The sequence below is a fragment of the Colossoma macropomum genome, unplaced genomic scaffold (assembly GCF_904425465.1).
Source record: "Colossoma macropomum unplaced genomic scaffold, Colossoma_macropomum, whole genome shotgun sequence".
Lineage (NCBI taxonomy): Eukaryota > Metazoa > Chordata > Actinopteri > Characiformes > Serrasalmidae > Colossoma > Colossoma macropomum.
The window spans coordinates 29777566-29921744 of record NW_023494798.1 but is presented as its reverse complement, the minus strand read 5'-3'; the positions used below and the strand labels follow the sequence as shown (position 1 = coordinate 29921744).

General features: G+C 39.8%; 4 protein-coding genes and 1 long non-coding RNA gene across 11 annotated transcripts in view; 1 reads left to right on the top strand and 4 right to left on the bottom strand.

Annotated features, from left to right (window-relative positions):
• The window catches only part of map3k10 (mitogen-activated protein kinase kinase kinase 10), a 65612-nt gene extending 43430 nt beyond the window's left edge, over window positions 1-22182 (top strand). The window contains exons 3-13 of one of the 2 annotated variants that reach the window (XM_036585015.1): window positions 4790-4970; window positions 7604-7752; window positions 9456-9631; window positions 11590-11836; window positions 13058-13180; window positions 15981-16119; window positions 16238-16347; window positions 16797-17023; window positions 18013-18547; window positions 18726-18822; window positions 21369-21503. In XM_036585015.1, coding sequence (XP_036440908.1) covers window positions 4790-4970; window positions 7604-7752; window positions 9456-9631; window positions 11590-11836; window positions 13058-13180; window positions 15981-16119; window positions 16238-16347; window positions 16797-17023; window positions 18013-18547; window positions 18726-18775 — 1937 coding nt within the window. In that variant the 3' untranslated portion in view covers window positions 18776-18822; window positions 21369-21503. Of the gene's footprint in view, window positions 1-4789; window positions 4971-7603; window positions 7753-9455; window positions 9632-11589; window positions 11837-13057; window positions 13181-15980; window positions 16120-16237; window positions 16348-16796; window positions 17024-18012; window positions 18548-18725; window positions 18823-21368 lie in introns of both variants that reach the window. The other variant, XM_036585014.1, reaches the window with a different exon arrangement.
• A 14637-nt stretch (window positions 22183-36819) lies between these two features.
• Window positions 36820-40829, bottom strand: LOC118818539. Its single transcript, XR_005008079.1, has 2 exons — window positions 39868-40829; window positions 36820-37606 (listed from the first exon to the last, which is right to left on the bottom strand). It is a non-coding gene; the product is annotated as an uncharacterized LOC118818539 (long non-coding RNA).
• A 2662-nt stretch (window positions 40830-43491) lies between these two features.
• ttc9b (tetratricopeptide repeat domain 9B) lies at window positions 43492-97211 on the bottom strand. The gene is made up of 3 exons (XM_036584795.1): window positions 96803-97211; window positions 47046-47228; window positions 43492-44224 (listed from the first exon to the last, which is right to left on the bottom strand). Exons 1-3 carry the CDS (start codon window positions 97209-97211, stop codon window positions 44130-44132), a joined length of 687 nt encoding a protein of 228 aa, XP_036440688.1. The 3' UTR covers window positions 43492-44129.
• Window positions 97212-105082: 7871 nt separating this feature from the next.
• cunh19orf47 (chromosome unknown C19orf47 homolog) lies at window positions 105083-116214 on the bottom strand. Of its 3 annotated transcripts, XM_036585373.1 has the most exons (9): window positions 116180-116214; window positions 113497-113584; window positions 111833-111947; window positions 110511-110546; window positions 110137-110218; window positions 108371-108484; window positions 107965-108111; window positions 106924-107000; window positions 105083-106072 (listed from the first exon to the last, which is right to left on the bottom strand). In XM_036585373.1, the coding sequence occupies exons 1-9, from the start codon at window positions 116196-116198 to the stop codon at window positions 105518-105520; spliced, it is 1233 nt and encodes a 410-aa protein (XP_036441266.1). In that variant the 5' UTR covers window positions 116199-116214; the 3' UTR covers window positions 105083-105517. The 3 variants fall into 3 exon arrangements, with proteins under 3 accessions (XP_036441266.1, XP_036441267.1, XP_036441268.1); XM_036585374.1 differs by lacking the exon at window positions 110511-110546; XM_036585375.1 differs by lacking the exons at window positions 113497-113584; window positions 116180-116214 and having other exon boundaries at window positions 110511-110581; window positions 111833-111907.
• A 5558-nt stretch (window positions 116215-121772) lies between these two features.
• fosb (FBJ murine osteosarcoma viral oncogene homolog B) lies at window positions 121773-129572 on the bottom strand. Of its 4 annotated transcripts, none has more exons than XM_036584861.1 (6): window positions 129273-129572; window positions 128852-129090; window positions 126921-127253; window positions 126653-126760; window positions 124720-125049; window positions 121773-124580 (listed from the first exon to the last, which is right to left on the bottom strand). In XM_036584861.1, the coding sequence occupies exons 1-6, from the start codon at window positions 129334-129336 to the stop codon at window positions 124515-124517; spliced, it is 1140 nt and encodes a 379-aa protein (XP_036440754.1). In that variant the 5' UTR covers window positions 129337-129572; the 3' UTR covers window positions 121773-124514. The 4 variants fall into 4 exon arrangements, with proteins under 4 accessions (XP_036440754.1, XP_036440755.1, XP_036440752.1 ...); XM_036584862.1 differs by having other exon boundaries at window positions 128852-129039; XM_036584859.1 differs by having other exon boundaries at window positions 121773-125049.
• Between the last annotated feature and the right edge of the window lie 14607 nt (window positions 129573-144179).

Below are 144179 nucleotides of genomic sequence, written 5' to 3'. Positions count from 1 at the left end.
GTTTTTAATTTTTATTTTTATGTGATTTAAAAAAACACATACACACATATTTACATATATATATATATATATATATATATATATATATATATATATACACACATAGCTTTTGACACAGTTTGAAAATGCCTGCTGCCCTTTACATTGTGTGAAAATTTCATGCTGAATGGAGCAAAAGAAATGGTCCAAAATTATTTGGAAACAATTCTGGTTCCATTGACTTACATTAAAAGTAAAGTATATTTTTGCTTCTTCTGTAAAGTTACCATTCTGGAGATATGAGATTTTGTTCCAACAGCAGCGATATATACAGGGAGATTCACTCGAAAGAGGCCCCGAATATTCTGTAATAACTCCTGTTAGGATGAAGCAATCTGAGCCAAAAACATACGCTACCTACCTTGACGTATGTGTAATTGATTGCATTACATGCGATGCTGTAAGTGATCTCTGTTTTCTGCCAGACACATGAAGGCGTACGGGGGTATGCGTCCGGACGTTGCACCCGGAGGTTAAAAGTCGCGACGGCTCTCTGGCGCCTACTTCAACACTCTGACGCAGGGGCATCCCGGCTTATTCAAAGCTCCATATACTGAGGAGCTCATTGCACATTGGTTCGTTCAGATTGCTTCATCCTAGCAAGAGTTATTACAGAATATTCGGGGCCTCTTTCGAGTGAATCTCCCATATATATATATATATATATATATATATATATATATATATATATGTGTGTAATCACTGTTATTATCACATAAAGGTATATACATATGTAACACCTAAGGGACACAGTACAGATGACCTCATGTTCTGAAATTGTATTAAAACACGTGGGTAAGTGTGTGTATGTGTGGACTTAGCATGCATGAGTGAACACATTAGGAAGTGTGGGTCAGTTTACATGAATAAAGGGCAAAGTGTGTGTGTGTGTGTGTGTGTGTGTGTGTGTGTGTGTGTGCGTGTGTGTTATGCCGCTGTGTCAAACATACTGGGGTGTGTGTGTGTTTAAACATGCAAATGTATGAGTGTGTGTGTGCTCTGTGTGAGCATGCTGGGAGAAGGTGTTTCTCTCCAGGCCGCTGCGCTGTCTTCACACACACTGCTCAGTGATGAATATTTGATAAGGACACTGAACATGAGCCTCCACACCTCCCACACAAGAGTCCCGACATGTACGAGGGGGCGATATGATGAACAGGGCTGCCACTATTGATTACTTTACTAATCAGTTACTCTGTGGAGTATTTTAATGTTTAATTAAGTAGTCAAAGTTTTGAAAATGAGGCTTAACAATACAAATGAATTTAACTATTACTGACCATGCAGAGCCTTTAAAAGACTCCAAAATAATTGACAGAGATAAGTTAGTAGATATTTCTTGAACATACTCAGAAAAAAGGTACTAAACTCTTATTTATTTATTTATACCAACACTCTCACTGGGGTGGCGCCCTCAACACTACATCTTCAGAAACGTTTTAGTTTAGTTATTTTTCTTTAAAAGAAGTTATGAAAAAGAACATATATGCACCTTCTCCCAGAAAAAAGTGAATAGTGTACATTAAACACTCATTTAAGATATACAGTTGGGCCTTAAGAGCCATGTTGTACCTTTGATAGTATATTGTTGGGGAGGGGGAGTCAAGTACCTGTGCAGTTTCCTTTTTTCTGATAGTGTAATAGAGAGAGTTGGTTGTTGTTCAAGGTCAATTTTATGTTTTTATTACAACATTTAATTCTGTTTAATTGTGCAATAATGACAGCCCTAATAGCAAAGCATCATTATTCATATTATACAGTGCTAACCCTAACACTACAATATACATTCACTACACGTTTATTTTCAAGAAGTGTAATTGTGATTATAAGGAGTTCATTTGTAGTCAATTAATTTATGTACAAAGAGTTCCTGTATGACTGAATGCTGTACAGGTCAAATGATAATTTCCATATATTTCTGTAGAAATGTATAGGAATAGTATTAATAGATCCTTAAAAACTTAATGTTTTTTAATATTGTACAACTTTTATATACCAACACTAAATACTATTTGGAGTGTCAGGTCTATAAAGAAAGCCCAAATTGATCTGCATTTGATTATAAGGCCTTGCGAAGAATGCTTTAGGAAGTTGATTGCTTATGTGTGCAAACATCCAGCAGTGGGAGCTCTCGCTGGTTTCACCTGTTGATAAAACTGCAAAAGGTGAAACACTGTGCTTTAGTTTTACTTCTTTTATTATTTTATAACAAAACAGACTAAAAACAACTAATATTTTAGATTGCGAACAAAAAACATCTAAAGAAATTCTGTGATTAAAGCCTTCTGTGACTAGACGCTAGAAGACTACGCTGCTCCTTCGGCACAAACCAGCTCACCTGTGATCAGATCTGTGCTGTGTGTGTGCATATTGTGGGACCACCAGACCTTACAGAACACTGATCAATTGCTTTTTTCAAGCAACAAGAGGTTTAGAAGAGGCTCCCAGGAGGCTTAGCTTAAACAAGGCCAGGGTTTCACTCTATGGATAGGAAGTAACTGGGCCTGATTAACTGGATGTAGTGTTGCAAAGCTTGTGAAACAGTGAATAAAAAAAATAAATCATTGTGCTCATAGAATTTTATCAGTAGTGTAAATTTGAGCGCAATATTTTAAAAGCCTGATTTGCAGTTTATTACAAAATTATTATCAATAGCATCAGTAATATATGCACTAACGATAAAACTAAAAAATAACAATACTATTACAAATAACTGGACACAACAACGCTTGGACTAAACTGAATGGACGTATCTTTATGTGCACAGTGATATAAAGAAATGCTGTGCCTATACGTTCTATTTAAAGACTTTTGCTTTATACTGCTATACTGCAAAGCAAAGCTTACCCAGTGCAGGAGAAGCTCATATAATGCAATATTATTGCTTAAGCAGCCGACTTTCACAGTCAGATCACTGTACAATCTCAAAAAAAATAAAGCTACATTTCTTTTTTTTCTTTTCTTTTAAACACTATAAAGCTTTCCCAAGATTTCCCATCTAGCCAGTAGGGGGGGCAGTGCACATCCTGCACGACCCCAGACTCCACTCACAAATACTTTTTGAAACAGATGTGTGAATTAGGGTGTGCTTCATGTAAATTATATGTATATGAGGACAAATTGAGGGGTACGTGTCTTTTGAGGGGTGTGTGTCTTTTGCAAATGATATGTAAATAAGGGACTCACACTCACCGCTTGTTTTGTTGTCGTACGACGGTTTCCTGAATCAGATGCGGAGTAGTTCATAGGGCATTCGGGATGATCAAATCACTCGTTTCTAAGCAACTGAATAAAGGCCATTGTGATTATATTGTGACTGTGGTAAGCTTTACAACATATAAACACATTATTGAACCTTTGATGCGATGTGGTTAAAGAAACCCATCTGGAGTGTCCAGGGTTGGTCAGCTTGCACACTTTTTTGTGATTTGTTGGAGAGCTTTTTTGCATGTTACGGCCTTCTGTGATCTCAGTATTACAAAGAGCAGTACTGTGATATTACAGTAGTACATATATTAGTGGTATTACAATGTACAATGGTACATTGCAGCTCTAGTCTGGATCAGTGATTGTCAAAAGTGTATTTTCTTTGTTCTCACAGATTCAACTCGTTTGTTGTTAAAGCCGTTTGTGAGTAATGTTTGAGAAGCACTGGTGTTGAGCTATACTCTCATATCATTTAAAACAAATTCAGAGTAAAATGTGCTGCTGGGAGCACTGAGTGTCCAGTGAAGACACTCTATAATATATTGAATTGACTTAATTGCATTATGTGGTAAGACTTTATTTGCAGTGGTCCTTTGTAGCTGATTAATAAACTCTTAACAGATTATCAGTAACACATCAATAGCATATCAGTGAAGTAGCAGTAGAGAAGCATCTGAATACATTGAAGTAAATATCTTGAAGATGTGCTGTTGAGACTTTACTTACATTAAGTAGATGTGTTGTTAATATGTTACTTCCATTACACAACACCTAACTTTACCAACCTTACCCAACACCTAACCCTCACCCTGGCCCTAATCCTTACTGTAATATTAACCTCAACCCAAAACCTAACCCTAGCCCTGGGCCTAATCCTAACCCTAACCTTAACCTCAACCCAAATCCTAATCCTAACCCTCAGATCACTGCTGTCAGGACAAAACCTCGTATCTCCAAACCGGTAACTTTACAGGAGAAGGAAAAAACGCACTTTACTTTTAATGTAAGTCAATGGAACCAGACTTTTTTCCAAGCAATTCTGGGCCGTTTCTTTTGGTCCATTCATGTTGAAATTTACATACAATATACAGGACAGTAGGTTTTTTAAAGTATGTCAAAAACTAAAAAACAACAAAAATGGAGATACAGAGTTTTGGTCCGACAGCAGCGCGATGTTTTCGACATGTTACTCAAAGTCTGTTGAATGTTTGTTTCATCTAAAAAGGACCACTCAAAATAAAGTGTCACCCAATATGTACTTAATTTCCACATTAATAAAATGCAATCGGCAGTTTTGTCTGTCAGCTTACATACTCTGGCAACATTTGTGTTTTGGAATATATTTTATTAATGTTCCTTTTCAGTACATATTAAGGGGTTTCAGTGCCATGAAAAAAGCCCTGGCCTTTGGTACCTTATCATCTGTAGTTATGATACAATAAAAACGGTACTGTGGGAATGCATTTTTAACTTGAGAGAAATATTGTATATATATATTGAAAATTGCTTGGAAATGATATATTAATTCTTTGTCTTTCATCAGTTCTGATCCTGGAACCGGTGGAAAGGGACGATCTGAGTGGAAAGACCCTAAAGATCACGGACTTTGGGCTGGCGCGGGAGTGGCATCGCACCACTAAGATGAGTGCAGCGGGCACTTACGCTTGGATGGCTCCGGAGGTCATTAAACTGTCCCTCTTCTCTAAGAGCAGTGATGTCTGGAGGTAAGAGAGCTTTAGGAGGCCTGGTTTCGAGCTGTTTACAGATTTGGTCCTGGAAAACCACAGCAACAGTGGAGTCGATTAGTTGTCATAGAATAAAACGTGGTTGTCACCATGGCATTTACTTAGAGAAAGTGCTCTATAACGTCAGTTTCAGTGAGAACAATACAGTTTGGTTGATTTTCCTGCTCAAGACAAGCTTGTTTCATCTCAGGTCAGTTAATTGCCAGGTTTAGTTGACAGGTTTAGTGCTAAAACGGAACAATTAAGCTGTACTGAATTGATGATCTCTGCTCTAATATATTCATATGATACCTACAGTCATTCTGACAGATTGCAGTACACTACAAGATGTATAGAGGGCGATATGACTTCTGTCGTTTAATTTCTCCATAAAAGAAGTTGCTTGCAGCACAGACAGAACTTTGAATGATGATGGAAAGAAAGCAACAAAAGGCATAACAGTTAGCTTAATCAAATACTCAAATAATAGTCAGCAGGTTCATTGTTTAAAGAAACAATGAGGTAATGGAGGGACACAACACTACAGAGTTTGCCGTTGATCCTGCTCTAATCCATTGTTTCTGAGCCTAGTTCTCAGAGTCTAGCGCATGCTTCATATTTTTGCTCTTTCCTAGCTCTCTGCACAACCAGGCCATTAACCTCTTGAAGAATGGAAGTTGGCTCAGATATTATGAATTTATGTAAACAAATAAAATATATGTTATTATCAGAGTAAATAGGACACTTGTCTTTCTGTGTGTTAAATATGGTCTCTGTGTTGAGCTGCTAGCGAGCAATGAGGGGTGAAAGAGGAGAAGTGAGACCCCCCTACTGTGAAACAACATCACACCTCTCCACAAAGGCAGCCATGCTGTACGACAGCGTTTAAGGGCCACTTGTAAAAAAAATAAAACCAATAGACTTCAAGAATAAAGTCGTAATATTTCGAGAATAAAGTCACAATATTTTGATAATAAAGTCATAAAGTTACAAGAATAAACGATATTTTGAGATAAAGTAGACTAATTGTAGGGGGGCTGCCATAATGCATTGGGAGGAGGTGCTACCTTCCTTTTGCAACCCTTTGCCTACAATATTGCGGCTTTTCCTGGTAACATCCCACTTTAATGTCGTAATTCTATGACTTTTTTTATAGAAATATTATGACTTTATTCTCAAAATGTCACACCGTATCACTTTTTATCTCAAATTTTCCGACTTTATTCTGGAAATATTATGACTTTATTCTCAAAATGTCATACTGTACGACGTTTTATCTCAAAATATTATGGCTTTATTCTCGAGGCCCTAAAACACCATCGTAATGGCGAGACAAAATGAACAACACTTCTGCAACTGTAGCTTTCTTCATATCAAAAAATCGTGTACAACTGCAGGAATAAATAGCATTTAAACACAATAAACACACATTTATAAATGTTGGCTTGCTCACCTACAGAGACAAAAATGTAGCTCAGTTGGTTTTGTAAATTATGCACATTTTCATCTGTATATATATTTTATCAATGGTGCTGAAAAAGAAGAAGTTCAACTGAGGAACTTCCTTCAGAAAAGGCACAAATTGCATTTTCCATTTATTTTTCAAAATTTCCATATACTTGAATGGTTAAGATGTAAACAGAGTCATTCAGAGTGTTTTGGTGTGAAATGCTCTGTTATAGAGAAACTTACAGAGTCAGAATTGTTGCTTTTGTCATTTTTGATGTCAGCAAGTGACAAGTGAAGCTTGTTGAATTATCTATATTGGCAATTCTGTCTAATTAGTTGAATGATTTTTCAAAATTTCTGTATAATTAAATGGTTAAGATGTAAACAGAATCATTCAGAGTGGTTTGGTGTGAAATGCTCTGTTCTAGAGAAAGTTACAGAGTCAGAATTGCTCACACTGGTGATGATAGGAACCAGACGTCTGAAGTTTTATCCCTCTAAAAGCCTCATTACATGAAGTTGCCTCAGTTGATCCCTGAGATATGTTTTACGATTGGTTTGAGATAAACCTTTGGCCTAAAACACATTTTTAAAGCTATTCACGGTAAAGGGTGCATGTAGGATGCTGTAAGGCCAAATCATTTGTAAAAGAAAACTTTTTTTTAGATTTAGCTCTGTTTTACCATCAGCAGCATTACATAAAAACTCAGAAGACGTGTAAGTTCACTGATCAATTTGGATCGTGAAGAAAAATGGCTATTTGCATTCTAGATATCACGACTCCTGGTTCCTATCACCACCACTGTAAAGAAAACCCAAGTTGGTAAATTTCTCTACAATTAACCATTTCACAGAAAACCACTCTGAGTGACTCTGTTTACACCTTGCTGTTTTAATTATGCAGAAATGTTTGACAATTTGGTGGAATTGCCCTTTAAGGACACTGAACAGCTGGTGCAGGTGTACTGTGAGCAAAGTTAGAGCAAAAATAAGGGCCATCTGATGGACCCAAGGGCCGGATGAAGAAACACTGCCTAGACACATCCAGTTGAGCTCATGAAGGGGCTACTAATTAGCTGTTGAATTTAATCAGATACATTAAAATAAGGCAAACATTAAACCCTGCGTAAAGGAAAGTACTTGTCACAGCCTTTTTTACCGATTTTGTTGTTTCTGGTCATCAGTTTTGGGGTGCTGCTGTGGGAGCTGCTGACTGGTGAGGTTCCCTATCGGGAGATCGATGCCCTGGCGGTGGCCTATGGAGTGGCCATGAACAAACTGACCCTACCTATACCCTCTACCTGCCCTGAGGCCTTCGCTCAGCTGCTGGGGGGTAAGATGACCACACACAGGATCACAGCTACGTGAAACTTTCACATCATCAGTACATCGTTCTTTTCTTGGTCCTCATCTCCTCTTTCTCATTGTCCAACCTGTTTTGGTTACTGAATAGCAGCCTTCTTAAGGCCACATCACACATACATAAGCCATGACAACTGACATAAACCTACATAAGCATTTATAAAGGCTTATTCCAACAAGGGTCAGTTGTCATAAAGGCTGCTTTTGTAAATTTATGACATCAGCAAGTGACAAGTGATGCTTGTTGGATTACCTATATGGGCCTTTTACCTAATTAGTTGAAACTGTGGTCTCACAGTAAAAAAAACATAAAAAAATAAGTATTCAGACCTCGGATATTTACAAGGATCATGTTATGATCTATTTAAGGTATTAGTAATTGGCTAAATATATACAAAATCATAATTCATAGTGTGCTTTCCATTGAATATCGTCAATAAATTATCGATGTTCATCTTAAATATTCCTCTTTGCCGTTTTGTTAGCTACTAACCAGGCGAGATTGTTATCTTGTTCGTTGTTCTAGTGACCAGCAGTCTGCAAACCAACCTTCAGGTTTAAAGGGTGAATTAGCAGTTCTACATTAACTCCATAGTTTAAGACCATTTATTGTTAAACTGTGTTGAACGATCAGCAGAGCTTTATTTTACTGTAAAGGAGGATTATTTTATTTTTACATATAAATCTAATTCTGCTGTGGAGCCACAACAGGACAGTAAAAGAGCCGCATGTTGCCGACCGCTGTCCTAACCACTAAATTTACACTTGTGAAAATAATACTTGTATTTTTAAAAATCTTTTGTTTTTAACATCTTTTTGTTTTCTTTTAAAGTGAAAATGGAAGATTTAGATTTATCATGAGGGTAATTTTTACAAAAAAAATACTTAAAATATGCTGTCCTAAAGAGTTTTAGTCCATGGGCAGAGCCTTATTTTAGCCACACTCTTGCATTTTAGAGCAGGAAGTGAGACTGCATCCCTGTCCCTCATGGCTACATGGTGAGCAGTTAGATCCCACTGAAGTAAATGTGTCCCAAAGTCTGAAAATGAATATTTTGTGCAATTCAGGAAACTTTTTGTGTTAGTAAACATTATGATTTTACTGTTTAACTGTTCAAAGCTGTGTCTGCATTTTTTTCTGCTCAAAATGAGCAAAAATTGAAACTCTACTGAAACAGTCACTACTGAAACATTTGGTAAAGTTTCGGTAGTGTTATGATTGCTTTGCTAGTGACAAAATGGAATATTCAATTATTTATTTTAATAAAATAAACATAATTAAGGTATAGGGTCACTCAAAGCAAAAGGATTTTAGTTTAAAGTCAGTTCAAAGTCTGAAATGTGTTTTGAACTTTGACTTTGAACCCATTCAGTAAAATGGCTCATCCCATTGCCACTCTGAACCGAGGGCTGCACAGTATATCATTAGTTAATCATTGCTGTGATATTGGCTTTGCAATACTGAGATCTCAGAAGGCTGCAATATGTAAATGAGCTCTCTAACAAATGACATATTTCTTTATTGTGTGCTGTGGACATTCTGACCAAACTCAGGCCAGTCTCATATCAACGGTTCACCAATATGCTTTTAATGTGTCTTGTGTCTTGTCTTGTCCATAACATGCAGCTGAACAGTACTCTGAACTCTCTCTCTCTCTCTCTTTCTGCCTCAAGAGTGTTGGAGCCCAAACCCACACAGCCGTCCTTCCTTCAGCAGCATCCTGAAGCGTCTGCAGGCCATCGAGCAGTCGTCCATGTTCCAGATGCCCCTGGAGTCCTTCCACTCTCTACAGGAGGACTGGAGGCTGGAGATCCAGCAGATGTTTGATGAGCTGAGAGCGAAGGAGAAGGTACGAGCATTGCTGCTGCTCCTCTCTGTCAGAAATGTAGCACAGTCGCACGTCAGATGAAAGGCTCTGCAGATACTTGCCAAGTAGGCCACATATTGTATAAGGGGATTTCTTATTCGTAGACTGTTAGAGTTTTTTCTGTTGCTTTCATAATGTCAGCTTTAATGTTAGTCCTGGAAACACTAGATGTATAATTTTATTTTAAGTTTTCAAATTTTCTGCCAAATTCAGTAAAAGTAAACAAAGTCTTACAGAGGTGAAATACTTCACTGTAGAGAAACTTGACAACTTGGATTTTATTTACAGCAGCGGTGATGGAGACCAGGGGGCAAAATATCTACAACACAGCCATTTTATTTACTATCCAAAACCACCAGTGACCCTACACATGTCTTTTTATTATTATTATTAAGCGACCCTTATTAGTCCCACAACGGGGGAAATTCCACCTCTGCACTTGACCCATCCGTGCAGTGAAACACCACATACACACTAGTAAGTGCACAAACACTAGGGGGCAGTGAGCATACTTGCCCAGAGTGGTGGGGGTTAGGTGCCTTGCTCAAGCTCTTGAGTCATGTACTGTCAACTCAGGGGATTGAACCAGCAACCTTCTGGTCACAAGGCTGGTTCCCTAACCTCCAGCCCATGACCGCCCTCGGGAGAAGGGTGTGGAGAAGGGTGTGACTGCGGAGCCGCAGATTTATGAGTTTTAATACAGTGGAGTCCAAAGGTGTGAGACCACACTGAAAACAAAGAAAAGACTTGACATTTAAAATGAAATTCTCAAATTTCTTCACTGTTTTCTAGGTCTTTATTTGTGAAATTGACTATGTTAAGGCATTTGTTAAAAAATAAAAGATTTTTTTTTTGTCATGTCTCTTCCGTTGAAACACATTCAGAAGATTATCAGGCGAATGTGTTTGACTGATTAGAGGTTTTGCACATATTTATGGAGTTCATGCCAGCTTAAGCACACTTATTCATTAAAGCAAAAAGGGGGACATACCAAAAACTAAGAAATTCTAAAATTCACGTAAACCTTAAACTATTCTGTTTTCATCAAATTGCTAGATGATAATATCATTTGTGTTGATAGATTTTGAACTAAATTAGAATGGAGTGCAAAATCGAAGCATTTCAGGAGCATTTTCACCGTTTTCTCAGACTTACAGAGCCGACTGTATGTAACGGTAAAATGGTCGAATGTTAATGATAAAATAGTGGTAGATCTGAAAAATACAATTGTTTAGTTTTCTTCAGTTTTCTTCATGTTCTGTGCGTAACTCCACACTGAATACATTTTTAAAAATATATTTTAGGCCAAAACCTTTTTTTATAAAAATTGTCACAGAGCAATGTCTCTGGCATCAGGCAATGTACTCATAACCACTTCGTGTGACAGCTGTGACAGCTTTTAGAGACATTCCAGAGAAAGTGTTAGACGTCTGGTTCCTGTCACCACTGTAGTGAACAATAATGACAAATTCACATCAAACCAGTCTAAATGGCTTTGTTTACAACTTAACCTGTAGTCACGCAGTCCAAAGTTTGAAAAAGTGGTGGAATTACCCTTTAAGAGTTATTCAGTAACTACCGTGAATTATTTAGTAACTAGAAATCAACTTATAAGTTATTTCTGTAGTTATGAGAGTGAGGAAAAACTGTGGCTCCTTTAAGGAGTTTAAGAAGGCATCCAATGAATGAGCATGTTATGACTCAGTGGGGATTAGCAGTAAAAAACAATTGCGTTTAATAAAGTCTGATTCATTAACCCAGTTAAAGTCCTGCGTCTGATTAGAGCCTTCAATTCCCTGCTAACACATCAAATCACGTTCATTTCCCGAATCTCACATTACTCTCCTTTGCTTACTTTCATTGTGTATAGTCCGTTAGTACTTCAGCTGCTGTTACACTCAGCACTGTTTAAATAACCGCTCCCTGTTCTCCTCCCTCAGGAGCTGCGTTCTTGGGAGGAGGCGCTGGCTCGGGCTGCGGAGGAGCAGAGGGAGCAGGAGGAGCTGCTGAGGAGGCGCGAGCAGGAGCTGGCGGAGAGAGAGATCGACATTGTGGAGAGAGAACTGAACATCATCATCCATCAGATGTACCAGGAGAAGCCACACGTCAAAAAACGCAAAGGGCACTTCAAAAAGAGCCGGCTTCTCAAACTGGGCCGGGACAGCAACTGTATCAGCCTGCCCTCTGGTGGGTCAGAAGAAAAATGCACCTGCACTTAAAATAGAAGTTTTAGAATCAAGGTTGAATTTGTTATTCTTTTTTTCTTTTCATTTGTGACATATATGAGGGTCAATAGACATTCATCTTTTTTTGTAAGCAGTTACAGTTCATCTCTGTCCTGAGAAAACTTTATAACTCCCTTTGTTTACACCTTTTAACAGTGCCAGCTCCCCTTTACGTTGTCTGAGCATTTTAATGAGGAGTGGACTAGTAGACATTTCTAGTAGAACATCTTTTAAACTTTCATTAACACTTCACTGCGTGATGTTGCCATATGGCAACGAGTATTTCTGTTTATTTTTTGGCAACTGAAACCAAAGGCTTTATATTTAAAACAATATAATTTTTTTCTGATCATGCACTATGTTTTGCAGTCCAAATTTTTTTCACATCATGGTGAGCCTTATAAAGCACACTTAATGTGTGTATATTTCACTTCAGAGGAAAAAACTAAAACATGATTTGTGGGAAGTTACTATTAATTTTCTTTTATTAATTAAACCAGTTTAGATGCTATTGGCTTTATGTAAAATAATATTGCAGCTGTCCAAAGAAAAACAAGCATCTCCAAAATAGTAACTTTACAAGAGAGAGCAAAAACACTCTTTACTTTCGGTGTAAGTTGTGAAGAGATTTTATTCCAAGCATTTTTGGGGCATTTCTATTGGTCCAAGCTTCATGACATTTTCACCCAATGTAAACGGCAGCTGCGGCGTTGCCATATGGCAACAGCATGCAATAATATAATTGCAATCTACAGTGGAGAGGGAATGACTACATTACCACTGTGAACATCATTTCTTACAGTCCAAGCTGATTTTTAGTTAATAATTATAATTATAATGAAGCATGTGACTCCTATTGTACAAAGTTTGCAGTTCTATAATTGTATGCTGTTGCCATGTGGCAACAAAATGCAACACACCCCTCAAAATATTGTTTTATATCTTTCTTTTAATTATGTCATTTTAAATAAGAACAATCATGAAAACATTTTTATGTATATTTTATAATTCATGCAGTAACAGTTAATTGGCAAAGAATATTCATTCTGTACATTTGCCGAGAGGTTTTTATGTGTCAGTGATGAATTGCAAGCACAAATGATCAAGGTCTGTTTCAGGGCTTACAGATATTCTTATAGTTGTGTGTTTGTCCAGGAGTGACCGAGCTGTTTTTCTTGTGCAGATTTTGAGCATAAGATCACAGTGCAGGCCTCTCCCAGTGTGGATAAGAGGAAAACTCAGGGCAGTGAGAGCACCACTCCTCCGGCCAGTCCCGGGGTCATCCCCCGCCTCAGGGCCATTCGCTGTGAGTACATATATTAGAGCAGCAGTCCAGCTTTAGAAGTCTACATTTGTGTTCTATTTCCAGCTTAAAGTATACCTGAGCTCAAATGCTGATTACCTGCCTTGTGCTGGACGTTCACAACACAATTAGTTTTAACCATTTGCCTCTTCACAATTCACACAATTGGAACCGATTAATGGCACTGATGATCTGTTGGTGTGAGAGCCTTTCATCTCTAGCCTTCCAGTCTAGCAGCGTAGTGGTCAGAGGCCTTCAAACATGAATTTTACGACTCAAAACGTTCATGAATTCTGTTGTGTGAGATGGTCAGTGTGGTTCAGGCACTAGTCAGTGAAAAAGGTGTAGGGACTTGTATGGGCAGTGAGAGAGGTGCTGCATGCTGAATACTGGCAAGTGCACAAATGCCTCTGTACTATCACTGTTAGAAATAAAGGTTCTGTGCAGGTACATTTTTCGCTCATCAAGGTACAAACTATGTAAATGTTCCTTCAAAGGAACAACAGTGGTTTTAAGGTCCGACTGTGAACCTTAAATAAGTTTTTCCAGGTGAAAAGTTCGTATTTGAACATTTTCATAACCGAATGCTTTAAAACAGAACAGTAAAATAAAAGCCTGGAGACGAGACGGGGTGTGTGGAGTCAGTACAGCTTAGAAAATATAATTTCAGTGGATTATGGTACAGTTATGTTCCCTGACTGAAGGTACTGAGATGTACCCTTGAGGGACCACCCCAGTGACAAGAGACAGTGACAGTTTAGTACCTTTATCTCTGGGAGTGTACGGGGTGGGTGATATGGCAGAAATATAATATCACAATACCTCAGGAGATGATGTCAGTGCATGATATGTTTCTGTTAAGTTGGAACAAATGAAACGTTTTAAATTTAAATTCAATTAAAAAAAACTAGTACAAATTATTTTTTATGTAACTTTCTGATTTAAAGTTAAATTATGTCAATTAATATCAAATAAAGAGGCCTATGCACTTTTATTAATGGAACATGCAGCTGTCCAGTGTTGTCCAGAAACGCATATTGTGAAATAAGTTTGCACAGTTTGCATCTTCTCTACTCTTTTTATGTTCATAAAAGCACAAACAAGTCTGTTTTAGTTATAGTTGCATTTGTGTCACAGGAAAATGGTGCGATTGGGATTTTTACATTGCTGAAACTCGATATGTGTGTTATACCCTCTCTTTGCCTCATTAAAAATGGGTAAAAGACTGATGTTAAGAATAAGATGCTCTCTGTTTTCAAAATCTGCTATGTTTATGTATTGTGTGCCAATTTTAGGTGTGTTCAAAACTAAAACAGAGCCAAAATGTGGACTAGCCTGGGATTTCTGAGGTCTAGATTGAAAATCTCAGTCCTGTAGTTGGTGTCATGGCCATAGAAGGACTATTAGGTGGTTTTTGTTTGTGAGAAAAATGTTTTTTGAAAAAATCACTGCTGTTACACTTTGCAGTGAACAAAAGTCTTCAAGTATGTTTTGCCAGCTGAACATTTTCCCCTCAAAGTTACTGGTTCCTCTGAATTGCGAGGTCATTAAAGAGTCAAATAATGAATGTTGCTGCATGCAAGCCAACACTGCTGTGTATGGAAATGACATTAAGACTGGCAACCTCACCAGAACACCCCCCACACACCAGCAAGGTTTGTTAAATCTGGTAGTTAAATTGCTTTCCCAGTTTGAGTAGCTGGTCTTGGTATATAACAATGTTGGGGTTTAATAGTAGACTTAACTTTCATGTGCCATCATTTCTATGAGCACTGGTGTTAGCCTTGCAGAATGGATGCAGCAATATTCATAATTCAACTAATTAACAGCCTAATAATTCAGAAAATGTAGTAATATTTTGGATGTAGAAAAAATGTATTAGCTTTGAAACATTCTTGCTTACCACACGATATGACAGCATTCATTTTTCTCATAGGGAAAAACTGCCATGACTCAGAGTTCCTAATATGGGCATGACATCATCTACAGAGTGACTTATGACTTCAGAAGTCTATGGATCCTGTAGTCTACAGCCCATGCGTCACACTCGGGGCCCTGCGGGCCAAGTAAGACCCTGTGGCACCACCCATTTCGGCCCATGAAATGATTTAATTTTCTGTTATTATCAGCCTGTTTTACCCTGAGCTGCACTACAGTCCCCAGCATGCACTACAACATAATGTGCGTTTTAACCACCTTTCTCCAGCAACAATCTATGGGCGGCTACACAAAAAGAAAAGATGCCTGGTGTCTGGTTCAAGCAAATAGGCAGTTTTGAAAAACCTTCCTCCTGGGGACATTTAAAGGGGTTTAGCAATAATCTGTAACTGATGTCGCTTATTGTTTTATAGAAAACAATTTATTTTTATTTAAATTTTTTTTTGAATAGTTCAAGTGTTCAGTGCTTATTTAACTGCTGTAGTTTTGGCATATTTTGAATAAACAATAGGGCAGTTGGGGTCATGGCAAAATATTAAGTAGAAATGAAAGAAAAACACTGCTGACCCACAGATTTTTTGAGATTTTTTAATATGGCAATTTTTTTTAGTGGTTGAGTTTGGTTTACACATTTAAACTCTCTCTTTTCTGACACAACCCATGAAGAGTTTGTCATTTAGCCAGTGAGTGAAATCAGGGGTTCAGTTAGGGAAAATCTGTGCAGCATGAGGTCTGATTATTTAAAGATGTACCATGATCTTGTTTAAAAAGAGCAAATGGAAGTACAGCTGCAAACCTCCTTAAACCAGAACATCTTGCTCCAGTCATGAAATGTGGATTAACACATTGCTCTTTTGTCTTGCAGTGACCCCCAGTGATGGCAGGAACACGTGGGGGCGTACGGCTGTGTGTAAGAAGGAAGACCTGGCGGGGACCAAAAAGAAGGGGCGTACTTGGGGTCCCAGCTCCACCCACCAAAGAGAGCGTGTGGGGGGAGAGGACAGGTAAACATAGCACCACACATATGTACATAATGGCAGATGAGTTTTGAATTCGCTTTGAGGCAACACGTTTCTGGACCTCCATGGCTGCGATTTGACCACTTCTGCTGTATTTGTGCAGGTTGAAGTCACTTGGGGAGGGGAAGGTGTGGTCCTCCAGCGCCCCTAATCTGGGAAAGTCTCCAAAACATGTCCCTATAACCGCCGGCTTCTCCAGTCTCAGTGAGATGGGTGAGTTTCCATTTCATAAGCCAGGAACCTGCATTCTTGAGCCCTTGATGACCTCTCTTAGGTATATTTGATGATATACAAGCATGAACGGCTGATTCGCTGTCATCAGGAACTGCATGGAAAACGTCTGTTTTAAAGAATGACACTGTTAATAAAGCAATAAATGAAAAATCGAATTTGCCCAATTCTTAAAAATTTGATTTTGAGGATAACAGGATGTCAGACAGTGTCAGAAAGCACTTAAATAAGTCTGTTTGAAAGTACTCAACAACTTGACCTTGTTTAGCTTCCAAGTGTACAACTGAAAAAAGCAAACTGTAAATGTAATTTTTCACCTATTCCTTTAACACGTCAAACCTCTGTTTTCCTGTACTGAGTTATATAAACTGGTTGTGTGAAAATAATAATACTTCTCTCATCTGTCTTTTCCTGTGTTTGTTTGCCTGTAGAGGAGCACTGTGAGTTTGAGGAGCGCTTGGCTCCGGAGGGCAGCAGCAACGGGGCGACAGAGGAAAGCAGCCACACGTGGGTGGGCGTAGGGCCGGGCGTCGGCTCCCAGGATTCTTCGCGGCGCTGCAGTCAGAGGAAGAAGAGTGACCTGCTGCTGCTGGGCTGCGCCTCCATCCTGGCCTCTGTCGGCCTTGGCGCAGACCTCCTCCAGCTGGGACGCCTGCAGGTACAGGAGGAGTAGCCTCACTTTTCACAAGCTTCAAAATTCAATAAGCAAATATGCATTTTCAGTGCACCTGCTGTCAGTTTAGAAATCATATTGCCAGCACAGATGTCTGAAGTTTTAGACTAATTTCTAGTCAAAACAGCCATTAAGTATTTCATTTTTCAGCATCAGGAAAAAAACAGATCCTAAATTTTACAGAAAATTACACAAAAGCCTCAACGACTAAATATAATACAAACATTTTTCAGTATTTTGTGTGTCCATCGTTTGCCTTTAGTACAGTTTCTGTTCTTTTCAGGAGACTTTCTTTAAATTTTAAAAACAAAGAAATCTGCAGGGGTATTTATCCACACCTCCAAAGTTCAGTCTTAGAAGTTGGTTATATTTTCTGCTTCTCATGATGTGAGTAGTACCAACATTCAGTGATGCTGAGGTCTGGACTCTGGTGGTGGTCAGTCCATTGTTTTGAGAACACCAGCAGCTCCTTTGTTTGATAAGTACGTCTTGATCCTGAATGCGTTTCCTCCTTTTTTCCTGACACTGAAAAGTTATTAGTAAAAATTAATATTTAAAAAAAATTAAAAATCAATATGTTATAATATTAAAATACATTATTTTATAAAATAGAAAATAATATTTTAAAAAAAAATGTTTAATTTATAGCTTGTACTTATTGGCTTATTGTTTTGACTGGAAATTATTAAATAAACAAAAGGATGGACTGAATTTTTTCACAGTATTGTGCAAAAGTGTGAATCACTTACGTTACTAATTTATGTTATTTTATAGACAATAATAACTAATAATACAATACAGATGTAATTTTATAGACTAGATTTTTATTTAATATTTAAATTATCTGTGGAACCGTAGGCCATTACATGATAAGTAATAGACAGTAATTATATATTTACAGTAATTTGAATTATGGTTAAATAGCAGTAATTCCAATAGCTTTTGCGTTTGTACTGATGTGTTCCTGTGTACAGGTGAGTCAGGACGAGCAGGACGTGCGTGAGGAGCAGAGGAGGAAGAAGGAGGGGCTGTTCCAGCGCACAGGGCGATTCCGCCGCAGCACGTCCCCGCCCAGCCGCACGCTGTCACTGTCTCTGTCGCACAGCCGTCACCATGACTCCGCCCTGCCGTGCCTGGACCCCTCCCCCTCCGTCACACTCCTCTCTCTCTCCTCCCTGTCCGACTGCAACTCCACCAAATCCCTGCTGCCGTCCGACCCTGACGACCTGCTGCCGACCCCCAGCAGCTCCCTCCCCGCTGTCTCCCCCGCACCAGCTCTCAACCCCCTGCTGGACCTGCGGGCCGAAAGCTTCAAGCGGGAACCCAACCAATCCCTCACGCCTACGCACGTCTCTGCGGCAATGGCCCTGAACCGCGGGCACCGGCGCACGCCATCCGACGGGGCAATCCGACCGCGAGCACAGACGGTGGTGGGGCACCGGCGCACGCCCTCGGACGGTAGCATGCCCATCCCACCTCCTCCCACCACCACTGCTGCACCACATACAGGTGAGTCACAGGGGCCTGTTGAAGTCTTCGCACATTGGCAGTGCCATATAACTCTTCAGCCCCAGTATTATTACATTATAAAGGTTTATTCAATAATTACTGTGACATTAATATGTAATTATGGTGTGGTGTGGTTGGTATAGTGTAGTGGGTAACATCTCTGCCTTCTATGCTGTAGACCGGGGTTCAGTCCCCTGCCTGCGCAAGCACCCTACACTATACCAATAGGAGTCCATGGGCAAGACTTCTACCTACCTGTGTAAAGTGATAAAATTGTAAGTTGCTCCGGATAAAAGCGTCTGCCAAATGACGTAAATGTAATGTAAATGTACGTTATGTAGTTATGAAAGTGTGGAAATGAATCTGCTGACAGAAAACAGTTTAAAGAGGATATAATATGATACAGTCACAAGAATACAACAATCCAACCACACAGTCATATACAGACGTTTAAAAACACTACACCCCAGTCAGATTATCAGTTTTGTTGTGAAGTTAATACATGATCTACAGAGAACACACTTAAATATGGCATTTTTTCTGCTAATTTTAGTGCACAGTTTCTGTTTATTTGCTGAATTTAACATATTCAGAAAAAATGAAAAATATAAAATGTGCCATAACTTTTGCAGAGGCAACATTTTATGTTTTGTTTTTCCCAACATGTTAGATTATCAAATAAACCATAATTGTGCATTAAAATGTTCTCTGTAGAAGACGGGTTCTAATGTGATTAGAAAATCAATTAAACAATAACTTAGGAATAATTATTGTCTGCTGTACCATTTAAGGCAAGACACTATAGGTGAAAATGACCATTTTGGTCCTGTCAGTAATTTTTCTGATTTTTGAATAAATTGGATCTATAACGTCTTAAACTGCAGTCAGAAATAGCAAAACTCCACAGAGATATGTTTATATGTTATACTATTTCACTATTTTCTTTTATTTTATATAAAAATTAATAAAGGCTTAGCTCTGCCCAGACTTGGTCCAACCACATTGTGTCGTCTATCACTAAAAGCTTTACAGTTTAACCATAACGTTTCAAAATTCTCATGCAGATTTCTCATGTTCAGAACCAAAAATCTGAGCCTCTAGAGTGCAATTTCACATGCTCATTCCTAACCTGTTCTGAAGAAGATCACAGAAGGATTTGATAATATATTACTCATAGCTGGATGTAGGCTAGATTTTGTCCTACAAAATAGTCTAAAATATTTTATTAACATTTTATAATGTTAATATATTATAAAGACCATAATAATCTGGTCTGTAAGAATTGTTCTCTGGTGTTTGTCTTCATAATGAAATCAGCATTTTAATTCCAACATCATCCAAAGGATAGATCTTCAGTTTATAAAAATATGCAAATACATGCATATTTGATTAGATAATGTCTCATTCGCATACCTAAAGGTCACTTTTGGGAAAACTTGAAATGCAACAAATACTTGTAAGACTATCTGTAATCAACTGGCAGAGATTCTTTGTGATATCTGCTGTTTTTAAAATGCCCCTGTAGTGTCTCGCTTTAAATGTCATGACATAATTACAAAGTTGTGCAGTGAATACATTTACATTCACTTTACATTTGATTTACATTCTGTATTAACAGGTTTGAGTCTGCACTTATTTTGGTACTTATTGTTGATAAAAATGTGATACAAATATAAAGGATGGTTTTTCTTTTCACAAAATCAGGCAACGATTTCTTTTCATCAGTCATAAAATAGTCATAAAGTCATAAAATATCTCTTACAGACACAAACCTGGTATGGATTGAACTGGAATGTGCACTTCCCACAGAATTATCCACTTTTTTTAATGAGCTCTGAATGAGAAATATGTACCACTTCAGAAAAAGACTACCCTTATAAAGTGTTTATGAATGGTTTAAAATGTGTTTATTAATGATTATTAATTAGGCCATAGACACCTTAAAAAGCATGAATAAGCAGTTATAACACACAAATAAAAGGGGCAACAGTGATCTGTTATTTGCCTAATAGTGAACATGCATTCATTTATATACACACATAAAAATTATGGTTCTTCAAAGGTTCTTTAGTATAGAAAATGGTTCCATATAAAACCATGAACACTCAAAGTACCCTTTGCATGATTGAAGGGTTCTTTGTGTCATGAAAGCGTTCTTCACATTAATGGAGAATGTGCTGTAGATGGCTCTATATAGAACCTTTTTGAAAAAGGTTCTATATAGCACCAAAAAGGGTTCTTCTATTGTAACGGTGTCAGGCTTGTTACAATAGAACAACCCTTTTTGGTGCTATATAGAACCTTTTTCAAAAAAGATTCCATTCTCCATCAATCTGAAGAACCATTTCATGAAGAAAAGAACCCTTCAATCATGCAAAGGGTTCTTTGAGTGTTCATAGTTTTATATGGAACCATTTTCTATACTAAAGAACCTTTAAAAAACCAGCATTTTTAAGTGTGTAGTTAAACCGCAATTCGTGCTGGTTGCTTATCTTACTTTGTCTTCTCATGTTCCAGCTTGTGTTTTTCCCTTTAGATAATGTGTTATAACTGTTTACTAATGATTTTTAAGGTGTTTATGACCTAATTAATAACCATTAATTAACTAATTTTAAACCATTCATAAACTGCTTATAAGGGTAGTCTTATTCTAAAGCAGTACTGATTAATAATATCAAATTACAGCATGCTTCTGTTATCTCTGACAGTATCTGTGATGTTTAAGGGTAATCAGTTCAACAGGAGGCTCTAAAGTCTCTTATTTTGCTGTTGCTGCTGAGTAGCGTATAAAGCAGCACATCTTTGTTGTGTTTTCTCTCAGGTTCTCGTGACACTCTGGATATCCCTCGTCTGCCTGACCCATCTACGGTCTTCCCCCCAGCTCATCGGCGTAAACCACCCCCACCCATCACAGTTCCTGCCCAGGAGGGACACACCGGCACCCTGGAAAGGCCCAAGACCCTGGAGTTCGCCCCTCGTCCTCGGCCCACGCCGGTCAGGGCGCGGCCGGACCCCTGGAAGCTGTCGTCTCTGTCCCGGACACTCAGCTCGTCGCCGGGGAGCAGCTGCGACAGTCCCCTGGGCTCTGGGGACAGCGGGGTCAGCGCAGGGGTCAGCGCCACCCGCCAGACCTTACTGGACATGGACATGGAGGGGCAGAGCCAGGACAGCACCGTGCCTCTGTGTGGGCAGCACCCTCAACCCACGCTGTGCGGACAGCACTTCTCATAGAAACACAGGGAGACTGTTACCTGGGGTCAAAGCACTGACCAGTATACTTTACATGGCCAGCACTTTCTATAGAGCCTTTCAGCCGGGCTGTTATATTAACTTTGCGGTGCAGGCCTGTAGACGGGCCATTTTTGGTGGATCTCTAATAGATTTAGGGATCAAAATTAATCCGAAACTCAGAAAATAAGAATGAATCACCACTGACATTACACTTTAGCCAATCACTGTTTTCAGAAGGGGTCACTCATTCACAGCTTTTGCCATATAGTGAATTGAGTTGAGGATGACCAAAACATTTGACACCTCCACAAAATGACGGGTTATGTACAGTCGTATGCAAAAAGGGCATGGTTTTGTTGGTTTTCTAACAAGTTCCTCTACAGAGAACAGGCTTCTGCACATTGTAATGCATGGTTACTGTTGATTTGCTAAATTTAACATTATCAACATCATTATCTTTAACCGCTTAGTCCAGATAAGGTTGCGGTAACAGTCAGGAGAGCAGAGAATCACAGACGACCCAGTGCCCCGCAACTTCCTCCAGCTCAGTCTAGGGGACCCCGAGCCACTACCAGGCCAATTTATAAGATATAATCCCTCAGCGGGTCCCAGGAGTCTTGTCGTAGTAGGCCGTGCCTGGTAAACCCCCACCGGGTTGCGGCCAGGCGGCGTCCTAATCAGACGCCCGAACCACCTCAACTGGCGCCTCTCAATGTGGAGGAGTAGCGGCTCTACTCTGCGCATCTCCTGGATGACCGAGCTCCTCTCCCAGTCAAGTAGAGTGTAGCCCACCACCCTGCGAAGAAAGCTAATTTCCACCACTTGTTTTCCCACAACTCATGACCATAGGTGAGGGTCGGGATGTAGACCGACTGGTAAAGAGAGAGCTTTGCCTTATGGTTCAGCTCCCTCTTCTGGGACAGCGAGCACATTACTGCTGCCGCCTGTCCCAGCCTGCCGCCGATCTCATGATCCCTCTTCCCATCACTCATGACCAAGACCATGAGAAACTCCTCCACCTGGGGCAGGTGCTTTCCCCATACCTGGAGTGGGCATACCATCCCTTTCCGGGCTAGGACCATGGACATATTAGGGGAAATTTTTTTAAAAATGTAGCATGTGCGCAAGTTATGTTGCAAGTTTTTGTTTTATTTTTTCCCCAATACATTAAATAGAAATTGTGCACTACAATTTCCAGAAAAATGTCCTATTTTAGAGTGTTCTCTGTTGAGGATCTGTTAACCTATTTTCACTTGGAATATAAACAAAACATAAAATTTGACCAGAGGTGTTCAAACTTGCATACGACTGTAATTCACTATAATAATAATAGCAAACGAATCCATTAGTAGTAATCCAGAATCCAAAGTTTAAGATTACGCTCAATCCTATATTAGGCTTAATATTGTCCAGGAAGCTGGCCCGGAGTGTCTCTAGGGCTGTCCCCCAGCACAAGTGGACAGTCCTCCAGGAAGGAAGGTGCAGTTGTGGCAAAAATGACCTTGATTTATTTTTCATAGCCACTGCAGTGACTCATTGTCCCAGAGCAGAAGCACTTTTATGGGGGTCCATAAAAGTAAAAGGTGAGCTGGTTGAGCACTGGTCCAGCGTGTTGATTGCATCAGAGCATTAGAGGACAGTCTGCCTCCATTTCTCTATCTATCGCTAAATCTGTGAACCCCTCAGTCTCCCTATCTATCAGTACAAAGTCCAGATCCGTGATCTCCGTTCCCCTTTTGTGGTCTGTACAGACCCTATATGATGAGAGTAGATTAGTAACTGCTTGCGCCGTTCCCTCAATAAAACTGTCTTTTTTAAATAACCATGCAATGGTAAACAAAACCCTTTGCAGTTGCGTTCACTGTAATATATTCCTTTGACAAAAAAAAAAAAATAGATGTAAGTATAATATTTTTTATTTTTCTTTATTTTTTTGAAGAAGAAAAGACTGAACATCTCAAGGGCTCTCTGCAAGACCTAATCAGAAAGCAGGAGCTCTCTTAATGTGAAGTCCAGCTGACCCCAATGCCCGTGCTTTTATGCAGAGGCCTTCTTCGTCTCCGTGTCCTGATGTACAGTACATATTGCCTGTGTGTAAGCGTGTGAGAATGCCTGTGTGTTATTTTTTTCTGTATGGATGTGTCATAGGAGTTGCACAGCATGTCATAGACTGAAAAAAAAAAATGACCACACATTCCTGATCAGCATTTGTCCAGCTGTTTTTCCGGCCGAAAAGCTAAACTCTGGCCTTCTCTCTTCAGAAGCATCAAAACTACACAGGAGGTACTTACCGCCCTCTTTATAGGAAGAGGGGGAGGGACATTTACGGTCAAATGAGGGTTCTCCATCAATTTGCAATAAGATACAAAACATGTACTACCTGTTTTATATTATCATGTACCAAACAGCCATTTACGCACACTTCCTTACCTCTTCAGCCGAGACCCTGTATGCTCTTCCTTCGCCCACCCACTGATCCGAAAGAGAGGAACTGTAGAGATGTACAGGAGTGTCTATATTTTGCCATGCGTCACCGCCGCGCTCTGAAAGGACACTGTGGGCTGCGGTCGCAGGCAGAAAAAAAAAAACATAATGAAATCCTAACAATCCCATTTTAGAACAAGGAATTCTGGGACTTTCTCACTGAATTGAACAGAGCTGGAACGCACTTTTATGCTCAAAGGTCCGACCTGGTTTTTGACAGTATTTTTTCGACTGTCCGCCGGTGAGTGTGTGTGCGCGTGTATGTGTGTTTTTGCGTGGTCTTACCGTTATCATTTGTATGGGGTGAGCTCTGTGGAGGGGTGAGACTCAAACCCACCCCCATATTTCCTGTGTGAAAAAAAAAACACTAAGAGTATTTATTAAAATTATTGTTACGATTGAAATAATCATGAACTATTATTATCATTACTGTCTCTTCTTGCCAGGTCCTGTAACTACAAGCAAGCAACAGTCAAACCTCTGTTTACAGGTTATAATACAACATAGCAGCCATAACAGTGGTTTTATGAATGTTGGTGAGGTAGTTGTTATCCTCTGAGTCAGTACACACAACATGACCAAAAGTATGTGGACACTTGAAAATCACACAGAAGGCTTTAGACATCCTATTCAAAAACCACAGGCATTAATATGGACTTGCTCCCTCTTTTGTGGCTTCAACAGCCTCCACTCTTCTAGGAAGCTTTCCACAAGATTTTGGAGTGTCTGCGAAAACTTGTGCCCATTCAATCATAGGAGCAATTGTGTAGTCAAACACTGATGTTGGACACGAATGCCTGGCTCGCAGTCAACGTTCCGATTCATCCCAGTGGTGTTCAGTGGGGTCGAAGTCAGGGCTCTCTGCAGACCACTGAAGTTCCTCCACACCAAACCATGTCTTTAGGGAGCTTAATTTGTGCACAGGGGCACATTCATGCTGGAACAGGAAAGTGCCTTCCCTTATCCCATTATCCCTCCTCTACCAAACTTTACTGTTGGCACTATGCATTCTGCTCTGCTGGTATCTGCCAAACCTAGATTTGTGGGTTTGCCAGACTACCAGATTTATAATTCACCTCTCCAGAGAACATATTCCCAATGCAGTCCAGTGGCGTTGTGCTGACACCTGGTATTGTGCATAGTGAGCTTTTGTGTAGCTGTTCAGTCATGGAAACCCATTTCATGAAGTTCGCAATGCAGAGTTGTGCTGATGTTGCTTCCAGAGGCAGTTTGAAACTCTGTAGTGAGTAATGCAAGAGAGGAAAAGCAATTTTTACTCAGCAGCCCCATTCTGTGAGTTTGCTTTGTCTACTGTTTCGTGGCTGAGCTGTTGTTTCTCCTAGATGCATCCATTTCACAAAAATAGCACTTGCAGTTGACCAGGGCAGATCTAGCAGGGCAGAAATTTCACCAACTGGCAAAGGTAGCATCCTATGACAGTGCTACATTTAAAGTCACTGAGCTCTTCAGTACAACCTGTTCTACTGCCAGTGTTTGTCTATGGAGAGACTGCATGGCTGTGTGCTTGAATTTATACACCTGTTAGCAATGGGTGTAGCTGAAACACCTGAACTTAGTAATAAAGAGGGGTGTCCACATACTTTTGGTCATATAATGTAGCTTCTAAAGTACAGAAGAGTTCTCCAAGTCTCCAATTTTGAATGTGTTGTCTTGCGAGAGAGAGCACTTGCTGAGTGTCTGATGGAGTCAAATGTTTTTGGCATAAACCACAGAAAACCATGGTCCCAGCTTCAATTATGTTTTTAACATGCCCTTGTCAGCTTACACCCACTATTTCCTTTACTGTATTAGCTCAGATGGAGTTTGCTATATGAGTAAGGGAGCAAGTCAAGGTTTTGGGTTGAGGTTAAGGTTAGGGTCAATTAAGTTAGATTTAATAGATAATCAGTAGAATGTAAGATTCACAGTGTTACCCCTTAGTCTGCTAGCTAATTATTTTGCATGTTAAGGGCTACATCGCTAACAATAACAAAAAAAGACGGGACATGCACCACAATTCTCATTCTAAACCTGAAATTGAATGTTTATGTACATTTTTGTGCAGATGTTTGTAGACATATTCAGTTGAGCTCCATCACTCCAGAAAATCCAGTTGCACTGCTCCACAGCCCAAGGCTGGGGGGTTTTATACCCCTCTAGCTGACACTTGGCTCAGGCTAATCCAGAGTATTTCACTGTATCGGCAATGCTTGCACCTTAATATAGCAAAATTCCCTAATTAGAAGGGGTGTCTGGATACTTTAACCTATAGTGTATGTTATGCGTGGACGACATTGCAAGTTTTCTTAGCTAGCTAGTTGGCTCACTGAGGCTAGCCTAGCCAAGGGCAAATGCATTTCTTTTGAAAAATCCTCTCATTTCCCCTCCTCCCCTTGTCCTACGACAATGCTCTACATTTTGGGGCAGTGTGGGGAAGTCAGGGTTTGTTAAAAGCGCTATTAAAATGCAGGGCTATCCCTGCTAGAAACACCAGCATAGACCAGCATAGCTTGTCACCAGCAAACCAACATATCGCTGCTGTCAGATCAAAACCTTGCATCTCCAAAATGGTTTTACAGGAGAAGGAAAAAACATACTAAACTTTTAATGCAAGTCAATGGAACCAGACTTTTTTCCATATCATTTTGGGCTGTTTTTTTGGTCCATTCTTCATGAAATTTTCACACAGTGTAAAGGGTGGCAAATATTTTCAAATTATGCAAAAAACTAAAAACGACAAAATGGAGATACAAGGTTTTGTTCCGACAACAGTGATATGGGTTTTTTATGCTGTCATGCTGGTCAAGCAACCTGACTATGCTGGTGGTGACCAGCTAAACCAGCTCCAAACTAGCACCAGTCAAGCATAAACCAGCTTAGACTAGCATAAGTTCCATGCTGGTCTAAGCTGGTTTATGCTTGACACTCACTCACTGTTGTCAGAACAAAACCTTCTATCTCCATTTTTCCATCGTATTTCAGTTTTTGGCATAATTCGAAAATATTTGCCACCCTTTACACTGTGTGAAATTTTTTTTCCAGCAGGGATGTTGACTCAGTCCTTCAACAAAATTCACTTGAGCTAACACTACGATTGACTTAACTCGGAAATGGGGCTCAGAATTATGTCATTTTTGACATCTGTTTAAGCTACAAGGTGGGAAAAAAAACACCAGTGCCTCCATGACACTAACTATTGTTAGTGTTACCAAGCAGTCTTGGTCTTGATCTTAACAACATAGCAAAATGGAGGCAGATGTGAACAGTAGTGAGCAGATTTTACTGCGTTGGCTTCAGGATAGAAAAACACACAATTGCAGGCAAACATGGAGGAATACAGTTTGTTCAGAAACCCTCAGTAGACTAATACATTCCATAGGCAATCGCATGGGGCAGATGAATTCTGTGGGTTATGATATGTAAATGTCTGTTATATTAACAACAAGCCAGCCAGCTAAGTCTTCTGATTGGCTGTCCTGCTATTGTGCTTGATTCAAAAATAATTCCTGGCTGAAACTGTGCTTATAACTTCATTGTGAATGGGTGGGGCTAACCTGCTGTAGGTTGAATAGGTGGGCTAAATAGCTTGTTTCCGTGTATGAACTGTATGGACTGGAGACTTAATGGTACATTTTGAAACCTGTAATTTTCACATACCACATCAAACTTTTTGTATCAAAATTCACTTTTCCATAATATAAACCCTTTTAAAGATGCAGCTGTGGATCCCGTCAAGGGGAAACGGTCAGGGTATGTCGTTGAGGGCATTTTAAAAACAGTGTTGGAAAAGTGGGAAGGTTCAAAATTAAGAATGAAGTTTTAACAGTATCCACTAGATGTCCCCAAACCCATAGATGGCCTAAGCTCAAAATAGTATGACGCAATGGAGTTCAGTAATGGGCCAATTTTTTTTTATCCTCATGCAAACATGTCTAGCAGACCGGTTTAGTAGGAATTAGAAGACATCATGAAAAAACGTTTTTTTTTGTTCCAGACTGGCCTCAGGCCCATCCCATAACAGATAAACAGCAATGTATTCCAATCTCTCAAAGGAGCACAATGTGTTGTTTTTCCCTGTTGGATAAGAGGGAGCTGAATGACACCAGGAGCCACAACATGGACATGAGACAGGAGGTTCATCCCTAAAGCCTTCTGGGTTGGCTTGGTTTGGAAATAGTGACCTCTGTTCCCCACAAACAGCTGACCGGAAGGATTCTCATGCAAAAGGAAAAAAAAAGAGCCCACATCATTATGGCACATACCCGCACACAGACATGCATGCATAGCTTTGCTCCGCTCCACTGCTTGTGCCTGTGAAAGCAGCCGCCACTCAAACTCTTTCAGACGCCAGCCAGTTACCTAGCAACTACGCTCCACTTCCATGGCAATGCTATAAAAAGCAACAACAAAGGAAAGGAGGGAAGAAATGAAGGGAGGATGGTGGACATGGCAAAATTGGACGAAAGGGCTGTGTTTAAAGAATCAATCAGCCTCCCTCACTTCAAAAGAAGAAAGCACTGTTGCAGCCACAATCTGCTTCTATTCATGAGGTGGCGTTTAAGCACTGGGTGGTTTGCGTGAGTCTTTTAGGGTGAATAGCACCTCACAAAACAGTACCATAGTCTGATTACCATATGGGCCATGCACAGAAATACCTTTTTATCATAAATGATTGTATGTAAGGTTTCTACATTCTAATATGTGTCAGTTTGTTATTCTTCTTCGACCTCCGTCCGCACTGCCACCCCCTCTGTTCCTCTTTCTGTCTGTCCCTTTCTACGAATCTTCCCCTTTCTGCATGCACAGCGCTGGGAGCCATTAAGAAGGGCAGTCAGAAGTGACAGACTCATAATTACCCTGAGGGAAAAGAGAAGAGAGCAAGAGAGAGATGAAACAGGAATGTAAGGAGTAGACGAAGGAGGAGGACGACAACGCCACGGCTCTGTTAATGCTGTGAACTCTTTATATCAATAGTGTGCTAGATCATCTGAGAAACAGGTTGTTTGGTCAGGAGAACAAGGCATTAACAAAAAGCAAAGACAGATCATGGACCTGCCAGAAGGTCAGGACTTGTAACATGATCTAAAATGACCAAATTTATAGCTTTTGTACAAGATCTGGAGGTATAGTATGATCCAAAAGGACCGACTGATGGCCTGTTTGGGCTTTCAGCTGTAAACCTCTTGGCTAATTATCAAGCTACTGCAATTAACTTGCCCTCATTCCCCTGGTACCTCAGTAACTTCACCCCTTGGGCATTTCTCACCTCCATCTGGGAAAGATTCACAAATCTGCGTATGAAAACAAGAGCCGCAGATTAGCTGAGGTCATGGACACGAACATTTGTTATTGATGAGATAACCAAGAAGGCCCGAATTAAGGGCAGTGTACTCAACAAGTAAGCAACAGAGCACAAAACGCTGTAGCAAACATGACAAACAACCAGTACACTATAATGTCCTTTGCCTAGTTAAATATATGCCAATGTAATATAATATATATAAATATATGTATATAATGGGAATTACACTGATTTTTCAAATGTTCAACACAGTTAAATCGATAAGCAGTAAACAAAGTTATTCAGAGCGGTTTGGCGTGAAATGCTCCATTCTAGAGAAACTTAGAGGCAGAACTCTTCACAGTGGTGGTGATAGGAACCAGACATCTAAGTAGTTAAATGAAATGGTTATGAATAAGCTGCCTGATGCCTGAGACATTGTTTAATGATAAGTTTTCCCTGTTTCCTATCACCGCCACAAACCAAGTTGCTAAGTTTCTCTACGTTGAGCCATTTCATATCAAACCACTCTAAACAACTTGGAGACCAAACTGCAGGAATTTTGAAAAATTGGTGAAATTTCCCTTTAAGAAATCTTTCTCTAATGTGCCATTTTACATCAGACTACTCTGATTGACTTTTTTACATCTCCATGATGTATGAAATGCTGAAAAGTTTCTCTCCTGTTTTTGACTTTTATGATCATCCCGACAGAAATTAGATTAGATTTGCTTTGGCGTTTTCCTACACCTCTAGATAAAGATGCTGTTCCTGTGGCAGAACAAGAAGCCAGTTTTCAGTTTCATAATCAGCTCACTCCAGCTGCATTTAAACTCGCTAGCAGTTAGCATAGCTGATTAGCCAAAAACATAAGCGTTTTTCAGTGATCAACTAGCAGAATAGATGAGATGACAGAAATATTACCGCTTGCTTGAAAATGTATTCCTTAATTTGTAATTTGTCTTCATTAATGCTGATAAAAAGTGAAATCAGTCACAAGTAGTGTAAGTTAGCAATGTGCTAATATAACACTGCAATTCCATCATCTCTGCCTACAAGGTGCGTTTGGCCTTTAATGCTAAGATATGTAGCATCCAGGAATGGGGGAAGGTGTTTTAAGTTGGGGGTGCTGACATTTTAAGCAGCATATATGTGATGTCAACATTTTTTTTTTTATAATTTACATCAAGAACTTGTTATAATACAAGGAGTCTTTACTACACTCAAATTATTCAGTTCAAATTATTATTATTGGCAGGTGTCTTCCCAAAATCTGGGACGCATCCCTGCTAGAACCAACTTTTTTATTTGTTTAAACAGAAATTTCATTACTATATATAAATTATAAAATTCAAAAAGATAGCAATCAGTACAGTACGGGACAGACAGCTAGCCAGTACTAACTTACATAAATGTTAATGCACACTTAAAGACTTACCGCTAGTAGCTAGCCAATGCTAACTTAATTCATTTAAAGCACAAAAGACCACTGTAGTCATGCATCATTCTGTAGTCCCTGTTATGCCTATATTAAGAACTCTAAGCTCCATTTCTCTATGGTCAGAATGAATGGGGCTTTCGAAAAATCGCACCTATAAAGATGTTCAGAACCTGATATGTTTTGTCCTGTGTACATTTTTCTCCCGAATATCACTGGATGCTCTGAATTAAGAGCCTTAACACTAATATTGCTACATGCAAGCTAAAGCTACTGCGCATCAATTTGATGTCATTAAGCTACAGGAAAGTAAGACAGGCTATGGCGGTGCTCTGATGAGTTGTGATTGAAATGTTCTACCATAGCGCATTTATATTATATATATATATATATATATATATATATATATATATATATATATATATATGCCTGTAAATAGAACTTCTAGGATATTATAGGATTATATATTTATCACCAGCAGCTTGTTTGAATTTTCCTGTTCCACCTTAAATGGAGCAGCAGTTCAGAATGTGATGAATTGCATGTAGCACCTTTAGTATTAAGGCTCTTTAACAACCTCATAATTCAGAGGATCCAGTGATTTTTTGAAAACCCCATTCATTCTGGCCATAGAGAAATCAAGCTTAGACCCAGAGTTCCTAATATGGGCAAAACGAGAACTACAGAATGACACGACTACAGTGGACTGTTAGTAGCTAGTTAGTGTCACTGGCTAACACTAGTAGATTAATGCCCTCCACTTCCAACTAACGGCCTATTACGTGGTTAAATATATATGTTCATCTTATTTAACCCAACATCGATTTTATATTTTGAATAAATGATTAGGAAACTGAATAAATTAATGAGCCCCAGATAAGTGCCGTCAAGTCTCAGTTTCAGAACAGCGGGTCAGTGGTAAGCCGTGTTCATTGTGACGTTTGCCCAATAATAACCAAAATGTAAACAGTCTAAAAACATGATTTACGAAAAATTCATCTGAAACATGAAAGAGCCAAATAATTACAGTTTCACGCTGGGGTTTGAGATTATTTGATTATTTAGATATATTATCAACATTAATCTATTATTGAAATGTATATACAATCAAGCAAAAGCATCATTTATTAAATTTAACAACATTGTGATGTAGAAAGATCCAGACTAAACCACACTGACCTGCACTTGTCACCTTTCAGGTGTCACAGTGCTTGGATGTTCCTTCACTTCACCCCCTCTGGATAATTAGCACATGAAGGTTCATCTCAGGCAAGTCTGCTCCAGTTTGGGCCTGAGTGTGATGTGTGATGGAAACTTCTACTTGCAGAGCCTTGATCATTAACTCAGATGAACAGTTCAGGTCCATATAATACTCTTTTGCAGTTTCAAATGAAAGTAGCACTGCAGCACAGGAACAAATGGTTTCAGAGTGTCATGCTAAGTCGAATCCTCCGGTGAATTTTGGCAGCTGTGATTTGTGCTTCTGTGGTCACTTGACCAAAACTACCCTTTCCTTCTTTTCTTCTGGATGATGGTTGTCTATGGCAGCCTTTTGCACTGCAAGCACATCTCACTGCATTCATGATTGCTGTTCTCCTGATTTGGATTTCAAATGAACTTTGTTATCCACCTGCCAGAGTGTCTGGTGAATGTCCAAATTTCATCAGATGTGTTTAAATTTATTTGATAAATGCATTATATTAAGCTAATACTACTACTACTGTTACTACTACTACTACTACTACTAATAATAATAATAATAATAATAGAAATAGAAAAACTAATTGCCAGATTTGACCTGCATTTGGCCCTGCTCTTGATCTATAGATTATTGACAATTATAACCAATTATTTAAGATACTTATCTGCTGCATCCACTATGTCTCAGTATTAAAATTGAATTCCTTTGTGATACTGACAGAATTACTTCAGTATAACTGAGTATCAAAAAATTCCCTGCCATTCAACAGCAAAATTTCATTTCAGTTAACCAACAGGCATGCTTGTAATTCCCTTTCAGAAAGTAGGAGATTCTCAACACCTTTGACTTCTCAGAGTTACAAATCCATGATGTCATTTCAGTACAGCGGCACTCATAGAACAAGACTTTGTATTGTTTTGAACAGACTTGAGTTTGGCAGAATGGAAATCAACTCAGATATTGTTTTTGTGTCTTCTCAGATATGTAGAGATGTTTTCCCTTAATTCCGTTATCAGATTAACTAGGGCACTGTTGTTTCTTTGTATGAAATGTTGTGACCCTGTGTTTAGCTGCGAGCAAGCAATGAGGGGTGAAAGGGGAGGAGTGAAATTTAGATTCAGCCATTGGTCACCTGGTAAACCATTAGGATCCTTTACATTGTGATATTAACCCATCAAAAAAGCCAAAATATATAACAAAACCCATTAGGAACCAACAGGGTTGTCATTAATGATGTGGCTGTGTTTCAAAATCTAGCCTATCTGTATTTCATATATTACATGTATATATATATATATATATATATATATATATATATATATATATATATATATATATACGCACATATATGGGTGGGAATCTTTAGGCACCTCCCGATTCGATTCGATTACGATTCAGAGGGCTGCGATGTGATTATAAAACGATTATCGATGCATCTTTTTTCTCTATACAGGATTTCTATCTTCCTACTGCCTGAGGACTTGGTAGTTTTAAAGCAAAGTATTTGTAATGATCCATAATGTAAATGCATTAGGGGTATTTTCGAGACTGGACGCTGAATCTCGGCTCCAAAGTGTGCAGCATAGCGCGAAAGCCCTGGTTCTCAACGACCGAGAACAGACAGCAGACAGCAGGTCACATAGCACCGAGGTCTGGCCTCGCCAGCAGCGAACGAAAAAACAGACTAAAACGAACATTTGGAGGACTTATTCGCATTTATAAGCAGCGCGGTTGGTTAAATCTGCAACGAGAGTTGAAAAAAAATGAACTCGCTTCTCTTTTGTATCTTCCCGTTCCACCTTAAATGGTGCCTCAGTTACATTCGGCGCCTAAGGCAGAATTTAAGGTGACACGGGAAAATTAGAACGAGAAACTGGTGAATCAGAAGCGATTTCAGCCTCGTAAAACAGCCGGACGCTGAGACATTTTACAAGAAACTCTTCTAGTTTTGAAGAAATGTGTCCTGGCGGAGATGGGAGGAAAGCGGCTAAAGGTGAGCTAAATCTTAAAGCAGAGCAGAGTAAATCTGCGCTCTCGTTTATATTTTTAGCCCATAATACGACATTAACACATACTGGACATTAAATGTTGCGGCTCCCAAGGTGATTTGACTTTGTTGAAAGGACAAAATGGCTCTTCTTATCATTTGTGTTGTGACTCCTGATCTAACCTGGCTTTAATGCAGAGGGAGCCGGTCGGATTTCTCACTCATCCAGTAGTGTTTTTGTTGTGTGCCGCCACAGACTGTCCGGGCGCTGCACTTACCCACTTCCAGTTCCGCCTTTTGCGTTCCGTCAACATTACGTTATAAATTAAATATTTAGAAAATCGATTTTTGACATTTGTGAATCGATTCAGAATCGTTCACGTCCGCATCGCGATGCATCTAAGAATCGAGTTTTTCCCGCACCCCTATATACATATGTATATATATATATATATATATATATATATATATATATATATATATGTATATATATATATATATATATATATATATATATATATATATATATATATATATTATTAATGATATATCCAGCCAAGGTGTCCACTGTGTTTAAAGAAAACAACAGGGTCATTCTACAGAAATGTACACTTTTTTATCTATCCATACGAATCACTGGTGTTACTGAGCCTCATTGGTGTTACCCATAAGAAAATTAACTCCAGAGACATTTTAATGAAAAATGCATTTTACAAAATGGCTGCTACAGAGCATCAAACCACATGTTGTCAATCATGGAAAATATCCACTAAAATATGTAATTTAATCCATTTCTATGACCTAATGACCTAAGAATAAAGTAGGTCACACCAGTGACTTCAGCTAAAAGCTTCATATGAAATCATGAGCTAAATGAGAATCTCTGATAACTGAAAGACTCAGTGGACTCACCATGTGCTTTTCTTCATAGAGCTTGAGAAAATGGGAAAAAGGAAGTCGAGTGATGTCATCAGTGTGATTTTTATTTCAAAATAAGAGATTTTATGTTATGCAGTAACACCAGTGACACGACTCCTGAGGACAACAACCTACATTATATATCTTATAATATTTATTTGGCATTTGTTTTCTTTGTCATTTAATTCATATATTTCATAGTCATGTATAGATTATTGCAGTTAAAATTGCAGAAAAACATTTTTTAACCCAAAATATGGCTCTCGACCACTACACATGACTGTGGGGGCAAGCTCTTGGTGCTTGGATAATTGATTTAAAAACCAATATTGCTAAATTGTCGGCTCAAAAAAGTTGTAATTGTTAAAATAACTTGTTTTATTTTAAAATTTAAATACATGTTTTTCACGTGTAATATATCTGGAAACGCCAGGGACACAAAAATAGAAGTTTCGATAGAATGACTCAACAACAAAAGTGGAAGTAGACTCAAAAACAATCATGCAAAAAAAAAAAAGCATGTTGATTGAATAGACTAACTGTAGATATCCGGTTTAACAACAGCCACAAAACACTTCCTCCTGAAGCTAAAAATGATCCCTTCTCAAGGTGAATATCCTCTCTGTGTTCTGGCTCATGGTATTGATTTGGTGTGGGTGGGCAGGTTAGGGAGTGTAGGCAGGCTGCTGTACAGAGCACTGATGCTAAAGCACACATGCCTGCTTAGGCTGACTTTATAACTTTTATATCCAAACTAAGGTTTAGGACATCAACCTTTAAGGAAGACTGTGGAGGAGGTATATGTTTACTGTAGAGTGTCAAAGACGACATGTGTCGTCATGAATTTGGATCTGGCTGCTTAGTTGCACTGCCTTCATAAACTGTTTTGGTTAATAATAGTAAATAGTTTTGGTTAGGCATGTACATTTTTCCACTCACAATGATTTAATTCAATTCTGATTCTTATGCAATGATTCAGTGAATCATGGAATCTCATTCACTGTGACTCAATTCCGTTCGATTTGATCATTCTGGTATGATTCAGAGATGTAAACAAGGCTCAGATTTCTTTACAGTGGTGGTGATAGAAACCAGGGGTCGCACTGTCTACAACACAAATATAGCCATTTTATTTACTGTCCAAAACCACCAGTGAACCTACACGTGTCTTCTGAGTTTTAATATGCTGATGTTGGTAAATTAGTGGTTTTCTTTTGGACTATTTTGCCTTATAACTCCCTACATGTACCCCTCTGCCATGAATAGATGAAAAAAAAATATGCTTTAGGCCAAAAGCCTCTCAAAATTATTGTAAAACAATGTCTTAGGCATGAGGAAGCGTATTCATAAATATTTTGTGTAAAAACATTCTGTGAAGGAGCTTTAAGAAGAATTTAACTCGACGTCTGGTTCCTATCACCACCACTGTGAACATTTCTGTAAATAAATAAGACTATGGAATTATTTAAGGGTTTAAATAAATAATGTCCAATGACTAATCAGCTTTGATTATTGCGATAAGCTATGTTTCTTTAGAACGGAGCATCTTAACCATTTAATTAAGCAGAAATTTTGAAAAAATGGGAATTTAAATTTAATACTATCTTTAATGTCTTTAATAGTATTAGAACTGATTCTATTTATAGTTAATCATGCAGTTAAAGTGACACATTTTTACATGCTTTATGTCTGATAATGTAAAAACCATCCAGCACACATTTACTGTTTTTCTTTTTTTAAGTTTATTCGTACTCTTCAGATACCAATCAGTAGTGCATTCCTGGGCTTGCAGGTAAATGTAACCAGTTCTCAGGTCTTCCGATGTTTGGTTCGAAAAAAACGATGAGACACACACACCCCCCGAGGAGGGTGGGGCATGAACCAGCGAGATGGTGGGACAAGAACCAGAACAACCAGAAAGTCCGAGTCTCTCTCTCCAGAACAGGCAAAGAAAAGGAAAAAGAAACCAGTGACGTTCTCTCTCTTGTTTTTTGTGGGCAGGGTACCCTCACCCCTCAGGCATCCTCCCTCTCTCTCACCCTCGGGATGTTCACCCCGCTTCAGATGAACGTCCACTCGGGAGGTCAATGGGCAAACCCCAAACCCTTTGGACTGCAATCCGGACAAGAACAAAGCTATGACATCACAAAAAGGCCAATAAACAGAAGATCTTTAACATATACACAGGTACAAAGTCGCCCCCTTCGGTCTTAAATATATATATTTTTTCAATAATCTCTTTTATTTCATTTTATTTATTGTATTGTACTTTATTCCTCAGTTACTTTCTCATATATCTGATAAAAGTAAAGCTTTCCACAACCATTTGTTTTTTTATACAGCTGTTTCAAAACCACACATCTACTTGGACATTCGACGAACACCTACCTCAACTGACATCAAAGAAAACAAGCACGGATCGTTTCGGTCCATTCGGCTTCTCTGTTTGTGCTTTTGTTGTTGTCACGTGACAACAATCACACGTACGCCTGTGTCGTGTAACTTTAGTGTAGACTCGGCTGAGGACAGCCAGCACACAGGGACAGAAGAGACGCGGTTAGCAGAGCTAATGACCATCAAGAGTCCATCAAAGCATCAGTGGCATCTTTGCGGAGTGAACTTAAAAACTCATTAAAGAAAAAAAAAAAGAACTTGAAAGACAGTCAGGGTGATGTACGGTACCGGTCAAAAGTTTGGGGACACTTAACTGTTGGAAATGTTTTTCATACAAATGAACACGTTTTTACAGAAGTCCAGAGAGGCCATGAGCTTTTGTTATAATTTTCTGGATTGTTATCTTGAGATAACAAGTTACTTATCTTGTGATCTCAAGATAACAACTTTGTTATCTTGAGATCACAAGATAATTAACTCATTATCTCTAAACAACTATCTCAAGATAACAACATAACTAATTTCAAGACAACAAATTTGTTATTTCAAGATAACAACTTTTGCCATCTCGAGATAAGATAATTAACTTGTTATCTCAAGGTGACAACTTTTGTTATCTTGAGATCACAAGATAATTAACCCATTATCTCAAGATAACAACTTTGTTATCTTGAGATCACAAATAAACTCGTTATTTAAAGATAACTTTTAAGATAACAACTGTCATCTCAAGATCACAAGATAATTAACTCATTATCTCAAGACAACTTTGTTATCCTAAAATAACAAGATAATTAACTGACAAGTTAGTTATCTCGAGATAACAAGATAATTAACGCTTTATCTCAAGATGACAACTTTTGTTATCTCAAAATAACAAGGTAATTAACTCATTATTACTTCTGTACATTCTCCCTATTATATATTAAAGATATAACTTATATTAACCCCTTAAATGGTCAGAGCTCACCAGCAGGCCCACAGTTTCATTACACACTTCTATAACCTAAGAATAGCTCAGCCAGTTTGCATTGAAGTCCCTGTAGTTACTGAATAATAAGGCTTAATATGTAATAAGCCAGGGATTTTAAGGGTTTAAAGACAAACACAAGGATAGAGAGAGAGAAAGAGAGACAAAAGTGAGACAAAATGAAGGAATGATAGGGCCATTTGGGTGCAATGGTCAAATGGTGTTTTTTGTTGGGTTTCTAAGTGAAAATAACACTGGTGCACTGTTTATTTACTGAATTTAACATACTGGGAAAAAATGCACAAACATGTATATTGTTAAATGTTATGTTTTTTATTTCAAACTTGCAGAAAAAGTGCCAGATATGTTAACCAATTAAAATCCCAGGCTTATTATACGCTAAGCCTTATTAGTCAGGAACTACAGGGACTTCAATGCAAACTGGTTGAACTATTATTAGGTTATAGAAGTGTGTAATGAAACTTTGGGTGTGCCAGTGGGACCTGACCATGTAAGGAGTTAAAGACTAATCAGGTTTACTCTGATCAAAAGAATCTCCTAAATATTTAAGACTAAAGATAAATCTATCTATCTTGCCAACTAGACTAGCAGTCTAGGATTAGTTAGCATGAAATAGAAGGTCTAACCTGACCAGTACCAGCAACTTTGAAACCCAACCCAACCTCTGCCAAATTTGAAACCTGAACTCATTTGCATGTTCTAACAAAGATGGATTTCTTGTTGTTTTGGTCAGGGTGAACAATTTTTTAAAAAGCAATTTGTGAGTTGGAAGCTTCACATAACGAAAAGCTTCTATACCAATTTACGGGTTCTCCCTCCAACCGTGACATGATGTGGAGGTTCTTAAAACTTTTAAAAGGTTCTTCACATTCACACATCTCTTTTACAAAAATGGTTCTTTTTTAAGGGAACCAATAGTGGTTCTTCTATGGCATCGCGCATCAGAACCTTTTTGGCAGAGCGAAGAGAGAGAGAGTGCACAAGACTGCACCAATAAACTACATAGACATATTCTTTATATTTCCATATACCAAAAATTTGAGTTCACTGAACTTAAAATAATAAATGAACAGAATGTAAAACAGATTATTGTTCTGTTAACTTACTATCAAGTTAAGTTCAATGACCTGAAAATTTTAAGGCAACCAGGTTAGTTACTTTTTGAAGTTAAATCAATAAATCATTTTTGCAGTGACTCAGAAAACACATCTGAGCCCCAAACTGACACGACCTTCAAGTCCTGTTGGAAATAGAGCAGTGTCCCCAGACTTTTGACAGGAAGTGTACATGATACAGAAAGTTCTAGAAAGGCGCTGCTGGACTGGTTTCTCAGGTCACTCTGTACCTCACTGATTTACCAGCAGTCGCTCTGATCACATCACACCCACATCTCACCAGTAACAGGAAGACGGAGCTGGACACATCTCAGGTCAGAGCCTCCCTCTCTCTGCTCTGCTCTACATCTCTCTCTCTCTCTCTCTCTCTCTCTCTCTCTCCCCCCTCATCTAAATCCACGCTCTGGCGTCCCCCTGAGCCCCACTGACACAATTATCTCCCTGGCTCATATTAGGTCAGACAGAAAATTTCATCTGTCTTATCTGCAGCTGCTCGCAGCCATTAATGCAGAGCTGGAAACTAAGAGCGATGTGTCCTGTCAAAAGTGTCTGCGTTCTCAAAAGGCAAGTCCCCATTTAGACATTAGAATTCGATATGCAGGACATCAGAGACTCAATGGCAGAACAGGTGCTTGCGCCGAGACAGGCCACGTTTCTCAGAGGTTAAAATCTGCTCCCAGTACAAGACGTGCAGTAAAGCTGGGACCGGCCATTCCAGTGGATACTGATGACCATTACAAAAATCAATAATGAACAAAATCACCATCGAGAGCAAATTGTATGAGCTAAAAGAATGTCTTCCTGCAAAGTCTTCAATCCCATGTTCATTTGTTTTGGTGCAACACTATCAGCAACACTGTAACATGGATGTTGATTTGGATAGATGCGTCATTCAGAATAGTTGATATGTACAAGCTAGTTAATGTTTGGAAAAAAGGGGGTTTTGTTCATCATTCATGTTTGCATGTAAGCTAAAGTTATATTATTAGTCCATCATATAGGCCATATTTTGTAGGGACACATTTCGACAGGGGAGAGGGGGCTGGTTGGCACAGTTTTCACTCTCTAAATCCTGGGCATACTGTACAGTAGGATAAGCCCACTAACAGCAAATGAAAGCTGAACATCTTACCTAAAAATGGACACTTTGTCAGAAAATATTTCCTGAAATAAGTGCATTTATGACAAAAACTCATTTGTGCATTTCTGCCAAACAGCCTCAACATTGGGTTGGTTGGCACACACTATAGGGACGGTTGGCACAAAGTTAAAAAACCTCTAATTTTCAAAGAACGAAGCAACAAATCACTGTTGTCGGAAGAAAACCTTGTATCTCCAAAATGGTAACTTTACAGGAAAAGGAAAAATCCTAATTTACTTTTAATGTAAGTCAATGGAACCAGACATTTTCCCTAGTCATTTTGGGCCGTTTCTTGTCGTCCATTCTTCATAAAGTTTACACACAATATAGGGGCAAACAGGCATTTTCAAACAATGTCAAAAAGTGAAAAACGCCAAAAATGGACATACGAAGTTTTGTTCCGACAGCAGCAAAATAGAAATTATTAAAGCATAAACATTAAATGGTAAGTAAATTACATTTTTGAACCAATTAAACATTAAGAATTGTTTATCATTGGCTTGTACTGAACACTGGTGGACAAAGTACGTAACTCCTGCACTTAGAGGTGCCCTTTGGAAAAAATGACTATTACCACTATTTATATTTCATATTTAAAAATTCATATTTAATATCTAATTTTCACTTCAAAGTTTTCTAGTTGTGTTATTCAGTATGCTATTTAGTTTTGGTTTACTTTGAAATAGAAAATAGTGGTAACACTTCATAATAACAAGCCCTTACAAATAGCAACATAGTCATTACATAGTAGTTTGTAAATGATAATTAATAATTATATAATTGTTAGTTGTGCTATAATAAGTACTACCATTTGAATTGTTAACCATTCACTTAGTGACACAAATAATGAAAGCACTTTTCATGAGTGTATTATAATTAATTGCAATATGTATTATGATATATCTTTATAAATACGTTGTTACAACTTTATAATTAGAAATATATATTAACATCTTGATAAGGAAAGGTTTATGCATCATACAGCAGCAAGATTAAAAAAATACCATTTAAAAATATCATTTAAAACAGGATGTAGATAATTCATTCATAATTATTATGGACTGTTTTTGTGTATCTAAATAAATGTTTAATATTTCAAGTTATATGTTATAAGTATCAAATAACTAAATCATTATTAACAAACTATAATTATTGACTAGTTTTCTATAATAATTCATAGATCACTAATTTAATGGTTAACAATTCAAATGGTACCATTTATACATTAATTTGGAACTATTATATAATTATTAATAGTAAGTAGCAAAGTATTAGATGATGATTAAGTTGATGTTTATTAACGCCTGTTATTAAAAAGTTTTACCAAAATAATATATGTTTGAGGCAATAGCCCTACGATTAGGGAGGCCAAACCCAAAATCAATGTGCCAACCAACCTCACCCACATCAGGACACAACTCTGTATTTACTTTATGCTCGGTAGCAACAACTGCATATTGTTGGCTTTCTAATCATGTATAAAAATACAGCTGATTTCCATCTCTACTAACTGAAGTCGATATACTTTTAATATTTCTGAAATATATTTACTTTTTGTTTTAATACAGAAAAATCAAAAACATATCCCACCCTAACAAAATATAACCAGAGTCAGTTCATGAGGAGCCTGGCCACTTCCTATTTCTTCCGTTACACCAAAACATGACTGCAAAACACCAGAGGGCGCCTGCGAGTGAGTCCTCAATGAATGGGGGTAAATGGAACTAAATGGCTACAAACGAAAAGTTAAAATAGTTTCTAATCACTCGCCCAGAATTTCCTTTGATTTTAGAAAGTAGAAGGATGTCTTTCACTAAAAAAGCAAAAAAATCTGACCTGTATGTTTCCTTTTTTCTACAGCAAACAGGTTTCGGGCAGCAGAACGCTGGCATTACTGGTACTGAGTGCTGATTGGTTGGCGAGCGGAGCAGCTCATCGGCTATTCACGTTCACTGACAACATGAAAAATTTCATTTAAAATCATTCAAAAACTCTTAAAAATATAACAGTGCAGTTAAAATGTTTTATGCTGCTCTGTGCTCAGGAAATTATGTGTTCTTTCACATTAAAAATGTTTAAACATTCACATTGCTCGGGAGCACCCTCTAGTGTTTGACGAACCCAGAAGACATTACAGAGTGGTAATTCTCCTCTCTACAAGTTCTTATAACATTCAGAGTTCTCGACAAAACTGATGAATGTTGGTCATTTTCATGTTACATTTTTGTGAGAGCTCCCCCTACAGGCCCAGAAGTTAACGCTGTGCTAACCAACCCCTGTTCTCTACGTAGCAGACAGAGTTAAAGTTCATAGAGCCGATATGATTAATATTACACAGTGCAATCTCTAGCTCAATCTCTGGCAGAATTTGCCCCATTCTGATTGGTCAATCTCTTTGAGGGGTGGGCAGGGGGGTGACTGGAGCCCAACATTCTGCAGTTGTACTATGTGCCAAAGGAAATAGACGACATATTCAAGACAGCGGTTCACGGAAAACACCAGTTAACATCGGGACGGCAAAATTCGCTGCTTTTTTTTGTTCCTTGGAGAAAGACAAACATCACGAACTTGCCTCAACCACTGAATGTACTGTACAATGACCAGCAAACAGCGAAACAGAAGGAGAAAGCGTCAGAGGACGAATTACAAACACTTGAATTAGCCCTTGAATTGAAACAGTTCAGAACCTCAGTTGAAAATATGCCCAAATTTGAGAGAGAGAGAGAAATAAAAAAAAACACAAACAAACAGAAAACAGAAAAGCAGGCAGATGTGGATAGAGCTCAGCAGTATCCAATTGCATTCTGAAACAGCAACCTTTCGCTTGAGTCCTTCGGCGAGGAAGTGCGAGGTGTGGGATGAAAAAGGGCTCGGCTCGAGCCCAAGGGTCAATTGCTTTATCGCAGGCTCGCACTGTGGCTTTGATATGTGTGCTCTTCTCGTTTAAAGATAAAGATTGTGACCACACAGAAACACCTCCACCTCTCTACAGCTACTCTTCACTGCTTATTCAACTTCTCGTATGATAGAACAGAAGGTCCTTTAAGAGGTCCATGTGAAACTGCCATCTTTCTTTAGACCTTTACTGCTTTGATCGTTATAATACAGCACTTCTCTTTGCGTTTTGTAGTTGTTTTTCCTCATCGTCATGGGTTGGTCAGTCAGTACCTGGGACACAGAAAGCACCGGGGCAGTCGGTTGGTTGGTTTTAAAGGGACAGAGAAGATTCAGAGCGATAGGAAGAGTCAAAGGGGGATTCTTCTGTTCAGTATCTGTGCCAAAAGGAGTCCATCTTCAGAGAAGGGCACAGTACATGGGTCCTGGTTGTCCATTGGACGAAGGGTGCAGGAGAAAAGGGGGAGAGATTTGTGAAGAGAAGTTTGGCGGAGGCGGACGAGCCCTTAACCCAAAGCCTCTTTGCCGCTCTCTCGCACCTGCTGACCGCTCTTACTCATCTTCATCTCCGTCAGCTGGATGTACCGCAACACGTTTGTGTCTACAAAGGGTGGTCAGAGAGGATGAGGGGAGGGGGGAGACATAGAAAAGGCAAACATACAACGTTATTAGGATCAGTCCAGTCTAAGGTTTGGACACATATACTTACAGAAGGTTTCTCATGTTTTAGAATAATAGTGAAGGCATCAGAGCTATGAAACAACACGTATGGCTGTGGTCACCAACCCTCCTTCTGGAGATTTACTTTCGTGGGGCCAGACTCTCAAAGCACTTAGGTGAGTCACAACCCCCTAGAACAACCATGTGGTCTCTTCCAAATGGGACCCTCAAATAAAAAAGAACATTACTTCATTAACAGCTACTAGCGGTGCTCTATAGGTGACCCTTCCGGTCTGCAGTGATGGCAGAGGAGGATAAAGTTCAGCTCCTCACTGCTGGGCTTTAGTTAAAATTAGGGCATCATATGACTTCAAAGACAGGATGACAATTATTTATTATTGCCCACCCCTAATTCTTTGGTGATATGAAACTGAAGTCAGATATTCACCAGCTTCTTGTTTGAAGTTTCCCGTTTCACCTTAAATGGTGCAGGAGTTGCATTCTGGCGCCCCAGCTGTCAGAACTGCTGCACCACTTAAGGAGGAACAGGGACATTAGCTAGCTAACTACCGAGACACCAGCATACTACTAACGATTTTTTATGACTGTTATGAAGAAAATGACCATAATACATTGAAATGACATTAAACTAAGATAATACAATGGTCATCGAAATTTTTTAAGATATAAATACTCACATTTGTGAGTTTCTTTGGTCGCTTGCGCAGCCATCTTGCCAATTTTTCTTTTGTTCTTGTAACACTCCGTTTGAAGTGAGCCTCTGAAAACCTCCGTTCCTAACACTTCGCCCTACTCCTCTTGTCAACAAGCATCGGGACACCCTACACCTAGGCGTGAGCACGTGAAATGGAGGGGTAGGGCTTAGTGGTAGGGGCAAGGGGTGAAATGGGTTTGGGCCCTGGATAGCTACCTTCCTGCAGAGTTTAGGTCCAACCTGTATCCAGTAAGCTTACCCGCCCCTTACTTGACTCTAATACATCTGATCCAGCCAATCAGGGACTTGGGCAGAGGTTGATTAGCTGGAGCAGATGTGGCAAATTATGGTTGGAGCTAGGCTCTGCAGGAAGGTAGCTCTCCAGGACCAGAGTTGGAAACCACTGCCCTAGGACCATCGTATCTTTTAGAGCCTTGGTCTTAACTACCTGCTCCAGTGATTCTCAGAAAATTTTGGGAGCCATCTGTGTTTGTGATTGATGTAAAGACCACTTCAGAATCGACCTACCAGGATAAAACCAGGAAATATTTCTGGATTTTCGACAATGTCATGAAGAGAACACTCCTAATTATTGTAAACCAAACTGAAATCAATGGAAAGGCCATCAAAACTCATGGAGGATTATTTTATCTATCAGCTTTTAAAGAGCACAGTGAAATAAGCTCTTAGAGGACAGAAGTGATTTAAGATAACACATTATAATACTGTATAATACTCATTTAAAGTAAACAATAGTATAATATAAAGAAAACCTAGCCACTTATCTGATCATTCTGATTTACCTGTAATCCACATATGTTTTTATGTACATATGCGTAACATAAACAATCAGGACGTCCTTCTTTTGACAATGAGACATGGGGAGGGTCATTAGCTGGTCACAGAGCAGTGCTCGGTTAAGACGAGTCATGAGGCTGTTACGATGGCTGTCATTAGTAAACTCCATAAAGCTTTGAGAATCCAGCCCCTGAAGTTTAGTTCCACCCTGCATCTAACATGCTTCCCCCACCCCCCCTTACCTAACACTAATACATCTCATTCAGCCAATCAAGGACTTCTGAAGACGTTAATTATCTGGAGCAGGTGTGAAAGACTGTCAATGGAACTGGAGTCTGCAGGAAAGTAGATCTCCAGGAACACTAGAGCACAAGTCAGAGACCACCCTTCATAATGGGCATTAAGTGCAAGTTACTAATTTTTCATGTCGGAAAAAAGCATAAAGCATATATTTAACACAGAATGACACAGTAGCCTCAACAACTAAATATATTTTCAGATTTTTCAGTATTAAGTGTGTCCAACTCTTTACCTTTATTACAGCTTCCATTCTTTTCAGGAGACTCACTTTCAGTTTTTTCAAAGAAATTTGCAGGGATATTTTTCCACACCTCCAAAGTTCAGTCTTAGAAGCTGGTTTTCCTGGTTCACTCATTTCCCTCAGCTCACTTTGTTGTGTTTAGTTCTGCTTAGCAGGATGAGAGTCTTGGACTGAGGGATGTCAATCAGAAATAAAGGTACTAAACTGTCACTGGGGCAGTGCCCCTCTCGTCACTGGGGTGGAACCCTCAAGGGTACATCTCAGTACCTTTAGCCAGGGAACATAACTGTACCATAATCCACTGGAATTATATTTTCTAAGTTGTACTGACTCCACACACCCCGTCTCGTCTCCAGGCTTTTATTTTATTGTTCTGTTTTAAAACATTCGGTTATGAAAAGGTACAAATATGAACTTTTTACCTGGGAAAAACTTCACAACCGGACCTTAAAACCACTGTTGTACCTTTGAGGGAACATTTACATTGTTTGTACCTTGATGAATGAAAAATGTACCTGCACAGAACCTTTATTTCTAACAGCGTAGGCTCAGAACCACGCACACACAGTTCTCAGATAGGTCTGATAAGCAATTTTAAAGCTGCCTAGAAAACTTGTTTTTTCATTCAAACTTTCTCTGGGACTAAGATTAGTCTAAGTATCCAAATATTCAATTAAGGCTCTCCATCCCAGATTAAGGCAGGCCTACCTGCGGGCTCGCGGCTCTTGGCGTCGCGGAGGTAGCGCAGGGCACACTCGTAATCTCCCAGGTGGTAGAAAGCGATCCCAGCGCGGTACATGGCTTTAAAATGGTCCTGCTGATGACCAAGCACCTTCAAACAATACTCCTTCACTCGCTCATAATTCACCAGCTCCGACTGCAGCAAACACGCTAGAGAGAGAGAGAGAGAGAGAGAGAGAGAGAGAGAGAGAGATGCAATAAACCACATCTCTTAAAAAAACAGTTTCAAGAATTTAAGAGGCTTAGGTAGGGAATCTGCCAACAGCACAGATATGAAATAGTTAAAAAAAGAGAGAGAGAACGAGGGGAGAGAATGGACAGCGATAATTAGACTAGAGGCAACGTGAAGGAGAGTGAACTGGTGCATGGAAAAGGACAGAGCAAGTCTATAAACAAAAGACAAAATGGATGAATCAAAGCGCAGCTAAAACGAGAGGAAGAATAAAGAGGGGAGTAAAAATAGCTGGGGAGAAAAATAGCAGGGCAGCGGCTAAACCACAGCGGCCAGGGGGCTGAGCGAGCTCAGCAGTGTGAGGCCTGGGGAAGCAGGGTGCTTTTTTTCCGGTCATCAGTTATACTGAAGCTGCAGTTTGAACGCTCTTTGCCTCAATCAGACTGCAGATAACTTCATTAGCACAACGTAGAGATCTAATTGCACCTTTTAGCTTTGGTAAGCTAAGCGACAGAGACAGGTAATTGTTTTATCTGCAGGCACAGAGAAAAAGGCACTCAGAGCAAACGCTGGCAGTGCTGCCTTAGCAGACATCACAGCAGATATAACGATATCAATACAGAATGATTTGTCATAATATACAGTCACTGTCAGGGCAAAAACATTGCATCTCCAGAATGGGTAGCTTTACTATTTCTTGAAACTTTACCACTACTTGTAAAAACATTCTTAACTTGTTGTACACTAATGTGATAGGATTTTATTCAGAATAATTTTGGAGCATTTCTTGCTGGTCGATTCATAATCAAATGCTCACATTTTAAAGGGTAGCTGGTGTTTAGTGTGTTTGTGTGTTTTACACCATTGGTCAAATGATATGAGACCAAATGGTATAAGGGTGGTTTGAGATGACATGGACAATATACATGTCATTTGATAACATCCCTTACAAAAAAGTCACATATATTTCACATATTTCACATGTAAACACTTGTAGGTCACATAAAGGGCACATTTCACACTTTTCATGTTTTTTTTTACACATGTGAAAAATAACATCAGGTATCTAAAAACCAAATCTGAGTTTTTTCTGATATATTAGTACATACTTCATAGCTGCTATAGGAAAAGCTCATATCTCCAAAACAACTTTCTACACCAGGGGTCGCAACCCAAATGTTAAGAAGAGCCATTTTGTCCTTTCAACAAAAATCAAACCACCGTCAGAGCCACAACATTTTATGTCCATTTTACCATCTTGGTTGTAAATATGTCTCAGTATGTGCTGATGTACTAGTATAGGGTAAAAATATAATATGAACAAAAACGCAGACTTACTGTGCTCTGCTTTAAGCTTTAGGCCAGCCACAACCACTTTTCTCACATTTCTGGCAGGAAACCTTTCTGCGAAAGTGGAGCAGTTTCTTGTAAAATGTCTCTCAACGTCTCATTTTTTTTTTTACGAGGCTGAAGTTGCTTCTCATTTGGCAGATTCTTTTTTGGATTTTCACGTTCCACCTTAAATGGTGCCTGAGGTGCCAGAATGTAACTGCTACACTATTTAAGGTGGAAGGGGGGAATTTGAGCAAGAATCTGGCGAACGAGAAACGACTTCAGCCTCGCAACTTTGTAGCGTTTGACAGTTTCTCCCTGCAGATTAAAAGTACCAGGAAACGAGCTGAGTAAACGCAAATGAGTCCATTCGTCTCCAAATTATTGATGTTCGTCTTAAATCTTTCTCTTTGTCTTTTTGTAGCTACTAGCTAGGTGAGATGTTGTCTGCATTGCTATGGTGACCAGCAGTCTGATCTTCAGGGTTAAAGGGTGAATTAGCAGTTCTACATTAACTCCAGAGTTTAAGACCATTTATTGTTAAACTGTGTTGAACGATCAGCAGAGCTTTATTTTACTGTAAAGGAGGATTATTTTATTTTTACCTACAAATCTAATTCTGCTGTGGAGCCACAACAGGACAGTGAAAGAGCCACATGTTGATGCTCCGGAGCTGCATGTTGCCAACCTGTGTTCTAGGAGAACGAACATTATTCATAAAGGAGTGTTTCATTTATATTGTTTCACTGCAATACCCAGCATGCATTACACAAATACATCATACGACCATTGGAAATCCCTGTTGTGCCAACCAATCCTGACTGCTAGCGTAGCCACTCTAGGGTAGCCACTTCAGCCCTGTAAAATTCCTGGACACTCAGTCAGTGACTTGATTTTTAATAAAATTAAGTGGATGGTTAACCACGCTTGTGATGAAGTCTAACCATACCTTCACATTAGGAGGCGACAAGTCGCTAATGTCACCGCAAATTTGTCTGTTGTGAGTGTGTTCAGGGCTGCCCTTTGTTTTGCGTGTGTGCGATTATGCTGCCGAGCTTCTGACAAGAAAATATTAAAAGACGAAATGTTCTATATAGGTAGTTCAGCTACAGAACCTTATCTTTTCATGAAGGCATTGCAGTGCTGTCAAGTGCCTAAATGCCACCAGCAGTGCACCTTTCTGAAACAACTGTCCCTTTGTTAAGGGTAATCAGAACCAATCAAACCCATTCTTTGTATACAAATGTTTTTTCTGGATAAAAAGAAGCAGTTTAAACTTTGTAAGAAATGCTAACATATGAGAGTGCTTGACATTTTGAGTTCAGGAATGGAATTATTTTTTTCCTGGACAGATGACCAAAAACCTGGGCAATCCATGGAAATCCTGGATGGGTGGCAACTGATGCCACGGATCTACAGGCAAAAACCAAGCTAGCGTTTGTGTTACTGTAACTTTTGTTGTTGATCAGAATTATAAAGAAAACAGTGATTCTACATATATTTCGCAAAACAGCCTCCAAAGATGAGTTTTTACCCTTGCAGCCAGAAAAAAGAAGCAGGGATAAGATATCAAGATGGCTAACTTCAGCTTTTAGCTTGTTATCTTTCTCATCTGGCGACTCATTTCTGTTGTTTCAGTAATGCATTACACCACTGTAATGATGATTGAAGATAACTGCAATAAGATATTTGACTTCCTAGCAGTGACAGCTCTCTGGCTTCTTTCTGCATTCACCATGAAAACATTTCAAAACAGCCCTCAAAGATCCACCCCAGAGCAGCTGCAGTTTTTCAACTCCTCCTACGTCCAAGATATGTCATCAGAAGGAGGAAAACCGACTGTTACGGCACTGTAGTAGGTGAGTACTATGTTTACAACAGATGTAGAAATGGTCAAATTGTTCAATTTAGCCAGAGTGCTTCTTCAACTACAATGCACATTAATTTGGGCCATTTCTATTGATCCATTCATGATTAAATAATAACAGAATATAAAGGGCAGCTGTTACTAGGTTTTGATGTGACAGTGATGACATATGCAACAATATATGTACAGATGTATGCAAAAGTTTGGATACCCCAGGTCAAATTACACACTGCTCACTGTTTGGCCAGGTATGCAAAGCAAAACCCCCACATCACTGCCAAGGACCTTCAGGAAAATTTGGCTGGCACAGGAATAGTAATGAACTGGTCCACTGTGCAGAGTTCTTGGACAAACATCATCTACATGGAAAAGTGATCAGAAGGCAACCTTAACTGCAATCTCATCACAAAATCAATGTCTGCAATACGCAAAATAACATCTAGATAAGCTAGAGGCATGTTGGAATCAAGTGCTGTGGTCTGATGAAACAAAATTGAACTCTTTGGCTACAACCACCAAAGGCATGCTTGGAGAAAAAAGGATTCCAAGCATTTCAAGAAAATACCACCTTGCTATAAAATCACTAACATGTTTTTCCACAACAGTTATACCAGTCAAATTCTATATCTGGAATAAAGCAAAATCAGAATTCAATTAATGACAGCAGGTTAAATCTTCCTCAGCCATTTTTAAATAATATACGACAGCTGAAATCCCATTTCCTCCCTAATTTCCAAGTTTAATGAATAAAACATTAGAGCTCCTCTGCAGAAAAAAAACGCTACAGCTAATTAATAGCTCTGTGGAATAGTAAAATTAGATGCATTGGCCCTGAAAGAACATCTGCACTGCAAATGAATTAGAGCAGTGGCTGCCAGGCATCTGGCCACATGCTGTCAGCCCTGCGTCCAATCACGCACATTTATTTAAACAGCAGGAGGACCGTGGCTGGACCATGATGACAGGGGTTGAGGACCTTAATTTCATATTTCCATTTGAGCTCACTGGATGTGGTGTTTATTCTGTGTGTGTGTTTTTAATCCTGATTTAGCTTCAACGGCCCTGGACCTCACCCCACGGGAGGTTCACTACATCAGCTGTGGCTGAGGCTCAAGCTATTGTTATCATCACTGTCCAGCCTTGTCATTCATCCTCACATACACACTACGTGGACCCCTCACTGTGGGATTAGCTGTTCTCCAATGAGAGCTAATTTCCTCCTAAGGCCACATTGATGTACTCCTGTGCACACTGCCAAAAATGATATATTGGCAAGTAAAATATCTAATATTTCTCATTATGAAATGGTGCCAAGCACATTATAGTCTGGAAATAGACTGAATTATCTTATTTTATCTTTTCTGTCAAAATGGCCATTAAATACCAGTTATACATCTTTTAGGTTCAGGAAAAAATACATTTACACAGAAGTCTGAACAATTAAATATCACATTTTGCAGGATTTAGTGTGTGCTTTTCTTACAACTTCCATCAGTCCATTGTACTGAGAACACCAGCAGCTTCTTTGTTTGATGTGTCTGTCTCATTTTCTGAGTGAGGCTTCTTGACAGCTACACATCCTTTCAGACCCATAGCGCTGAGTCATCTTCTCACAGTGGAAGGATGGACAGAAACACCTGTGGATGTTTTCAGATCTGAAGCAGCTTGATTTTCTCCTCTCTCTCAAAGATGAAAGCTTTAAGTGCTGTTTATCTGATGGGGACAGTTTGGGTGTCTACCAGCTCTTGCGTGGTTGTTAGGAGTCTAATTTGCTCTGTATTGTTTAATCATTTATTGAACTCCAGTTTTGGAAACTCCAGGACTGGGTTGCACCAGGTTTGCGTACGTTTATACTTAAGTTTGGGCGTAACGTCTTTACTAAGTCCTTAGTTACACTAGTTAGTTTCAAACTATCTTTTTACTAAATTTGGCTGCACCGCAAACCCGTAAGTCATGTCTTAACTAGTAACCACTAACTAGTGCATACGTCACTTTAGCATGACGATAACGTGTTCAGAACCAGTCAGTAAACCCGCTGCCATGGAAATGCAGCTGCAGCTGATGTGACTTTTTCAATGGAAAAATATCCAGCATAGAAGAGAACGACGTGTACAGGTGAAACTGAATAAAGCTAATTATCTAGAACCACTGTCTGTTTATTCTTTAATATTTCACTGAGAAACCAAATATGCAGCTTTTTAATCGATGGTTTCTGGATAACCGACACTACAGCAGATCAGTTTAGCCGTTTGTGCAGCAGCTGAGTCTCACTGAGCTGGAGCTGTGAGTGTTTAGCTTCATGCTTGGAGTTTAAACCAGGCCAATGATTAGAGCTGTGAGTAAAATTACAGCGTATAGCGTTTAGAGTTTTTAGCTTAATTAACCCAAAAAGTCATATTGTTGGTCTTTTTGTGCTTTCTACATGGTTTCTGATGCTTCCCCAACACTTACACCTGCTGAGAGGGGTGTGAATACTTAGTAACTACTAAGCTCAACATTAAAACTAGTTTGTGGTGCAACTCGTTCTGATTTAGTAATGATAAACCTGAACTTAGTAAACACATTACAACTAGCCTATGTTTGAACCTACCCACAGCTGGTGCACCCGGACACTGTTCTCCTGTTCACCTAGTTTGTTTAGACATTCTTCCTTATGCAAATGGTTTACCTTTTACTATCTAATCTCCTCAGAAATATAATAAAGGGGGGCTTCATAACCATGCCAGACATTCTGTTGGCAATGATTGTATCAACAATCAGCAATGGATGCACCTTAAATTAGCTGAATTCAGTAACTAAAAGTGCTGTCTAAATACTTTTGGACATACAATGTAGATTGAGATTTAAGATGATTCCACTTGCTAAGGTCAGTTTTTGCAATATGAGCTTGAAAACACAGTATAAGTGGTGATAAATGCATGTATGGAATATAAGCACTCAGTTCATTGGTGTATCAATAAAGAGCCGTATTCGCTTTAGTGAGTCACTCAGTGGTGCCAACTCAGTGCTCAGCAGACTGGCACAGGCTGACCCTGGCCAAGGTTAATGTGCATATACGCAGTGCGCAGAGGAGAGCAAAGCCACCCCTCCATCACTCTCTCTCTATCTCTCTCTCTCTCTCTCTCTCTCTCACTCTCTCTTTCTCCCACCTATCTCTCCATCTGCTGCTGACACACAGACACTTCTGTATAACCATGAGGGGGCTGAGAGAGAGAGAGAGAGAGAGAGAGAGAATATGGGAATAAGACAGAAAGTGGGTAATAGGAAGAGGAAAGGGAGAGAAAGAGGGAGAGAAAGGGATGGCGATGGAGAGACAAAGCAAGAAAGGGCAAAAAAGCAAGAGGAAGAGAGAGAGACAAGAAAAAGAGATGGAGGGAGAAATAGTGAAAGGAGAAAGTAAAAGAGGGAGATGGGAGTAAGAAAGGTGAGGAAGAGGGAGAGAGAAAGCGAAGAAAAACAATGGATAGAAAAAACTGGGGGAGAGGAAAAGAGAGAGGGAAAAACAAAAAAGGAAAGCGAGGAGAGAGAGAGTGAAAGAAGGAAAGAGAAAGAGTGAAAGAGAGAGAGAATGCAAAAGAGAAAGATGGAAGTAAGAAAGAGGGAGAGTGAGAGAATAAGAGAGTGGGTGAAAGATAAAAAGAGCAAGGGTGGGGGAGAGAGAAAGAAGTGAAGAGAGAGAGAGAGAAAGGGATGAGAAAGAAAGAGGGAGATAGGGAAATGAGAGAAAGAGGGAGAGACACAGCGACAGAGAAGGAGAGAATGAAAGAGCAAAAAAGCAAGAGGAAGAGAGAGAGAGCAAAGGAGGAAGACAGAAAGTGTGAGAGCGAGAGAGACAGAAAGGGAGAGAAAAAGAGAGAGAGCACAGAGCGATGATCCCGTGTTCAGGCTCTGATATCTGATCCTGGAACAGGTTTGTGCTGTAATTTAAAACTACTTTAAACTTTAACATCTGGCGTCTGGGCTGGAACAGCTGTTGAACCAGTTAAATTATGTCTAAATTTATTGTATCGATGCTGAAAAGCGTTTCACGTCATCAGCACTGAAACAGCGTTTACAAAAACACCAAACAAACCGGCACCATAAATAATCCCCAATGGAATCTGCAGTGGAGGGAAAACACCAGTGAGAGGAAGTGACAGGAAGTACAGCTGCAGACTACAATTACCATCAGCACTTAAGACGGCATAAACATAAGGAGCTTGTCAAAAGGGAGATGAACCAAATTTACATCTTCTTCTTGTACAGAAGTGCTCATGTTTGCTCTGATGCTATACTGCAGAACACGATCACAATAAATCACAACACATCTCATGATTTAATATATATAACGATGCATCGCAACTGCAACTTGATCATACAGCATTTTAGGGTCACTGGGGCCAACAGAACAGAATATGTTGAGAGTAAAGTCACAATATTTTGAGAATAAAATTGTAATATTTTGAGAATAAAGTCATAATATTTTGAGAACAAAGTCAGAATATTTTGAGAATAAAATCAAAATATTTGAGAGTAAAGTTGTAATTTTTCGAGAATAAAATCGTAATATTTTGAGAAAAGTTATAATATTTTGAGAATAAATTTGTAAGATTTTAAGAATAAAGTCATAATATTTCTAAAATAAAAAAACTCTGGAACTCTGGTGCGCTCTGTGTCTTTGTCCTCACCAGTACAGCAACCGAGGCCCCAGTGTGTTATGGCAGCCCCCCTACAGTTAGCCTACGTTATTATCCAAATATCACGAGTTTATTCTTGTAACTTTACAACTATCGAAATATTACAAATTTATTCTCGAAATTTTATGATTTTATTTTAAAAAATACGGCTTCATTCTTGAAATATTACAAATGTATTCTCGAAGTCTATTATTTGTAGTTTTTTTAACAGTAGCCCTAAAACGTCATCGCATGATTATGATGGTTAACACTAAGAACAAATTATACGTCTCCAGTGACATTTTGCTGTGCTGTCCTTCTCTGCACTCATTCGGAGATCTGGGTTAATTGCCCCTGATTGTCATGACATAATTATGGGCAGGTTAATACGTTAGAGCACACATGCAAACATGCACAGGCAGTTGAAATGAAATCCTGGGGATTTTTACTTTCTGGAACTTCTGACTTCTGCTATGTAATTGCCGTTGGCAAGCTAGCTAATGCTACCAAATGAAAATATGATATTGGTTTTAAACAATGTCCATAGTTTATGACATCACAGCATCTTATGTAACCTCTTTCTGCAGGCCCCCTGGTGGTCATTCTGCCAGCAGAATGGAAATCGACTCTCATATTTTTATTAATATGAAAAAATTCCAGTTACTCTTCTAGCAAATTAACAAGGACATTACTGGTTCTCTGTGCATGAAAGGTGGCTCTGTTTAGCTGCTAGCGAGCAATGGGGGTGAAAAAGAATGGGGGCATGCTGTGAAAATGATTCTGGTTGGAAATTGCACCTTATGGCTGCTGTGAAAAAAGGTTAAATCGAACACTAACACTCTAAAGAACTCATAAGGTATCAGTCTGTGTCTTTGATATAATTCTCTATCATTGCCTTGGTGTTTCTCTATTAGCTCTGCTTTCTTAATAAAGCCAAATTATGCCCATACATCCAAACTGCATGCTGGATATAGACGCTATAGAAGTCTTATGAGATTTATTGGCCTTTCACAGCTACTGACATCTGTGGGGGTCAAACAGGTGCCTCATCTACACTGACTGATCTTTAGCCATAAGTATAAATGTATGGATAAATAAATGAATGTAGATATATCAATGCGAGGATTCAGGATAATGATGAAAAATTGCCATACCCAACACACACTGCTCTCAGCTCAGCTTTTTGATGCTGATTGGCCCTCTCACCCTTCACTGAAGTTTTCTTCTAGAGCTCTACCCCCACAACATGACCACCTCTCACTCTCTATTTCTCCTTTTCATGTCCTCTTTCTTCATTCTCTCCCTAATTCCATCCCTCTCCCTCTCCTGCCCAACCACCCTAAAACAGCCTCAGGGCAAAACTGTCCAAGTTTCGTGACACAGGACCTTCAGAAGAGGGAGAGCGAGACACACTCCAAGCCAAATGTTATTCAAGTTACAAATGTACTTCCCAGTGGTTCAATGAAAATTGCTGCTATCGCGCCCCAGAGTGTGTTCCGAACTAAATATGCTTTGCTGTACATACATTTTCCCCTTGAATGTCACTGGATCCTTTAAATTATGAGGTCATTAAAGAGGTGATATGTTGTTTGTTTTCTTAAATTACAGTATAATATTGTATTTTGCTATTAATCATAGGAGCTAATGCCCATTCTTTACAGTTTACTGTATAATTTACAGTACGTTTCTGTTAAAAAGTAACCATCCCAGAACGTCTACAATGGTAAAATGGGAAATCTAACACAGTGTTACAAATTTCACATAGATATTGTGTTTGCAGTAGTTACTGTGATTTGATGCTATTGAATATAGAGTTACAGGAGTTACTGCTATATGGTTACTGTAAAATGTTTTACAGCACAATCCTGTAAATTTACAGTTCTTTACTATTAATAAGCTGACAGTAACTTACTGAAAATCTTACAGTTTTTTTTATGGTGCAAAGGATGCAGCAACATGGGAGGGGGAGTGTACAAAGGACAAAACATATCAACTCTGGATATTTTTGTATCTCACAGGGCACGATACTGGCCACCATTTATTTTTCCCATGCAGAAAAAATCCCTTAGTGTGGGCAGGGGCCTGTGCTGACCAGGCCCTTTAACATCTCTATACAAACTCTTCTGCTTCTGCAGTTTTACACCCATGACTCCTGGGCAGCTGAGTAACTCGATAAAATCCACTTTTGGAAATAAACCTCCCAAAATAGGTTCTCTAGAGCGATACCACAGAAGAACCACTTTTGGTTTCCTGAAGAAGCTTGTCACATGATGTAAAGGTTCTAAGCCAAGTAAAGGAACCATACAGCGCTGTGCAAAAGGCAGGGACCACCTTTCACTTATTTTATTTTCAGTTAAAACAGCCATAAAGTACAAGTTAAGGTGTTTTCTCATCCTCTCAGAAAACAAGGTATAAGTTTCTGTATTTTTATGCATTTTTGCAGCTCATTTTTACTTCTCTTCTGGTTCTTTTTTCTTTTTCTATTGTTTAATGGATGATGATAGGCTGCCTCAACTTCCTGTAAATGGTCTGAAAATCTGAGGTGTTTTTACACTGCAAATGAACTGGATCATGGTTCAGTTTGATTCGGACCGAGAACACCTCTTTAGGTCGGCCTGAATTTTGGTTCTTTGGTCTGGATCGTGGTCTGAGGCACCTTACACACGTGCCATTTTGGTTCGGACCATACAAAGAAGGTGTGAAAGCACACTTAGTCATTGTTCAGTGTCAGGAAGAAAGACAACATACAACAGAAAATGACACAGGAGCCACAACAGCCAAACATAACAGCAATGTTTTTCAGTATTTTGCGTGTCCGTTTTTTGCCTACAGCTTTTTTCCTTTTTTTCTTTCTTCAGTAACGGCTTCTTGACAGCTACACATCCTTTCAGACTAATTTTAAGATTTTCTTAAGACTTTAAGATTTTCTCAAAGCTTTGAGTGCTGTTTATCTGATGGGAACAGTTTTGGTGGTCTTCTAGGTGGTTATTTTCTCTGCATCTTTTAATCATTTTTTGATCTGCAGTTTTGGAAACTCCTGTTTTTTCACTCATTTTCTTTTTATGTGTCTTTTTTCTTCTATAAGTGGATTATCTTATGTCTAATCTCCTCAGAAATATCTCCTTTAGTCATTTTAGATACACACGAGAAAGGAATTTAAAGGCAGATAGGGTGAGTTTAGGTATTTGCCTGGGTGAATGTTCATGTCTCTTTGAAGGAGAACATAATGTGAGTGAAATTTTTGGGAGTAGCTTTTGTTGGGGGGATTCAGCTGGAACTGGTTGGTTGTAAGATTGGAAGGATCGAAGAGTTAAATTGGCACCAAAAATAAAGAGTGGACAAAATAAAAAGTGTTTTTTGTGCAATTTTCTGTTAAATTTCCATTTAGGAACCTTAATTTTTTAGTGTACTTCAATCATTAGCCTTCATTAGTGCACCAATTGGGTGAGTAAACAAGCAAACTACAAAGTGATTTTTTTTCTTTTGATCGCCCTCTCATTTTTTTGTACTGCGGCTCATAAGATCCTAATTACAGCACTGATTATAAGATTTGTAACGTTATTAACATGCTAGCCCAGGTCAGGTTTGTATCAGCTGCGATCATCCTGTGCAGACTCATCCTTTGTGTCATTTTCTCGGTTGTCCATGTCCTGTTATGACCCCCAGTGGGGTCCGCAGCGTACCGAGTGAGACAGTAAACGCCTGTCAGCTCCAATCTCTCTTGCTCATCACTCTTTCCCTCTCTCCCTCCTACATGTCAGTTTAGCCACCCACTATGCTCCTGTATAAGCCCCCACTGTATTCAGTTACACACCATAAGGGCCTAATGGATCCTAACTCTTTTTGTAACGCTCTGATTTTTCTTGCTCTCTCTGGTGCTTGCTCTCTCCACCCCAACCCCGACACACACACACACACACACATAAACACACCGCAGCAGACTAATTTATCACACAAATGGATGGGGCGTCACAGTGCGGATACAGAGAATTGCACTTAAGCGCGTGTTGAGTGGCCATGCTAGTGTAATAATGATGGCGTCAGGGGCCGCACATTAATGGACCCACTCGGGCCAAGACTGCAACACAACAACACTAGGAGTGGTCATCCTACTGAAGCAAAAAGTAATCCATCCAAATGCAGAGCTCTAAAGTGCTCCAACTTTATGAGGAAGACGGATCAATAATTTTGATATCTAAGGAAGGAAAAGTTAGCAGCACTGCCCTCCTCCACATCCTGCCCTCTACATCTGTGTCTGGATGGGATGTTCTAGAGCTTTCACCCAGAGAATTCCTGAGTTAGAAAGAGCTGTAGAGTCCAAAGATGCTCAGAAGTTGCTTCATGCAAGTCTGAGTCGAGTCTCAAGTCTTCAGTAGAGAATTTAATTTGATGTTGTTATTAGCTGCCGGCATTCACTGTACAAAATTAACCCTACTAAAAACCAGTCAGCTTCAAATAACAAGCCTTTTATTATAGAACTTATAGAGTCTGGAGGACAGAATTGAAGCACTACATGCAGTAAATGCTGTGTTTAAGGAAAGGAAACCAAAATAACTTAAAACAGTCTGTTAGTCTGTAGTTTGCATAGAAAGTATGCTAGATAGCTAGCATAACAACTAATCCAGCAAAGTTTTAGCATAGCTAGCATAACAACTAATCCAGCAAAGTTTTAGCATAGCTAGCATAATAACTAATCCAGCAAAGTTTTAGCATAGCTAGCATAACAACTAATCCAGCAAAGTTTTAGCATAGCTAGCATAACAACTAATCCAGCAAAGTTTTAGCATAGCTAGCATAACAACTAATCCAGCAAGGAACCTGATGTTGCTGTGAGAACAGCACAGCAGCAGGACTATACGATTCCAGACATTTTGGAGTCAGGTCTGATTTTGATTCCAAGCGATGGGAATTGATGGAGTTGATTCCAGGAGTTCAGTAATCTTGATTCCAAAAACCAAGAAGACATAGTAAAGGACAATGTACAATATTAATTATATTAGACGTTAGCAAGGGAATGTGGAGAGATAACGTTAGCAAAAACCCAGACAGCAGGCAGTTTTGGGCCGATTCTGGCTTTCCTTTGTGGTTGTTGGTTGACTACCAGGTAGATGTTAGGCATGTGGGCCAGAATAGGGCCAGATCCTGGACAGCTTCATACCATTTTGCCTCGTGTCTACATTTGTGGGACAATTCTGGCGTGAATGTTGTGGACCAACAATGTAGCTGGGCCAGATTGGTGCCAGATGTGGGCCACATACTTTAGTTCTACACACCTTACAGTGTGTGGGCCAGATCTGGGCCGAGGACCCAGCCGTATACTGGGCCAGAACAAACCAAGGATGTGGCCCGCAAGTGGGCCAGACAAATTTTGCTAACTGGGAATAACTGACAAAAACGTAAGAGAAAATATTATATTATTATAATATAACACAAGTTATTATCCTTTCTAATGTTATTCTCTCAACGTATGTTATTTTCCCTTCTATGTTATTTTCTTATGGTCTTAATCCTGTTTATTGTAGAGTTTTAGCAAATGGCCTTTTGTTGTAGAAAAGTGATGATCGTCACCCACTCTTTGCAGAGAAGTGAAAACTGTCACACTCTCACCTTGTCCACTCATTCTTTGTCTGTATTTAAATGACCCTTTGGCTCACGACCTTAAGGCGATAACAGTCACCCGCCTTATCTCTACCCCCTGCTTCTCCTTTCATATCCTCCTTACCTCCCAAAATATTTCTTGTTAGCCTGGTGACAGAGTGGTGATAGACTGCTGATGGACCACACTGTACCTATACATGATTCTCTGTATGTGTAAGCCTCCTGCCTCTTCCTGCCGAATTTCTGACACAGGGCCTGGCTAAGTCCCTTTTTATCCTCTGTCAGCTCCTTCAGGTGTGGTATAGGTTTCAGCACAAGCAGATTGATTGACTGTAAGCCAATTTGTCATTACAAATTTGGCATTTTACTTTATTTTCTATATTTTTCTAAGGTAATATACATGCTATCGATGTGTGAATTATTGAAGGACGTATTTTCAGACAGGCTGTCTAGACAGTGACAGCAGCATATCTTGCTGCATATTGTGTGTGCAGACACAGGCAAACTGGGACATCACTCTGTGGAACTGAATCCAAAGCTTTGGAGTCGACTCTCAATTCCCAAATGCCTGGAATCGAGGAATCATTTCTTGTTGGGATCAACCACCCATACACAGCAGTAATGACAGTGCATGACCGTAGCAAATCTGACACTCCTTATAGGACATCCAAACGTTATGCTATCTAATGTGGCCATTTGTTAGCATTAAGCGTTCTCCTCAAAGCATACTGAACTGTCCAATCACACTGCGTTGGTGGTAGTTTGAGAAGATATGGTGGCGAGTTGCGTATCTCTGAAGAAGCACGTACTAGCCATCCATCCATCCATCCATCATCTAAACCGCTTATCCTTCTGGGTCGCGGTGGGGTGCTGGAGCCTATCCCAGCTGTCATTGGGCGGAAGGCAGGATACACCCTGGACAGGTCGCCAGTCCATCGCAGGGCAGACAGACATAGACATTCACACACACACTCACACCTATGGGCAATTTAGCGTGTCCAATCAGCCTGACTGCACGTCTTTGGACTGTGGGAGGAAACCGGAGTACCCGGAGGAAACCCATGCAGACACGGGGAGAACATGCAAACTCCACACAGAAATGACCCCGGTCGCCCGGCCGGGAATCGAACCCAGGCCATTCTTGCTGTGAGGCGACAGCGCTACCCACTGCGCCACCGTGCCGCCCCACGTACTAGCCTTCACCCTTCTAATTCGGTAGCATTGTGTGACAGGAGGAGATCTAAAGATGGGAATTTGCTGCGACTAAATTGGAGGGGAAAACTGGGTTAAAATCCAAAACAAAATTAATTAGCCTATTTGCACGATTTCCTTTTGCTAATTTGGGAAGAATATATTTGCATGTACATGCTGAAACTGTAAAAAGGTCCCCCATTACCTAATTTCACATATCTGAGCCCACCACAGATGCACTCTCAGGAAAAAAGGTACGAAACTGTCACAGGGGCAGTACCCTTCTTGTTGCTCGGGTGGTACCTGACATCTCAATACCTTTAGTCAGGGAACATAACTGTACCATAATCCATTGAAATTATATTTTCTAAACTGTACTGACTCCACACACCCCGTCTCGTCTCCAGGCTTTTTATTTTACTGTTCTGTTTTAAAACCTCAGATTATGAAAAGGTACAAATATGAACTTTTCACCTGAAAAAAACTTAATTAAGGTGCATAATTGGACCTTAAAACCACTGTTGTACCTTTGAGGGAACATTTACATTGTTTGTAACTAGAATTAAAAATGTACTGCACAGAACCTTTAATTCTAACAGTGTAGCTAGTTAGCTATCCGGCCATACTAACAGACAGACAGATATAAAAATGTTATTAATCCCAAAGGATGTTGCTTTTAGGATGTTACATGGTTACAGCAGCAACAAAAAAGTGCTCTGTGCAACACAGATATACAGCAAAAGCTACAATAATTTACAGAATTTATAGGAGGCTTAACCAACTGGGTTTACAAATAGAGGCCAGCTGAGGCTGGAGATTTCCTCTTAACAGGTGCAGCGACAGCTGAGTGTGTTGGCAGCATTAGTGTTTGCAAATGCTCAGGATTCCCCATCCTCCTCTTCTTTGAGCCCTTTAGAAGGGAAATTATGTAAACAACCCTTTATCTAAGGGTCAGTGTAAGTAGGTAAACAGGAAGATCAGAGAGAATGAGAGATAAATGGGGGATGGCGGTGGTCAGTGCAAGTGAAAAGAACAGCAGAAAAAAAGGCAGTTTAGCGGCAGTGAGGAGTCCAGGGCAAATGATTATAAATGCCCTCCTCCTGCAACATCCATCTCCACTGGACTGGACCAGTCTGTCCCTGTCGCTCGGCCGCTCTTTCTCCTCTCATCTCCCTCGTTTTCTCTCCTCCTCCCTGTCCTTCTCTCTGGAGGGCCTTTTACCTCTGACAGGTCCAGTGCTCACAGCAGCAGGAGTGCTAGTGGAGCTAATTTAAAGCCAGCGTTAGCGGCCGCTGATCACCCTGCTGTCACTCAGGCAGTAATTAGTTCTCTGTGAGCTTAATGGCCGATGCAGGGACCCATCACTCCGGCTGACATGTCCCCACCCACTGCGTCCTTCGTTCACCCTCACAAAAGTACCTCTGGCCTGTGTTTTCTACTGACCTCATCTATTCCACCCTTACCTCCATCTACATTCTCCTCCAGTAACTACACTATCACCTTACTAATGCTAAGTATGGATGCAATGTTTAGTCATCAAACCTGATTAGTCACTGAAGACATTGATTATGGAAAAAAGTTAAACGAAACCCCAGACAGCACTCTAAAATGCTCTGTTATATTGATGTATGATTTCTGCTGTCATATTAATAGACTACAGTAAGTGTGAATGAAGTGCTCTAAAATGCTCTGTTATATTGATGTATGATTTCTGCTGTCATATTAATAGACTACAGTACAGCCCAATCCAATTTCATCCCCTACCCCTCCATTTTGCACGTTCACGTCTAGAGGTAGGGTCCTGATTTTTGTTGAGATAGAGGGGTAGGGTGAAGTGTTAGGGCTACATGGCCCTCCAAACGGAGGTTTTTCAGAGGCTCACTCCAAACAGAGAAAAAAAGCAGCAAGATGGCTGCGCCAGCAACCAAAGAAACCCACAAATGTGAATATTTTCTCAGTTAAAAAATTACAATAACCACTATATTTCCTTAATGTCATTTCAATGTATTATGGTCCTTTTTTTCATAACATACAAAATCGCTAGTAGTTTGCTGTTGTTTTGGTAGCTAGCTAGCTAAATTTCCTATTCCACCTTAAATGGTGTAACACTTACATTCTGGCACCTCAGATGTCAGAAATGCTGCACCATTTAAGGTGGAACGGGAAAATTCAAACTGGAAGCTGGCGAATTGCTGACTTCAGCTTCATATCACTGAATAATTAGGGGTGGGTGATAATAAATCATTGTCTCACCCCCCTCTTTGAATTCATATGACTGCCTAAATTTGACTAAAGCCCAGCAGTGAGGAGCTGAACTTTACCCTCCTCTGCTATCACTGCAGACTGGCAGGGTCGCCTACAGAGCAGCGCTAGTAGCTGTTAATCAAGTAATGCTGTTTTTTATTTGAGGGTCCCATTTCAGAGGGGAAGACACTGATTATCGATTGATTTAAAGTGTTTATATGAAGAGGTATGTACAGGGCATTGTAAGGCAAGAAAGAAAACTTTTTTCAGATCAACCACTATTTTACCATCATCAATATTATATATCTAAAAGTTCAGAAGACGTGTGTAGGTTCACTAGTTGGTTTGGATAGTAAATAAAATGACTATATTTGCATTGTAGACATTGTGGTTCCTATCACTACCACTGCTAAGAAATCAGAGTTGTTAGATTTTCTATAATGCAAATACAATGCAAATGAATCGATTACAAAAATAAACATAAGTGCATTCCAAATTCTAAATACAGTCGTTTTTTCTCAGCCCAGTGCCAGCTGAACCCTCTCTACAGCCCCACCCAGTCCCTAAGGATCTATGACACAAGCTTACATAACACCAGAGTCTCATGTCTTGTTTGCTAATTGAAACTGTCATGAAAACTCAGCCCAGGCTCCGCCCCGACACCGTCCCATTCGTTATTACTGTCATGCGTTTAATTTGTAACCTCACCTTGGCTGTTTCACACAAAGTACAGAAAGAAAGGAGGAAATAAAAAAAAGACATGGTCACTAATCACTGTTCCCCACTCTGAAAAATCAGGAACACTGTACAGAACACTACAGACAACAGAAAGTGATTGAAGTTAATGATTTTGTACACTGTCAATGTCAAATTCCTGTCCAGGTCAGATTTTTGGAATCTGTGACAAAATCCCTCAGCTTGGTGACAAAACTCTGTGTGCTTTCCTGCCAATGAATTGCATGGTTTGAACACCTCTAACAAACAACAAGGACTAGGTAGTGATGCATGTACTCTATAGCCTTTCACACAAAATAATGCACAATATAATTAACAGGGCACACTTTCAGCAAGATATGCACTAGGGGTGGGAATCTCTAGGCACCTCACGATTCGATTTGATTACGATTCAGAGGGCTGCGATGCGACTATAAAACGATTATCGATGCATCTCGATGCATCTTTTTTCTCTATACATGATTTCTATTTTCTTACTGTGTGAGGACTTGGTACTTTTAAAGCTAAGTATTTGTAATGACCCATAATGCATTTCACTGCTCTTGTTTTGAGACGCTGCTGCCACTGATCTGTGATAAAATGCGCTGTTACGGTGAAATAAGATCCAGTGGTGATGGATGACCACGCAGCTCGTTACAGCCGTCCTGCCCGTTTTCTTTAGTGATTTTATAACTTCGGTTTTGGTCTCGTGATAGAAGTGTGTGTGTGTGTGTGTGTGTGGGGGGGGGGTTACTGCAGGTCACGTAGCAACGAGGTTTCGCCGAGCTAGTAGCGAACGAAAAAAGAAAAGAGAAAGACAGACGAACATTGGGAGATGAATGAACTTATTCGCATTTATAAGCAGCATAGTTGGTTTCCTGGTACGTTAAATCTGCAACGAGAGACTGTCAAACACTAAGTAAAAAGTTGCGAAGATGAAGTCGCTTCTCTTTCTAATTTTCCCGTTCCACCTTAAATGGTGCCGCTTTTACCTTCGGCGCATCAGTCAGAATTTAAGGTGGAACCGGAAAGTTCATCAAGAAGCTGGAGAATAAGAAGCGACTTCAGCCTCGTAAAACAGCGGAACGCTGAGAGACTTTTAACTGATCAACTTCTGAGGAAAGGTTTTCTGGCGGAGATGGGAGGAAAGCGGCTATAGCTGAGCTAAAGCTTAAAGCAGAGTTAAGTAAATCTGCGCTCTCGTTTATATTATTTAGTCTATACTAGGACATTAACACAAACTGAGACATACTGGACATTAAATGTTGTGGCTCCCAAGGTGGTTTGACTTTGTTGAAAGGACAAAATGGCTCTTCTGATCATTTGTGTTGTGACTCCTGACCTAACCTGGCTTTAATGCAGAGGGAGCCGGTCGGATTTCTCACTCATCCAGTAGTGTTTTTGTTGTGTGCCGCCACAGACTGTCCGGGCGCTGCACTTACTCACTTCCAAGTTCCGCCCTTTGCGTTCCGTCAACATTACGTTATAAATTAAATATTTAGAAAATCAATTTTTGACATTTGTGAATCGATTCAGAATCGTTCACATCCGCATCGCGATGCATCTAAGAATCGATTTTTTCCCGCACCCCTAATATGCACTATACAATGGACAAGGTCATAGTTCCAGACAAAATAGTGCACTATTTAGTGAATAGAATACATTCAAACAAAATGGTGCCCTATTGGCTTAAGTCCAGACACAGCAGTGCACTATATATCGAATAGGGCTTAAGTTCAGACACAATAGCACGCTGTACAATGAATAGGGCTTAAGTTCAGACACATTAGTGCACTATATAGCTAACAGGGCTTATGTTTAGACAAAATAGTATATACAAAATACTATATTGCGAATTCGGCTTAAGTTCAGGCACAATAGTGCACCATATAGTGAAAAGAGCTTAAGTTCAGACACTGTAGTGCACTATATAGCGAATAGGGCTAAAATTCAGACACATTAGTGCACCATATAGTGAATAGGGCTTAAGTTCAGACACTGTAATGCACTATACAGTGAATAGTGCTTAAGTTCAGACACGTTAGTGCACTATACAGTGAATAGGACTCAGGTTCAGACACATTAGTGCACTATATAGTGAACAGGGCTTAAGTTCACACACATTAGTGCACTATATAGCAAATAGGGTATAAGTTCAGACACATTAGTGCACTATATAGCGAATAGGGCTTAAGATCTGATACAATTGTGCACTATGCAGTGAAAAGGGGCCTAATTTCTTATTTTAGAGAAAACAGTGAATAGGCCCTGGTTTTGGACATATCTTTCAGGCTGTAGTCAGAAACGCTGCACTCATGTCTATAATTTAAACATTAGTTACCTCAGTGCTGAGTGGCAGTTTCTATGCTGGGTTCGGCAGCCTGTTGCTAATGCGCTGTCACTCAGTGCACTGTGGCTTGAAGGACACTGCGAGGAAGAGGAAGGCCGTCCCTAAATCACCAGGTCCTGCCTGCAGCTGCCTCTCTTTCTCTCTCTCCATCCTCCTCTCCTCCCCCATTGCCTCTCTCTCCATCAATCCATCTCTCCCTCCTCTTTGATCAGCCTATCCGTCAGTCATGCGCCATTACAAGTGATAAACCTCCGTCCGTCTCTCATCCTTTTTAGGTTTCTAATCTTATTAGTACCACACTTTCTTCATCTCCATCTTTGCTCATTATAAGACAGTCAGAAACTCTCTCTGTCTCTCTTTCTCTGTCTCTCTCTCTTTCTCGTCGGAGTGAATATAATAAGGCTCTCCAGCGTGTTAATAATAGCCTGAGCTGACAGCCATGGCTGAACTGCTGGAGTGAGCAAAGGCTAAGGTCGCAGTCATGTGCTGCCAAAGAGCGCCAGTGCTGAGGCTGTGGCTGTGAAAAGACCCTCCTCAGACCTGTCCTCTTCCAGGGAGACCAATAAAGGTATATGTCGCTGTCTATGACATATGACCATACTGGGAATACTGTTATGCCATGGCACTGTGTTATCTAACGCTAACAAGAGAATCCTGCATGTGTGAATATGAGGAAGCAACCAGACTGCATTAGCACAATAAAGAGAAGAAAAGTTTTCAGTATAGAGAGTTTGGTTTTAGAGTTAAGAAAGGAACTTTAGAATAGAATAGAATCTTTATTATCATTATAGTTACGTACAATGATTTTTTTGTGTGTGGCATCTCTCTATAGAGATCACAACAGCAGAAATAATAAAAGTGTATAATTTATTCATTTTAAATGCTTTAAAATTATAATAATAATAATAATAACTAGTCAATTCTTGCAACTAACAAATAATAATAATACCTAATAACTGAGAATAAATAAATAAAAAGAATAGTAACTAGTTCATTTTTAAATAATGAGTTAATAATAATAAAACGAACTAAAATATTATGTGTGTAATAAATAAATAAATTAATTAATTAATAAAAATAGATCGATAAAAAAACAACAAACTAAATATTTCACAAATCATTATTATATAAAAGTTATAATAATAATAATAATAATAATAATAATAATAATTGTGTATATCATGTTATGATGTTATTGTTCAGATAATGGACATTTCATTTATTATTAGTTATTTAAAAATAACAGCATTAATATATAATATAATATAATATAATATAGTACAATATAATATAATATAATATAAGCACAAAATAATCAATAATAGTAATGTCACAATTATAATAAATTAAGTTAATATTATTATTGCTACTGTTTTGGGATCTCATGATGTCATCATGTTTTTTTTCAATTTACAGTAAAAACTCACATTTACATTTACATTTCAGTTCATATCGCCCACATCTATGTCTGCCCTTGCTCTGGCCTCGGCTCTATCCTGCATCTCCACCCTGACTTGCAGAACCTCAGCCTTGATCAGTTCAGCATGCTGGTGTTCATGTGGATGTTTGACAGGAAGCATGACTCAGCTTTCCCCCAAATGATGGAGGACAGACCCAGTACAGCTCACCAGTCACCTCTTCATCACCTCTTCATCACATCTCCATCACATCTCTCACAGTACATAAGGAAAAAGTGTTACAGCTCTCTGAGAGTCGCTCTATTAAATTTCTTACATTTAGAGATTTATTCCATTCGGACCTTGCAGGAGCACATACTGTTATGAGGACCACTGAGGAGGGGTTGTCGGGACTGGTTTCCAATGAGTAAAACAACTTCTAAATGGCATCACCTGTGTCTTCTTATGTATTATGGTCACAGACAGAGCCCTGTTGTTCTTAGTTTAGCCTTCACAAAGTATTGCATGTGTTTCTCCTTCAATTTCTAGCTGTATTTTTCTAGATTTTCAGATTCGTCATCATTTGTTCTATATAATTCTACTTAATTTATAGTTCTAGTAATTCTTCTGGATGTCTGTTTATGCATATAACTATAATCTGTTGGTTATCTGACCCCAGTCATGGACTATAGTCCCATACACATCTGCCATTTCAGTAAGTTTTGTAGCTAATCGCAAGCTCTCGCTTCAGTAAAGATTCCGGCGGCGATTCATAGAAATAAGCCCAGGTTATATTAGTCCTGTACGAATTGTGATGTCAGTAAATATTCCTTTATATGCCGTGGAAAATGAATTTTTGCTTTTTTCTCTTAGCGGGACACTCCGGCCTACTTACAACCTACAGTGGTGCCACAGTAGTTTCTAGAGCGAGATTTTCTGGTGCAAAGACTAAGAAAACCACCTTTTTGATGATGTATCTTGAAGATGGGAGGAATGTTTGGAAAACTACAAGTGCTTTGGGGCAGAAGGAGACCTCTTCATGTATGGCTCTGAACATTAATACATGTAATAAAGATTTAATGCAGCGATGCTGACTGTAAATTCCCAATGCTAATGACTCATCATGACTTAAGACAGGTAAATGAATGTTTGGACATGTTTTCTGCTTAAAAGCAGCCAAAGAGATCACCATAATCCATATAGTGCTTTTTTGTGTCAGTAATGTGTAAATTGAGTAGGTAGTCCCGTCTCTGTAATTTATACTAAAATTTCTTGTGCGCATCAGTAATAAACATAACAGATTAAATTACATCACCCCCACCTCCCCACGGAAAACTAATCCTGTCCAAGTAGTATTCATGACAGTAATCAGTGGAAAAGTTCAAATAAATCTAACTTGTGCTGACTCACATTCAGCAGCCTAGCCTTTGTTACACAGGCACAGCAGCGTTTAGCTACAGTAATACATAACTCAGTGGAAGCCCCATATAGACAGTAATAAAGAGAGTGTGTGTTCATGTGAGAGTGTGTGACTGATGCTGTGATGATGGCTCACACTTCTCTTTTTCCACTAAAACTGACACCACTCAGGAAGTAGGGGCTCCACCCTGAGCGTTTATTATCACGTGTGCCAGCCGCTGCCTGCAATCACTGCAGCTTTGCTCAAGCGCTGCCACACGCCGGTGACAGTTTGCACGCTTTTGTGAGATCGACTGGAGGATTTTCCCCCTGTTCCGTTAGCTCTTCTTGCCATGAGAGAAGGAAAAACATGTGTTTTGCTTGTACATGCTCTGATTGCATTCCGCTCCAGCTCTTTCGTTCTTCTCTGCTGTTCCGCCATTAACGCTATCTTACCTAGTGCATCGTCAAGTAAACATTCAATGGGTGGAAAAGGACAAGTTATCGTCTTTGTCTTTTTCCACCCGTTTGAGTAGTTGTTGAGTGTGCACGTCTATGTTGGTCAGTATAATGGATGAGTATGTGGAACTGGAGCTTTCTATGTGCTCTGTGTTTCCTATCATTGCATAAAAGAAGCTCCATGCTGCCTTTTTGTTGGATGCACTATGAGCACTGAGAACACAATTTACATGGCTCTAGAAACACATAATAATGATTTAGTTAATAAAAGGTACAATAAAGGGTGAAGTGAGAAGTCCAGTCCTATGCAAATGTTTGGGTGCACCTGGTCCAATTACGTTTTGTTGAAGTGAAAATAATTATAAATCCTCTACAGAGAACACACTTCTGCATATTTTAATGTACAGTTACTGTTTAGTTGCTGAATTTACATTTTAACATATAGGAAAAAAAACAACAAAACAAAAATGTGGCCTGTGCAAAAGTTCTGGCACATTTTATGTTTTATTTTTTTTCCAAAGTGTTAAACTGTACAGTTAGTGCAGAAAATTTGAAGAATGCAAAATGTGCATTAAAGTGTGTTTGTTCCCAGTTGTTTAAAGACAGAAAATAAAAAACAGCTTTGTTGTTTGCATATCAAAATTAACATGATGACAAATCACATTAATAACCTTTTCACAGTAGCCATAAAATGCACTTTTCATTGGTACTGGAGGGTCCTCAATTGAATTATACATGTTTTTTTTTAATAACAGACACACACATACATACATATATATATATATATATATATATATATATATATATATATATATATATATATGTATTAGTGTATATATATATGTGTGTGTGTGTGTGTGTGTGTGTGTGTGTGTCTGTTATTAAAAAAAAAATATGTATAATTCAATTGAGGACCCTCCAGTACCAATGAAAAGTGCATTTTATGGCTAATGTGAAATTTTAACTGTAACTTTACAGGACAAGGAAAAATGTTCTTAACTTTTAATGAAAGTACATGGAGAAAGAAATGTCATATATATGTATTCAAGTGCTGTTTTTTATTATGTCAGTTGTATAAGATTTTTTGAAGTCAAGGAAGCTGCATTTGTGCTGTCTGTTTTGTTATGGACGTCTTTGTGAATTGTTTTCCCTGCAGGGGGTTTCACTCCTCCTTTTTCACCCCTCATTGATCATTAGCAGCTCAACACAGTCTCAACATTCTCAACACAGAGAGCCAACCAGCCCAGTGGCTATTAGGGCCCTGCAGAAAGATGCCACAGGACAAAGCAGAAACAGCTGCTTTTATGCCTCAGTATTAAAGAGTTAAAGCTTTTTGTGCATGAAAACCAGCATCTTATCAGCCTGTTTGCATGGTTTATCCAATAGTGCAGCAGGGATTGCTGGAAGAGTGAAAAAAAGACAGAGAGAGAAAAAAAACGATACCTAGATTACTCAGACATGCTTGTAAAGAGCAGGACTCATGCCGCTGCAGTAGCAGAAGCAGAGCATGTTTTAAGAGGAGCAGATGAAATATTAATGGGGTATCCCTTCAGCTGCTTCTCCACAGCTCCCCCCAAACACTGCAGCCACGCATACACACACATACAGAGCTCAACAGTCCTCTGCTGCATTATTCATGAGCCCAAGATTCAGAGACCTATCCCAATCTCCGCTAAAAGCAATGACATCATTGATGACACACCCAATCACAGCCGTGCCTGAGCCTGAACTCACGTGTCCTTCCTGCTATTTAAATCATGTAGATATCGGGGCTTTTTATGGCCGCAGATCGCATTTCGATGTTGAGGCTGGATGAAATGGAGCAGAGTCGTTCCCATTTGGGGCCTTTAAGCGAGGCACTTAGCATGAGAGGTTTCAGCACAGAGTTACAGCAGTGTAGAGTGAGCCGTCCAATGCAGCTGCTCTTAGATACAGACATGCTGATTCTGCATGAGTGCAAGGGAAAACAATACAAAACATAAAGTAACTTCGTTTCCAGGAAAATATTACAATGCTTTTCAGAATATAGTAAAAGGTCAGCACTTTCTAAGACCTTGTCAACACTAATATGGATACGTTTGAAAACTTGCTGGCCTTCCGCATTTATGACCACTGAAAATGTTTTTGAAATCGCTCTCCGGGGATGAATAGAGTTATTAATACTGTTTTCACATTGTAGTGTGGATTGAGGAAACCTGATATTTTTGAAAATGCTGATCTCTATCATTGTCACAGTTATTCATCACTTGTAAACGAATGGTCACCTCATGACTGACTTTTCCAAAAAACTGATTAAAATGCATTTCTGTCCACTAAAGATGTCACTTAATGCAAGCCAGATTTGAGGTTTGAGACACTAGGGTGAGAGTCTGAAGCAAGTTTGGAGCCTCTGAGGGGTGAGTTCATGTCCAGTCTGAAGGTGTGAGTCCATATTGAGTCTCGAGGTATGTGTCTGAATCAAGTGTGAGATGTGAGTCTATGTCCAGTCTGGAGTCTCTGAGGTGTGAGTCCGTACTGAGTCTCGAGACTCTGAGCTGTTAGTCTGGGTCGAGTCTGGTGTCTCTGGGGTGAGAGTCTTTGTCGAGTCTCTAGTCTCTGAGCTGTGAGTTCAGGTCGAGCCTGGAATCTCTGGGGTGTGAGTCCATGTCAAGTCTCTGGAGTCCGAATCAGTGTTGAGTCTCTGAGGTGTGAGTTCATGTCGAATTTGAGTTAAGTATCAAGTCTCTTAGGTGCGAGTCTAGGTCAAGTCTAGAATCTCTGAGGGGCGAGTCTACTTCGAGTTTAAGTCTCTGGGGTGCAAGTTGGAGTCGTGTCTTGAGTCTCAGAGGTGTGAGTCAGAGTCGGATCTTGAGTCTCTGAGGTGTGAATCTGTGTTGTGGCTCAAGTCTTTGAGATGCGAGTCCATGTCGAGTCTCTGAGATGCCAGACTGTTGAGTCTCTGAGATGCGAGTCTAAGTGGAGTCTCTGAGACGCGAGTCCAAGTTGAGTCTCTGAGATGCGATTCCAAGTTGGGTCTCTGAGTGAGCCCATGTCAATTTTTTATCTCTAAGGCGCAAGTCAGATAAGATAATCCTTTATTAGTCACACAATGGGGAAATTCTCAGGGTTGAGTCTCTGAGATGCGAGTCTAAGTTGAGTTTCTGAGATGCCAGACTGTGTTGAGTCTCTGAGATGCAAGTCCAAGTTGAGTCTCTGAGCGGGTCTACATCAAGTCTGTATCTCTAAGGTGCAAGTCAGATAAGATAAGATAAGATAACATAAGATAAGATAACATAAGATAAGATAATCCTTTATTAGTTCCACAATGGGGAAAATCTCAGGGTTGAGTCTCTGAGATGCATCTGAGTCTATGCCAAGTCTTGAATCTCTGAGGTACAAGTCCATATTGAATCTCAAATCTCTGTGTGTCAGTCCAAGTCGAGTCTTGAGTCTCTGAGTTGCGAGTCTGTGTTGAGGCTCAAGTTTCTGGGGTGCAAATCCAAGTCTCGAGTCTCTAAGGTGTGAGTCCATGACATCTCTGAGGTGCAAGTCAAGACGCAGTCAAGCCAATTCCACCATATGCATTTTCTATCATACAGTGATGCTCATTCGCTGTTCCAACAGCTTGTTGCAAAGTGAGCCGAGCCGCTTTATCCTCCAGTGCCACAAAAGAATGAGCGCTGGTTCCCATAGCATAGTTAAGGGTGTTAGCCTGCCACTGAGGAAGAGCTGCCAATGATGGCAGATTCAAGAGACATTGTGGAGGCTGACTGAGGAAATCCTTTCCTCTGTTTGGAGGTACTCATTGTTGCCCCATCTGTTTCATAATTATCTGAACTCTCTGACCAGAACAGGGTTGTTAAGGACACGGATGGTCATTTGTGTTTTTATGATGAATTATGCAGCCACCACCTCCTTTATAATCACACTGAGTAAACCAACACTTACGTAACCCACTATCACATCCATACACACACACACATTGTTCAAGTTCTAGTGCCTTTCCTTAGCAATTAGCCTCAAACCTAATCCAGAGACAAAACCTGAAGCAGACTAGACAATACTGGATACTGGATAATTATAGCTCCATAACAGTACTGTATAACTATAATATTACAACAACACTGGATAACAATAAGGTTATAACAATACTGTGTATCTATAACATTATAACAATACTGAATACCTATTGTATTACAAGAAGACTGGATACATATAGCCTTATTACAACACTGGATAACGACAGCACTAAAACAATACTAGATATCTATAGCACTATAAAAATAGTAGATAACCATAGCAATATAAACATACTGGATAACTGTAGCACTCTAACAATATTAGACAATCATAGCACTATAAAAGTGCTGGTAACCAAAGCACTATACCACTATTAGACAACCACAGTACTATAACAATACTGGATATTTACAACATTAAAAAATGACTGAATATCTATAGGACTATAAAAACAGTAGATAACCGTAGCAATCTAAAAATACTGGATCACTATAGTACTATAAAACACTGGATAACTATAACACTATGAAACACTGGGTAACTATAGCACTATAAAACACTGGGTAACTATAGCACTATGAAACACTGGACAACTATAACACTATATTAGACAACCACATCACTATAACAATACTGGATAACTGTAGAACTATAAGAGTACTGGATAACTGTAGTACTATAAGAATATTAGACAACCACAGCACTATAATAATACTGGAGCTCTGTAGCACTATAAAACACTGGATATCTATAGCACTATAACAATATTAGACAACCACAACACTATAAAATACTGAATAACTATAGCACTACAAAAATACTGGATAAATATAGCACTAAAACAATATTAGACAACCACAGCACTACAAAAATACTGGATAACTACAGCTCTGTAACAGTACTAGACAACTATAGTACTACATCAATACTGGATATCTATAACACTATAACAATATTAGACAACTACAGCACTATAAAAATACTGCGTAACTATCATAACTATGTGTTGACTATAACTATGTGTTGAGTCTTGAGTCTCTGAAGTGTGAGTCCAAGTTGAGCCTTGAGTCTTTGAGATGTGAGTCCATGTCGAGTCTCTGACATCACACTATAACAGCACTGGACAACTACAGCACTATATCAATACTGGATAACTATAGCACTACATCAACAATGTATAGCTACAGCACTATAAGAACACTGGACAAATGTAACACTGCGACAATACTGGACCTATAACAGGACTCAAGGAACTATAACACTATATCAATACTAGAAAACTAAAGTATTATATCAGTGCTGTATAACTGTAGCAGTTAAGAGGCTTTACTAATGCTACAGTATTACTAATACTGGAGAAAAATGACGCTGGTTTTGACTTTCTGTGCTCTGGGTGGAAAACATGTTGTGCTGCTGACCCGTGGTGTTGATGTTAATGAGGGGGGAGCAGCAGACTGTCCCTGCATGACTCGGTGTCCTAGAAACAGCCAGCAGTGCACCAGAGGCACGGCCACCTGAAGGCCCGCTCTGCCCTGGCCACACACAGACCTGCCATACCGGACAAACACCCACAGACAGCATCAGCTTCAAAACATCCAGCATAAGCTCTACAGCAGGCCACCGCAAACAGCATTAGAATGTCATTAAAAATGAGCATTGGCAATATCACACAGGGCTGGACTGACAGCTGGTCAACCCTTAGAAATCCAGACTTATTACTGTCATTTTGATATACATGATTATGACATTATACTTACAGTCAATTTATATTTTGTATTGATGAGTTCAAATCTATGTTTCTGACCTTTTTTGTTAAAGTTTGTTTGTCTCAGTGTCAAAAAAATGACAAAAGCATGTGAAGTATGTAAAGCGTATTTTTTTTCTTTCCACAAAACAAAATGGCACAATAACTTTTCATCAAATTCAAATCATATTAAAGTATCTCCTCTTCTACTTACAGACACAGATATGGGCTGGACTGAAAGCTAACGTTTTTGTGTACTATGATCAGGGGTTAAATTGGGCTTCAGGCTTTCTATTTTATTGTTCTGTTTTAAAACATTAAGTCATGAAAAGATACAAACATACTTTTCACCTGGAAAAGATGTATTTAAGGTACACAACTGGACCTTAAAACCACCGTTGTACCTTTGAGAGAACATCTACATTGTTTGTACCTTAATGAATGAAAAATGTACCTGCAGAGAACCTTTATTTCTAACAGTGCAGTGGAAGTGTGCTACAAACTGCTAGTGTATGTAGGTTTATACTGTATCAATAGAACAGAGGTAATGGTGTATCAGTTGAACAGAGTTAAACTGGTCAGTAATGTTAGGTGGGAAGGCTGGGGTTTTCCATAGTTTGAGAAACAAATCTGGTTGCTTGGAATTGAACACTTGGCACTACAGTGCTGCACCATCTCAACTTTATTGGATAAGCTGTTTCAATCACAGTGCAATCAAAACTGAAAAATGAAAAACCTGGAGACGAAAAATGTTTAATCTGAATGTAAAGATCTGTGTCAGAAGCAAGGAAAATTCAAATGAACACCACAGACTGTAACTCTGGCCCTGTTTACTGGTAATGCTCTCCACATATTTGGCAACCCTCTGATTCTCCTGGGAAAGGCCCAGTTCTCATTGCTCTCACCCAGTGCTCTCCTGCATTTCTCTGGTTTTAGAATGAGTTTTAAAATACCCTTTTTCTTCTTTTCTCATCACAACCTGCTGCATGAAGCAAGCTGGATACTGGAGATATAATCAATAGAGGAAAACCACTTTATGTTTATCAAAGTAACAACACTACTGGTTTTCAGGAGAGGACTGTTGCTTTGATTGCCTATTCACTGAGAACAGTAACATTTTATTGTGTTATTTTATTGTTTTCTTTTTCATCATTAGTAGCTGTTTAATATAAACATAAACATTTTGTGGTTCCCATACGTAAAGTCACCAAAAGGCAGGTATCAGCTCAATTTCTTTCTAGAGGAGGACCTCCAGACCCCCCACATTGGTTTGGAAAATCTCCCTAGCTCTGAGCTCTCAATTTTGGCAAGCATGGCTTTCCATCAGACCACACACTGCTTCAAAACCTGCTACTGCACTGTAGCTACATCAATTCACTCGGTTCTTTAAACAGCACCACTGGAAAAACATTCATTTAAACATTCTCTCAAACAGCCAAACGTTCTTAGGTTGTACACCATTCATAAATATCGAGCATTATTGTTATTACATGCATGCATGTAGTTAGTCATAGCACTGTGCATTTGATTTATGTAGGAAATAAGAATGAAATGACTCTTTACAGGTTAAACTGTACTTGTAGGCATATCACAGCAGCTTATAACAGCATTTAGAGCAGATATTATCTATAACTGGTCACTGTGGCCAAGAGGCTCAAGTGTTCCAGTGCTGAGTTTCTGTACAGTATGAGTTAGATAAAGTAAGGTACACCCTTAAAACAAGGGCTCTTCATAGGTTGGTTATGCATAGGAGCATGGCGACTCAAAAAACTATATAAAGGTTTAAATGGTTCTTCGGATGGTTAAGTGGTTGTTCTCTATGATGAGAAACTGATATGGTAAAAATTGGTATAAAAGGTGTTAACTATTAATAAAAGAACCTTTTTTGTATTATATAGAGCCCTTAACACCCCTTTGCTCTGCAGAAGGAACAATTAATATCATTTTACCATCACAAACATCATCTAACTTTTCTCTCTGTTCCATTTCAAACTGCACCTGGCCTCCTTTTATCCTGCTTCTGAACATGGAAGAAAGTCATCAATACATCTGACCCACATTTCTTTCCTCCAACTCTAAAGAAAAAAAGGCTCTTTTATTTGGCCCACTTGTTGGCGAGTTGACCTAGCAAATTCATTCCACTCCGGTTTACTTGTTTGATCTTGCATAGGCAGGAAACTGTCACTGGAAATGTTCTATATTGGAAGATTCATCTTATCATAAATATTATCACATTTAAATATTTAATGCTTTTCCAAAAAGTGTACTAGTTTCTTTCAGTTAAACATTTTAATGAATTTACCATTTTTTGAATGCAGAATGAATTAATGTAGCCAGAGTACAGCACCGCTAAAGCATTACAAGAAAATAAGCCACGTTAGAGTGGAATTCTTTTAAATGTCTCTTTTTTGGCTTTTGGCTCATTAAATAGGTTTTTAATGAGTTTTTTTACTGTTTCCAGAGCTTTAGTCACATAAAGTTTGTGTCTCCAAAATGATAACTTTACAAATAAAGAAAAAAACATTCTTAAAGGTGATACATTCAACATTTTAAACATTAAAATAGCAGCAAACAACTATTTTCTGTGTGAAGACATAGTGGTGTAATGATGTCCTGAGCAGAGAAGTCACACCGCCTCTGTGTGTGCTGTAATCTGAGCTTCTCTGGTTTTTGTTTTCATAGCTGGGCGGCCGCGTGTGCATGTTAGTCCCGCCCTGTGAACACGTCGGCCCTCCCCACATTTTGTTTTGCCCTCCCTAGACAGTGACCGCCCACACAGCGTGTGTGCACAATTTAAGGCAGAGCAGGAAAATTTGAGCAAGAAGCTGGCGAAAAAGAAACTGACTTTATTGAAAGTTGAAATGCATGAAAACGGATGAGGAGGTCGCTCCTGCTGGACAAGTGGGTAACATTAACTCATTTTCGCTGTTTCACAGAATCAATAAGTCAGTATTGTTTTGTTCTGTTTGCGAATGTTTATGGTAGCAACTGGTTAGCTTCACAACAGCAACTGTAGCGATAGTTTGTTAACCCACTACAGAGCCAACATTAGCTAAATTACTTGCTGTGTTGTTCACTCTAACATTATATTATGGTATTTGTGTGTAAGATTTGCGAAGGGTTTTATGGCCACAAAGATCTAAAAAGATGTGTTGGCCTTGACAATGCACGTCCATGAATATGAGGCGGGGGGGGTGGTTCTGAAAGAGCAGTGAAGGGAGGGGGGAAATGTTTGTTTTGCCAACAATCATTCTCCAGAATTGTATAGTGCTCCTTTAACTTTGAATGGAAATTAATGGAACAAGATTTTTTTAATTATGGAGCGTTGCTATTGATCCATTCATCATGAAATTTTAACACATTTTTCAAATTGTGTAACAATCAAAATCTATGCCAGAGCACAAAGCACTGCCTAAAGGAAAAACGTCTTTATCAAGACTGACTTTTCTTTACCTTAGGAGAAATGAAGCAGATCTCCACGTTGTATTATTAAAGAATCAGTCAATTCCTAAATGCCTCTTAGGTGAAAAGAGAAGCGTAATATCAGCATCTATTTGTATGAAGTTCTGCAGACAAATGAGAAAAGAATGAGGTCTCCTTCTACACTGATAGACCGCTGAAGAGAGCAGAATTAGAACTATTCAGAAGAGACTTGGGTGAGAGGACTCAGACCCTAAAGAGTTAAGATGCTGGTAGACAATATTTTGACCAAAGTCTAAAGATAATCTAAGAGTAGTTTCTCAGGAGCCGAATTTGAAAAACAGAAAAAACAGCTCAAGTCTTACCCTGATTTCGAATGGGACTTAACCATGTCTGGTGAGATTAAGACAAGATATAATTTAGAATATTTATTTCCTCTGGGCTGCTTCTCCTTATCAAAAGTAGGTCTAGTGGTAAAAAAAATAGTGATGGAAAAACACAGAGAGTTTGTTATCAAAGACATTTCTGCTCTGACACATTTTAAATGCATTTTCAGGATTGTCATTGTCTTTAAATGGAACCATAACTGCCACAGAAAGCGACAGCCCAGAGTTCAGTAACAAGTCTTATTCTCAGTTAAATTAATCATTCATGCCTGCTCCCTCCACCATTACAGAAACCAGCCAGAGCTGGGTAATGAACTGATTCACACTGCTGAGGCTACATGGTATACTAATACAACTTGGAAAATGTAGCCTACTCTAGTTAGCCACCTCAAACACCTAGATAATAGGTAACCTAGGTAATGTCGCTAGTTATCAACAAAATAAGCAAGACAGACTTAAATCTTAAAATTTCCTCACCATTAGCTAAGTGTATCACTTATATACCTACCTGAAAGAATCAGCTCTGATGGAAAGCCAGAGCTAGCTTAGCATTAGCCAGGTCAGCTATACAGCTTCATTAGTGAGTTTACTGAATGCCAGTCATGAAAGATAACAATCAAGTGTCAGTTCCCTCATTGTAGACATGAAATTCTTTGACTTTGTTGGAGGAACAAGACCAACCATAAATGGCTCCTGTAAGCCCTAAACTAGCTTCACTATGTCTGTAAACCCTTTGTGGGCCATAAGAGCCTAGCTCTAGCAAAACATTATGGGGTCATTCTACAGAAACGTCCACTTTTCTATCTGTCCATAGGAGTCACTGGTGTTACCAATCCTCATTGGTGTTACACATAAGAAAAGGTAACACCAGTGATATTTTAATGAAAAATGCATTTTACAAAATGGCTGCTACAGAGCATCAAACCACATGTTGTCAATCATGGAACATCCACTAAAATATGAAATTTAATCCAGTTGTATTCTATTTTTTCACCATTACCTCAGAATAAAGTCGGTCACATCAGTGACTTCAGCTAAAATCTTCATATGAAATTATGAGCTGAATGAGAAAATCTCTGAAAACTGAAAGACACAGTGGACTCACCATGTGCTTTTTTTCAGAGATCCTCAGAAAATAGGTAAAAGGAAGTCAAGTGATGCCATCAGTGTGATTTTTATTTCAAAATAAGAGATTTTTTGTTATGCAGTAACACCAGTGACACAACTCCTGGGGACAACTTTCATTATATATTTATAATATTTATTTGGCATTTGTTTTCCCTATGTCATTTTATTCATAAATTTATAGTCATGTATAGATTATTGCAGTTAAAATAGCAGAAAGACGTGTTTTTTTTACCTCAAAATATGGCCTCAACCTTTACACATGACTGTGAGGATGAGCTCTTCTGTGGTGCTTAGAATTCTGTGTAATTGATTAAAAAAAACAATATTGCTGAATTGATGGCTCTAAAAAGGTGTAATTGTTAAAATAACTTATTGTTTTATATTAAAATATAAACAATTGTAACCCTAACATGTTTTTCAAGTGTAGTATATCTGTAAACGCTAGGGACGCACAAATGGACGTTTCTGTAGATTGACCCTATGACTATTTTTGAAATCTTCAGAAACCTCTTTGAGAATGACAACGTGGTTTTCTCCAGCTCTGAATAAATATGAACGATTCTTGCTCTATTTCAAAGATTTCAGACAAAACAGCAATGGAGTCATCTTTTAATAATGTCCAGGTCATAGCATAGTGCCATCTATCTAAGAGTAGCTGGGGTGAAGAGCAGGGGGGAGACAGGGAGGGGTTTTCTGCTCTAATCTGGCTGTAATAACTAAACTGAAGACATTCTGTCAGAGATACCAAGTTGAAATCTAGATTTATTTACCTAATCCTCTTAGTTCTGGGTGGGATATAAAGCTGCAGCTACCTTCTGCTACCTTAAACTGACTGATGTAGGACTGGGCTTCCTGCAGAAACCTGTCTCAGCTCAGTATCTGTCAGCGTCTGTCACCAGGCAGGTTTTAAACCTTCCTCACTTGAGGCTCCCAGATGGTACCCATAAAAAGGCCTCAAACTAATTATTCCTGCATGTTTGCACTTTTTTGATTTCGTGTGCTGTGCTTCATCTGATCTCCAAGTTTCCATTACAGGTCTTACTTAATCAGTATGAACTACTGTTCAGAAGTCTGGAATCAATGTTTTCAGTTAAGTAAAACCGACTTGGTTGCAAATAAATGTGTAAAGGGATCCTAATGTTAGTCATATGCAATTTCATAGGTTTCAAATAGTTTGTAGGACACTGACTCTAAACAAAAATTAAAGACATATTAGAATCTAAAATGAGAAAGCTGTCTTTGAGAATTAAGTAATCATAAAGTTAATATCTAGAATTCACCACATTTCAGAAGTGGAGATCAAATCCCAAGGCAGATATCTTGATAAAAATTAATGTACACAGACCATCACACTGTATTATTTATTGTTTAATTTGGTTCTTGTTCATTGAATTCCTACAGTATTTAATAAGATCTAGAAATATGTTTTAGCAAGTATCTTATCATTTTAATATATTAAGTTATTATTGTGTATAAAATAACGAAAAAGTTAAATGTTTCCAAACTTTTGAGCAATATTAAGCAGTTATTGGCAGCTACAAAAGCATGCTACAATTCTTTATAATATTTCTGACTCCTAGCTCCCTTCAAATTAAATTTGATGAAAAACTTCGCTGTATGTTTTGTTTTGCTTGTTTTGTTGTTTGACATTGAAACAAATGGCTGTCAATTACAATGTAAATTGTGGTGATGCACCAAAATTCTTGACCGAAACTGAAATATAGGACAAACTTAGCTGAAGATAAAAAGAGAAGTTTGCTTAAGAATTACTTTGCCATTTTAGTTATGCTTTCAAAATAGTGCAATAATGCTGGCAATGCTTCAAAGGTGATAAGCACCATGTTGGGACATAAAACTGAGAGAACAAGAGGACTCATTTTATTTTAAACAGGTTGCTAAATCATATTAAATATTAAAGGTTGTAAATGTTTGAAAATATAATACTTCACAAGGCATCTAAATCTTAATTCCAGAGTGCCTCTGCTATAATAATAGAAAGCACATGGATGTGGCTTTGAAACTCCCATCTAGCAGTCTAAAGTTTCTAAAGCAGAGGGCGCTATTGTGTAAGTTGCTTGAGTGTTCGTCATTTAGAGAAACAGCCATAAAGCTCAGCAGGATATAATGAACGCACATGTTCGCAATAACAACTTTCAAAACTAGAGGCAAAAAAGTTTTTTTACCCCAAAGAGTCACTCAGTTTTGTTTAAGTGATTTACTTTAAAGAATTCCCTTAAATTTTTAAATTAATGTAATAAGCATGTAAGCTAAAGATGTATATACAGCTGCAGCAGACTGTGCTAGTGTTTCAGTTTATCTGCTGATCAAACTGTTTAAATGTGTCTGTGCTGACCAGCACAGGGCAGTGAAGGACACTAACAGCGTTTTTTATCACTACTTCTCATTTTCATTACCATTCAAATGATTTGTTGAGTGCTAGATTTGGACACTTCATTGTAGATCTATTGAATCCTGCTTGCTTTTCCCCCCAAAAAATAAAAGTGCAACTTTTGACCAGTTCTGGGTGGAAAATTCAGTATAATTATGTATTTACATTTAACTAACACTGCAAAAACAATGCAATAGCTCCCAACTTCTAAGGCTTAATGGTTAGAAAGGTAGAACTTTTTCTTCAACATCAACCAGTCATTATTTTATGCTTCAGTGTATTAAAAGTGCTTTTTTCTTTTAAAAATGCGTTCAACTCTGCCAGTACTGTCATATTAAATCCTGCCAACAGCATCTGCAGCATCTGTGGGCCACTGACAGTATAAATACGACCATCTGGAGCTGGAGAACGGCCTCACCTATGCGCAGGATTTCCAGGAGCACAGAATAGTGTCCCGAAATAAGAGTCACACAACATGTGCTCCACATAATCATGGAGGAAGAGCAGGGGGATGGCAGCTATGAAAATAGTTTGCATGTATTATGTCTAGAGTGGTTATGTTTCTGCATAAATCCTCTCTACATCTCATAATGGACCTTCCCAGGCCTGCATAAATCCGTACTGGCCTCTGGAGAGCAGCAAGGGCAGGACTAATGCGCAGGGTGTGTTTGCACTCGCAAACCACCATCCACTCAATGACTCAGCATCACAAGCCAGTGAAGTCACAGTGCCCGAGAGCAGGACACGCCACTGTCAGCAAACTAGCTCTAAACTATGAGGAGTGGAAGCAACAGAAATGAACTGCTGAAAATGAGGATGATAAAAATGCATGTGAATTACAAGTGGAGTCAATAAAAATGCATAAAAGGAGTCATTTGTGTGGGTGTCATGCCCATTTTGGAAACTCAGGTCTAAGCTGGTTTTCTCTAAGGGAAAAAATGGGAATGGGAATTTCCAAAAGTGACGCTATCACACCCTGTGGTTAATAATTGCTTCTAAATATGAATTTAATCTCATTATTCTACAGTCAAATACTTGCAACGCTACTTTTCCTACAGCTTTTGAGCGCAAACCATGAAACTTGAGACTTAAGACGTGTGTACAGTGTTCGTTCAAACACATTTATTTCCCAAAGGTATGAATGGTGGAATCCACAACATCCTGAAAGAAGTCATTCCACGTATATAATACATCATGCTTATACCTTTATTCCATCACAGTCATGATACACTCTGTAGCCAACAGTGTTTGGACGCTTCTCTTATGTCACTACCATACAAGTTTGCTAGCAAGACCTTTGCAACCACCTGGGATATCCTAAACATGGCCTAGCAACACCTTAGCAACCACCTGAGATACCTTAAATATGGCCTAGCAACACCTTATCAACCACCTGAGATACCACAGCAACGGTCTAGCAAGACCTTTGCAACCACCTGGGATACCCTAAACATCGCCTAGAAATACCTTAGCAACCACCTGAGATACCCTAAATATGGTCTAGCAACACCTTAGCAACCATCTGGGATACCCTAGAAATGGCCAAGCAACACTTTGGCAACCACCTGGCATACAATAGCAACAGCCTAGCAATACTTTAGCAACCACCTGGGATACCCTAGAAATTGCCTAGCTACACCTCTGCAAGCACCTGGGATACCCCAGAAATGGCCAAGCAACACCTTGGCAACCACCTCAGATATGCTAGAAATGGCCTAGCAAAACCTTAACAATCACCTGGGATCCCGTAGAAATGGCCTAGCAAGACCTTAGCAACCACCTAGGATACCACAGCAATGTCCTAGTAATACCTTAGCAACCACCTGGGATACACTAGAAATGGCCTAGCAACACCTTGGCAACCACCTAGGATACCACAGCAATGTCCTAGTAATACCTTAGCAACCACCTGGGATACCCTAGAAATGGCCAAGCAACACCCTAACAACAAGCAATGCCTGCAATACTATAGCAACCTTGTAGCAACACCATAGCAACTAAGTGAAATTACTGTTTAAACCCAATTAATTTAACAATAAACAATTAAGTGTTCTGCTACTTCAAGCCAACTTTAAGTTCATTTACAAACTTTCCCTTTCTAGTTATAATTAAAATGTGTAATGTTATTACTGCATGTACAGTCGTCTCCTGCAGGAGGGCAAAACATCCGTTACATTTTTGCCACACTTTTGTCATTTTGACATGTGGAAAAAAATTCAGACTCATAGTTGTTGATGCAGAATGTAAACAGAACATAAATGTAATTAACTGTGTATTTATATAATTAAATACGTGATTCCATTTGAACAGTATAGCAAAACAAAAGTGATAATTCTTGACTTCTAAGGGCTCATTCATATAACATTTAGCTAACAGATGCACCATACTTGGGAAACTGCTTAATTAAATTTTGTTGTACATAATAACAATAAACAGCATTCCATTCTATAACAAACAATCACCAGTGCAGTGTCCAGACAAACAGTAGCAAGTTGTAATGTTAAATGGCTTCATGCAGTGTATAGAGGCATCTATCAGGCTGTGTCAATGTAATTCTGTGTGTGGCAGCCTCACTCTCCTATCAGATCTCTCTGCCTCCCCATTAGCCCCCTCCACCCTCCCAGCCAAGTAAGATTTTATTTACTGTGATGGCAGCTCTCCGTGCAGGCTTGGCAGCTTTCTTGGCCTTGGTGGCCACTTCCTCTGCTCCTAGCTGGAATGAAATAGCATCTAAACGTACTGCAATAGAGACGTAAACAGCCAAGACAAACGTTCACGATGACCGCAAGAAGAAAAAAGCAGTCTTTTTTTTTTTGCATGTGCAAAAATTCCAAATATTTCTACATATTTTATATTTACACTCTTAAAAGTAAAGGTGCCACAAAGGGTCACAAGTCTATTCATGCATGAACATCACATAAACAAACGTTACTCACCGCCGCCCTCTAAAGGTGTTATAAACAAACACCAAATAAACAAACATTACTCACCGCCGCCCTCTAAAGGTGTTATAAACAAACATCAAATAAACAAACATTACTCACCGCCGCCCTCTAAAGGTGTTATAAACAAAGATCAAATAAACAAACATTACTCACCGCCGCCCTCTAAAGGTGTTATACACAAAGACCAAATAAACAAACGTTACTCACTGCCGCCCTCTAAAGGTGTTATAAACAAAGATCAAATAAACAAACGTTACTCACCACCGCCCTCTAAATGTGCTATAAACAAACACCAAATAAACAAACATTACTCACCGCCGCCCTCTAAATGTGCTATAAACAAACACCAAATAAACAAACATTACTCACCGCTGCCCTCTAAAGGTGTTATTAACAAACACCAAATAAACAAACATTACTCACCACCGCCCTCTAAATGTGCTATAAACAAACACCAAATAAACAAACATTACTCACCACCGCCCTCTAAATGTGTTATAAACAAACATCAAATAAACAAACATTACTCACCGCCACCCTCTAAAGGTGTTATAAACAAACATCAAATAAACAAACATTACTCACCGCCACCCTCTAAAGGTGTTATTAACAAACATCAAATAAACAAACGTTACTCTCCGCCACCCTCTAAAGGTGTTATTAACAAACATCAAATAAACAAACGTTACTCACCGCTGCCCTCTAAAGGTGTTATTAACAAACATCAAATAAACAAACGTTACTCACCGCTGCCCTCTAAAGGTGTTATTAACAAACACCAAATAAACAAACGTTACTCACCGCCGTCCTCTAAAGGTGTTATAAACAAAGACCAAATAAACAAACGTTACTCACTGCTGCCTTCTAAAGGTGTTATTAACAAAGCTCAAATAAACAAACATTACTCACCGCCGCCCTCTAAAGGTTTTATTAACATAAAGAAAACAAACAGTACTCTTTGTTCCCCTTTGAACTTTTGTGCTTTACCAAATGTGTATTTGCCTCAATCCAGCTGATGAAAATATACCTAATTGTTTCTTAGGATCTAGACAACTGGTTGTGGAAGCTAACAACCTAAAATAACTGCGATCAGGTCCTACAATTGCAATCAGGTGATGATGTAATAATTGTGACAAGCCTTCGGTCACCACAACAGAAACCTGAAAGATGGCAGTGCAGTGACGGGGCAGAATGAGAGGAAATGGCAGAAGGCAGAATGGTTCAATTAGTCGATTAATCAAATAATAGTCAGTATATTCATGTATTATAGAAATGGTCATTAGCTGCAGCCCCACTCCACATCATCTGTGCTGTCTCTGTGGTGTGGGGGCTGCTATGATATAATACAGTACAGTACAGTAGGGTCTGTGCTGAGTGGAACCCCATAGAGATGCCATGCCATCTGCAGCCCTGGCACCAGCTGCCCTCGCCACACTCTGCTGGCCTGACACCCTCTAAACCAACACGGTCCGGAACGCAGGGGACAGAGTGAGCTCTCACCTCCTCATCCTCATCTTCATCCCACACTCATTCATCAGTTCACGATGTGCCTTCAGAGCTCAGAACTCAGAACTCCACATTTTTTATTAAAGGTGATGGAATTTAATTTTTTTCTGCTTTCATGTGATTGGCTCCTGGATGCTGATAAGACCCTCTACTTGAGAAGATGTATGTAACAGCAATGCTATCTGTCCTCTCCAGAGAGAGAGAGAGAGGGGGAGAGAGAGAGAGAGAGAGAGAGAGAGAGAGAGAGAGAGAGAAATGACAGGAGAGAGACAAGGTAAAAAAAGAAAGAGAGAGAGAGAGAGAGAGAGAGGGAGAGAGAGAAAGAGAGAGCCAGCAACACACACACACACATACAGAGAGAGAGAGAGAGAGAGAGAGAGAGAGAGAATAAGAGAGAGTGAAATGACCGAAAGAGAGAAAATATATAAAGAAAGAGAGAAAGATAGAGAGATATCAACAGAGAAAGAAAATAGAGGAAGGAAAACAAAGAAATGAAAGACAAAGAGAGAGAGAGCAAGACAATAAGAAAGAGAAAGTCAGGAAGACAAAGAACCAAGAAGAGAAAGTGAAAATATATCAAGGAAGAATGATGGAAAGAGATCGAGAGAGAGAAAGAGAGACAGGGGGGGAAATGAAAGATAGAGAGAAAAGGTAAAAAGTGAGAGAAAGATATCAGCAGAGAAAAAGAAAAAGAGGAAGGAAAAGGAAGAAAGGTAAGAGAGGGAGAATAAGAACATAAAGAGAAAAAGAGAAAGACAGAGAGAGCAAGAAAACAGAGTGAAAAAAGAGGAAAAAGACAGAAAAAAGGAGGGAGAGAAAAGAGAGAGATAGCAAGACAGTTAGAGAGACAGAGAGAAAAGAGACTGAAAGAGAAAGGGAAATGAGAGAAAATACATAGAGAAAGAATGATAGAAAGAGAGTGAGACAGAGAGAGAGAGAGAGAAAGAGAGAGGGGGAAATGATAGAAAGAGAGACAAAATATAAAATAAGAGAGAGAGAAAGATATCTCTATTTTATATTAATAGAGATATTAACAGAAAAAGAAAAAAAGAGGAAAGAAAGGGAAGAGAGAGAGAACAAGACAGTGAGAAAGAGAGAGACAAAAAAGAGGGAACAAGAGAACGAAAAGCAAAAAAAAAAGAGAAAGGGAGACCAAAAATGAGATAGAGAGAGAGAGAGAAACAGAGAGAGGGGGAGAGGGGGGGGAGAGAGAGAGAGAGAGAGAGAGAGAGAGAGAGAGAGAGAGAGAGAGAGAGAGAGAGAGAGAGGAGCAGTGGCTATCTTAAATCCTGCTTTAATATGATCACTTTTAACTGGACATCAGGCTTACAGAGTTCATTGATTGTTGCTGGTCATCGTAATGAGAATCCAAACGGACATGAACTAAATTTATTACAACAGTGCAGTTTGACTTACCGTTTACCTTTGGAAATTTGTGTACTGGTATAATATATTTTATTTATGCAGAAATGATGTACAATGCACTACTTTTCAGTGCCGATGAAGCAGCTTTGTTCTTTGTCCTAATACTGTGATATCATCTAAGCATTAGCACTGCCAGTATTGCTGTCCATGATGATACAGGCCTAATGTGCTGAGATTAAATGCCATTAATTTTGTGTGTCAGCAGAATGAAGACTCGATACAATCTCAGATTCAGAGCCATATCCTGCTTTAGCTTATTCGCATATTAGAAATCATCAACCTAATATGCAATATATGCACTATAGAGACCTTAAGAAATGCTATTGTTTTCAATGTCCACGCACAAACAATGGGTATTATTAGATACACCTCTGTAAATCTTCCCCTCACTGGCCACTTTATTAGAAACACCTATCCTGTACTTCCATTCACTGGCCACTTTGTTAGAAACATCTACCTACATATTCCACTTATTGGCCACTTTAATAGAAAAACCTGCCTTGTGCTTCCACTCATTGGCCACTTTAATAGAAACACCTACCCTGCACTTCCACTCACTGGCCACTTTATTAGAAACACCTACCCTGTACTTCCACTCACTGGCCACTTTAAAAGAAAAACCTGCCTTGTACTTCCACTCATTGGCCACTTTAATAGAAACACCTACCCTGCACTTCCACTAACTGGCCACTTTAATAGAAACACCTACCCTGTACTTCCAGTGTGCCAGTGTTTTCTTTACCTTTCTGATTAAAAACATCAGCTGGAAACTTTTGAACTAACTTGATCTGCAGGTTGACAACAGCTATAATTAAATCACTCTGACAACAACAACCGTCTTCCATCTCGCAGAAACAATTTATGAGAACACGCCAAAAATATATCTTTTTCAGCACCTGTAATTTGTGCTCTGTGCCATGGCTGGGTGTTGTGTGCGTTCGAAAAGCCTGATTAACACTAGGACCTGCAAAACTTGCACTGCACCACCAAAAACACCTGACAAATGTAGCTGTAACCCACTTACAAATGCTTCCTGCCCTGCTTTCCTCCTGGGAGGGTGTTTTAATAAGGATGGCAAATACACCATTCGTCTTCTTTTGCAGTCCAGACAGAATCAGGTAATAATACTTTTTGGCACCACGTTTCTTTCCTTTCATATCTTCCTTGCTTTTCTTCCCCCTCTCATTTACCTCTGTGTAAGTGTTTAATGTTACATTATCTCTTCATACACATTTTGTCCACTTCTTCTTCCAGTACACTTATTTAAGCATTCTTTGCTGTTTAAAGGAATACTGTTTAACCAGCCATTGATTTTCAAGAGAGATTTCTGAGAATGTTAGAAAAAAATTATGAAAAACGTTTAGTCTAAGCGTTGACCCTGTCATCAGGAGATCGCAAGTTCGATCCCTAGTGATGCTACATCACCAGGAGAGCACAATTGGCCTCGCTCTCTCTGGGTGGGTAGGATGGCCCCTCCCTCTCCCCCCATCTCTCAACGCGATGCTAGTCAGCGCAGGCGTCTGTTAGCTGACATAACAGAACTGGCGGTTGGTGCTTTCCTCCAAGCACGTTCAGCTGTCCAATGAAGTTGCGTGACCGGCAGTTCGAAAAAGATGCGGTCGCTGGTTTCACAGGTCTGGGAGGAAGCCTGCGTTAGCCTTCACCCTCCTAGTGTTGATAGAATAATGTGACTGGGGAGTCCTAACTAGCGGGTGGAACTGGGAACGACTAAATTGGGGAGAAAATTGGGTAAAAAAAAAATGATTAGAAGCTACAGAGAAAATGAAACTCCTAACAACCTCCAGAAGACCAACCTCCACTGCTGCGCTCTCTTCACTGGCTTCCTGTAGCTGCATGCATCAGATTTAAAACCCTGATGCCTACAAAGCCAAAAACAGACCAGCCCCTCCATTCCCAATGGCAATGGTCAAAACTCGAACTGTACCTCGAGCCCTTCAAGCTTCAAGTACAGCTCGGCTTGACCTGCCATCCTTCAAGATGCGTGGAAGACAAGCATCAAGACTTTTCCCCGCCTGACACCCAGGTGGTGGAACGAACTCCCACTGGCTTTCCGAACAGCAGACTCTCTCGTGGTCTTCAAACACAGACTGAGGACACATCTCTTTATACAGCACTTAAGTGAGCACTGAGTTAAGTATTTATTGTAATGTACTGTACTGCACTTATTCAAATGTACTGCACTGCACTGTGTTTAACTCTGTTCCTTTTTCTCTGGGTATCAACATGAGCTTTTGTTTCTAGCAGTATCTGAGCTCAGGACCAGATTTCTCTCTAACCTATTTGTAGACAACAAAGCACTTTTTGTAAGTCGCTCTGGATAAAAGCTGTAAATGTAGATGTAATTGTAAGACCAACAAACTGTTCCCATCGGCACTTAAAGCTTTCATCTTTGAGAGAGAGGAGAAAATCAAGCTGCTTCAGATCTGAAAACATCCACTTCTGTCCATCCATCCTCTGTGAGGGGACAACTCAGTGCTGAAAGGATGTTTAGCCCTCACTGAGAAAAGGAAACAGACAAAAAAGCTGCACTAGAAGACCAAAACTGGATATCTGAGATGTGGAGTGATGTTTTATGGACTGATGAGTCTAAATGTATAGTTAGGATTCCTTGCAAATGACTTATAAAGCTGAACTTCAGAGGAGTGGAAATACATTCCTGCAAAAAACTGAAAGTTTCCTTAAAAAAACGGAAGCGGTGGGAAACATAAATTCAGGACACACTAAATGCTGAAAATGTGATTATACTTTCTATTGTGAGTGTGTTTCCAGTGTGTTTTCTGTCCTTTAATAAACATACTGAAATAGCTGTCTGTGCAACCCTGTGCTACGGATGCTGAAGTATAAGCTTTTTGCAGACTTTATCACTGGTGGGTCGCAAACAAATCATAACACTAAGACTTGATGTGTTTGGTAAGGGCTGCTCAGCGGGATTCGTTAAGAGGCGGCGTCATTTCAGAAGTTGCTGTGCTTGGCTCAAGTCGAACAATAGGAAAGGAAAGCTTGTCCTTGTCACAACAAACAGGGCTTTGAATGGCAGCTCCCTGCCTTCCACACTTACTTTCTCTCTCGCACCAAGAACAACAGCAGCATTTGTATTGGCTCAGCCTGGCAGGTTTCACAGCAGGCTATTCTATCAGCCCCCCCCAACATCATCAACCCCAGTTGGTGACCGCTCCACCCGACTAGGACTGCTGAGGCTAACAGAAACGCCGGGAGAAAAACACTTCTGCTGTGCATGCGGCTGTGTGAAGCACAACGCTTTACAGTCCACACGCCATAAAACATGCACTGTTGGCATCTCGCAGACCACAAGATCAAAGCCTCAATAGCCTTGTTTTATCCCACGGCTTGTAAAAGGGCCATTCGTACCAGTATGAGGGCCCAATGTAACATCTTCAGTAATATCAGCCGATTTAATTGGACATCTTGTACCAAAACAAAGGAGAGCATCTTTATAAAGAGATCAGGACAAGCTGAACTCCCGTCTTCAAATATGGTGTTCAGCTCTACACTTTTTACAGTAAAGGCCCCAAAAACGGGGATATAGAAGAAGTATCAATTTTAATTCCCTGAAGAATCTTTCCATGGGCGGTTCTTTAAAGTAAATTAGACGAGTGAGTGATTCACTATAGAGAAACTTACAGATTTCTTCACAGTGGTGGTGATAGGAACCAGGATTTGTGATGTCTACAGCGCAAATACATATCATTTACTGTCCAAAACCACCAGTGAACTTACATGTGTCCTTTATACACTTTAAAAAAAGATGGTGCTTTAATGGTTCTTTAGCAAACAAAATGGTTCTATACTGAACCATGAATGCTCAAAAAACACACTTAAAGAACACGTTGCATGGTTAAAGGTAATTTCCATCATGAAAGGGTACTTTAGATTGTGGAAAAGTTGCAGGGAATGTGCTATAGATGGTTCTGTATAGAACCTTTTTGAAAAGAGTTCCATTAAGCCACCCAAAAGGGTTCTTCTATTTTTATAATATAATAAAAATGATGGTTCTTCAAATATGGGGTTCAATTCTACACTAGTAAAGGCCCCCAAAAAAAGGGTTAGTTGCAGCTATCTTGAAGGACCAATTTTAATTCCCTGAAGAATCTTTCCATGGGCGGTTCTTTAAAGTAAATGAGATGAACGAGTGTTTAAGGAATTCCACCATTTTCTTTCATTGAGATGTAAACAAAGTCTTTTAGAGTGATTCACTGTAGAGAAACACTCAGACTTCTTTACAGTGGTGGTGACAGGAACCAGGCGTTGCGATGTCCACAACACAAATATGTTTTATTAACGACCCAAAACCACCAGTGAACCTACACGTGTCCTCTGAGTTTTATACACTTTTAAAAAGGATGGTGCTTCTAGGGTTCTTTAGCAAAAAAAGGTTCTATATAGACTCTTAAAGAACACATTTAAAGAACACTTTGCATGATTAAAGGGTTCTTTGCATCATAAAGGGTACTTCAGATTGATGGAAAACTTCTATAAATGTGCTATCGATGGTTTGATATAGAACCTTTATGAAAAAGTTCCATATAGCACCCAAAAGGGTTCTTCAAGGGTTCTTTAGTAAAGAAGATGGTTCTATATAGAACCATGAACACTGCAAGAACCCTTTGATTATTGATTTGATGCATGATGAAAGGGTCCTTTGCAACATGAATGGGTTCTTTAGATTGATGGAGAATGTGCTTTAGATGGTTCTATATAGAACCTTTTTGAAAATTGTTCTATATAGCACCAAAAAGGGTTCTTCTACTGTTGTGAGATTAGGCTACAATGGAAGAACGCTTTTTGGCAGTATATAGAACCCTTTTCAAAAAGGTTCCATATATACAATCAAGCCAAAACTCATTTAGCTACACACTCTTAGAAATAAAGGGTTCTCTGCACAAAACCACAGAAGGGTCACTTTTGGTTCCATGAAAAACCTTTTTCAGTTGATGGCTCTTTAAAGACCCATATTTGTAAATTAGATGTTTTTAAAGTTTAAAGAACCTCCACATAATGTAAAGGTTCTCATGTGAAGGTTCTTTTTTGAAGATGGTTCTTTAGGACAGTTTTTTTTAAAATAGCTTTAAATAAGAGGTTTATGGTTTCGGGTAATGTGATATTTTGCGATATTGATCTCAAGCAACTACAAATTACACATATTTTCCCTCCAAACTCTATTTTCATATTAGTTTTTTCTTCACCAGTTCAACATCAGGTTGTATTTACATGGTAGAAGGCAAAAAGGAAAGGTGACTGGAGGATGAGGAGGCAGAGAAATGGTGAATTTGCAGAGGAGCCCACCATCACCCCGTCACGCCTTGGTGGCTTCTGCAAGGCCAAACTTTATGGCTGGGTCACATTAACGACAGCATGAAGGATGCTGAAAGCTAAAAACACCAAACCCCCACCTCTCAGAGCAGGTGTGCATGAAGCACTGTCCATTATATCGGTCAGTGTTTTCCATTATGACTTTTTTGCCTTATTGCCTTGTTTTGGTCATGAGCCATCATGAACAACACCCCCCCCCCATGGCATGAGCATTTAAAAAAGCAGCACCGTACGTCAAAATATGAAATGGCACAATGATCATTATCGCTTCTTTAATCTTACTAATATTTAACAAAAATTGCCCTTTCACTGCTGTTTATCCCCTCTTTGTTTATGAGAGGTTGCTGTCCATGGTGCTATGCATCAGGTCTTATTCCTTTACCATTCCTGTGTTTACAAGAGGTTACTATACACACTGAGTCATATCACTTCACCTTTTATGAGCGGCTGCTGTCTGTGGTGGACATTAACTATTTCTATATTCATTGCTATCTACAGTACTGAATGCATTGAGTCCTGTTTCTTTACCGTTTCTATCCATATGTACTGAGCCTTATTCCATACAAGCAGTTATTGTCCATAGTCCTGTGTACATTATGTCTTATTCATTGATCATTTATGAAAGAATTCTTCCAATAATGCTACATGCATCGAGTCTTAATCTTTACTGCCTGTGTCTGAGGTTTCTATCCATTGTGCTATATACATTGACTCTTGTTGAAGTCACATTGTTGTGCACTGAGCCTCATTCCCTGACCATGCCTGTTTTTGAGAGGTTGCTATCCGTAGTGTCTTATTCCTTATAAAGGGATTTCATTATGTCCATGTTTGAGCGATTACTATGTATATGTGCATTGTTTCCAAATAGTGCTACACATCTAGTCTTTTTCCTTACAAGAGGTTTCCATCCATAGTCCTGTATACACTAAAGTGTGTCCCTTCATCATTTATGAGAGCTTTAGCTTTTATTCTTTTAACAATGATGACAGATCATTGGGTTATATTCCGTTATCAATTAGCCTTTTATTGAAGAAGCTGTCATACATAGTGGTACATACATTGAGTTTTATTCCTTATATAGGGTTTCTATACATAGTGATATATATTTTGAGTCTTATTTAGATAATGCTATGTATATTATGATCCTTTATAAGAGGTTGCTATACATAGTGCTATATACATTGAGTCTTATTGCTTATAAGAGCTTTTTATAAATAGAGCTATACATGTATTAAATCTTATTCCTTATAAGAGGTTTATTTACATAATGCTATATATGTTATAATTTTTATAAGAGGTTTCTATACATAATGTTATATACTTACATATACATAATTATTATATACAGTTTTATCCCCTATAAGAGGTTTATATACATATAAACCTATATACATACGCTATATACACTAAGCCTTATTCCTTATAGAAGGTGTCTTTAAAAAAGTGCTATATATACATTGAGTCTTATTCCTTAGAGATGTCTAGATAAATAGAGCTATATATGTATTAAATCTTATTTCTTAAAAGAGGTTTATTTACATAATGCTACATACATTATGATTCTTTATAAGAGGTGTCTATACATACTCTTGGATACTTACATATACATAATTATTATATTGAGTCTTATCCGTTACCAAAGGTTTCTGTACATAGTGCTATATATTGAGTCTTATTCCTTATAAGAGGTTTATTTACGTAATGCTATATACTTTGAGTCTTATTCCTTATACAATTCTATAAATATTGCTATATATATTGAGTCTTATTCCTTATGTCTATGTTTTAGAGGCTGCAATTCACAGAGCTGTATCCCCCGTGTCTTATTCCTTATTAGAGCTTTCTATACACAGTGCTATATATTTTCTATAGTCCATAGTATCTACATAAATATAATCTCATCCTCATTCTTCCTCTCACTTCTCCTGACCACACCACTCCACTGGCTTTGGCCTACGCCGTCTTCCGAGCATGCATGCACCAATGCACCACCACAGTCGTGCACGCACTGAAGACAAAGCCCCAAAAGCCCACCCCGCCCCCTCCAGCTCACCTGTCAGGCTGTCATAGCATTCGATTTCGGTGGTCTCCACGGCTCTCCGCTGCTCCTCGGTCAGCTTGGACGCCGCCTGGTTCAGCAGCTCCACCTCGGAGCCGTGGACGCCTTTGAGCTGCAGCAGGGCCCGGTGGTACTTGCCAATGGCCTCGCGGAACTTCTTCTCCTTGTAGCAGCGATGGCCCTCCAGCTTGAAGTCCACGGCTTTCTGGATCTTCGCCTGCATCTCCATCTCGGCACGGTGTCCTCCTGCCCCACCAACCCCCCCACCTCCACCACCACCACCACCACCACCACCACCTCCTCCTCCTCCGTCCTCCGGGTGGCTCCTCACGCTCTTGCTCACGCGCTGCTGCTGCTGCTGTTGATGCTGATACTGGTGCTGATGCTGATGCTTCGCCTCCATCGTCGAGCTCCTCAGTCGCCCTCGCGGCGAGACGGAGCCATGCTCACGCTGCTGCTGCTGCTGTAGAAACACCGGCACGCGCACTCCCGCGTTCTCCGTGAGGGCTGGAGCAGCAGCGTGCCGTGCATAAAGGATGAAGGGGGGGGGAAAATGCACACGCGCACACGCACGCGCGCAGCGAGAGAGCGAGAGAGCCAGACGGCGTCTCTAAACAGCGCCTGCCAACCTCGCGCAGTGATGACAACGACAACCTTAGCTAGAAAACAAGGAACGTGCAGTCAGTACGTTTTGTATTCGTATAGACTGTCGACTAAAGCCCGTGCATGGATGGATGGAAGGATGGATGGAGGGATGGAGGGAGGAAGGGAGGATGCCTCGCCTTGCCTGAGCTCAGCTCTTTCTGCCCCCTCTGGCACTTCACTTCAGCACCACGGACAGCGAGGCATTGTGGGACAACAGGCGGGGAGGAGCCAAAACTAAATCACCATCACGACTGAAAGAGAAAGGCTGCTTCAGCTCAGCTTTAGCGCCACTTCTACAGCTGAAAGACGACACTGTGCGGCTGTTTGTGAATGAGGGTGGGGGAAAAAGCCCCTGTTAAAGCAAAATGGTCATCCGAATGCGTTTAGTTGTGGGGGAAATGACCCTGCTGGAAATAAAGGGGGTGCAAACTGGCACAAAAAGGGCTGTGTCACAAATTCTCCTCCCTACATAGTGCACTACGCAGGTCAGGAAATACACACGCATTAGGCACTCAAATAGTGCGCTAGATATCAACGTAGAGCCATTTGGGATCGAGCCTTAATGACTGAATCATTCACAGTGACCTTCCAGGATGATGACATTAATCTTTACAGCAATGCCTAACACGAGACGTCAGTACCCAGTTAAACCAAACTGCGTTCCTACAAAAAAAAACAAAACAAAACAAAAATGAAAACAGTATTCAGATCTTAGAAGAAGAATGTTTTGATCTGATATAGATAGTTATAAGCTAAACATACAAAATCATCATTTATAGGGTACTTTTTTGGGGGAGGTGTCTGTCTCAAACCCTAACCCCTAAATTTACACCTGTGAAAACAATACTTACATTTTTTAGATTTTTTTTTTTCAATGTTGTTTTTTTAAAAGAAGAGAGCAGGAAGTGAGACTGTCTCTGTCCCTCATGGCCACATGGTGAGCAGTTAGATCCCATTGTTTTGAAGTAAATGTGACCCAAAGTCTGAAAATCAGTGTGGAACTTGAAGAACTGTCACTACCGAAACACATATTTTCTGCAATTGAGTACGTTTTTTGTGTTTTAATGAATAAATATGCCGATTTTATGTGTGTACAGCTGCTCAGAGCTGTGTTTGCAGGTCATGTGCTGGCTGAGTTCTGCTCTAAATGAGCTATAATTGTCAGTACCGAAACAGTCACTACTGAAACATTTGGTAAAGGTAGTGCTATGATTGTTTTGGTAGTGACAAAGTGGAATGTTCACTTATTTGAATAAAATAATCATAATTCATGTATAGGGTCCCTCAAAGCAAAAGGAAATGTGTTTTGAACTCTGACTTTGAATCAGTTCAGTAGAATCCACAGTTAATGTGATTTTCTGTTTTGTATTATCATCACCTGCTGTAAGAAAAACATCAATAATATCAATTCAGGCCTATCGTGTGTGATAATGTAGCCAGATACTGCATTTTTGTTCATTATGGTCTGTTTTTTTTGGTGCAAACTGTAAAGCACTTTAAGCAACAAAGAGATATTATCTGAAAGGTGCTACATACAGATAAGTGACAATGGAAAAATCTGAATAAGTGGAGAAACATAAGTGCAGAAGGTTCCAGAGTCACTGCATGATACAATTAATCAATTAACATCCTAACATGCGCTGTGGCATGTAGACACATGCTGAGCAGGCCAAGTGACCTCACTTTTGGATCAAGATGGAAAGAGGAAAAGATCTAAGTGGCTTTGAAAGAGGCTTAAGTCAACTGGCTAGTGCTTCAAAAGAAACAGTAACTAAAGTGATCTGCCTTTAGAAAACAAGGAAAAACATCAGTCGACAGGGTTGGAAATTGTGGTTGAAAGCGCACATCCAGTGACTGTGATGCTCGAACATTATTACCATCTGTAGAGCAGCTGAGAGCGTCTATACAGTATATGTGTCAGCAAGAACAATCCGTCCACAGCTACACAGAGAGGGATATTATAGTGGAGCTGCAGTGCATGAACCTCTCATTACAGAGACGAATGACCATCTAAGAGCTCAGAGGTGATAAAACCATCCGCTCTGGTCTACAAAGAGGAGGAAATCAGTGATGAGTCATCCTTCACTATTTTCTCCACAAGTGGGAGAGTGCATGTGCGGAGTACACCAAGAGAACAGTACAGACCTGAATGATTGACCCCTACAGTGAGGAGGTTGTGCTGTTGTGCTGTGGGGGGCTTTTTGCTGGTATGGTTTGGGTCCACTTAGCAGGAAAGGGTCACTGCAAATCAATGCAAACTTGTTCTGATTGATCATTTTTGTCCTATAACGAATCATTTGTATCCTGATGGGAGAAGTCTTCCATCTTCCAGGCTGACAAGGAGCATGAGGGGTCACTGAATGGTTTGATGAGTATCAAAAACACCAGATCTCGACCTAATTGACCATCTATGACCCACATGTCAAACACAATGCCCGTGGGACAGATCCGCCCCGTGAAAATATTTAGATTAACTTTTAATATTAGTCTGTTTCACAATGCGCTGCACTACAATCCCCAGCATGCACTCCAACATAATGTGTGTTCCCAGCCCTTTCCCCCAACAACAATCTGTGGCACAGCAGTTCCACACAAACACACCTTATAAGCTGCTTATCCTTCTGGGTCGCGGGGGGAGCTGGAGCCTGTCCAAGCAGTCATTGGGCAGGATACACCCTGGACAGGCCACTAGTCCATCGCAGGGCAGGGGGCAATTTAGCATGTTCAATTGGAAACCCACACAGACACATGAGGAGAACATGCAAACTCCACACAGAAAGGACCCTGGTCGCCTGCCCAGCAATTGATCCCAGGCCCTTCTTTGACACCCTGATCTACAGGATATTATGACCATGTTAGACAGAGCTCTCCACCACCATCTTCAAACACTAACTGAGGGAATGCATATCTTTTACAAGACAATGTTCCATCCGTTCAGTCCAGTTCCAAACCTTGCAGAATCCATATGCTGCACTGAAATTCTGGTGGTCCAACACCTTAATAAGACACTATATATTTGTTTTTCCTTTAACTTGTCACCCGTCTGTAAACAGTTAATAGCAGTAGCGTTTTCAGATGACAAAAACTGCTGAGCCTTAACTAAATGCCCTTTTACATTTGTAAAAACACGACTTCACAAAAAGGGCACTGTAAAGACCGCCATGGAAAAAAGGAGTAATAATGGCGGGGTTCATGTGCAACTGGAATATTTATGTCGTGCTGAGAGCAATGATTAAGCTCAGAAGTTCCTGCTGAACGTTCCCCTGAATCAGACACTTCCACAAAACATGCCATGGCTGGCTACACATAATAATTACAATCACCGCGTGGCTAAAAATACACTGCAATTTTCTTAAATCTGTGCAGCCACACACTTCCACAGATGGCAGGGAATCTACATCGACGTGATTGCTGCAGCCTGCCCGAACACACATTTATACATCAAGCTTGCAAGTAGAATAGAGCTCCAGTTCAACCACTTTGGAAGTGCTGAACAGGAATCAAGCTGGAAGGCCAAGAGCTTTCTACATTAGACTGATACAACAGCAGCACTGAAGACTAGCAATGAGAAAATCAGAAGAGAGCTGACACCTCCTCACCCAGGGTGGCACCAAAATGCAGCCAGGGGGCCGTACAGTGTGAAAATATCTATGAAATCCCAAAGATTTGATCTACTAATACCACCCAATGGTTCAGATGTTAGGAACATTAAGCAAAATGATGGTGCGACAGGAGCCGGAGCTCTTCTCCAATTGCACATCCTCTGGCCTTTACTATTCTGTTGAGCTACTAAATAAGAAGTCCTCAGTGTTTCCTCTGAAGCCGAGGCCAAACCCACCATTCATTCATTGTCAAAATTATTCAGCTGATAAAATCAGGTGAGCTGTAACCATATACCCACATGCCACTGTAGCTTGGCTGCCATCATGGCCTCGTTTGCCAGCACCATGAGACAGATGACAAATTTTGGTGTACTGATCTTGAGTTGATTTGGCTCTAGATTCCTTGTCCACCTCACTAAATAACAAGGCCTATTTAACTCTTTCTTACATTTGTCTGTGGACATTGTGACAAAGTAGGCTACTTCTGTTTCAGATAGACAAGTCATTTCTACCACAGTCACTGTATTTATACACTGTTAGAAATAAAGGTGCTGTGCAGCTACATACGTTCATTAAAGTACAAACAATGTAAATGTTCCCTCAAAGGTACAACAGTGGTTTTAAGGTCTGATTGTGAACCTTAAATAAGTTTTTCCAGGTGAAAAGTTCGTATTTGTACCTTTTCATAATCTAATTTTTTAAAACAGAACAATAAAATAAAAGCCTGGAGACGAGACGGGGTGTGTGGAGTTAATATAACTTAGAAAATTTAATTTCAATGGATTATGGTACAGTTATGTTCCCTGACTGAATGTACTGAGATGCACCCTTGAGGGTTCCACCCCAGTGACAAGAGGGGTACTGCCCCAAAAAATTCACAGCACCTCAACAATTCAATATACAATCAAAATTTTCAGTATTTAGTGTCTGTTGAGTGCTGTTTATCTGATGGGGACAGTTTGGGCGGTCTACCAGGTCTTGGATGGTTGTTGGAAGGACTTCTCTCTGCATCTTTTTTTTTTGGGCCCTCTTTTTTGGTGTGCAGGTCATTTGGTTACTTTGCTCTGGATCTTTTAATCTAACTCACGTTGCGAAAATAAAAACGCACTTATTTTCTTTTGACTTTCTCCCTCCTTGTGCAAGTGGATTATCTTACATCCAACTTCCTCAGAAATATCCCCTGAAAAATTAATGATTTGTATTTGAAGGCCGTTTTGACTGGAAACAAAATGAAGGGTTGCCTCTGACTTTCACACAGCTGACCCCTGGGGTCAGATCCCACTTTAAGAATAACTGCTCTAAATTAGCATTTACAGCACTGACCGATTGTTACAATTTTCCCTTTGAGTATTAGATCTAGATATGTGCTCTTATCAGCCCATTTTCTATGAGCTAACTGTGGTCAGCATAATAGAAGCCCCATTTTTTACCCCCTGCTTGTATGTACAATTAATTCAGTGTGAGCTGAGCACGAAAGTGACAGGATCTTGCGGAATCTCAAGAAAATGCTGCAAATGTGGAGGCTGTGGGACTTATAGGGAGAACAGCACTGATTTGTTTGCTTACGCTCAGGACTTTCTTATTCAGCTTTTCTGCTTGGCACAGTGGTCAGTGAGATTTGTCACAAGAAGCAGCAGCAGCAGCAGCAGGGGGATAAACTACATTTCTTTTCACAAATTTCTTTTCTTGTAACTTCAGCACCCCGTCCTCATGGACAAGTTTTATATCAGTGCTGACGGAACAAAACTTTGTATCTCCATTTTTGACGTTTTTCGGTTTTTGACATAATTTGAAAATGCCTGTTGTCCTTTACATTATATGTAATGTAATGCGATGAATCGACCAAAAGAAACAGCCCAAAACGGCTTGGAAAAAAGTCTGGTTCCATTGACTTACATTAAAAGTAGAGTATGCTTTTTCCTTCTCCTGTAAAGTTACCATTTTGGAGATATGAGGTTTTGTTCCGACAACAGTGATATATTCATTAAACTAACAGTCTGCAGAAGACCAGTCACAGAAAAATAGCTTAAAAATCCCAATGACTAACAATCTCATTAACACAGAGACTCACAAATAAATGAATAAATAAAAAATGACTCAAATTTGATGAAAAGTTTTTTTGCTCTCCCATTTTATGCTCAATCAATTCCAAAGACAAACTGGGAACTTATTTTATAAAACAATCCAACAAATATCTTTCCTTCTGCCATAATCCTTAATTCTGTACAGTGTAACAAGGATCTACTTCAAAGACATTACAAATTAAAATCATAAAATAATAATATAAAAATGGAGGAAAAAAAAAACTCAAGGTGAGTCGGACCAGGTAAATCTCATGTACCTGGGATAATAGTGTGGTCAGAAAGTGTTGTGGTTCAAATGCATGAGTCGCTGTTTTTAAACGTTGGCCACAAAAGGCGGGGGGGTGAAAAACAACAGCACTCAAGGGTCCATCGCCATGTGTGTTGCCTGGCAACACTGTCCAATCTCCCAGCAGGGGGAGTTGACACCTTGCTCACTCATTCCATCTATGTAGCACTTAACATGGCACCATTCCAGCAGCTGGCATCTTATAAAAGGGAAAAAGACAAACAGTGGGCCTTAAAACATGCACGCTAACAGTTTCTTTGTTAGGAAAGTAACAGTTGAGGTCAGTAGGTGCCTTGAGAGGAACTTGAATGGTTCGTATATCATTTGAACCATTTAGTCTTTTTTTTTTTATTATTTCTAACAGGTACACAAGGAAGGGTCACTGAACACTTAACCAGAGATGAGAAATGATCCTTCCCTTTTAGACAGCGTCACAAGCGAGGCATCTGGAGTCGGAGGTGTTTGTGGGTAAATGCTGCTCACTCTTTCACGTGAAAGGTTTCTTAGTGAATGGAAGTGGGAGGTCACCCACTTTTAGGGCATTCGATGCTTGGTGACATGCTGTACAAAAAACTGCAGTAGAAAAACAAGGGACTCCCTTAAAAGAGTGGAGAGTAGCTCTCAAAGGCAGGGTGTGATTACAGAGGTACGGGAAGGTGGAAGGGCTGCACAATATACTGATCGTTAATCGTGATTGCAATACTGCAATAGTGATATTCAAAAGTTTGAACACCTCTGGTCAAAGCGTGCAATTTCTACTCATTTGCTGAGTTTAACATACTGGAAAAAAAAATAAAGTATAAAAATGAAAAAGGTGCCATAACTTTCGCACAGGGTACATTTACATTTTTTCTTTCCAATATGATATTAAGTAAATAAACAGTAATTGTGCATTAAAATCTGTTCCCTGTAGAGGATGTGTTACCTTACTTTCACTTAGAAAATCAACAAAACAAAATTCGACCAGGGGCGCTCAAACCTTGGCATTCGACGGTATATAAGCCCTCAAATGTATCACTATTTTCAGTGTGTGCTGTGAACATCCTGACCAATTCTGACACATTTGCCAAAATAATACAGGCCAGTTTTAACCATGTCAGGGGAGCTCCACCGAATTTCTGCATAATAAAATTCAGAAATGCAGGTTAAGATGCAAAGAAAGTCAGAGAGGTGTGAAATGAAACGCACAATTCTAAGACGACATACAGAGTCAGAGCTGTTTACAGTGGTGGAGACAGGAACCACAGATCTGAAGCCACTAAAAGCTAACTCAAAGTTAAGAGCATTATATGAAATAGTTATGAATACGCTGCTTGGTGCCTGACACTGTTTTTCAATAGTTTTGACAAGGTTTTTGGCATAAAACATTTTTTTTTAAAACTCATTCATATTAAAGAGGTATATGTAGGACGTCTGAGGGCAAAACAGTACCCACAGAAACGTTCCTTTACATTTACCACTTTACCATTATCAACATATAAAAACTCCAGACACATGTAGGTTCACTGGTCATTTTGAATTGTAAATGTCTACAATGTAGACAGTGTGACCCCTGGTTCCTATCATTGCCAATGTAAAGAAATCAGAGCTGGTAGGTTTCTCTACAATGAAGCATTTAAACCACTACTCTAAATGACTGTTTACATCTCAGTGATTGAATGATACAGATTTTTTTTTTTTTTTTAACTGGTGGAATTCCCCTTTAATGGTACACCAATGTGGTTGTAATGTACTGCAAAGCATACTGCAATCCAAATAGCCTGGAACATAATCGCAATTTAAGTATTTCGTCCATATTGTGCAGCCCTAGAGGGGGTTTAGCAAGAGGTAAGGGTGCATATCATTCCTATAAGCACCAAGAGGACATGCAAAGTCTGTATATTGTCTTCAGGCATTTTCTCCTACAACGAAATAACACTGCAAATAACCAGGACTGTGAAGGCACATACAGACTTCCCAGTCCACTTATGCTGAGGGAAAGTGTGACTCCTTCCTACTCCTTTACCGTAGGTATTCTAAGCCCTGAATGTGGGATTTTTTAGGGATAAATCATTCAGAGGGAGGGAGTGTTTAGGAGGTTTATTTTGGTGCATTAGGTCTTCTTGGCGCCCAGTCTCTTGAAAACACTGACTGTCCTAGCGTCCATCTGAGCCCCGTGACAGTCCCTGCCTGTCCCTGTGCTACTGCTGACTTTGGGGCTGGCCAAAGCAAAGCTTCCCTGAGCTTTGCTTCTGCTGCTGGTGACACGGCTATCCTGCGTATCTGCTGACTGGCCAGCTACAGAATTGGAGGAGGCAGGACCGGAGCTGGCTGATGGAGCCTTACCCAGCCTCTGCATAACACTCAGCTTGGGCACCCCCTCCTGGCCAGAGGAGGTAGAGGAGGGGGTAGGGGGAGTGCTCTCTGATGGGGGGGTAGTTTTGAATTTGTTGCCCAGGCGGTACACGGTGGCTGTTTCAGATTTTTGTGCAACAGGCTCTTTTTTGGAAGGCGGTGGGGGGCGTTTGAGGACGCCAGCGTACTGCAACACTGAGCCTTCACCGTCGCTATCTTCATCCCCATCACCGCTAGGGCCGTCTCCCACCTTCTTCTCAGCTTCCTCATCGTCGTCTACTTTGCCCAATCGACTGAACACTCCTGTTACCTGCTGCAGAAGGAAAGGGGAGTGGGGGGGAGGTAGGATGGAAACAAAGGTGAGAAAAACAAGCAAGGAACATGGTCAGAAAAGAATGAGCATTCAGAAGCACTGCAATATAGGGCGGTAATGATAAAATCGTTTAGTTAAGCTGAAGTATCATTCTGTAACATTCATTTGATGCACATGGTCATTACACAGACAGAACCTGGAATGATGGCAGAGCTGTAATGGGGAGGAAACAGTAGGAGATGTAACAGTTTAAACAGTTCATTGTTAAAAAAAAATGGTGTTTTAGCCTAAAATATTAAGCAACTGAGCTGCCTTAAAACTTTGGATGAATCATACTTGTAATGAGTAAGTTAACAGAACAATAAGTGATTTCTTACATTCTTTTAACTTATTTGGAGTTATATTAACTCACATTTAAAGCAGCCTAATTGATTAATTAAGCCAAAACGTAACTGATTGTTGAAATAATTTAGTTGCAGTCCTACAGCAATCAACCCAGCCAAGCTTTGGTAATGTGAATACCAAAAGCCACAAAGAACAGACAGACAGATTGTCAAATGTATGGAGCCCCGCTGGTGACATCCTGTATAAATAAAAATAATGCATGGCCACAACCTAGTAAGGCGTGGGAACAAGATAATTAAGTCAGGGCCATGACTTAGTAAGGCATGAGAAAGAGATCCTAATGCTTGGCCATGACTTAGTAGGCATGATCTCGTTCCCACGCCTTACTAAGTCTTGATTATCTCATTGCCACGTCTTAATAAGCCCCACTTTATTTTTAATTATATGGGATGTCACCAGCAGGGCTCCGTACAAATGGGAAAAATAAATATATTGTAAACTGTTACCTTATTGGCTGTAGCAGCGTCAGCCTTAGACTCTGACCCCAGCCTCTCAAACACCGAAGTGCGCTTCAGGCTCTTGGCTGTAAACAGAACAGATGAGAAAGATTTCAGAAAATGTAGTTCCACCACAGTCATATCAGTTCACTGTGTATTTTCATACAACGTCTTCTTCAAGAGCAGGCATACCAATTACAGTCACTTAGTTGTAAGTGCCAAAGTAGGTTCATTCCAGGGCACAGCTCTGCAGAGTTCGGTGTTCTGCCTCAATAAAACACAACCAATTCCACTGACTGGCTAATTAGTAAGACCTTCATGAGCTACATTCAGTTTCAGAAAAGGAAAAATGCCAATCTCTTTTGCGCTATGGCCTGGAATTAACCCAGTTTGATACCCCTGGTAGAGCACATAAAGCTGGGTAGAGCTGGGGTTACACTACAGGACTTCTGCCCCGATTTTCAATCTGGCCAAGTCTGAGCTGGTTGGCTCTACTTTACAGTTTTTGAGGCAGTCGGAGTTGACAGTTGGGATCAAAAAAAAACAAAAAACAAAAAAAAAGAGTAGTGTGTGAGGGGCACAGTCTCAGATTTGTTGCCTCCCGATCAAGTGTCAGACCAGTAGGAGTAGATCAAACGTGTTTATGAACATAATCTAGTAGTGTATACTAGTCATTGACTCAGTCCAAACAGATTCCACCAACAGCCAAAAAAAAACAAGAGTACAAAAAGCTAAATGCAGCAAGTAAGTAAAGAAAAATGCCTCATAGACATTTATGTGTTCAGCGAACAATTTTAATGAACTGAGTTTTAGGTGCACAGCTGTGTGCGTTTGATGCAGTTCAGCAAGCAAAAGTTTGCAGAAATCAGTTGGAAAGTGTGCCATACTTTTGCCAACACAAACTGTTAGAGGCCTAATGAGTGCCTCTCTGTGCAAGTCTTTTATATTCTGTTGGGGCTTTAGTGTATCCAAGGCTCAAGAAGAACATCTTATGTTTGTAAGATCCAAATCTGCTGAAGCCTGCATTTATGTTAGTTAACCTCTATGTACCTTTTTTGGCTTGCTGGGCCAGAATGCGTCGGGTGCGGGCGGTGGTGCCCTTTGGCATATTGATGATATACTTCCCCTCCATTTCTGCTGTAACTCGCCGACGCTTCACCGGTGAGCTGTTTTCCTCATCTGCAGGCTGACTGACGGCTAAACGAGAAAAAGGAGAGAAATTAGAAAAAAAAACAAACAAACACGAAAGGAAAAGGCTGAACAGTGAGAAATGAAAAAAGGTGTGAAAACCAGGGAGGTGTGGGCACCAAGCAGATGTCTCCCAGTCACACGGCTGTAATCTGTGCCTAAGACGTTCGTGCTCACTGAGAAATAAACATTTACAGTAGGCTAACACCCGATGACATGGTGACAGCAGAGGCAACAAGAAGGGATGCTAGTGTGAGAAGAGAGGTACCCGCTTTGGCACTGTTGTTGGAGACTGTCACAGAGAGGCGGTTGTCAGAGCGACGGGCAGGCGTGCTCGGTGGGGAGTCCCGACTCAAGGCATTGGCAATCATGCGTGTGGCAGCTGAAAGAGGAGAGCAGTTGAGCAACCACAACAACACACTCTTAATTACTGACAAAAGCACAGAGCTAATCTCAAAGTCATAACCAGGGAACTGGAAAGTCATTTACATTTACATCATGGAATTTTTTCATCAACTACAAAAGATGTGTTATTTTCTCCCCTGTGCAACATTTCAAGTTGTGTATTCAGTTGTGGACCAAAATATTGTTAAAAAATGACTCATTTCATGCCATACAAACAAAAACAAATCACTGCGAGCCTTTAAAAGTGGTTTTTCATGATGTTCAGTTTTGGTTCCAGCATGTAGACTCATTTATGAAGTTTAGCAGGGCAACTTGCCCTCAAACGCTTGTTTCTAAAGCAGCATGCCAGATATACAAACCAGCTTAAGGGAACTCTACTAATTAATCTAGTATATCTATAAAATGTACTGGGGGTTGAGTGACAGTGTTGCTGGAAAAGCCAGTAAGAATAATTAGCAATTCTGCTTTTTTAATTTCCAGTCATAACATCTATTAAGTACAAGTTACTAGTTTTTCAGTAGACATTTTCAGGAAATTAGACTTAAGATAACCCCACTTGCATAAGGAAAAGCAAAGTCAAAAGAAAATAAATTAAAAAAGAAGTTTCCAAAATGTAAATCAAGCTCCACTCTTGCTTTAGATCTGTAGATGTGTAGCTGTCAAGAAGCCTTTACTGTGAAAAAGAAATACACACACACAAAAAATAAAACATATGCAATCAAACAAAGAAGCTGCTGGTGTTCTGAGAACAAAAGTACTACATAAAACACCAAAAAACGTCATCCACACAGCACGTTCAAAATCTTCAAAAGTGCCCAAATAGAAGAAATATGCAAAATATCCTAATTGTGTTATAGGACTGTCCAGTATTCCGGTACTAAAAATGACTGTGGTACCAAAAATTTTAAACAGTGCAGAGCCATATTTTGCAGATTTTGATGACAAAAATGTGCTTTATACTGCAGCACTGAAAAACACAGCTTCTTTAAGCTGTCGCACAGTCAGCACGCTGTGACTGTGCTCTGGGGAAAGACACTGCTGCTGAGTCACATATCTCCCAGTGCTGTGTCCGCTGTGTTCACTCAGCGTGATGGAAAATGAAGAAATACAAATATGAGTTCAGATCTAACATGGTGGAGCCAGCATACTTAGCATGTTCATGGAAAGAGGAGATCATGTAATAACTGTAGTCTGCTGCCTGCAAGCAGGGCGGTAGAAATGACTGTTTTAAAGAGTAAAAATGAGCTAAACTGCTTCTGGGAATCTGTTTCTAAATAACAATAGCTTCAACTTCAGGTACTGCCAAAGAGAGTGGAACATTTACAACAGCTCAGGTTTAAAAACGAACAGGACCCCCATCCCCATCTTAGATTATGCCTGGAATATGTCACATTTTTAATAACTAAGATTTTACGCTGTATTGATCTAGTATTTACACCAAAGTCAAAACTTTCATATCAATCCAACACTACTGGTTTATAATTCTCAGCAGATAAAAATAACAAAGCTCATTCATTTACACTCTCAAATATTATTTAGTTTCCTTTTATCACTCCTATCAGAACCATATCATTTCAGGGAATGTCAGGTTTTGTCAAGGAAGCATGTTTGAGAACATGAAATACTCACGAGTGTTGGCAGTGCGCCTCAGCTCAGCCTGAACACTGGTCTGGCCAGAGGAAATGGCTTCAGTGGCCATTTTGCACATGTCCTACACAAAAACGCAGGAAGGAAAAGGGTTTGTGTTCATTTACAGTAGGGCTGTACAACACAGACATAAAATGTGATCAATAAAGCTGTCGGATAACATGACGATGATATGAGAAGCAATCAATTATTTTTATAATAGAGTGCCTCTGACTGGATGTGACGTAAGTACAGACATTTTTTGGATGTATAGAAATCTCACCAACATCGCCTTTAAGTGCATAGCATAATACAAAATTACAAAAGCACCATATCTCTATTGTGCAAAACAAAAAGAAATACTAACAGCTACTTACATCAGAACTGCAAGCCCTTTTTTGTGCACTGAAAGGCTGAGAAACAGTCAGCATTACCTCAACAGCTTTTACTATAAATGCCACAGAAACAAATAAATGCATATTTTTATAGGTGCACAAGAACGAATAACTATTTCAGCTTATTTATTTATTGATTTTGTTTAGTCATTAAACATGTTTGTTGTGACAGTAGCCATTACTGCCTTACACACATAAAAAAATAATATTGGGAGTGACAACAATCCTAATGTTTGATGCATTGATAGGTTTGTAGTTCAGGATGGAGGAGTTTTGCTGTGCATGTGAGTTTTGCATTTGGCCATTTGGCCAAATGGGTTCAATTCCAGCACAGAGAGGCACTCATTAGGCCTCTAACAGTTTGTGTTGGCAATGATATGACGTCTATCTTGCGCTGCGTGTATGAGGTAATTTGGGGTGTGTTTATTGTAGAAACTCATATCATGATATACATATAATGTATCGTTCAGCCCTAATTTACAGTCCACGACATTTAATCCATTTTAACATTTGTCAAGGCACTGTTTTGATGAAGACCACAGGGCAAGATACTGTATTGTCACTGCTTTTTGTCTTTACAAAATGGTGGTTTGTACTGGATATGAATGGTGTTTTAAATGTTAGGACACAAAACATGCGCCACATTCAATGCCTGTAACACAAAAAATATTAGGTCAAGCAGGCACAATATAATTTTAGCCAGAGTTATGGGCTTCCAGTATAACTCTCTCCCAAGTGGGATAAGACTGCAGTGAATCATAGAGCCAGTCTGAAAAGTAGGGCTGGGCAAATACATCTCCTGTAGAGTCACACCATCTCACTATCACGATGCAGTCTGAGTACTGACTGTTCTTGGCCTTTATATTGCATTATTCTATCCAACTTTCTCATCTGTAACTCAGTTTGAGAGTGAAGAACATGCCTAACAATCCAGACGAGGTCAACAAATCTTATATGTTTTGTCAAACTCTTGTGTTATCATACAAATTATCTCCACAAAGTTGTGGTCTAACAAGCTTGAAAAATGCTGTTATGTATTTATTCTTCAGCAGATAGAATTAGTCTTAGCGTCCTTTGTGCATCTGTATTAATTAATAGCTGGTTTAAACAAATGCCTTTTTGAGCTTGGATTGGAAAAATGAAAGCCGTATGCACCATTCTGTGATCTAATATAGAAGCGTTATCTGTAAAATTCCAATAATCTTTGAGATACTATTTATGGACGTCACCAAATGTGAGAAAACAAATGGATTTTAAACACAAATACTGTTCACTTTGCTCCAGCCATCAGAGGCTTTGCCCACCTGTCTGTAGACATGCTTGGCATGTTTGAGAATGGCTATGATGTCCCCGATGACTGTGATGCCCAAATCCATCATGATCTCCTTACTGAGATCCATCAGCATGTTTTTCTGAATTCTGAACAGAGCAAAGAGTCGATGTTTACAATCGAACAAACAAACACAGAACAAATGGTTCAAGAGGAACTGTACACTGTTCGCAATGTGGCATTAGGTTTTTGCGTATTACAAACACCCCACACCTGTAAGCTATGTAGAGATTAAGGATGTAACAATTCAGATTCATAATTCAATTTGTGTCCAGGTGTTCAGGTTGTGTCCCTATTAGGGAAGCACTATTATGGGAACTGTTGGCTGAAGCTGATATTTTTATGTATACCTGCCTGAATACATGAACATTAGGACTACATCCACCTAAATTATCATCACGTAGCTTAGAACATGTACTTCTATAGGTCTATAAAATCAACAAAATGAGTAAAATGCAAACATTACAATTAAGCAGACAGTACATTAAATACATGGTCAAATATCGGTTTGCAATATCGATCAAAACCAACCCATGAAATATGTCTTGATACAGCAGAAATAAGAAGTGCCTGAAAACAGGCCTTACGTCAATAAGCACGTTTCATTAGTGCATTCAACATTATAAAAGTACAATATTTTAAACTTTAGAATGGCACAGTGCAGTTTTGCTATTTAAACTAGCTTCTCAGCAGCAGAGAAAAACTAAGCAAAAGCTGTGCTTGCTTGATCCTGAGCTAAAACACAAGCTAACACACTAGCCAAAATAAAAAGATGCAATATATGAATTGTTGAATTGTTTTGTGGGTGATGTATTAGTGTGTATTATGTTTTTACTATAACTGTATTGTTGTAAAGCACTTTGTAGTGTACCCTGGAAATAAATAAATATGAGTTTATTTACTTTACTTTCTTACACTCCTAATAAAGACTAAACATGAATAGGTCCATAAACACCCTCTATAACTACAAAGACAGTAACCCTGCATTCACACCAGCAGCAACGCGACAAGGTGGCCGGAGGTCATTCATTTACAACGAAAGCTGGCGATTTCCAGTGACAGGAGGCGGCACAAACGTTAGCGAAGCGAAGTGGGTGGAGTCAGCGACGCAACCAGGTTGAGCAGAGTTTAACTTTATGCAAATGAGGAGCGAAGCGATATGGCAATTACCCACAGGGAGAGAGCATTGAGCAGCTTAGTACGCGCTTTATTTCTGCCACTGTGAAACGGCTCCTTTTTTGGTTCCTAGGTAACAGTTCCTACTAGAGATTGAATAACGGTGCCGGTGCTTTCGCTGCAAATAGACAGTAATCACAAAGACCAAATACTGTTTTTCTCACAAACTGACTGCACAGACACAGCGATTAAATAAAAAATAAGCACACAACGATTTCTCACCAGGATTTTCATTTGTAGTGGGAACGCATCCGATTTGTGCCGATTTAGCATCAGTGAAACCATGGCAACCAATGGTCCGCTGGAGTTTAGAAATGCCCGCAGGCAATAAGCGACCAGCGATTTGGGCGACGAGGCAAAAAGTCGCTGCCGGTGTGAACGCAGGGTAACACAGCTTGATGCATGTTTCAGCCAATCCCAGGATAAGGTCTGTAAGTGATACTGTCAAGGTGAGGTTCTTACCTGTTGTCTACAAAAGACACAGCATAGTTAACAGCCAGGCCAGGCGGGATTCCTGCATCTTTAAAAAACTGGATCCACTCTGAAGTGGCTGAGGATGAAACAAAGAGCAATAAAGTTAAAAATCTGTTCAAACCATCAGAGGCACTGTGCTCATGACCTTTTCCGAGCACGCTCCCTAGAGTGTGGCGTTAAAATACCTTAAGTCTTCAGAATGCCTTTCTTTTGAAACACAAATGAACTATATGGACTGTGAACGAGGCCTGACAGGTTCAGTCTTTGAAGTTCAGCACAAGTGTCAAACCTCAGTCCAGGAGGGCCACAAATCTGACACCACTGTAATGCAGTATCCCATTAGGTTCTCCGATTTTAAATCGGACCATCAGACTCGCAAAAGCCAGTCGTAGGTCAGCTGCACAGGAACGTAACATTACATGACCCATTGAGAACACGAGTGGCAAAGCAGCTGGGTGTTATTTTTAAAGCAGTGAGCAGAGCCAGAAGAGAATCTCCCAAGGCAGCTCACACACTTCTGAATGGAGCTGCAGAGACTAATCTGTGCTCTGCTTTGAATCGTGTGGTGGGTATCCAGACAAATAACACAATCACTGATGATCTAGTTAGCTGATAAAAGTGTCAAAATAGCATGCTAGCAAGCTGGGCTGGGCTGGGCTGGGTGTAGTCAGCGCAGCAATACAAAAATGTGGGTTAGCTTGACTCTTACGCACCCAGGAGCATATAAGTAAAGGCACAACACCTAATATTGGCATTTAGAGGTGTGGTTCACCGGAAAATCTAATTTACAGAACTTTCCCTTTACTCCAGATGTATTTGATCTGACAAGACAAACAGCGTGTGAAGCCAGTGTTTTGATAAACTGTGCTATTCTGTCAAAATGTTCTACCGTAGCACATAATTATAGGCAGCGCCCTACATAAAACTGTAGGCAGGATATTTTGACAGCCTAAATCACTGTATCAGACAATGAGAACAGCAGTAAAACTATAGGTAGGACATTTTAACAGCCTAAATTAACCGCATCAAAAATACCACCAGCATTGAAATATATACGCAGGATGAACTGACAACCTAAATCACTCTATTTAGGAAATATTACCAGCATTAAAACAGCAAGTAGATAGCCTAAATCACCTTATCGAGGGGTCAGTAGCATTACTGAGCTGGACAATACAACAGACTGTACAATACACTTCGAGTAAGTATGAGTTAACATTAAAAAACACAAGTTGCTACGCCGCAGTAATGACGTGTGTTCGGTAGGACAAATTGTTAGAATACTCTTAAAAAAGATTTTGGGTTGCACAGACTTTCATTACATGCCTAACCTAAATGTGAGGTAGGAGCTGATACTATTACTGGATAACAGATTAACACATTTTCCCCACACGGAAATCTGATATATGGCAACATATAGATTTCAAATATATGACATATGTTAGTATATATAAACTCCCCTTACATCCCTTTTAGATTGTGTCATATACGGACATATGAAATTAAACATTTTCAAATGGAACATATATTTCAGCCGTATAGCAAATTATGCAAACATATATGTGTAGCACATCTATTTAAACATACATGGCAAAAAAATATTATTCATATATGGGTGGAATATATTACTCATATACTAGCTTCATTACATTTTATGTATGATCCATGTATTAAGTACACATGTCCAGTATTTTATACTTACACATATGTACACTACATACATGACCAAATACTTTCAAATTATATGCCTAATCCTTTATGATTTATTTAAGATACGTGTGCATATATGGTCATATAACAGATTTCCATATGGGTAGCTTTCCTTTGTTTATGTAAATAAATCCATTTTCTCTAAAACATCTCTAAATCCCTCTGTCCCCTTAGCCATTGGTCCCATTAGAGAGAGCTGCTTGAACACCATGGCTTTGGTTCCGATGCTCATTCAAAGACAGGAAAAAGCGAGATATTACAGTTTACACATCTACTTATTAACAGCCAGGGATTACTTCAATTCACACACTTAACAGCGGAACAATAAAAACGGCGCTACCCTGAACGAAACCATCGATGGCAAATGCTTAATGTGAAACGTTTCTCGTGTCCTCAATTTGACTGTGCTTTTAAAACGCGGTGAAATATCAACATACTAGTATTACTAGCCTAAGAAAACACTCCTGGAAATGCATTCAGGGGTTTCACTACACATCAGCGATATAAATAACCAGACCTCTCAGAAAATGAAGTTAGAACGAGGCTGAAGCGGCTTCCTATTCAAATTTTCCCGTTCCACCTTAAATGGAGCAAGAGTTACATTCTAGCGCCTGGGGCATTATAATAGTAACTGCTGCACCATTTAAGGTAGAACGGGAAAATTCGAACAAGATGCCGGGAAATGTTAAGCCGACTTCAGCCTGGCTCAGTAAACAAAGTTAGGGAAGTTAACTCATCGCCGTTGCCGTGTCGGCAATCAATCGGCGCACACGGAGAGAGGTTTGTTAGCTTAGCTTAGCATCTGCCCTCGTTATCACACATAAAACGTGCGCTAAACGTCCTCTTCTCGAGGCGTCCTCATCACCTAGGACAAGACTAAAGATTCTGGCCACGATTTACACCGATAAAACGACATTAATCCCGACCCCAGAGCCGCTCGGAGCTCATTTCTTTCTCTCACCTGTTGTCACGGACGCCATCTTCGTGGAAAAAAAAGGAAAACGCTCCGTCGTGACGCAATATCCCCGATGTTCGGAAGGAATCGGAGGAACGAAATTTTCCGAGCGCGACGTCACGCCGAACGGTTCTCCGCTCGGGTTCCCTCCGTGATCGAAGAGATTAACACGACCAAAAACACACGTGTTTGTGGATGTTTTTGTTCCGCGTAGGTTTGTGTACGTTGGTTTAGCCATTAGCGTCGGTTGGAAGAATAAAACGTGTGGTTGAAGGCAAGAAAGCATTCCATTAACCTGATAAACATGCGTGCATGTACACGTGTACATTTTTTACAGTTCTGTTTATTGTGTTTTTTTTTAAAGGCCTATTCCTAATGCATTTAAGGTTTCTTCATGTGGTTCACTCAAATTATTGAAGAATCTGCTTTCTTTGCTGTTTGTTGACCACTAGGGTGCAGCAAAACACCATTAATCCAAACGGAGGAAACACGTATTCCTGTGTTTTCCTGTTCCAGCCCTGCACTGCTTCTCCTGCATCCGAGTCCCATCATAATTAGCTAATCACCAGGTCCCTCTGCAGCTTTGTGAATAGATACAATATTAATATAAGTTTGGATCCATTCTGATTACTCAGGGCACTGATGCCCCCCAACATCCACCACAGACTCGTCACCCACCCCTTTACCATTACTGCACACCTACACTTTAAATTCTTTAACTATTTGAATATTCATCACTCACATGCTGCATTCACCAATCCATGTGTGTATATGCATGATGTCCATTCACATATATTGTTTTGTTGTCCTGTCTAGTGTTTATTGTCTTGTGTATTTATTGCTCAGGATATTTATTTGCTAGTGTGTTTACTGTATATTTTGCTTCACACTGTTGTGCATCTGTATATGCGGTTCAGTGTAATGTGTTGTTGTGTGTTTGGGGCCTAAAGGACTACATTTCATTCCAATGTATACAAGTTATATTGAGGAATGACCATAAAGACGTGAATTGACTTGAACTGTTATTAATGCAATTGCTGAAGCAGTTTTGTGTCTGTCATGACATCGTATCAGAAACCATGGAAGATTTTAATGCTAGTGTTATAAGCAAAAGATATTTCGAGTCCTGGATGTAATAACCTATTTTTTCACAATTCCTATTACAGTCTGATACTATTTTGGCAGTTGCTTTTTCTTGATTACCTTATTAGAGGTTCAGATTGATTGGAAAAAAATTATAACGATGGCAAACAAATACTGAGTTACTTATAAGGTTAAAGAAGTATCATGTAAAATAATTTACATAGTAGCAATTGTTGTTGTTTGATATAAAACTGACATAAATTATAACTCTACTTTTTGTGATTGTGGCTCTTAAACTGCATATAAACAAACACGTATACAGTATCTTTTTGTTTGTGTCTCATAGTAGAAAACATCTGGATTGATTTTCAATATATAAAACACAAGGCAGACAAGGCATTCTTTTTTTAAGGAAATACATATTATGCCCGTGTTTAACACCACTGAAAACATTTAATAAATATACTTGCGTAATGTTATATACATTAAGAGAAATTGTGTGGAAACAATCCAAACATTTTAGTTTAACTGTAAAAGCATATTTATGGACTCTCACAGAATGTAAACACATAAAAGCTGTGTGGACTCTTCTCTAATTTAATCAATGTAATCTTTTTTGTCATATGAATTTGATATGGTATGTATTGATATGTATCACATACCCCTGTTATATGTTTGTGTTGTTTGTACTCTTGATTGTATTGTACTTGTAATGTACTTTAATTGTTTAAGAAAAAAAAATGTCATGGCGGAATTTAATGAGGTGTGTTAGAGCAGGAAAACATGAAGTGGAGCTAACTCTGAGTTACATTTCCAATCTGATAATTATTTCTGTGAATCATTAAAATCAAAACACAGCCACAGTGGGTGTTTTTCCTTTATTGAATATTTTTCTCTACAGTTGGTTTCAATACACTACACAGTTTTACTAACGCTGATACACACTACAGCAGTGTTTTCCAGTCTGGGTCCTGAAGGCGCCCTGCACATTTTTGTGCTTTCCTGACTTTAACACACCCACTTCACCTCAGGAAGGGCTTTTAATGAGCTGATAAGTTGGAATGAAAACACTCAAATATGCAGGGGTGGTGGGTAGTGCCAGTTGGACACTGCACTACAGGCCATTGTGAATGACCAACATAACGCAATATGTTCAGTGACATCTACTATAACAAAATAAAAATTTCCATTGGTTTCCAGTTTTCCCATTAGTTTGCAGTGTATTACATTACACTGAGCAGATTTAATCTCTTTCCAAACTCTTTGGACACATTTAGCCTACAGGGGCATCCGAATGGGGTAGCGGTTAGAATAATGTTCGGGTCACACAGCTGTCCTCCACACAGCAGACTAGGGCTTGATTCCCTGCTCAGACAAGAACACCAAGCACAAACTCCTAACAGATTCACCCACATTCATAATCAGCTGGTTCTTATTAGAGATGCAGGTCAATCTCTTGGAGCTAAACTAATTAACACTTAGTTGGACTCTGTAGACCCTTTAGTTCTAATAAACATACTAATGTTTCTTATCAATAACATTATGAAAAAAAGGATTTTTTTTGACTTCCATATTTGGCCTGTAATTAATATAATATAATGTTATTCAGTTGTATGCAAAACTTTCAGCCCTAAATGACACATTTTGTTGATTTTCTAAGTGAAAATATGTTAACGCATCCTCTACAGCTAGTTTAACACATTGAAATGATAACATATTGAACACATATTGAAGATACTGAAGAAAAAATGTAACTTTATTTAACAAATTTAACTTTAAACTTTTGCACAGGCCACATTTTGTGGTTTATGTTTTCCTTCAACATGTTAAATTCAACAAATAAACAGAAAAATGTGCATTAAAATGTGCAGAAGTGTGTTCTCTGTAAAGGATGGTCACTTTGAAGATCAACAGAACAAGTAATTTGACCAGGGTGCTCAAACTTTTGCACACAAGTGTTATAGACATAAACTAATATGCTGAAATAAAGTAATTTTTTACACACTGTGTGTTTCATTTATATATGTGTTGCAAATGAACCCTAAGCATGTTCACACATGTGGATGAATTGACTTGGTGCAGTATGTTTATTTTTTAAATTGTTATTAGTATCTTTAAACGTATCCGTGTTGAGATGTCACTCATTTGCAATCGGGAATTGACAACATGATAACAATGTTTTCAATGAGAAACATATTCAAAAACATTCAATAAACCCAAAGAGAAAAGGGAGGAAAATTCAATACGCTTCAGTTTATTTTAATGACATTTTTTTTTAAACGAGAAAAGATGATCAAACGAAGAAATTCAGATAGGTTAGCACACTCAGTTTTCACAGTCTATGCAACAAAGTGAAAAGTCCTTCTCGATTTTGTAAAGGGCTAATAAGATATCGAGAGTAAATCAGGAACTGAGAACGATAAAGATATGGAAAGAATGGAGGATGTCGTTATAGACCCCTCTGAGGGCCAGTCAGCTTGATTTAGATATATACTAGCGAATGATGAGAACTGCTGAAAGGGCAGGACCGTTGGCCTGTGGGGTCAAAATGTTCTGTTCCACAGAACTAACAGCCCCTGGCCTAAAAAGATCCCAGCCACTTCCGTCAAGTACATTTCAAACAAACATTTTTTATCATACATTTTCATTTATCATACATATCGGCACCATAAAACACAGACGTACAAATATTGATAAAGGTTTTAAATTCTGAGTTCGTCCAAAGCTTATGATACTAGTTGAGGCTCCACGTTCAAAAAAGTCAGCAAAACACCTCTCAGAAATAAAGATGCATCATACCTTTTCTGTTATCTTTCAACTTTTTTAATGATCACATACAGTCATATGCAAACGTCTGGGCTAAAAAAATCACGTTTTTTGATTTTTTGAGTTAATGCATCCTCTACATGGAACACTTCTGCACAATTTAATGCACAATCACTGTCTATTTGCTGAAAAAATAAAACATAAAATGTGGCTTGTGCAAAAATGATGACACATTTTATATTTTATGTTTTATTTTTTCCAACATGTTAAAATAGAAATTTGCAGAAAAATGTCCCATCGAGGATTTTCACTTCAACAAAATATGGGTTGTTGAAACATTTGCATACAACTATACATTTAGGATCGGATTGTAAGACGTTATTAAAGAAGGCCCTTGTTGAATCATCAAAGGCATTTTGTGATAGAGACAGAAAGCTTCACCAGCGAGAACACGTCCACTGAGGTGAGAGGCAGTGGCTTCTCTTCATCCTCATTATGACACCATTAATATCAACATTACATAACATTAGAAATGCCACTGTTTTCGTAGGTCAGCTAATGTGCTACATGCTAAGGTCATCCCAGAGGATCTACATATTGCATTTCAATAAGCATTGAGAATTTGAGAAAGCCAAAGACAATCACTGCAAACGACACTGGGCGTCTTTTTTTGCAAAGCGGAAGACTATCTTGAATGGAAACCCCGCCATGCTCCACGTTAGTCTCAATAATGGTACGTTAAGGAATACAGTAACACTATGTTTTGGCTTAAGAGTGACGAAAAGCACCAACAGTGCACTACGAGCACCAAAACCAGGTCTGCGTGCGATACTGTAATACCAGAGGACTTTTCTGCAAGCTTCTATCCTCACATCAGGCTTGAAAACCACCAAAGAGAGCTTTGCTGGATCAACACTTTAAGAATTGCACTTGGACCTTTCAGCTTCAGACGTGCCACCCTCTGTAAACATCTTTCTCTTTGAAATCTATTCTACTCCATAGCTTAGATGAAAAGAACCTCAGTACAATTATGCTTTACAAGACAAGTGGTGCACTTATATAGAGATTTTGGAATATAAAACAAAAAAAAATAATAAATTTGCACAGTTGAACATTTTCGTTTTTCGGAGGTTCATCCCACTTGCAGGTGAATGTGAGTTATGTGAGAATGTGTAAAGTGTGAGAAGTGTGTGTTCTCACATCTAAACATGCAGAAATGTCTACTTGTTTATGGTTGAAATAGAGAATATTTCTTAAGGCCGCCATCTATAATCTGTAATAATAACCCCTATGACTACTACGGAACCATCCTGGCTAGTTTAGGGCTGAATGATTTGGGGAAAATAGAGAATTGCATTTTTTTCTGGTCAATTTTTCAATTTAAATGCTTTTTTAAAAAAAAAATAAATTAAGCTCCTTGCCTTTTTTGGGCCAGAACCACAGTGATATTAAGTACAATCTCACTTACAACCTAATGCAATGCTGAATAATTCAGAATATAATTAAAATCGCAGCTCTTGCGATCCGAAAACTGCACTTTGAAAGTGCAATTTCGATGTTAAAACAATGAATCGTTCAGCCCAAAATGTCATGAATCTGTGAGAGACCAAGAGTTTGTGCTTGTATGTGGGGACAGTACACACTGGAGTGTGAAAATCAGTACAGAAATACAAAGGATATTGCTTGACCACAAGGTTCCAATGTGAATTTTGCACAAATATTCAATCTACATCGAGACACTCAATTCTTCTCTTCACTTTGTTTTATTATTTATTATTTGTTTGCGTCCAGTGTGTTTTGTCCACAGGGGTCGATGAGCAAGGGCTGTGGGACCAACCTCACACTGACAAACTAAGCACGAGCGAAAAAAAAAAAGCACAAGATCACCTCCATAAACCCATGATACATATATACCATTATATGCACCACAGTTCGAATATACTCATCATACATAGCAATGTGTTTTATATATAGAACATATAAATACACAGCAAATAGAGCAAAGGCAGTGACAATGCTTTTCATATTGAGGGAAAGGCGGGCTATTATTGTATATCATAATATAGTTTTTTGTTCTTTTAGAAAAATATCTATGTTTAAAACCAAAACCAGCTGCAACAAGCTCGCCCTCCTGTCTTCATTAACAAAAATAACCATTTTACATTTCTGAGCATTCATACATTACAATCATTGTACATACAGTATATATACACAATGAATATGTATATATACGCATACATAATATAGAGCATTTTTTTAGGATACTTTATGACATAAAAAAGGTTCATAGTGCACAACATGTCTTTTTTAGTTGCCAAATGTTGATAACAATGAAATAATATTATTAATAATAATAATAACAATATTTTTATAATTACAATAAGACAACAGTAACAGAGAAAAGGAGCGACTCACGGCCCCCCGCAAAGTTCCTCCATTTGGCAGCAACGGCACAATCAATAGCAAAAGAGAAAAGCGTAACAAAAAAAAGGTCCTTAACTCAAGATATCAAAAAACAATAATTAGCAAATTCACAGGAAAATAAAGTTTTCATATTCATAAACAACTCCTGTCTTTCTTCCTCCATCTGCTTTGGCCCACAATTGTGCTTTCTCAACATGTCAACCTCCTTAAAGAAAGAAATAAACTGGAGAAGCAGCTTCAGTGATGCCCTTTCACAATAAAAGCCTGCAGCTGCCCACGATGGGTTACTAAAGGACAGAGTCAGGCTGTAAAGGACTATGGGAACTTACAGAGGCCACTAGTCCAAGTGCTAAGAGGTTGTTTCAAAAATTTTCAAAAGTTCTTTTTTTCACTTTTTTTTCAAGGTTTCTCAAAACCAAGCTAGCCAACACTGACTGACAAGACATGTGCCACTTACATTAAGAGCCGCCTTTTGTATGTAACCTTCAGTTAGGCCACTTTTTTTGAGGGGTCAAAGCTAATACTATCATGGAAATGGACAGGAAACCACAGAAAACTGTCTTCGGTGGAGGGGGTGTGGCATTTAAATGGTCTGGAAAACACAAGGACAAATAACAGGCAAGAGATGACATGGGAAACCAGACAGGGTGGATTCAGAAGTGGAGAGCTGCAAAGTGAAGGTCAGCCTTTTCTCTCCTTTTTGCTTCTCAGAGGCCTCCAGACCTCGGATGGGCACGGCCGTGCCTAAGAGCTCCTCTGCTGGCCTTAAACTCTTCAAGCCCCTTCCCTACATCAGTCTGTTCCCTACATTTGCCCAACCGTTCAAGCAAATCCTCATGAAGGATGTAACAAAGGAATCCCATGCCTTTGGGCCTGCTGTGGCCTGAAACTCCGCTTGCCGTCGTTTGATCTGCATGCTATAGCTGGTGTTGGCTGTTTTGAAAGGTCTGCTCATAGTAAAAAGCTCTGCGGTTCCTCTGTGCAGTGCAGCAGGCTGGTCCATGCTGGGGAGGGGTGGGGGTCTGTGGCTCTGGGGTGGCCCGCCGATCATTCAAGGGTCCAGGGGCTTTCAGGGTCCAATGGGCTCTCAGGGGCTGAAGACTTCACAGAGAACCAGAGGTACATAGAGACAGGAGAGAGGAGAAACAGATGGGCAGATGGACGACGGGGGAGACAAGAAAAAGAGAGATAGATAGAGATAGACTGATTGATTGATTGATTGACTGATTGATTGACTGTTGGATGGGCAACAATGTCCCTCATTTTCATAGTCCCAGCACAATGACAAAGAAGAAGCAAGAGGAGGATTAGATGGAGGGATGAAGAAAGCGGGGGTGGGAGGATTTGCAGGATTTCGCAGTCTCCCCAAAAAACCCAAAAACCAAGTATGGAAGCCACAAAAGTTCTTTGTCCCCTTTTTTTCAGCTCAGACAAATACACTCTGCAGACGATTGGCATGGTGAGAAAGAGAGAGATGGAACACCAATGTGAGCAGGAGCAGAGAGAGAGAGAGAGCAGCGGGAAGGGATAAGTATAACTAAGTGCTTGTGTTATAAGGTGTCTTTTGAATGTGTGAGTGTGGATGTGCGGGGATGTCACAGGCTCTGGCGGTGGTGACTCATTTCAATACTATGCCTGAATTCAATACAAATTAATACTTGATGAAGTCATTCAGGCTCGATTTAAGCTACTAAAGCACTTAAGGATGGTGCAGAATTGCTTGGTTGGAGCGATAAAACTGAGAGGACTGCTGACCGGTCGAGGTATTTGACAATATTTCCAATTCTGAACTATGTGTGCAAAAATAATTCACCGAAAAATGCCCAAAGGCTTTGAATAAATACGGTACTAAGACGTCTGAAGCTTAACATGAAATAACAAAGGTATTATGCTAACAGAAGTGAATGCAATCTCACTAAACATGACTATGAAACTCTGCGTGCGGCTCTGCAATCAATGAAGTAAATTTCGTGTTTGTATATGCACGTTGATATGTGTGAGTATGTGAAAAGAACAAGGACAGGCAGGAAAGAGCAGGGCTCTCAGAGCGCAAGAAGTGAGGGCGAGTTCAGGGAGTCAGAGGACTGCTCGCTGCTGCTGGTTCGCTGGTTAGCGCTGACCCCGCAGGCTCCCTCTGGGTAGGTGAACACAAATGAAGATGTGTATGAGGGGTTGTAGCTGCCGGCGTCAGGGTTACCGCCACCGTCGGCAACGAGGCACGGGCCGCCCGGCGCCGGCTGGCTCTGCTCATAGAAAGAACTAGAAAAGGCTACCTCCTGCATCATCCCCTGCTGCTGCTGCGGTGGCTGCTGCTGCGCCGAAGGTGGCTGAGTCTGCGATGAGCCTGGCAGGTGGTGGTGGTGGGACGAGTAAGCAGGAGGCAGGTAGAAAGTGTCCTCCTTCACAGTCAGTCCCACCACGGAGACAGGTGCAGGAGGCGGGGGCGTCTGCTGCTGCAGCTGCGCCGGAGCCTCCTCCTGGTACGGGATCTTGCAGCCGGGCTGGTGGGCGATGAGCACAAACTCAAGTCGCTCCTTCTCCTTCTGCAGCTCCGAAATCTCGGCCTCCAGCTCGGCCTTCTCCTCCTCTAATATGTCTGTCTCCTGGAAGAGGGGAGGAGAGTGAGAGCGAGAGAGATGCTGAGCAACACACAAGACGGACAGACACCGACATAGACACAAAGTGCTTCAACATGCACAAAAGTTAATTAACAGAGCATTCTATTAGAAATTACAAGAACTTCGTATTGCCATTGGTCCCTACTCATGATACAAAAGCATTAACAAAGACATACAAAGGCATTTAACATTTTGTCCATAACAATGACACATAAAAGTAATTTTATTCTAGGAAACAACATGTTGTCCATCTTACATGTTGCTTCTAAAAGCATAAGATACTGTCATCAATTGCAGAGCTGTGCACAGAGATTCATAAACATTTCCAGTGAGATTGCATTTACTTCTGTATAATAAGGATCAGAAATCTCCTGCGAACTTAATAGTTTTGTTTATTTTTAAATATGTATATATACAAATCACTTCATTTTTGTATTTTTCAAAATTCTATCCATAGAACATAGGTTTCATCTGCACTGGTGGATGCAAGTGCAGACTGGCGCTCATAGGACTTGCATATGTAAGGGTCAAAACTGAACAAAATCATACTCGTAAACAAATTCAGAGTAAATATATTCTTTTTCCTCTAAAAGCATAAGACTAAACTCAACATAAATGGGCATACAGACATTCAACATCTGGTCACTTGATTGTAATGATAGTTACTCTATCCATTATAGGATTTTCAATGTAATTTCACTGGCCAATAAGACGACTTCACTCTACACACTACTACAAGTACATTACAATCACAACCATTTATACCAGCTCATACTATTCATCTACATCAGAGGTGCCCAATCCTGATCCTGGAGGTCTACAACCCTGCAGAGTTTAGCTCAAACCTTAATCTATCACACCTGATCCAGGTAATCAAGGCCTTCAGGGGCATCTGACTATATCAGCTAGGTGTGTTGGATCTGAACTCTTCAGGGTGGTAGATATCCAGGACCTGGATTGAGCCCTGGTGGATCACCTGATCCTCATCATTAATAAGTCATGCACCACAGCTAACAGAAAACTTGCCATTAAAGCTACACTATCCCATTAAATAAAATTAAAGCTACATTATGTAAGTTATGGGGAATTTTTGGTGGTGGAAATGTGCAATTGCACACAACATGCATATTTTATAATGTTGGTTGTACTTTGGACCCCTTCCCTGAGCAGATGAAAGAGTATTCAAAGAGAACACAGTCAAAATTTTGGTGAGGGATGTATGATCTGAGGTTGTGAGTGAATTATCTACTATTGTGATCATTTCTTCATCAGTGATGTTAATAATATTGATTTTGCATTTGGCCCAGACCTTCTTTTTGAGCCTGTGCATGTGAAGTTAATATGTAAACATGTATGATGTGGTCTGAAAAACTCCAGACTCTGACCTGACACCCCTGACATTCAAATTCTTATTTCAGACTTTACAGGGAAACTTGCAGCAGTGCAGGAACACCATAATTCAGTATGTTTGTTTTTCCCTCCTGACTCAGTTATGCTATTTCTTTGACTTTTACCAAAAAAATCCTTAAGCTTTGAACTAAAAAAGAAATATACACATGACCGAAGTCATTGTTTTGAAATCGCTCACCGATTGCAGTCTGTCTGTAAGCTCACGCCGCCGATTACGACACTTGGCTGCAGCCAGTTTGTTTCTCTCTCTTCTGACGCGCCTCTTCTCCTCCTCTTCTGGAGTCAGCTGGGAATATGGGATTAGAGGCCATGTAAATATGTCATTATATTTCAAAGAGAGCGCATTCTTTTGCAAAAAACACATGCCCACACTTTTCAAACGTTCAGACACAGCTTCATAGTCTTCATGTATACAAACCGTCTGGTTCAACATGATGCTCACTTACCGTTTCATCCCGAGTGCGGCGGCGGCTACGAGACTGGCGGACTGGGCCCGGAGTGTCTGAGCTGGGGGGGGTGAAGCCTGAGCCAGAGGAGAAACTAGGCCCTGGCAGATCGTAAGGGTCCAGGCCCACCGGCTGGGTCATGGTGGTCGTGCCTGTGCCACTCTGCCCAGGTGCCACGGAGGAGATGAGGGTGGGCTGCACCATCCACTGCAGGTCCTGGCTTGTGGTGATGGCCGTCACCGTGGGTACAAAGGAGCCAGGCATCTCCACCCCTGCTCCGCTGCCGGCTGTCCCGCCACCCGCCCCTACACCGCCAGCGGCAGATACACACTCCTGCAGAGCATTACAGCACAGATTAAGATCATATAAGGGGTCTTATAGAGCATTTGGGTTAAAGGAAAGTGTCCTGTAAACCAGTGCCATCTGTTTACATAATTACCTCTTTTCAGGACTTCCATTACCTTACAAACAGTTAGCTGATTCTGGTTCCCTATCAGACTTATTTCGTACATTAATTAAGTAGTAATAACTATGCAATTGTATTCTAAAGAAACAGTAAAACTGATGCAGAATTGTATATGTTAGGCTGGATGTCACACAATGTTTCTATGGCCTTTACATTTATAAATAATAATAATAATAATAATAATGATAATAATTTAGCTGACAGTTCCCTTTTAGACTAGTAGGCTACGTAAAATGAACTGTGAAGTTGAAAAGGAACTGTGCATTTGTAAAAAGAAATGGCTTGTAATTATGCTAAATGAATTATTAATTATTATTAAGGCTAATTATGCGGTAGAAAGCAGTCTGCGCAACGTTTTAATGATCTTGCCACATTAATTATGCAGTTTTAAAGGAGCTATGCCTTTGAAAAGAAAGGAAATGCTTTTAATGATAAAATTACAGGCGTCATTGGTTTGAGGATACGTTTGAAACTAGGCACATTCAACATTTTAAAATTTTTCAAAAAAAGAAAGAAAGAAAGACAGAAACACGATCAGACTCTCGGGGAGATTTTTAAAAAAGCAGCTCTTCTTTATTTAGAAAACAGCGGCGCCGGAGCGAGTTCGAACTAATGAATGTTCATGAGGAGCGTGTTAGACGGAGAAGACCACCGGCTTCGAATGCGCCAGTGCAGCCAATCAGCGCTCTCGAGTCACTTCCCCCCTCTTCTCGCTCGTTCCTCCCGCCTCCCTTCTCCCTCGTCACTCCCCCGGTGTTCCCCTTAGCAACGCGACGTAACACTCCAAAATAGAACGCATTTACGTCACTGCGCAGGAGGCGGGGCTGTGCGTGCCTACGTCGGAGAGTTCCACACGTTGCTAGCGGTCTGATTAGCAGCTACTACGGAGCGATGGAGGGTGATTTACTCGCTGAAGAGGGGACGAAAAATTATACACAGCTTCGAAATCGGAATAATTACGGCTTCACTGTAACTATAGCACCGTGTAAGATTCATATAAGGTTCTATACAGAAGCATTTCGTGCTTGAATGGTTCTTTGCACGGTGAAATTGTTCTTCAGATTGATGGAAAATGTGTTATACGCCTGACATTGTAACAACAACAGATGCCATACAGAACCATTTACATACAACACTACATTCTCCATCGATCCGAAGAGCCGTTTCACCATGCAGAGAACCCTGTAAGCATGCAGATGGCTCTATAGAGAACTCATGGTTCTGAATAGAACCCTTGCTTTTACTAAGAACCCATTTTTAAGTGTGCAGTATTCAGTTCTGTTACACTGCACTCCGCACATAGCAACTTTTCATGATCTGGCAACATCTCTGACATTGTTTTGTGTCCATGTCCTATAACAGTATAGCAGCAGACTAAACAGCGCAGGCTGATGTCTCGACAGCAAATGCACACGTAAGTTACCGCTGAAAGAAGTGAAAAGAAAACAGGGTAAAAGGGACTTACTTGTGGCGCACTGGTGGTGGGCGGGCTCCCGAAGGAGTCCACGGAGGACAGGTACTGCGATTCGGCAGAAGGGGACGAACTTCCACGGGAACCGGTGTCGAGGTCTCCGGGGAACCCCTGGAACATCTCCCCGGCAGAGCCGAGAGGAGCCGAGAAACCTAGCGCTCCCGGCGAAAACGGAACGTCACCTGTCAGCCAGTGAGAGATGCGGCGTTGTTGTGGTGCACTTTCTGGCAAGGCTGAAAATGCACCGCAGCGTTTAAATGGGCTTTATGGACTACACGTGCACACTCTAAAAGAGATCGCGCCAACGGTGCAACGTCTGGCTACGCTCGCTTTTGCGTGTCAGTCCGTAAAAGCAGATAAAAAAAAACAAAAACAAAAAAAAAACAAAACAACACTCAGCTGTGCCGTGACCTACCGTAACAAGATTTACTTGAAGACTCCGTCAAGATGCCCTTAGTCTCTTTCCAAAAAAGTTGCATTAAGATGGCAGTCCAGTTCTGCGCCGGAGAACACTTTCAAAACTCCAATCCAAGTATCACCTCCGCGCGTTCCGGGTAAAATCCGTGACGCCTCGCTCTTTTTTTAAAGATGTGCATTTATAAATCCATGAAATTGAATGGTTATCCCCCCAGCAGTGTGACGTGTGTGTGTTCACAGAACGAAAGGCGGTCGTGGAGTCGTTTTCTCGGCGCCGAGCTGTTCGTCTTTGAATGAAGCTTCTGAGTCCGCATTGTAAAGTAGGGAGTTCTGTCTCCGCCCCTTACTGGAGTTCCGCTGACGTAGATGCCCATATATGGTTCGCCGTTCTTGTGTTTTTGTTTTCGGTCTCCTAGGCGATGACGTGAAGGGATTCCCTCACCCACACAACCGTTACGGAGCGATCCAGAATAGCAGCGTTTACTATATTCACTTCCACGAGATATTTCTGTTTTTATTTATATATTTTTGGTTTTATTTATAACAAAAAATATTTATTTGTCATGTTTTAGAACATTTTAGCTTTTGCCATCTTATATTCACCATTGCTTTTCAGAAATATTTAGAAATATTAAGAATATCACATTTTATTTATATATGTGTTTATATAGAGCCTTTCTCACGCTCAAGAGCGCTTTACAGAAGACGATTCGGTTATATAAACAACATAAACATAGACAACGAGAACACAGACAAGAAACATTAACATTAATGTACAAAAATAGAACAAGACACACTGAATGGCTGAACTGTTGCAATTCAGTATTTTAAAGCAACTAAATAACTTGGACTTTTGAGTTAAGGAAAAGAAACTATGCTTTTAAATATAAAAACACATATATGTAATAAAAATATATATATAAATGTAATAAACGAGAACTTTCGAAGAAGACCTAAGAATGCAACATGTGTTGCAGCATGTAGGGATGTGGACCCTGGCCCCAACCCCCACCCAACAAGAAGTCTTCTTCATTATGCACACGGTAGGTGCTGACTATCACTGGAACTGAACTGTGAGTGCCTATAATAGTAGTAGTAATGGTAACAACACATAAAAGCATTTAATTATAATAATCATAATAATAAGTAGTAGTAGGCATTATACAACAATATGTATTTTTTTATTGGTGAAATGAAAAAGATCAGCTTCATAAAGCTTGGAATTGATGATAATCGAGACTAAATTCGTTAACCGACAATAACTGAGGAACGGGTCGAAGTCTGATTTCTCTGATTTTCTGATATCCTATTACTTTAATACGCAGACAAAATGTCACGAGATAAAAATATACACAGATCCCGTTAGCTGAACGTCTTTTATCAGAAGCCAACAAACAACACTGCAAAAAAGCATATAAACAGAGGAACACTAGGCTGTATACGTGGAACATGTAGTTAGTCATTTTTAAAATAACAATAATAAAAGACAGTGAGTAATAATAAGTGGAACATAGGACAGGAAGCTATAGGAAAACTCCAGAAAGGCTTTTGTAAGACACGTTATTTTTTCCCCACCCGTATTCAGTCAAGCCCGTCCTCGCTGCGCTGGGACGGACTTGCAGCATCACAGACAATTAAGGAATAAATAAAAAACAATAATAATAAAAAAACCTGGTTCCGATTCTTCTAAAGTTCGATGGTTGCTATAGTGACGTGAACGGCTCCTCGGTGCTGGCCAATCGCTGCAGGGAATGCGGGATGCAACTGACCAATCCTGGCGCAGGAGGCGGGACTGGTCGGAATAGCGGTGGGTAAAAAAAACTGGGGTGAGAGTGGGGATAGCAACAATTAGTCAGCATGTGAACGTCATTGATGAAGAACGATCTGTTCTGGTCCGGTGGCAGGTAGGAGCCCGCTACTCAAACGGGATGACTAATGGCGAGCGTGTACATATAAAAAAAATCTACCACAAATATCAACCAGAACCCGCAGGTCCACCTTAAATAAGAACGGCTGCGTCAGAAAAAACACACATCATAGCATATGTGGGATGTAAAAGGAGGAAGGAGGAGAGAGAGGGAGAGTGAAAGGGAGAGTGAGAGAGACTCAGAGAAAGAGAGAGAGAGAGAGAGAGACAGAGAGAGAGAGAGACAGAGTGAGGGAGAGAGAGACTCGGAGAGAGAAAGAGAGAGAGGGAGGGAGAGAGAGACTCGGAGAGAGAAAGAGAGAGAGAGAGAGGATTTCTCTGCTTAAGTTTGTTGCTGAGCTTTTAGCAATGATAGCCTACATTATTATTATGTTTATTTATTACATTATTTTTGTAATTTTATTATGATTGTTATTTCTTCACAAGAAAAAATATGAATATGGCGAGTTTTTTTTAGCTCAAAAGTAAACGTAGATTAAAGTGTATAAAAATGTAATTTGTGCTAAATGATCCCACAAGGTTTCTAATTTAGTCTGGGGAAGAGTCTGCATTACGAAACAACTCGACTAAATGCAAAATAAAGCAAACAAATATCGGTAGCATGTGGTTCCCACTGGCCTCTCTCTTACAACCCAGTCTGCATGTGTGTGTACAGGCGTTGCGTCGTCATGGAAACGCCGTTCCAGCACGTCTGACGCAGAGACGTCATGACGATTCGGTCTCTCGCTCTCTCTTCTTTTTTTTTTTGTTTTTGTTGCGCAGCAACCCGTTTCCGTGGTAACCAGCGAGCGGGGCGGCGCAGTGAGAGCGAGCAGCGCTGAGTCGAGTTTCGCACAGACGGAGGATTTTCGCTGTAGCGAAACCTAAAGCTTTTCCCACGGAGCTCATCTTCGCTGCCCTCAGTCAGCATACAGAGCTTACAGGCGCGGTTAAGACAGTCGGCTGAAGCCAGCCACGTCTGGGGGGCAGTTTGCGCTGCCTTTGCTGGCCAGCGCGTTAGCAAACTGCTAACTGGACTAGCCAGATAGCTTCGCGCTGCTTGGCTGCTGAAGCAGTTAGCTAGCTTAGCAAACTAGCTACAAGTATGCATCGGGTTAACGATAACAGCCACAGTGAGGGCCACATTGCTCGAGACGAGTAGACGAGTTTGTGCATAAAAAAGCACGAAAGTCTTATATAAGCGTCGATTACCGTAGCGAATCTAAACAAGCCTAAGCGAAGGCATTAGCTAAAAAGCTAACCTGTAGCTAGCAGTCGGAGCTAATAGGCAGATGTTGGCTGCAGCTAGGTTAGTATGTGCCCAGTGGTTAAAATAATGTAGGTTTGCTTCTCGAAATTTTCAGCTATTTCAGTAAAAATAACGGCAGTTCATTTTATAGCATGGTTGTAAATCTTTTTTTTTTCCACCAAAAAGTAACAAGAGGTACAAATAACATTCAAAAACCGATTATACACATACATTCATTGCCCAGTGTTTCAAAGAGGGGAAAAATCACATTATATTACGTTCTCTGATTGTATTGCGTGTCTGTGAATCTTTCCAAACCATGTTTGCATGGTTGTAAATCATTTTCTAACAAAATACAGCACTGGCCTTTTTCTCAAGAGTGGCATTATTCACAAGAACAGTTTAACTTTTTGAATTCTCCATGTTTCAGTGTTTGCAGCTCAGATGAATGCCAGTATGTGTTAATACTGAATTGCCTCTCAGAAACCACATGACCAAGGATGCCACATGATTTTGTTTTATTCAAAAGATTTGTCGACAGATTTGTCGCATTCCTACATCAATGTGACAGACCATTTTGCTATTTGGATAAGCAACAGGATCAAAGCAGAAGTAGTTGCTTTTCACAGCACTCCGGTCTAATCCGGGATGGGCTAGTTGATTTGTATTTGCCAAACACAAGGCTGTTAATAGTGCATAGACTATAGCTTATATTTTAAATTATACAAATCTATTCTAATGCCTATTATAAAATCAATGTGAACCTTACAAAGCATACTGGATTTATATCACTAAAAAGGCTGAAAACATCTGTCATTAGCCGAGGATGATTAATAATGACAAATGTAAACAAAAAAGTGAGCACTGTTTATCACCAACATGCATATAAAGTCCTAATATTTGAACTGCATTTTGCAGTACTTGCTCTGTTTGTTTGTTTACTTCAAAAGGTCCTGCACCAGCAGAAAGGTGAAACTACGTGAACGGAAGGAGGAGCATACCAAAGCCCAGACAGCTAGACTTGTGTTTACTGCACTCTCTCTCATTTTCCTGTTTGTGGTCTCAGTGCAGCTCAAGCCCCCTGCAGCAGTCACGAGAGTGGCCCATTTCCTGGGGAGGCGGGACATGTTTGCCCACTTCCCTGCCCAAAATATTTGTAACCAGGCAACAGCGAGGCCCGTCCCACCACAGGTCTGTCTTGTTAACGCCTTTCTTGGCTGCTTTCACCAGCACCATTACATAACCCTCGTGCTAACTTCCCATCACCAGCGAACGCAGTTAACCCATGAATGTTCCACAATGCACTGGATTACCCCCTCAAAAAGTGATTGAATTAGCTTCGCTATGTTCCTGGCTTTGCTCTTTTAGCTTTTCTGTCATCTGTATCCCTTGCTGTGCCTCTCTGTATGTAAACTTGTACTGAGTTTTTGACTTTCAGACTCATCTTGGCTGTGTATGAGGAGACTGCTGTGTTTGCAGGGACACATGCAGCTGCATGGAGGCCAAACATCTGCTGCTGTTGAGCCGAACCTGGCTGGCTGCCGCTCTACCTCCCGATTCTCTGGCTTTGTTTTTATAGTCCCGCAGTGCTCTACTGACACGACAGAGACACCAGGCTGTTGCCCAAAGTAAACACAACTCGTATGTGAAGTAACATATATAAGCTGATCTTAATTAAACGTAAGATGGCCATGTCCTCATCTTTTTCTGGAACTGACCCTCAAATGTCCTTTTTTCTAAAGCAGAGAGGGAACTGCCTTCGCTGAAAACAAGATATCGCTGCTGTCAGAATAAAACCTCATATCTCCATTTTTCAGTTTTTGACATAGTTTGAAAACGCCTGTTGCCCTTTACATTTTGTGTAAATTTCATGATGAATGGACCAAAAGAAATGGCTTGGACAAAATTACTTGGACAAAAAGTCTGATTCCATTGACTTACACTAAAGTAAAGTAGGTTTTTTCCATCTCCTGTAAAGTTACCATTTTGGAGATACAAGGTTTTGTTTGGACAGCAGCGATATACTTATATACACACATAGCCTTTGATACTGATCGATAATATAAGAAAAAATATAAATAATATTTTAAAAGAATAACCAGATATGTTTGTAAACTTGTCACTTCTTTTCTTGAGCAAATATAATAAATATACTATAATAAATATACTATAATAATAAATATACTATAATAATAAAATACTTTCCGAATCTTTGATGAGATATCAGTTTATTAAACCATAAATGTGGCTTGTAAAAACTTGTACCTATAGGAAATAAGTCAGTGTGTCGCAGCCTGTGTGTTCTCGCACTCTCGGTAATTCTCTTGTCTCGGGTTGCTCGTAAGTGGGGAAACACTTGGTCGTGTCTGGAAACATCTGGCATGTCCAGCAGTATGAGGTCATTCCTCTGCCTTGCTTGCTCTCTTACTGACTGGCTCGCCATGTGTGTGTCTGTCTGTCTGTGCTGGATGTGGAATGCGTGAGGGGGGTTTGGAAAACAGGAGAAGGAGGGTCACAAACCAGACAGCTGTGGCTTCCCTCTCTCTTTTGGATCACTCTGTTCAGACAGACAGCGCTTAAACTTTCAACTCCCACCACGTCTGTGGCTAGAAGTGACCCCCGCCCCCCCTCAGACTGAAGACTTGAGGAACAAAGTCACTTGCTGGAAACCAAATAGTGTGGCGAGCTTATTTATTTACACAAGAGGTTTTACCACGAGGCCTCCATGGCAGTAAAAGTAAGCATGGCTACTCCAAGCAGCTCAGTAGTGGGCTATGACTGACCCTGATCTAAATAACGGGCATCTTTCATGACTTCATCGCCCAGTAATAGACCGCAAGTTCATATGCGATGAGCGTTATGAGCGCCAGTGTGTTTCTCCATTACGTTTTTTACATCCTGTCGGGATCGCCGCCGTGTGAGTGTTTGAGGAAGTGACAGGGGAACAGGAAACTGTGCCTTGCTTTGATATCAGCCTGCAGCATCATGGAGATTTTTAACTGTATAATTCAGCATTCCAGTGGCCATATTCACTCCTGTGGAATGTTTTCAAGGAAACAAACTGCTCTGCATTTGAACAATGCTCTTGGCAAATATGGAGCGTTGTTGAAAGTCAAAGGTACTTTTGGTATTATTTGGGTTGAAAGCGTCATACCGGGAGCCTAATGTGAGATGTCCTCCAATTGTCTTTGTTAATCCTGCCATTGTTGGCATGCTCGTCTGATGTTGTATCGTGCAAGACGCTGCGTTGAGGCAGGCTAAAGCCTCGGTGCAAAGCAATCAGTGGGTTTAGCATTCAGCAGCGCAGTGTGAGTCAAGCAGCATTACCCTCAAGCGCGTCAAACGTAGCCTACTTTCAGCAGGCCCCATGCCAGACAGGGAGGCGCAGCGCTGGATCAGAGAGAGAGAGGGCACTCTTTCTTTTCCTCCTCTCTGCATCTCCATCAATCTCTCCAGCACTCTATCTCAGCCCCCACCTTCTCTCTCCAGTTCTCCTCACCCATCTCCCCCACTCCTCCAGAGCTTATGCAACGCTTGCCCTATTTTTCTGGGGGAGGTTGTGAGGGATGTTAGAGAGAGAGAGAGAGAGAGAGAGAGAGAGAGAGAAAGCAGGTGGGAGGGAAAGACACAGAGAGAGAGAGAGAGAGCGGGAGGGGGAAAGGAGTGCAGTCAGCGCACATTGCACACGTCAGGTGGAAGACAAACTGTCCTTACCTGCCCCCCCCACCCCCCACCCCCCTCTTCATCACTACCTCCCTCTGCTTCTCTTCGTCATCAGTGTTCTCTGCCTCTCACCCACCCGTTCACCCACCCCACTCTGGTGCCGTGCACTCAGAAACAGGGAGCAGCCGAAGAGCCGGCCGCTCCTGCCATTCCACGCATAGCAACATCACTGGAGGTCAGTTATGTCCAACACAATTGAAGTGAATCAGGTTATATCCCCGTAACAGGCGTGTCAAACTCAACCACTAAAAGGGCCATATTTAAAAATCTCAACAAATCCAGGGGCTAGAGAATGCCTTTATTTTTATTCAATTTTTAAGGTTGTGCTGTAACCCAAGCTGGCCACAGTTTATTCAAAATGCACAAAAATATCAACAGTAAAATACAGGCACTTCTAGTAGACCTTGAAATATTACATGAATACTTGAAATATTCAAAATTTAAATGTCCCTAGGAGTTCAGTCTTTTAAACCTACCTATTTGCTTGAACTGGCATCCTTTCTTTGCTGCAAGTTCATTAAGACACAAGCTCAATTTCTGAGCTGCTGAGCTGACGTTAGGTGTAAATGAGGCCAGTGCATTTGGTGATGTGACTGGTGTGGAATTGTGTAGAATTCTGTACAATTGAGGTGTAACCATTGTCCCATAGACTGTTGTTGGGGTAGGAGAGTTGGAGCATGTTATGTTGCAGTGCATGCTGGGGACTGTAGTGCAGCACACAAATTAAAATACTTTTGCGAGCCAGATAGGATTGTGTCGCGGGCCTGATCTGGCCCTCGGGCCTCGTGTTTGACACATGGGCCCTGTAATGATGGTTTGGCAACAAATCAAACGTACACAGGTTTGCCTTTACTTCAAATATATCAGTCGGCTAAAACAGGTATGGTATTCAAAGTTTACTTCTTTAGTTTTGCAATGTAACTAGGAGGCTAATGTCCCACCAGTTAGCATTATGAAAAACTGCATGCCTAAGTTATCACACACTTATCTCAAACCATGTCAAGCTGATCTCAAACAGACCTGCTTATGTGGTTTCTGATTCCATATCACATACTGTCATGTATAACATTAGACAAAAGCATGTTTCATAAATGTGTTCGCCTCATAGCTTTAGTGCTTATGAAACAGACTTCAGACACCAAACATGTCTTGGCTGGTCAAATATATTTAGGATTCAGGCAATGTGTATTTAAATCAGATTTGTGAATGAACAAACACTTTGCTGCAGTGACTGTTAGCTGGGAGTAAATGATTGGCATCCTTAATTAAAGGGACAAGCTAACTTTGTAGGTTTTATATGTCCAAAAGTTTGTGGACACCCCTGTTCAGTTGATGTTTCTTCTGAAATCAAGGGTCTCAATAGGGGGTTTGTCCCCCTTTGCTGCAATAACAGCCTCTACTCTTTTGGAAATGCTAGATGTTGGATTGCTGTGAGGATTTGATTGCATTCAGCCACAAGAGCATTAGTGAGGTTAGGTACTGATAATCAGTTCTGGATCACAAACACCACTCACAACTCATCCCAAAGGTATTAGATGGAGCTCCATTGTGCTAAAGAACGCAGTTCCACTGCTTGGTCCAACCTTGGGGGGCTTTATACTCCTCTAGCCGATGCTTAGCATTAGGCGTGGTGAGTTTTGGCTCATGTGTGGCTGCTCAGGAGGGTCCCAAGCTGTGCATGCAATTGAACATGTGCCACTAATTAAATGAGGTGTCTGAATACTTTTGGACATGTAGTGTTTGTAGTGCCATTCATTCTCTTTCTGCAGGGTCTATAATGTAAAGATCTATCCAGACACGGAGGAGTATAATGATTGGTGGGCGTTGTTAATGAGGAGGAATGCTTAAATGCTGCATTTAAAAATTCTGCAGTTGGAAAATGACTCATGCATGGAAAATGCGACGGATGCGCATGCTATGAGGAATTTCATTAGACCGCTCCAGTATGTATGCAATTACAATTAAACCAGCACTATAATTATCATAAACCTGATCCCAAATCAATTCAGTGATAATTATATGATATTATTGTAAAGGTTTATTTTTATTATCAGAATTACAGGCCTACAGAATTGCATTGTAAAAAATAATTACATGATTCATTTACCTTATAAAGCTGGTTGACACCCAAGGCACAGTTATTAGCACTTAAGTATTTTAATTACTAATGTTATTATCCTTTATCTACTCCGCTGACATCACTATCACACCTCTGGTTACAGTACCTAAGTGTTAGCATTTGTTCCTCGTGGCCGACTCCCAGAAACCTGACTAAATGAATCAGTGTGAGGCTCATGGCCAACCTGCTTTACACTCCACTAACCGTCTACACACCTGTGATGATATCTGATTCATCTAATCATTACAGCACAGCAGTGACTCAGCCACACTGCACCACGTCTCACTCTATATTTATTTTTTGAATTAGTTTTTAATTAATTATATATGCTGTTGATGTTCTACCCTTAGACTGAAGGGCTGATACTGATGCATGAGTCCTCTTATCAGTACTGGTGAAAGGTGAAAACATTGACACCATTACGCAGAATAAGATTATACAATGTGTATTGACCAGCAGACGCCACTAGAGAGTGTGAGCCACTCATTGGTGTGGCGTAATTATCAGAGATGTTATTTATCTGAATTTGACCATTTAATGTGATAGGAGACCTTTCAGCAGTAGCTTAACATTTGCCAGGTTGGTCATAACATCATAGATTAGAAAGAAGGACAGAAAACAATCCATCCATGCAGTTATGTGAAAATGTTTGAGGACCCCTGGTCAAATTACATTTGACTGCTGTCAATTTTCTTAATGTAGTTATGTTATAATTGAAGTTTGGGGGGAGGAACATGCCTTAAACCCCTCCTTCCTCCAATCTAACGCCCTATAAACTCACATCCTCACCTTCCGTTCCTGTGACGAAGCGTTCGCAATCCCCACCGCCACCCCATCTCTTCCCTGTTGCTTAATCCTACATCAGTCCTGCTACAGCTATGAGGGGGGTCTGGCCTTCTAGCTACGGGCAGAAGCTGCCCAGAACTCCAGCCCAAGTTCTCAGAGTTCCCCCCCTCCCTCAAACTTTGTGTTAAAACAAAATGTAATTGTTTGCAAAAAAGCTTTGGCATATGACTGTATGCAAGTTATATAACAGCTGTGTAATCATTCAAAAACAAAACATAGAAAAATGGTATTAGCATATCATATATTTAGTCAACTCCCATTTTTTTATGATTTGGTGAACTACTGCTTTGCTTTAGAAACATACTGATTACACTTGGTATTACTGTAAAGCTGTTAATGTATTTAATTTCTTTAACTTAATCTCAAAAAGGCCATTAAGTACAAGTTTTCTGGGACACATTTCTGAGTAGATATAAGATGAAACACTTGCATAAGGAAGAGAAAAAATTCAGAGTTTAAAAAATTATTAAAAGCTACAGAGAAAATAGGACTTCTAACAACCACCTGCAAGACCTGGTAGACACCAAAACTGCCCCCATCAGACACTTCAACACTTAAAGCTTTCATCTTTGAAAGAAAGGAGAAAACCAAGCAGAAAGTGCAAAACCAACTTCTAAGACTGAACTTTGGAGGTGTGGAAAAACATCCCTGCAGATTTCTTTGAAAAACTGAAAGCGAGTCTCCTAAAAAGAACAAAAGCTATAATAAAGGCGAAGTGTGGACTGAATCCTGAAAATTAGAATTTTTTTTTTTTAGTTGTTGGAGCTTCTGTTTTTTCTGACGCTGAAAGATGAATAACTTGTACTCACAGGCTGTTTTGGAAATTAAATAAATAAAAGGGTGGTCTTTGCAGAGTATTGTGTATGATTAAATCAATATAGTAGCATATTACTTTCATGCTCTAGCCTACAACATGAATAAACATTATTTTTACAAATAATGTAATGTTTTTCATTACTGCTGATCATTTTTTTCAGAAATATTAACATCAGAAAGCACAATACAACTACAGTCTACTTCCCCTGTAGTTACGGGAGTATGATAATGAACGAGTTGACGTAAACCGAACACAAATGCCACTAAACAGTCAGCGTGGGGGCAAACAGTCAAATGCAATTTGAGTGACGCATTAGTCAGTAAGTGATGTATTCACACCCAAAAGAGCTGACATTTTACCCATATTGTTGTTGTACTTCGTAAGCAGTGAATGCCATACACCCGCTAATGAAAGAGGTCATTTATAGAAAACTGCCATGGATTTAAGTGACTGTACCGGCTAGTAAATAGCTCTCGGTGTGATGCAAGCTTATAGAGCAGAGAGGCGTTGGGGCGCATCCAGCTTTCTGTCTCAAAAATATCACGCAATTACCATTCCCGTAAATACATTAAGCACCCCATGCCAGCACATCTTTAAATACACCATGGTGACGACTTCACTAGTATTGTGTTCATCAACATCAACACGCCAGCCAGGTCTATATTTGCGTCTTGGCAGACTCCTTATACAAGCCCCCCTCCTTAGCTCTCCCGGTCCCGCTGGATCTATGACTTCCACAGCCCCCCCTCTCCTCCCCTACCCTGGTGAATACACCCCCACACGCTGCACTACAAATCTGGCTCTATTCCTGGAGCCGCCCCCGGTGGTACCGCGCTGAATTACTATGGCTGGCAGGAACAGGCGCAGAGCCGTGTCACTGCAGCCTGGCAGCCGGATCAATAAGGGGAAAACGGAGTGGGCCGAGGGAGGGGATGAGAGGAACACAGATGGAGGGAGGTGGGCAAATGGTTGGAGGAATCTATTCATTACCCCCCAGTACGTCAGAGAACGCCAAAGAAACACATGTTCTCCAAGCTGCAGCACATTTGTCCGCATCAAGCAGGAGAATCATATCTATGGTTTAGTGCCAGGGATTTGGGTGGATATGCTCTGTCCGTCAAAAAATTGGGGGCACCTAGCTTTTCAGAAGTTTTGCAGAATTAAATGGGTAGTAAAGAAGGTCATTTAGAGTGGTTTGGTGTGAAATGCTCCCTTCTAGAGAAACTCAGTGGTGCTGATAGGAACCAGACGTCCAAAGATTTTTACTGCCTCTAAAAGCTCCCTCACAGAAAGTTATTACATGAAATGGTTATGAATATGCCACCTGATGTCTGAGACATTGTTTTATGATAGCTTTTGGGCTAAACCTATTTTTAAAAATCCATTAATGCTGGAGGGGTACATGCAGAACGCTGTGATGCAAAATAAAACCAAATTTTTCCCCAGATTTAACACTATTTTACCATTATCAACATTACATATGACAACTCAGAAGACACGTATGGGTTCACTGATCATTTTGGGTAGTAAATAAAATGGCTATATTTGTGTTGTAGACATTGTCACTCCTGGTTCCTATCAGCACCACTGTAAAGAAATCTGAGTCTGTAAGAGAAAATACCTCTACCTTTACTTTCATTTGCTTCCAAAATAAGAATGAAGAGGTGAATTAAGAAGAAAATTCCACCGATGTTTCTAAATGTCTGCACATTTCTGTCATTAAGATATAAACAGAGTAATTTAGAGTGGTTTGGTGTGAAATGCTCCGTTCTAGAGACACTTGCAGAGTCAGAGTGGTTCACAGTTGTGCTGGTAGGAACCCAACGCCCAAAGATTTTTACTGCCTCTAAAAGCTCCCTCACAGAAAGTTATTACATGAAATGGTTATGAATATGCCACCTGATGCCTGAGACATTGTTTTATGATAGTGTTTGGCCTAAACCTATTTTGTTAAATCCATTAATGCTGGGAGAGGTACGTGCAGAACGCTGTGATGCAAAATAAAACCCATTTTTTCCCCAGATTTAACACTATTTTACCATTATCAACTAAACATATAAAGCTCAGAAGACACGTATGGGTTCACTGATCATTTTGGATAGTAAATAAAATGGCTATATTTGTGTTGTAGACATTGTCACCCCTGGTTCCTATCAGCACCACTGTAAAGAAATCTGAGTCGATGCATTTTTCTGCAAGGAACAATTTCACATCAAACCACTCTGAATGACTCTATTCACGTCTCAAAGATTGAGTTGAGGCTGAATTGAATTGTGAAAAAAATTGGAATTTTCCTTTAAAATAAATTAGTTTTGGTTAGACGAAACAACATTTTAAAGACTACTTATGATGTGTAAACATTAGTGATAGTATTAGTGACAGTGTTGCCTTAAGGAATAATGCTACAGCAGGCATGTCGAACATCCGAGCCAAAGTGCTGCAGAGATTAGCGTTTACCCTCATCTAACACTCATAAAGGCCTTGCTAATTAGCTGATGAGCTGAATCAGGTGTGTTTATTGAGGCAGCGTGCTGAAGTCTGCAGTGTTTTGGCCCGCGAGGACTGGAGCCTGACACGTGTGTGTTAAAGGCTCATATCTGATCCCCTTGTGATGTCAGCACTCATCAGCACTCTAAGCCACATTCTAAGCCAAAAGAGTTTCAATGAACCCGTTTACATTAACACGTGTTTCATGTCTGGATCGTATCTGGACATATTCCATTTGCACTTTTCACTAAAGTGTGTCCACAGTGTGACCAGATGAGATCTGACTGTACTTTTTCCGTGTAAAAAGCATGTCAACAAACATGTCGTTCAAAACATTTTAATTTTGTTTATACGTTTCCCTGTTACGTTATGAGTGGACAAGCTTGGTTTGGATGCTTTAATCAGCCTGGAATGCATGAAGGCTCTTAGTTTGGGGCTATTTTCAGCCACCGGTATCCTCCAACTTTCATTTTATTGTTTATTCTCTCCTGCTAGTCAGCACTTGGCAGATGCACTTCTGCTCATGTAACTGTATACGGACAATGAAAACGCATTCTGTTCACACTTGTGTTAAATAAGGTCAGGATCTGTCTTTGACCACTCACAATGCACCCTGGGTGTGTTTACACCTGGCTTTTCATGTGATCATGTGAAATTTGACAAGTTGTAAAGAGGCCCAAAATGTGCTTTTAACAATAGTTTGAAAAAGAAAAGAGGAAGTGCTGAAGATAAAGTATTATCAAATAGGCTGAGCTTTTTATGTTAATGAAAGCTTTGCAGGTGTTTTGTCTTCCTCAATCGAGAAGTAACTACGAGAAAATTCCTTTTAGAATTTGGACAAAAACTGCCTTTTTTCAGGCAGTAGAAACAAAGTTGACAATGTGACATTGCAAAAATATTCTAGCTCCAGTAGTGTCAAGATTCTTCAAATTGTTTTATGGGCAGTAATGACTTGTAATGACTTGTTTAGGGGCAGATGTACAGTGATTCATTAGGGCCAGATGTATAGTGATTCATTAGGAACCCAGCAATGATTAATGCAAAAAATTCCAACTTTCGTGACTTTGTTCCATTTTCACAGTTCAAGCTTAAAATGTGTTTTTTTACTTGTAATTCAATGGTATTCACAAAGGACAAGGAAAAAAAAGCTCTTGCACTCTGTGACAGACTGATTCACTTTATCCTCAGGAAGTCATCATTTTTTTCTTCTGGCTGGAACAAACTGAACCAGTCTGAATTAGCGCTACAGGTTAAATAAAAGTATAGCTAAAAACTGCAAAGGACAAAAATACTGAGATTGCTTTGTATTTTTAGATGCTATTTCAGACGCTTATTCATCAAGGTCACTCAAGTTGATTTACCGCACTTTCACAGGTGACACTCTCCATGTCCTGCTTACATTTTTGACTTGCGTTGGTGTCACTGAACATGCCCGTGGAAAAGATTTAGCTTGCTCTGTGTTTATTTATCTGTTTATGGGGACTAAATGACCCTAAGATGATGGAAACCATAAACATTTCGACATTGTGGGAATGGTGCCCAATAATAATGCTAAAAATAATAATAATGTTTTATTACATAGCGCGTTTCACAGACCTGAGGTCACTTTCATGAGGATTTTTTTTAAACAGAAAACAGGTCAGGGTTAGGAGTTGCACAGCAATATGTATATGTCCTCATACAGAAGGACATGGAAACAGGAACAGAAAGGAAATGACTGGAATACACACTAGTGTGTGTGTGTATGTGTGTGTGTTA

What these genes read in the sequence shown, in the direction of transcription:
- ttc9b (XM_036584795.1), bottom strand. Translation starts at nt 97,211, where the DNA reads ATGGAGGCGAAGCATCAGCATCAGCACCAGTATCAGCATCAACAGCAG. An exon ending in ATGCTATGACAGCCTGACAG is followed by an intron (nt 47,229 to 96,802) that starts GTGAGCTGGAGG and finishes CTCTCTCTCTAG; the next exon opens with CGTGTTTGCTGCAGTCGGAG. An exon ending in CAAGAGCCGCGAGCCCGCAG is followed by an intron (nt 44,225 to 47,045) that starts GTAGGCCTGCCT and finishes CACCCTTTGTAG; the next exon opens with ACACAAACGTGTTGCGGTAC.
- cunh19orf47 (XM_036585373.1), bottom strand. An exon ending in GTGTCTTTTGTAGACAACAG is followed by an intron (nt 111,948 to 113,496) that starts GTAAGAACCTCA and finishes TGCTCTGTTCAG; the next exon opens with AATTCAGAAAAACATGCTGA. An exon ending in ACGCTGCTACAGCCAATAAG is followed by an intron (nt 106,073 to 106,923) that starts GTAACAGTTTAC and finishes TTCCTTCTGCAG; the next exon opens with CAGGTAACAGGAGTGTTCAG.
- fosb (XM_036584859.1), bottom strand. Translation starts at nt 129,336, where the DNA reads ATGCAACTTTTTTGGAAAGAGACTAAGGGCATCTTGACGGAGTCTTCA. An exon ending in GCCGCACTCGGGATGAAACG is followed by an intron (nt 126,761 to 126,920) that starts GTAAGTGAGCAT and finishes CCATATTCCCAG; the next exon opens with CTGACTCCAGAAGAGGAGGA. An exon ending in TTACAGACAGACTGCAATCG is followed by an intron (nt 125,050 to 126,652) that starts GTGAGCGATTTC and finishes CCCCTCTTCCAG; the next exon opens with GAGACAGACATATTAGAGGA.